General features: G+C 38.3%; 1 protein-coding gene across 1 annotated transcript; it reads left to right on the top strand.

The window, feature by feature from the left end:
- Nucleotides 1–41,167: 41,167 nt before the first annotated feature.
- Nucleotides 41,168–131,559, top strand: nlgn4xa (neuroligin 4 X-linked a). Its single transcript, XM_028011466.1, has 6 exons — nucleotides 41,168–41,496; nucleotides 51,782–52,487; nucleotides 77,708–77,860; nucleotides 116,928–117,113; nucleotides 120,843–121,632; nucleotides 129,205–131,559. Exons 2-6 carry the CDS (start codon nucleotides 52,037–52,039, stop codon nucleotides 130,097–130,099), a joined length of 2,475 nt encoding a protein of 824 aa, XP_027867267.1. The 5' UTR covers nucleotides 41,168–41,496; nucleotides 51,782–52,036; the 3' UTR covers nucleotides 130,100–131,559.
- The last annotated feature ends 12,620 nt before the right edge of the window (nucleotides 131,560–144,179 follow it).

The following is a 144,179-nucleotide window of genomic DNA, read 5'->3' as shown; positions in this document are numbered from 1 at the left end:
AGATAATGATACTCTCGCTGTTGGTACATTTCACACTGAAATCAATGATCTCTGGGACACAGAACCCGTCTTCTTCCACACAGTTCACAGTCTCGATCATTTGTATCCGCTCAGCTAATTGTTTATCACCTGTCACATGGATGCCACTCTTAGCTTCAGAATGTCGCAGCACGTCTTCAGCCTATCCATAATGAAGATGATAAGGTTGTCTTCCTCCGCAGGTAGAAAAATGAGTTGTTCAGCTGCTGTAAAGACAGGTGATATTTTTCCAGCTGGAAGTGGAAAAAACTGGATCGTTGGAGGTTTTACATCAAAAGAACAACACTGCATCATTCTCAAATGAAGCAAAGGGATTTAAATGATAGTAGTTGGTCTGCGTCCGGCTCACCACTAAAACTGACTCCAGAGTTTAGCTTACAGTTGGATTATGTAGAAACTGCTGGGTTGGAAAGATTTACCCCGAGAATGCAGACAGGCATGACAATCAATAGTAATTAGGTTCTTAATGTGTTTCACTTTACACAAACGTTTTACAACGGGCAAGTTTGCTTGTGAACTTCCCAAGGTGAAAGTGTAAAGAGGAAAGATCAGCCTGTGGATACATTTTTAACACCCTGCGCAGAGTGAAAACGGGGCCAAAGCGCTGCATGTAATTGATGAAATCATGACATGTCAGTCAGCATCTGCTCACAGGCATTAAGTCGAGGCTAAATTTGCCTCCATTTGCATTTAGAATTGCCCCCTGGAATTGTTTTGATTCATCGTCTCATTTGCTTTTATTCCTTTTCATTACAGTCATGAGGTAATGGGAGGTTTGCAAATGTGCTGTGACACGCCGGGTGTGATTACTATGCCGCCATGAACTGCCTGACAACTACGCTTCCTCCTCCACCCTGCCCTCCACACACAAGTCAAACGACTGCTGTCACTAAATGGCATTTAGATTCATAAAGATCCAGGTGAGATTTATTTTTTTTAATTTAGCAGTCTGACAGATTGAGTTAATTTTGAAAAAAGTTGTAACTAGTTTTCATACGCAGGGTCCAAACATTTACTTTTATCTGTTGAGAAATATTGGGCTGTTACTAGATTTAAAGAGGGTAAAAGATGCATTTGTCTTATTATCACTATTGGTTAATGTTGTTAATATGAGTGGATGTGTAACACATCTATTCTGGTTTTGCAAATAGTATTGTAGTCATAGTTGGGTTTTCTGGCTGTAATGAGAATCTTCTACTAAATTCACTCAGTGGAAGAAAAACAAATCAAATATACTAATCAGTATATTGGTATATACTGATTTGCTTCACAAATCAAAAAATGGATTTATAGAAAAAGCATGTATCTGATAAACTATGGAAGACGATAAGGGACACTGAAAAAGAAGAAAACAAATTCTGACTTTATTAACAAAATTCTGACTTTTCCTCAGAATTCTGACTTTTTTGATCTCAGAAGATTAAATTTTTCTTTCAGTGACCTTCTTTAATAACAAACTACGGAAGAGGATTAGGGCCACCGAAAAAAGAAAAAAAAGAATTCTGAGATTAAAGCCAGAATTCTGAGATTAAAGTCAGAATTCTGAGATTAAAGTCAGAATTCTGACTTTAAACTCAGAATTTTTTTTTGTGTTTTTTTTTTTGGTGGCCCTAATCCTCTTCCGTAACAAACAGTAGATTTAATGAGCTGAAGAACATTTAGTTCAGTTAAATCTTATTATGTCATTGTGCATTTTTTAGAATTTGTTGTTCAACAGTTTGAGTACCATTTCTGTCAGGTGGCTGCATCCCCCATAGGAAGAAAACAGATACTGCAGAATGACAGTAAGATGGAACCCGTGCATGGACAGAGAGAACATAAAAACTTCACAGAAGACTCAGTTGGGCATTACAGGCCATAACCTTCTTGCTGCAAGGTAACTGTGCTAACAGCAGCACCACTGTGCCGCCCCCAAACTCCATCTGAAGCTGATAATCACTTTTAGTCTCAGATCAATCGATTTCAACAGGCTGTCAAGCTTTTTTTTCATTTCTCTGAGGAAATGTTTCATTTTGCAGCTTGGCATATTTCCCAGCTTTGCAACACTTGACCTTTTTACCAGAGGTTGAAGCAACAACCTGCAGAGACAACTTTCTGTTTGTCCACAAATGGCAACTGCATCTAATAAAAAAGACTACTCTCTGACCGTTACTCCTTTGGGAAAACCCATCAACAAATGCAAAATATAAGCACAGTGTGATATATCACAGATTCTCTACAGATCAAGGCAGCCATTTTCTATCACTTATCCCCTCTCGAAGTTTTGTCTCCAAACTGAGTGTCAGTTCAACAAAGGCTTAGATTGAGCAGAATAGCACTTGAAATATACAAATATTTCAAGTGTTATTATTGCTCATTAAAGTTACAGCATAACTTTAATGAGTTATGCTGTAGCTTGCATTGTGTTTAGTCACAGAAAGTCTAATCTAACAAAACTATATGTTACTGTCTGAAACACCACCCCATTGCAGAATGTAAAGAGTTCTTTATTGACCCAGTTCCTCAAAATCATAAAAAAAAAACATTATTGATGCTTTTTGGTAGCCTGACGTTTGTGTGATAATCTTTTACGTTCAACCTTATATTTGGAAGATATTTTAGACCACTTTGCAGGGAATCTCTTTGTGCTGCACAACCAGCCATGTGGGTCAGAAAACTTCCCTCAAGCTTTGCAAAGACTTTATACCTGGATCAGCTGCATCCTCTAATTAATTCATGTGAGAAATTATCATTTAGTTTCATTTATAGAACATATTCCTACAGCTCGTGGAACATGCACCACCGACTCACTCTGTCATGTGGATGAAGGTCCTGTGGCTCCCAACAGAAGTCCTGCTCATCTCAGTGACACAGTTCAGGTCAATTTCTTCTCATTGTCATCTTCATGACTGCCAAAGTGTTAAATTAGTTTCAGGGTCACATCTAGCGTGGAGTAATTGCGTGTTGCTAATTGGCCCCACAGCCGAATCCTGTCAATTATCCTGAGGGTGGCAGTCTGGAGTGGGGGGGGGGGGGGGGGTGTAAGATGGAGGCTGGTGAAAATAAGAACACACCAGCAGGCCAGCAGGTGGCAGTTCACCCTCCAGGCTGCTCTGGATGCCAGCTACTTTCCCACTTACTTCACTTTACTCCTTGAGGTGTGGAGAGACTTTGATTTGGAACCTGAGAAATCCGCTCTACATACAGTGTTGGTCTCTTGAACTGTTTTTGTGCTTGTTGGTGAGCTCTCAGCGGGGGCTGAATGGGCCACCTCTCTGAACTCCTGACACCTCAGGCTGAAGACTGTCCTGAACATCGCGCCATTCAACTTCCAAGTTCAGCGAATAGTCCATCCATGAAATATATTTCCTGAAAATTCATTGAACATCTTAGAACTGGCATTTTCGTCAGTTCTAACTTTTGTAACTTTTGAATACAATCAGATTATATTGTTGGTCAAATCTAGTAGGTTTTTGGTATTTAACAGCCCATTCCCAGAGATTGATATTCATGTCAGAAGAAAAAGAAGAATGTATTGCTGTAGGTGGAGTGCTCACATTGCTCCAACTTTCCTACATTAGTATAATCTTCATTTTTCTTTTTAACAACTTTTGCCTAGTGTAAAATATTAATTCTTCTTTGGACAGTATAGTTCAGATTTATTCTTTTATATATCTTCAGTGCATAGCCAAAATGATCTTCCAACCTATGAGGCACAGCTTTTATGAGCTATAAGCAATATATCAGTCATGTGGGACCAGCCTTAGTTCATCAGTCTTATTCAATAGATTGGAATATACTCAATTCCATGAAGCTTGTTTCTCAGAATAAAGCTACCAATTGTAAACTGAAAACATTTAAGCATTACATTTCCTTAACCACATATTTTTTTATTTTGTGTCTAATATAATATTCTAATCTAAAGGTCTTGTTTTCATTAGCTGCCTGATGTTAGCGCAGTGATCACAGCATGTCTTTATAATCTGCACCATGATCCACCATTTTCCAAACCAAGACATGAATTTTGCTGCTGATGTTACCAGACCAACAAGTATTAAAAATTCTCATTATTTTGGCATTTAGCAAATAGACATAATTAGGTTATTTAACAGACATAAAGTAGACAGAATTTAGTTTGATTAAATGAGTAAAACATATCTTTTATCTGAGCTGTATGTTTCTATCTGGTATTACTTTCCTTTAGCTGTGATAACAGATATAAGATGCTGAGCTCTAACATATGGGCTGTTAATTTGTAATAAAATATTTATATTCAGATGTACATCCATAAATCACTTTGTAATGTGTACAAATGGTGCTATAAAAAAATCAAAATTTATTTGCTTATGAGTTGCTGTAAACTGTTGTGATGGTGTTTACATGCTGTTGAGATGAAACTGGTCAAATGTTGTTACGTTGCTGATTTTCAAGCTGTCCAGTTGTAGCTTAGCAGACATGCTGCCTGCATCTCTGCTCCTTAGGTGGTTAAACAGACAAATTTAAAGAAAAGTCACTGAATGTTGTCATTTTTCCAGCTGATACTTAATTCTGTGAATGGATCCCATGCTTGTAAATGCCTGAAGTCTAGCTTAGATGTCTATAGAGTGTTTATTCTGCTAATCTGCAGTCAACAGCAGAGCCCAGTATGACTGGGTCCACTGGTCCTCAGTGGACTGCAGTGGCAACGTTCTGACTGAGGCTCAGGATGGGAGTAAACTGGACCATGGACTGAGACTGAGGATGTGCTGTTAGCTGAAGCTCAATGTTTTAGAGAGCTCTTGAAAATTAACCAAAAAAACCCCCAACTTTCTCAATCAAAAATATTTGTATCCATTAAACGTCTTCAAGTTTTTTATGTTACGTCCCTAAATTTTAAAGTGTTTTATTGGTTGATTGATATTCTTCACAAAATAAACATATGACATTATTTGTATTTTGCCTCCAGAGGCAGTGTTTCATAGAGCATGCATTTCCTGTCATGTCAGGAGATTTCATTGGTTGTATGTCTGTTACAAACTAAACTAGAGAATATGTCATCTACTTTTACACAAATTCTCACCAGAAAAGAAAAGTTGACTATAGGGATTACATCCTTACATAAACATACTTTTTTCTGATAGCATTAGATGAGTTAAAGAAAGTATTAACATTGATCTTGTTGCTAAGAACCATGCAGCTTGTCAACACAAACATGGATGTGAAGAACTTTATGCTTTCAGTTTCCCAGCCTGTCAGTTTAAATGGACGTCCATGTCTTGATAGGTCTGCAGTTGGTTCATCCCATGTTCAGATGATGGATTGAGCAGAGCACCTATGAGATGTTCAAAACTTGGAATGACAGATTATACAACATGAGGAAATGAAGATAAGCTAGTTTTCCTTCTACTTTGGAATGAAGGGAACTGTTAGAGTCATGCTACTAACACCATACCTCACCTAAATCAGCAAATATAAACCACATTTTAACTTTAAGATTTGAAATGTAGTATAGATTGCACATAGGAGCAGGACGTGATTTGATCTCTGAAGAGAACATGGTGATATTAAAAATGTTGCATTTTGTGCATCTCTAACAGTTGACTGCCAGAACGTATTACAGACTTCAACACCTCTTAACCTGTTTTTCAGATTATAGGCAGAGATTGCAGACATACTGGCAGATCTAAAGCTCAACAGAGTGCACTGCTTGTTAAGAAAAGATAATGTACTCCTGGGCTTCTGTCACTGAATATTGAACATTCACTGTGTTGAGGATCTGCCACTTATGGAGCAACACTGATGCCTCTAAAGACAGCTGGAAGTAAAACATTTAACTGAGGGGTGTGGCAGCGTCACATGACATGAGAGCTCTACATATGTACAAGATTTTAAATTCATTTCAGTTCACTTCATTTTAGTTCATGTCTATTTCTGTGGCACCAATTCAAACAAATGTCATCTCAAGGCACTTTCCAAAAAACAAACAAAACCCCCCAAAGGTTTCAGTTTTACCTCATCCATTCCCTTTAGACCTGCCCAGGGTGACCCCGCCTCTCGCCTGTTGACTGCTGGAGATAAGAACCAGCAGCCTTCACTGTTTATAGAGCCCAGCGAGGGCTCTATAAACCATCCATCAATCCATTATCATACATCTATCCATGTATGATAATGGATTGATGAACATTCCCATTAATTCTAGTTATCAAAAACTATATTTATTTGAAAAGCTAAGGGTGTCAAACAACTGAAAACATAAACATTCAGCAGTCCCAGTTAAATACATTTGAGTTTTTCTCACATTATGCATGCATCATATGAATTTTAGTCATCACCAGAGTATGACGTGTTTAAATATGGATCCAGGTTCCAAGAATAAAGAGGCCATTTGCTGAACATGTGTACCATTCATCTGTTTCCACCTAAAGAGGGATTTGTTTGGATGGTGCTCCAATCAATTGAGTCATTATTAAAAAACTGAATTTTAAAACAACATGATGAAAGATGCTTAAGTGGGTCATCTGAGTAATCACAGCTCAATAAATTCTCCTAAACACACATTAGGTTTCCATTGACTTAATCTTACAAACATACAGCTCTCTTTGCTGTGACACTGTTATTATAATATAAGCCATATGAGCTGCAAGCAGCCAGTCTGCTATTAAGGAATCAACCATATGATTCATTCATTTGTATCATCTGGTGTTGGGTATGTCAGAGTCCAGTTAAACGATGGATGATTTGGGCCGGAGGCTAATTCAATAACTAATTGATCCTCTTCCTCCAATGTCTTAAATGATGAATCCGTCAAACAGTTCCATCTTGACTCACATTTGAATAGAGATGGAGCAGCACAGAAGTCTGCTTTGGTTTTCCATCATACTGAGAAAAATATTGTATTAAATCAGTAATGTTGGTCTTAGTGTATTTCCCTCCTTTTTGTTTAAGGAAAAAACTATCCAAAACAACCTGACTCTGTGTAATATATATATATATATATATATATATATATATATATATATATATATATACACGGATATACTGTATATCTCAGTGCTGTAGTCAAGACCACCTAACCAGAGATAAAGACAAGATCAGAGTGTATCGAGACCGAGACAAGACCAAGACTTTTAGGGTCCAAGACCAAGTCAATACCAAGACCGAGGGTATTGGTATTGACTTCTTAGTAAAGAGAAGTTCAGAAAACTCTGATCGTTCGTGAATGTCCCATCACTATATTGCAGACTTTTGTACACAAGTGTTATGACACGTAAGCGGCACATATGCAACACGTTAGTCAACACCTCCGAACAATAATTCAGCAATGAGTGACTTTTAAAAAAAAATGCTATCACAAATGCTTATGTGTCTCTCTATAGCTAGCTTTGCTAATATCACGTCAACAGCTTACCATTCTTTGAGCTTCTTTTCTAAGTGACAAAAAAAGTTAGACGTAGTCCCCACCGTCTGTGAAAGTGAAGCGCTGCTGAATTAGCGTCGCCATCGAATTTCTTATGATTTATGCAGCGCGATTCTATTACTGACGATTAGACAGACATTTTCTGCCGCTCAAAGAAAACCACTGCGTATGTCTTGGAGCGCCGTGTGAGAGTGAAAGGTGGGGGGAGCAACAGAAAAACTAATAATAATAATAATAGTAATAATAGACTTACTAATAATTTGTAAGTCATGTAATTGCTTGGACATTTTGCAGCCATTGAAAACAAACATGTTAACAAATAAACTGGACAGTATGCTATAAGTTTAGTGATATTTCCACAGTTTGTGTCTTGAAATATATATATATATATATATATATATATATATATCAGAGGTGGGGACTCGAGTCACATGACTTGGACTCGAGTCAGACTCGAGTAGTTAAAATCAGACTTGAGACTTGACTTGAAAAAATGCTCAAAGACTCGGACTTGACTTTGACTTTCATGCCATTGACTTGGGACTTGACTCGACTTGAAGCTGTTTACTTGAAAAGACTTGATATTTTTTACTCAAAGTCTTAAAATTTAAAACACATTATTTATAAAGTGGCGTCATTAATTAATGTCCCTCATTCCGCATCAATATGCGCAGACCGTCACTATGGTTTTCCTCTCTCCTTATGTATGTATGTGTACGTAGCTGCAGCACAACCAATCAAATTAACAGGATTTGGACGTTTAAAAAAACGCGGCAAAGCTACAGAGCTCAGGGAACGAAATACGAAATAACCGCTCGAATATGCTTCCGCGAGTAATTTCTTTTGGCTACGTAGGTTATGAACTTTCGACTAAAAAACGAACTGCAACTTGTAAAACATGCAAGAAGAGAATATCGGATGGAGATGCCACGACGTCCAACTTTGTCCGGCATTTGAAGCTTCACAAAGATCGGTAGGTGGCGCTTTTCTTTTGCTGTAAGATAGTTGACTTTAGCTAACTTCGTGTTAGCATGTGTACTCCGGGTTAAATTGGTGATTATTTACCATAAATCCGGTCCTTCAAATGCCTCCACAAATAATGTGCACCGTGTTAGCTCAGGAAGCCGGTGGATAGTGAGCGGGGCTCCGGAACAGAAAGCAGATTCTGGACCTGAACACAGGGAACAGAGTCTCTCTGTCCCATCATGATGATGAGCCGGGTCTAGTATCATCTAAGGATGGTTGGTGTATTTGAAGACATCTACGTTGGGAAATTATATTGACAATATATTGTTTTGACAGGTCAGAGAAAAGAGCAAAAAACTGCTGTTATGGTTCTTTGTATTGTGCTGTGGAAATGTCAGCATTTTCGTCTTTTTTTATTGAATATCAAGTTTAACAGAACTGTGCAATAAAGTGGTCCAATTTAAAAATGTTTTTTATACTTTGTGTTCAGCTACACATGTTCTATCATTTGAGATAAATACATATTTTAAAACGAACAAAATATAAAAAAAAATAAAATAAAAACGACTCGAAATGACTTGAAATTAAAGGTTCCTGACTTGAGACTTGACTCGACTTTTGCCTGTCTTTACTTGAGACTTGACTCGGACTTGAGGACAGAGACTTGAGACTTACTTGAGACTTGCAACACAGTGACTTGGTCACACCTCTGTTATATATATATATATATATATATATATATATATATATATATATAGTCAAGTTCGGTGTTTTTCCTGTGTATTTCTTTCGAGTTTCTGTGTCCTTGAGTCTCTTCGTTGTCCTGTCTCGCCTTGATTACTCCCAGGTGTTTCATTCCCTGATTACCTCCTGTCTATTTAGTGTCACCTGTGTGTCTTTGTCGGGTTCTTGTCTTGTTTTGGCGTCTACCCCGTCAGTCCGTCGTCTCGTCCGTTGTTTTACGGTTGCTACGGCGTCGAGCCCTGGCTTCCGCTCGGCCGTGCTGCCCGTTTGTTTTGGACATTATTGGACTGTGTATTCTGGATATTCATCATTAAAAAAAAACATAATTTCTCACTTCAACCTGGGTCTACAGCGTCTGCCTCACCACCTGCACCCGCACCACATGACATACTGTATATATATACTGCTCAAAAAAATAAAGGGAACACTTTAAGTGTGAAACACCTGTTTAAGTGTTCCCTTTATTTTTTTGAGCAGTGTATATATATCTTGCCCACTGTAAATAGCTGATGCATTCTGACCACAAAGTAAATGTAAAATTTCATACTAGCTTATGTTCATGGAAAGAAGTTAGCTCCAGCCTCTCCATGGGGTTCCTGGCTTCAGTTCAATTCACCAACATGGCAGCCAGACCATCTTGCTTGTCAGTCCTTTCCTTTCTCTATCTTCACTCATAGAAATGCAAAAACAACCAAAAAACTGTATTTGTAATGTTAAATAATGTAATACATCATCTTCAAAAATGTTAAGAAAAAATTTTAAACCAACTTGAACTCATTGTAAATGGTTCATCCTCTGAAACAAACCACACCAGACTCACAAAACGCTTCAAAACACAGAAAGCCAGACTCACTGAAGAAGCATCGCCAGAATGTTCAGTACCAGACTCATGAAATGCTTCAAAACACACAGCACCAGACTCACTGTGAGACTTCTTGAAGCCAACGTATGCATCCATAGACTTTGCATGTCATCCAGATGCCCCTGAAGTACAAATAATATTCTCCCTCAGCAAGCTATATAACTCCATCATAAAGTGTGGCAAAAATGACCTCCAGGAGAGGTTGAAAGCCAGAACTACTGCTAACCCGGAAGAACACAAAAATACATCTCTCATTTACCTGAAATCTTGTTGTGAGTTAGTGAAATACTGACACTTCCTCATCTAGCCTAACAAAGTGATGTTTTCACAAGTTCTGTGAATAACTCTGCTTAAAATCTTCAAAAGCAACATCTTTAACAACCCAGATAATCTGTGGATTTTCCAGCATGATGGAGCCACTGTGTGGCTGGGTTAGTGTAATATGAAAGTGGATCCTCATCCATAAGATTAAAATTTCATACCTGTGGGTTGGGAAAAGCACCAGATCTGAAGCCTGACAGAATTTGTGGTCAATTCTCAAAAAGCAGCTACACACTGCCATTTTATCTGTAATGGCAGATGATAAGATTCTGGCCTCTTACTAGATTTAATTCCTAATTTCCTAAATGTTAACATTGATTTAACCAGCATCAATGAGATTTTTAACAAAAGAGAAAAAAGTCAATGTTCTGCAGGAATTTGTTGTTCTTGGATTTTGGTCTCCTCCAGCAGCAACTTTAATATTATCAAATTTATTTTATCAGGTTTTTTTTGGCTCTGGATACCAGCCTGCCTCCAAACCCATTAGTCACTCATTCAGGCCAAACTTCTCCACCCAGAATAAAATGTGACAAAATTACTAGAATAATTGACAGGATGTGCCAGGAAGATATTCTGATTATCTTGAGGAAACTATATTTGCACTTTTGTGAGAATAACAAGTGATGGAAACGTTGGTGGCATGGCCGCACATTGACACAGCAAGGTATGTAAATGATAAATGATGTAACGGCTGCTTTGTCACCTGTGTAAGCTGCACACACTCCTTTTGCTCTAAAGAAAAGCAGGATGGATCCTGTTACTGTGTGAGGTGATGCTGTGTGTTGGTTCAGCACAAAGCTTTGTTTGAAAGCACATTTTCAAAGCTGTATGAAGGCTTATGTTACAAATATGGAGAGCTCAGAGCTACAACTGAACCCAAATATTTACATGCACTGTAGAAAAAGACCAGTAAACCATATTTGATACTTTTTTATTACTTGAGTCAAACACTATACGTATCCTAATAAAAGCATTTCTAAATCGTTTGTCCTGACAGAACTGGGTCTGGTTTGCTGGCCACCTGACTCGCACACCTTTTTGAGATCTGGCAACTACAGTAATCAATGCGACTGAAGATAAACGCATGGAAGAGTTTTTCTAGTTCTTGCTGGGATGTTGGTCCTTTGATCCTGGAAATTTTCTTCAGGTCAGAAGGCTGACTTTGTAACTGTCTTTATGTGTCTCTGAATGTTCCAGTCAGGTTTCAGGTCTGATTTTTAGTTTCCAGCTGTAATAACTGAGGCTGTGTGCTTATGACTCTAGATGTCTCCTCTTTAGGTCCAATGGTGATGATGTCAGCTTTGTTTCTGTTCATCTGGAGAAAGTTATGGTGCGTTCACACATTGATCTGTTGTAGGCATCTGTTCATTGCTTGGATGTGTTCATAGTCACCTTGTGACATCGTAAATTAGAGCTGTGTATCATCTGCATGACATAACTAATCTTGTTTCCTATTATAACCTGAGATAGTGGAAGTATGTAGATATTGAATAGAAGGGGTCCTATCATTGAACCGTGGGGTACTCCGCATGTGACTTCTGTCCACACTGACAAGAAGTTATTCACTCAGATAAGTCCAAGTTCTTTAGGCAAGACCAATAGTGTCAAATGCTGTGCTGAACTCCAACAGAACCAACGCTGGCTCTTCCAGTCTGTATTCATGTGGATGTCATTAAACACTTCGACAAAGGCAGTGTCAGCACTGTGGTGAGCAGGTTGGACATCGGCCTGTTCTTTTTTATTAATTGTTTCAACTGCTGTTTTAAAAACCTGGGGGAATATGAAGGCCATATTAATCTTGATGTATTAAACATCAGACTTTAAAGTATTATATAAAAGTATTATATTCAGAATCATGAGAAATGTATATACATTTCTCATGATTCTGTATTATAACAGACATAAACACCAGATGATGCTGAAACCCCTTGGTACCTGTAAGTTATTTTTCGTTTTTTGCTGACCTGAGTAGTCAGAAAAAACAAATTAGAGCTGAGAGGTGACTGTGTGGGTGGCTGATGCACATCTTATCCCAGTGGTTTTCAAGCTCTGCAGGCCAATCCCTCCCCCTTTTGGTGGAAGAAACATCTCTTACCCATAGTAGAAGAGAGCTTGGAAGGGACATATTGATTTAATATCTGAACTGTAAGTAGTTCAGCAATTGACTGATTTGTGTAACCATCTTGAAAATCCCTGCAATATTAATCAGTTGAATTTACTACTGCCTCTCAGGATTTGTAGGCCGATATTTTCTCCCTTCTTCAGAAGGAAAGTAGATTTTTGAGAATGTTTTTGTAGACCCATAATTTTATTTTTGCACACACTTAATTTTATTATGTTATTGTTATTCAAACTAATTCATTTAGAAGTACTGTGTAGACTAGGTTGGCCCTCTGAGTGAAAGTAATTACACCTAAACTTAAAAATTGAAGAATTATTTTAAATACTGTTGCTTCCAGGGTTATCCTGAGTAAACTACAGAATATTCTGTCTGGGGGACCCTCAAGATGTTGTTTGGTAAATGTGTTTGTGCCCTTTTTGATAAGCAGTGTGTGAGTTTGAGTGATAACTGCTAGTTATAGTTGGAATAATAACTGTTCACAGCTTGTGGTTTATAAATCTACTTGGTGACTAAATTGTCCTGTTTAGACAGAGGCTGTTTTATGCCACCACAGAGAACAATATTTGCATGTTACAAATGTCTTTCGCATTTGCTTTATTGTCGCATCTAAATGTTTCAGATCATCAAACAACTTTTATTATGAGACACAGATAACCTGGGTAAATACAAAAACTTGGTTTTAAACGATAATGTTAATGTCATGGTTTTGGGAATCTGTCTAACCCACATGCAGAAACACCATCAGGAGTTAGAGGCAAACTTTACTTTATTTACAACATCTTAGCTCTGTGAGAGTACGGATGCTCAAAGCGGTAGGGGAAGTGCACTAGGGAGACGATAGGAATCAGATGTCGGGGAGCCATAGGCTAGGGAGTGGCAGCGTGGAGAGCGAAGGAGGTAGACAACGGGGCTAGGATCTGTCAGGAGACGTGCCGAACCAGAGGACGGACCACACGATCGGACAGGAACCCGGCGTTGGAGAATACCGACACTCTGGCGTTGGAAGATTGGTCACCGGCTCTTCTTATGCTCCAGCTGATGAGGGGAAAATACTTGCATGTGTCCAGAGAAGGTTTGGGGAAGCTCGGATCCATCCCGCTCTCTGAGGACATCTAGTGCGGAGCGGAGGAACTAGCAGGTGATAGTAGAGGCACCCAACAGTTAAGGGAAAAAAATGTCTACCCCACACAGACTATGTGAAAACATCATTTATTCTGTTGTTCACATATGAAGGACACATTTTGACTGTTTATTCAAGACTATGTTTGTCCAAAATTTCAAAAACCTGGAACAGAAGGTGTCTGACAACATGAAGTAGGCTAAATTACATCTTAAAAAGTGACACTCAATGTGCTGAGCTAAAAACAAGAAGATTGTAGAAAGAAAATGGTTTACAAGGCCATTTTTGTAAGATAAAGGTTCTGTCTAGTCAAAGTCTTAAACTGGATACCATTGCATTACCCTAAACATGATGGAAAGTCCTCCAAAGTAGATAAATTAACGGAGGCAAAGATTCCTCTACACTAATGTACAGAGCTAAGTACTTTTTGAATTTAGTGAAATTTTACAATTTCTGGAGAATCTGAAGCATTTCATTGAGACAAAATGCCAAACTGTTTAAAGTTACAGTTTCCTCACTGATTATTGATTAGTGGAACCAATTAGATTATTGTGCTTGCCTCTTTACCTGGCCCCCTTTCAACTATGTGGGGTGTATCCTGGACTATTTCCACAAATGAAAAATAAAACACTTACCATTTAAAGAGCATTGGAATCCTAATTTGCATCCAGAAATACACAGAACAATAAGATAAGATTTTTTTAGATTCATGATATGCAAAGAGGCAAAGTCTGTTAAGAGAGAATTTTCACACTAAAATCTGAATACTAAGACAGAAATTAATTGCGGGAGGCAAATGGCTTTTTGATTAAGATTCCCCAGGTGCCTTAATGAAGACAGCTACTGTATGTCTTCTCTTTGTGCAGCCTCATTGGAGGAGAAGCTAGGGTCTGCTAAAATGGAGAGGCTTGGTATGGAGAAGTGATGCTGTTAGTGGGAGGGCCGTAGACCTCCGGGTGTGAGAGATGAGGCAAGGGAGGCATTACAGATGGATAGCCGGCGAGTGAGCAGGGGGGACGGGGGGGATTTATCGATCACACCCACAAAACTCATCAACGTCTTCTAGGAAAGTGTGTGATGCATCCAGCGTTCAATGTACCAGGCCGACATTACGCCATGGAAGGCCAATAACAGATCTGCAGCCGTATTTCATCTAAACTTTAGGCAATATGTACAATAGATCAATTCCTCATGTTAAAGACCCACATTCTGAACATCTATTTAAAGTGTTTTGGATGATGTGCAATGTTAGTTTTGTTAATTGGACATTTGCATGAAAGTTGGGCATTATTATGGATGCTATTATCATGAATTTCAAGGAAAGATATTTACCATAAAATTACCAAAATATTCTCAGACAACAATGTCTATGTGTGAAATAGTATATTATTTGTCATGTTTCTGGGTTTAGTTATTATGGGGAAAATTTTAACTGTTATTCCATCATTCTTAGCAATACTGACCAAAATTCAAAAAAATCATCTAACTCCCGTAATGGCCCACCTTTTCCTCATGTGGCACACAAAATACTGCAGAAAACCAGCTGTTGACTATAAAGGAGACAATGATTAGGCACCAGTTAAAAGCATGCACCTTGTGTTTTAGTAAATCGTTAAGACATAATTCGTTCCTAAATATCTGGTAAATTGGACAACTCTCATTTTCTTTATTTATGTGATGCATTCAGGGCAATGTGACATTTCTTTTACTGCTTTATGATTTATGATACAATTAAAAACCCTTTTGTGCAGCAGTAAATGTAGTGAGTTCCTAATGGTGGATTTATTGATAATGAATCAGGGGTGTTACTATGCAATTCCACTCACAGTTATCCAGGAAGAGCTTGGATTTAGTAAAACTATTGTTTTAAGATTATTGTTTTTTGCCTAAATATCTATTTAAATTGTATCATTATCTTATTTCCCAGAAGTTGCATTAGTCAAATCAATCAGTGTCATAATTCAGGAAGGAACAACTTTGATCCAATTTTCACAAATTCCAAAATCAGATTTCCCATCTGTTTGGTAATATTTGCTCATTAAGTGTGAATGTAACACTCTCCATTCATTGTTTTTTTCATATACATTTTTTTAATTTGCTAAATTGCATTTCCGTATGAGATGTTACTGTTACCTAACCTCTGTGTTGGTCAGAGAGACTCAAAACCTGGTTTAAATGAAAGCCAAACGTGTCCCTTTTAAGATGATACCAAACATTACAGTATATTATAGACCTTTGACAAATACCCAAACCATGTGTCGTGTTCCGGGGTTCTTGGTTTTCCTTGTGGGAGTTGGCTTGCTGCTTTTCACCATCTAGCCACCAGATGGCGCCAGGCTCACCTCTCTCTCTGGAGTGGGGTGTTGTCATCCTGCGCACCTGTGATCTATCTGCTCGTCAGGCAAGGTGTACAAGAGGAGCTGACTGACTGCCAGCACTTCGACGCCTGAGTGTTAGCCAGTAACGGTACCTCTGAGCCCCCTTGAGCTAGTCTCTGTTTTCTCCTCGGTGTTTGATCTCTTAGTGAATCTCCTTGTTGTCTCCTGCCTTCAGGTGTCTTTCCTGAGAAGTCCTGGGTTCCCCTCGTGACGCCGTGGAACCTACCCACTGGTTGCCCGAGTTTCCAGACTCACCTCCTCCGGCTAAATCGCAGATCCCTCCTGGAGGTTCCGACTGACAGTCGTGCCGCTCCTCTGTCTCTGTCCTGCCTGAACCTACCTGTCCGCCCCCCGACAACACTCCCTCGCCTCCTTCCGGATCTCTGTGGCCAAGCGCTGTTCCACCTGGATCGTACGGAATCAACGACCCCGAGCACGGCAGTTATCCCTCCAAACCTACAAACTCCTATTCAACAAGTAAGATTGCTCCAATTTTCTGTCATCACTCCCGTCTCCTACACCCTGTGAACTCACCGTCTCCTCGCTGTGTTCTTTATAGTGTGCCGACCACTCCGTGAGCCTTTCCCTCCCCCCTTGGACAAGACCCGCAATTTTCAGTGCATTTAATTATTGCTGTTGTAATAAATTCACTTACTATATATATCGCTCTCCTGTGTCGTGTTCTGCATTTGGGCTAGAATCATAGACTCAACATGACACCATGAGCCTAAACCAGACATACACCAGTCTCAAAAAACTGAATTTGACTCAGCTACCATTTTGGAAGGGCTATCATGTCAAAATATTAACTATAGACATGTATCTTTCCAAAAAATATTGATAGACTTTGACACCCTGAAATGGACAAAAAATGGTCTGGCCCCTGGACTATTAGTAGAATTGCTTTTTAAACTATGATAAAAACCTATGAAACTATGATCAGGGTTTTTCCAGAGTCCACAGGTTGCCTTACTGTTCAAGTGATGGCACAAATCAAACATTCTTTCTATTTGTGAGGTTACTAATTATTCGTGTATTGGTTTGTCTCGATCAGGGGTCTCAAACTCCAGTCCTCGAGGGCCGCAGTCCTGCAACTTTTAGATGTGCCTCTGCTGCACCACCTGAACAGAATAATTAGGTCATTAAGGCTCTGGAAAACTGATCTACACAAGGAGGTCATTAAGCCGTTTCATTCCAGTGTTTTGTACCCGTGGCTCACCTAAAAACTGCAGGACTGCGGCCCTCGAGGCCTGGAGTTTGAGACCCCTGGTCTAGATATCTTATGGACACTTACCTCAAGCAAATCTTTAAGCTTCCTGAAATTGTTTAATACTCCAAGCAAGTCTGACCAACCTGGGTACCGATCAGTTCATAAGTGATTTATTCAAGACTCAGCTTGTTACTACAACTAAGACAAAGTGTTTGATTCTAGCTAGAACAATTGTTGCTTGTTGCTCTCAAGGGAACCAACAAAGACCAAGAAAGGACAAGAAGTTGACAAAGCAATACTGACATTCCCAATCTTCTGTATCCCAAAGACCTGATCTTAGGCAATCAACAGCAAACAAGTGCATTCTCTTTACCTGTAAGACCCAACTGAGCTCAGATAATCCTCGTCTTTGTTCTTCATAGACGATTCTGTCTGCAGTAGAGCATCTATTAAACCTGCTTTCCAATAAACCAATTAAACATTTCTTTGGAACTCTGCAATTGTTTTTGTTGCACGGACAAAACCTAAATCATTACATTTCCAGGGAATTAAAAGAGTCTGTAATACTTTACCTCTTCAGCCTGGAATCTCCTGGGTGGCATGTTGAGCTAAATATCCAGGTCAGGATACTCCATGAACAAGTTTCTGCTGAACTGACTTAGGAAAACACTCTTCATCCATCTAAACAATATGAAAGTGTGTTTAAATCTTGAAAGGTGATCTACTGATGTCTAGTTTTAGCTGAAAAATGTCTAGGGTTGATTATATGAGATAATCTAGCCAGACTTTTAACATCTTTGTTTAGGCTAAAGTTTTATGAGACCTCTGGCATGAAAGAGTCACAATTAGGAGATTTTTCTAAAATTTAAAGACAATGACTTATATACTATAAATAGGCACCAATGGATTTTTGATGTTTGAAGAGTAGTGAGCCAATGTTTCTCTAAATAATAGTTAGTAAATTGCTGTCCTATGTGTAAAAGCTGTCTGTGATGATGTGGGTGAGGGGGCTGGGAGTGGTGAGATAGAGTGTCTTCCTGGTATTCCAGGTCAAATACTGACCTGGAATCAGGTCAGTATTTCAGGTCAGATCAATCATCCAAAATCCTAATATTTCTATGGAAACCACCATAATAAAAATTCGTTATACTTTTATGGCTCCCAAAAGAAAAAAGAATAAATCTCCAGAAAAGTTGATCAGTACTTTTCCTTTTATTATGCTGATTTGCAACAAGAAAGCAAGAAATGACAAGGTCAAAACTATTAGCCGTCCTGAGTTTAATGGTCAATAGAGTAGCCTCTCTGTCTCACAGCTGGCTCTGTCCTCTTCCTGTAGTTCTTTGCTAGGTTGACATACTGTATGTCACTAGAGGTATACAAGTCCACTCTTCTCTTAGAAATGAAGAAAATGTTTGGCCAGTAAGTTATATGAAAGGTGGTTCTACAAAATATTAGTTTTAGTGTCATTTGGTAAAGTTTAGAAAACCATGTATCACTTGGTTCCACTTCACAACTATGCTCTGGTTTGTGTTGTCCTGTCACATAGAATACACTGAAGCTTGTGGCAGATCCATGACAGAATGGGGCATAGTTCAAGAGGAATGAAAACATTTGAAAACACTATACTATTCCACGCATGATCATGTGTGGTGGTGGATCTCCACTGTTCTTTCCTCCCACTGATTCTCTCAATGTGCCTAGTAATGTCTCTTCTCCCAGCTTGTCGTCTTGCTCTCTCTGGTTCAGTAAGATGCTTTCTGTGTCAGTGAATTTTCTGCACCCATGCCTCTTGTCCACAAACTAACCCCAGGGGCGGGGGTTGTTTTATGCATGTCCTCTTCCAGTCGCAAAGCCCATAAATGGTCGCTCAGTGCGAGGAAGTGGGCCAAGGCTGCTGCTGGGATGTAAAAGGCAACTGAATGCTGCTGATGGGCAGTCTGAAGTCTCACTGACTATGGCTGATTGCTCCTCTTTATACTCTCATGTAGTTCTCTTTGTGATGCCAAGAAAAAACTACTACTACCGGTACTACTACTATATAGTATATCCAACTTGAATTCTGACAACTGGAGTTTGTGTTTCTCTGGTGGACTGGCTTAGAAAAGAAATCCTCCAGGCAGAACTTGAGGGAGAGGATTTTTCATCTGAAGCAGATGAATGACCTTTTGAAACAAGTTCTGTCGATTTCAAAACCAAAAGAATATAACAAGACGTCTCCTTGTTTTGTGAAAATCACTTGTGCACTTAACATGGTCTGATACAGTTCTTTAATATCTTTTATTAAGGACATTTCAGAACTTAAATTAGAAACAAAGTCAGTGTGTTATTCACATGTGTTTTCTTTTGAGAGGAATTTATATTTCTTGCAGTTTACCTGCCCATTTCCCACTGCTTGCCGAAAATGAAGTCATTGGGACAGCAGGACCCAGAAATCCCTCCTCCTGTGGGACGTACCTGAAAACCTTCAAGCGACTTTAACAGACTCCTCTGGACTCAGAGGACCAATGATTTATTTATATCTATCTAGAAAGTGTTGACACCCATCCAGGTTATGTCACTGACAAACTGATTTCTAAAAGGTAATGAAAAATAAAAATATGTAACAGCACATTGAAGTCGGTATTGAGTAGATTCATCTTTAGTCATTGGAGTCATAGTGAGTAGGTCTTGTTTGTGTTTGGACTGGACTCTGTAATTTTCCTCCATTCTTCTTACTCAGCTGTTCAAGCTCTGTTAGGTTGAATGGAGATGGGCTGTGAACAGGCCTTTTCAAGTCCTGGCAGAAATTCTCTCATCTTGAGGTTGGGCTTTGACTTGGCCACTACAGAACATCCATCTTGTTGCTTCAAACCATCTCTGTGTAGCTTCATCTGGAATCCTCAGGTTGTTGTTTTGCTTGAAAATAACTTTTTCTCCAAAGCTGCAGTTTTCTTCCAGATTTAAACAAATTATGCCTGTTGGTGTTTTGTTAGTTTTTAGTTTTGATTTGGCTGTTGTATTTTGTAATCTTGATTTGAGCTGTTAGGTCTTGCTACCGGGATAGCTGTGAAGTGACCTGTTTTAGTTTCAGTTTCTCACAAACTGTTTCTTGCTTTCTAGCCTGGTTTTGCTGCAGGTTTCTGGTCAAATATTTAAGAGCTCTGGGTTACAGTTCTTAACTAACTTTTGGTTTGAGATACTTTTGTTTACTGAAACCCTGGGTTTGACGATGTTAACTAAGAACTGATTAACCAGAGAATGGACCTTCCAGACACAGGTGTGTTCATACAATCACCTGACAGAGACATGACTCTCAGGTAAGCTCTGTTCCACCTATTGTGAGACGACTAGCACCAATTAACTTTGTGGAATTAGATCACTTTTTATGTTGTATATTTATATTTAATTGTCATTATTTCATAGAATCAGTTTTCAGTTTGACATTAAAGAAGATTTTTATACTTTTTTATTTTTTGTCAAAACCAAATTGTTGATTGACATTTATTTGTAGCAAGGTGGATAAAGCTTTTTCTAGGACATAGACAGACAGACCTGTAATTAAAAATAATATTAAATATACTAGAAGTATTAAATTAGTGTTTTTTCTGATAACTTAAAGAAATATTTAATAAAATACACATTGACATTAGGTATCTTTTTCTCTATTGAGAGGGGCTTTCTATTGACTTCCATTCATTTTTATTGCCCAACCCTGACCTTTGACCTTAACCTAACACCATGACAGCAGTGATTTGGGTTTTGAATACCATAAAGAGCAGTGGGTCCTCACAACACAGTATTTGTTAGAAAGTATGGCCCTCGAAGAAGAGGAATACTAACACACACAACACACGCAAACACACACACGTATTCAGAATAAACCATCTTCTTGGAATAAGAAACAATCTCAGAAAGAAATAATCCTGCCTGAGTTCAAATTGGTCCATTTTATTTGGCTGTGAAAGATTTATGAGCCGTTTCAAAGGCTTCAGGTTTGTCTGTTTGATTTTGGCTTGAGTTGCTGCTGCTGAAATGTGAAGCCTGGTTTTCTGAGGTCACATTTTACTAGTTTCAGAATTTCTAGATGCTCTTCTTCCAACAGTGTTCCTTCTAGTCTTTAGCTCCAGGAGACAAACTAGACTTTATATCTGGATAATAGAGTATTCCTGCAAAGAAATGCATCTATGTGACATGACAAAGACAGTCACTCCAGAACATAGCAAAGCATCACCTTTTAAATTGACTGATTACAAGCTTGAAGACACCTGAGATGCTTACTTTAACTTATCCATATGGTGAAATTGTTTTAATTTTTTTCTGGGGGTGCTATTATGTTTCATTTGTGTATTTTTTTAAATGGTTCTGTTAAACCACAATTCTAAAGTAATGTTTGGTTTTCATGGTTTCATTTTCAGTAAATTATCATTGACTATTGTTTGTTTTTTGACTATTAGCAGAGAGGAACCAACTATTTTGTCTACATGCGTAGTTGCCTATTTTAATCCTTTAAAACATTGTTGTAAAAACAAAAAAATACAAGGTGCAAATAAACAACATAGCCAAACATTTGAGATGAACATGAGTTAAGAGTATAAACTATATTTTCATCTTATCTTAAAATGCACACACTATTATTGTTCTATTGCTAAGAAGAGCTCTTTGAAGTGTAACTGTGAATAGAAAACCTTCAGTAGGAAGACTTTAGAAATTCAAGTTTTTGAAAGAATATTCTAATAAATAAAGGATAAAAGAAAAAGAAAAGTATAGGCCCAAAAGAGTTTCTCTTAAAGAATACATGATAGAAAGAAAAACATCTTGACTGGCAGTGAATACCAAAGAATAAAAATCCATGTGCAGTCTGTTTGTCTATGTGTAGATAGTGATGGGTTGATGCAGACAGCTTTGAAGCTTAACCACCATCAAGTTTTACCAGGTGAAATCCCAGAGAGCCTCACATCAAAGAGTTGTTGAAGCCATTTAGTTGAAACAGCAAACAAGTGTTCTGGTTCAAAAGCAGCTGGATTTTTATTTCAGGCAGTTTATGTGTTTTAGATTAATTTCATTAACCATTAGTCATTTTCTGTAGGTTTGTAATATTTACATTAGTGCATTCTTGGTTTATGCAGATAGAATGAATCTCTTACTTGATTATTTTTTGTGCATTCTCAATTAAAGTGTGATTTACCTATTGACATCATGTAAAATGTGTTCTTTATCTTTTATGAAAGATATGTTTTGATTTTCAGCGATACTAAATCAGATGGCATAATTTTAAAATAGCTGAAAGAGGAGCTGAGCACAACCACAGGTTTAGTGCTGAATCTGGGCAATGATGAAATTAATGTAAAATTAAATGGACAGTATTATGTATTTTTCATCCATATAGTGCCATTTTATAGCACAAACTGTTAGGTAAATTGTATATATTATTATCAAATATTTGTTGTTTCATGTGCCTTTATAACGTTCTTGTCTTATATGCCTTTATTTGTTTCATCTTAGGATAAAGAAAGTTTCTGTGTTGTTGAATTACTTTGATTCCTTTCTCAGAAGGCCTCTGAGGAAGAGCAGAGAAGCTGTTTTCAACAGGTTATCGCTCAGCAGAAACCTCTGCATCCTTGACCTGTTAGATGCTATAAAACTGTCGCCATGAAGACGTACAACTTGCTCTGTGTTATCCTGTGTCTAGAACAGAATAATCTAGTGTGTAGATACCGTGTGTTTTGTTAGTGACTAGCATTTGCGTTGCAATTATGTGATTGAAGTGTTTTCCTGTTAAGTGTTTTCCTGAAGTGTTTTGCTGTTAGGGATCCTAACAGCAATAAAAAGGGAGAACGGACACATATGTTTTCAGAACGGAAGAGATGTGTGACTGAAAACATCTCTGGCTGTTCTCCTCACGAGTACAAAAGAATCTAACTCTCTTGTCTTTCTTGTGTTTGTTTAATCTGTCTCAATAGGTGTTTAAACCTGACACAATCTGTGCTAACTTCACACATGAAATATAACTTGAAAGTTATATTTAAGATCTTGAAATTGAGTTTCTGTCTCTTTAAAAAAATTCTGCTCTTTCTGAAACTTTGCCTTCAGGAAGTGAGGTGGACGTTGTAAGATTTCAATTCTGTGGAGGAGCTGCACCTCCACAGAAGGCGGTGTTTGGTCCACGGAGGCGTTTTGCACATGTCCACACATGGCTGAATGGTTGCCATGGGAGATAAAGGATTTCTCAAACATGAATTAAAGAATTAAAACAACCCTCTGGGGAATAAAATTATAACATGATGTAAAGCTCATCCATCCATTTTCTGTATACCGTTGTCCCTAGTGGGGCAGGGAGGGTTGCTGGTGCCTCTCCAGCTAACGTTCCAGGCGAGAGGCGGAGTCACCCTGGACAGGACGGCAGTCTGTCGCAGGACAACACAAAGACAAACAAACAAACATGACAAACAACCATGCACACACACACACACACTCACTCCTAGGGAGAATTTAGAGAGACCAATTAACCTGACAGTCATGTTTTTGGACTGTGGGAGGAAGCCGGAGTACCTGGAGTAGAACCCATGCATCCACAGGGAGAAAATGCAAACTAAGTGCAGAAAGATCCCGGGCCAGGAATCAAACCCAGGACCTGCTTCCTGCAAGGAAACATTGCCACCAAATGCACCACTGTGCAGCCCATGTAAAGCTAAAATTGTCAATTTTACATCACACTGCCCTTTAAAAAAATTATTTCTATTTGCTAATTACCACAGGAGTAAGACAAAAAAAAAAAATAATTCTTCACCTGTTCAATTTCAGAAGTTTCAATCCATAATCTTAGTATTAGGTAGTTTCGGTGTAAACTTTATATCATGAATCTGTGCATGAATGGGAATGACTGATTTCAATGTAAAACTTCTTTGAGGATGCTACAAAGTACTTTACAAGTCTGATGTCATTTCAAAAAACAGTATAGCTTTATGTTCCATTCCACCCACTGGAACAAAAATGATCAGTTATCAGATCACTAAAACCTAACAGCTTTCCACAGAGAGGGAAGAAAAGGACAAATAACAAAAACATCAAGAAAATCCTCCAAATCTCAGGATATTCCAACAAGGAATATGTTAGAGTATCAAGAAAACAGTCAACCTGGGCTGGACTAGTAAAGGAGAAGAGGTGGTGGAAGAACATAGTCATCACATATGTGACTAAAGTGTGAAAAACTATTATTAAGAAATATTGTGAAATCTTCTATTCGCAATATTCCAGTGCAATTTAAATCTGGTAACACTCTTAGAGATTAGTTCCTCAAGTACAGAACACTTGAACACTGGCTCAGCAGTGTGGTATGTTCAGACCTAAACAAAACGTCATCTTCAAAAGGATGACTCACGCAATAAGAGCCAGGTCAGGTCAGAACTTAGCAGTTCATCTACATCTCAAGGGCGAAGAACACATTTGAAGGAAATAATGTGACATTCTGAACAAGGTAGATGGAGGGTTTGAGGAAGGTATGAAATAAGCATCAGTCAGAAAATCTCACACCTTAAGATGTGTGACTGAAACGGCAGACAGGTTGACATTGTTGGAGATTTGCTTGGATTGTCAGTGACATTGACACGAAGCGTTAACTGGCCAGAGATTCATGTGACCTTGATGACCTCATTACTGATGACTCTACTGCTACTGATAACTAGCAGTCCTAGTGTTAATGGACTCTGTTGCCCTATTACTGTTCTGTGATTGTTTCTGAACACAATTTATGAGCCTGATAGTTGCAACCCAACTTTGGATGAAAGTCGTAACATGATAGCAAGAGAATTGCAATCACCAGCAGTTAAAACAGCAAACTAAACTTTATACAGTTGCTATAGTACAGCATTTGGTTGGAAAAGATTAACCAAGCCATGGACTACATCAATGAGATCCTTCTAACCTTCTTCTGTTCTAACCTTCTGTTGAGGACGTTCAGCGGATCAATGATTTTTTGTTTTTGTCAATTGATTGGTAAAATAAGGCTAAAACCCCACTTGTTAATGGTTAATAATAGCTGAAACATTAATCAATATGATGCAAGATAATCCATCTGACAAAACATAATGTTTATTGATTGGTTCATTATTGGTATAATATTATTTTTATCATGAAAAGCCCTCTGAACTACCTTGTTGGTGAAATGTACCGTATTAATAAACTTGATTTGACCTTTTTTACTGAATTCAGACAAACTGGCTAAATTCAATCAACATATTAATCATCAATGTCACTGGAGCCTCCACCCAATGCAGCCATCTCAGAGCATGGCACCACTGGAAGTCTTCAATACTTATTTTAACTAATGTATTTCATTGTTTTTGAAAAAAAATTAATTTGATATTTATTTATTTTTTTGCCAATGACTCTTTCATAATTTTTCTTATTTTAAGAATTTTTAACTGATTTTAATTCTTTTCAATTTAATTATTTGTATAATAATTTTCATTTTAATTACTTTCTAATTACTGGTCAGTGGTTTTTATAGTATTTGCTAAATGGCTATGTGACAACAGACGAACCTCGGACATGTGAAGACAGGGGGCATTTTATAAACCTCATTATGATTTTTATCTGGATAAATCGTGTTCAGGATGCCGCAGCCTCTCCTATCTGTTTTTCCTCACAGCAATTGAACAGTTGGGTCTGCAGAAAAGTATTAAGAAGCCATTCAACAACAAGCTTAAATAGGTCAAGAATGTTGCAATGTCATTTCTAACAATAAAACATCTTGAAAAGTGAATGCTGTTAAACAGTCTAGTATAAGAATGTGCATCTCTATTTTAACTGTTTTTCATTGGAGAATTAATTAATAAGTTGTAATAATTTATTCAGTGAGTGAAAATTTACGCCAACATACATTCTAAGTCTTGTTAGGGTTTTGTTTTAATTTGTGGATTTACATTTTACATTTTTAAATGTTTGAAAGTGTTTGTCATCTGAACTAACATGATCTGTGCCTCCGAAGTTTTAGTTCAATTGGAAAAGCACTAAAAAAAATACACTCATAATGCAGCCATTCATGGCTTGGAGCTGCTCATGACATCACTTAAGAATGGCTGTCATGTCACTCATGACGTGAACAAGGTTTTAGAGCACTTAGAAATTATAATAAAAAATAATGTAGGTATAAAATATATTTTTTCTGAGGTAACAGCCTGCAATGTCATCTATGACATCACGTCCGTCCCTGACTGTCACTGATGTCATCAAAACGAACGTGATGTCATCGATGACATCGCAGGCTGTTCCTTCAGAAGTACTTGAATAAGACGACCACGTGGTAATGTGAAGGCCTGTGAAGGCCATCGCTCCACCACGTGCATGCAAAAGCCTGTGAAGGCCAGGGATCCTTCAAGGACCTGGCCTGTGAAGGCCCTCGCACCGCCAGGTGGACGCGAGGGCCTGTGAAGGCCAGGGATCCTTCAAGGACCTGGCCTGTGAAGGCCAGGGATCCTTCAAGGACCTGGCCTGTGAAGGCCCTCGCACCGCCAGGTGGACGCGAGGGCCTGTGAAGGCCAGGGATCCTTCAAGGACCTGGCCTGTGAAGTCGTATAAAAGTAGTAGAAAAAGTTGAGTACCTTTCTCCCGTTTCTACTCTCTGCTCCTTCCATGCGTTGCTCTAGGGCAGGCATGTCCAAAGTCCGGCCCGGGGGCCAATCACGGCCCGCGGTCAGATTTCATACGGCCCGCAGCTTCGGTTTTATAATGTATTATTTATGGCCCGCCTGCACTGTGAAACAGAATAAATAAATCATAAAACTTGAAACTGTAATTCCTCCTTTCACCAAATGGTGGCAGCACCACTTTAATACTATCAGTCTCTGCCTCCATGCAGCGAACCGCTCTCCACTCATTTCTGCCATGGCCACTGCAAAGAAAACAAGTTTACAGTGAGGGCCGCCGCTTTCAAGAGAGATGGGAATTACAAAACTTCTTTTCTGAAAATCAAGGCAATTGTGCTTGTCTAATTTGTGAGACGGTTGCCTTGTTTAAGGATTTCAACGTAAAAGGACACTACCAGACTAAACATGCTAACACATACAACAAGCTAACAGGAAGTGACCCTGCTGAAAAGTGAAGCAACGCCAAGCTGCACTGGCATCACAACAGCGATTCTTCACGCGGGCCTGTGAGTCAAAAGAAAATACCACCAAAGCAGCTACGAAGTGGCCATGTTAATAGCTAAACATGGCAAACCTTTTACTGAAGATACATTTATCAAAGACTGTGTTATGAAAATGGTGGAGAACATTTTGCCCTGAGAAGAAGCAAGAATTTGAGAAAAATGTTTGCCTGGCAGTAACAGTGTGGCACTGAGAGTTGAGGACATGAAACTGAGTGTTTTGAACGGTAACGTCTGTCACTATCAGCAGTGAAAAGCCAAAAGAACATTTATGCACCTGGATTTATGGCACTTATTTTTATTAAACTCTTGAGTAAGATTTGGTTATGAACCTGTAGATATAGTAAATGACGAGCAAAATTCACTTGTTTTAAGATTTAATAATAACAGACAACTTTGCATTACTTATAACTCCTGTTTAAAATGTTCTTGAGGCAAAGATAATTTTAAACTCATGTAAATTTAAGGTATTTCATACAGTTTGTTCAATGTTATCTGACTCTCCAGATATGAAAGAAAGGCAGAATTTGGGTTTTTAGAGTTGTTCTCATTTGCCTGAGTGGCTTATATTTGTTTTTTTTGTCATTTGAAAAATAAAGATAATTGTGACAATGAAAATTGTGTATTTGCATGAAACTTTTGTAGTTAAAAAATGTCCAGGGCGTGCCGTGGTGGCGTAGGGCGACCTGTATTTGGAGGCCTTGAGTCCTCGACGCGGCCGTCGCAGGTTCGATTCCCGGACCCGATGACATTTGCCGCATGTCTTCCCCCCTCTCCTTCCCTGTTTCCTGTCAGCCTGCTGTCACATAAGGGACACTAGAGCCCACAAAAGACCCCCTGGAGGGGTAAAAAAAAAAAATCAAAAAATGTCCGAACAAACTATTGGCCCCCGGGCATCTTCACTTGATCAAATCTGGCCCTCTTTGCAAAAAGTTTGGACACCCCTGCTCTAGGGTGTCCCTACGCTCTTTCAGGTCTCATACTGATGTTTCCAGTTTTGTTAGAGCAGCCTTTGTCTCAGCAAACACACTCTAATTTTCTTTCCACAACTCCTTTAGTTCACGCAGGACTTCGGCTACCGTTTCATTAGCTTCGTTAGCTTTTCTTCTCTAGCTAGCTGTATTGTTAGCCTGCTGCGGGTCTTTCTTCTCTTTGGACGCTTTTTGTTCAGTTTATTGTTTACCAACGGTGTTTCTTGTTGGAATCGTTTTCTTATTTGCTGTTTTTTTTAAGGGGATGTCCAGAAAATTATGTAATTTGTCAGTTAATCATCAATTTGTCAGTTAAATGTATTTGATTGACATAAAAACAGTCTTATTCAATGAATATCTTAATCATCTGTCCCAGATTTTGAAATAAATTAATCTTAATTTCCAGAATTTTAAAATTTTCTTAAACTTTTTTCTTACTTTGTAGCATATGAAATAAGGACTTTCAGTTCCCAGTTTGTTAGCGCTATGGTAAAATTCCTAATTGTCTGAATTTAGTCACCACTTATATCACATTTCTGTCTAAATTACTTTAATGATTTATGCAAAAATATATTTTCTAAAGTCTGGCAAAATTCTACCTTTCTCACTCCAAGCAAGAATTACAACAAAGAGAGGCTAGAGCCAATCACCAATCTCACAGGATTACTTTTCTGCCAAACAAATAATCCATCTTAATCCACTGTGGCAGCTGTGTGACTGTGGCCTCCCACTCTGCCACATTCTCTCCAAATGACAGCGCTGTAATGCAGCTATAATGAACATGTGACATAGTTTGTTACTCTCTTCTCTGGCTCACACAGCCTGGAGATATGCGTGATTACATAAATTAATGGCCACAGTTTCTGATTTCATGTGACTCAACTAAATTCCTCAAATCCTGGCATCAAGCGCTTGTGAGGAACTATTCTGATTTGGATGTGGGTAGTCATTAGCTGCCCATCCATCTGTCCATCCTGCAGCGTCACAACTGGGGCTTGTACCTACCTCCAGAGGTCATTGGGTGAGAGGTAGCTAGAGTGTGAGGTTGAGAGGTTCCGGCTAGAAATAGTCGGTCTCACCTCGGCGCATGGCTCTGGTTCTGGAACCAGTCTCCTTGAGAGGGGCTGGACAAACTTCCATTCTGGAGTTGCCCAGGGTGAGAGACGTCGGGCAGGATTGGGCATACTTGTTGCTCCCCATCTCGGCGCCTGTACGTTGGGGTTTACCCCGGTGAACGAGAGGGTAGCATCCCTCCGCCTACGGGTGGGGGGACGGGTTCTGACTGTCGTTTGTGCTTACGACAGCTCAGATTACCCACCCTTTTTGGAGTCCTTAGAGGGGGTACTGGAGAGTGCTCCCTTGTTCTGCTGGGGGACTTCAACGCTCACGTGGGCAACGACAGTGAGACCTGGAGGGGCGTGGTTGGGAGGAACGGCCCGCCCGACCTGAACTCGAGCGGTGTTCTGTTGCTGGACTTCTGTGCTCGCCATGGATTGTCCATAACGAACACCATGTTCAAGCATAAGGGTGTCCATATGTGCACTTGGCACCAGGACACCCTAGGCCGCAGTTCGATGATCGACTTTGTCATCGTTTCATCGGATCTGCGGCCGTATGTCTTGGACACTCGGGTGAAAAGAGGTGCGGAGCTGTCCACTGACCACTACCTGGTGGTGAGTTGGCTCCGGTGGTGGGGGCGAAAGCCGGTCAGACCTGGCAGGCCCAAACGTGTTGTGAGGGTCTGCTGGGAACGTCTGGCGGAATCCCCTGTGAGACGGAGCTTTAACTCCCATCTCCAGCAAAACTTCGAACACGTCCCGGGGGAGGTGGGGGACATGGAGTCTGAGTGGACCATGTTCCGTGCCCCCATTGTCGAGGCGGCCGATCGGAGCTGTGGCCGCAAGGTTGTCGGTGCCTGTCGCGGCGGCAACCCTCGAACCCGTTGGTGGACACCTTCGGTGAGGGATGCCGTCAGGCTGAAGAAGGAGTCCTATCGGGCCTTTTTGGCCTGTGGGACTCCGGAACCAGCTGATGGGTACCGGCGGGCGAAGCGGCATGCGGCTCGGGCGGTTGCTGAGGCAAAAACTCGGGCGTGGGAGGAGTTTGGAGAGGCCATGGAGAAAGACTTCCGTACGGCTTCGAGGCGATTCTGGTCCACCATCCGGCGTCTCAGGGGGGGGAAGCGGTGCAGCACCAACACTGTTTATAGTGGGGATGGTGTGCTGCTGACCTCTACTCGGGACGTTGTGGGCCGGTGGGCAGAGTACTTCGAAGACCTCCTCAATCCCACCAACATGCCTTCCACTGAGGAAGCGGAGCCTGGGGACTCTGGGTTGGGCTCTCCAATCTCTGGGGGCGAGGTCGCCGAGGTGGTTAAAAAGCTCCGCGGTGGCAAGGCCCCGGGGGTGGATGAGATCCGCCCGGAGTTCCTTAAGGCTCTGGATGTTGTAGGGTTGTGTTGGTTGACGCGACTCTGCAATATCGCATGGACATCGGGGGCAGTTCCCCTGGATTGGCAGACTGGGGTGGTGGTCCCCCTGTTCAAAAAGGGGGACCGGAGGGTGTGCTCCAATTATAGAGGGGTCACACTCTTAAGCCTCCCTGGCAAGGTCTATTCAGGGGTCCTGGAGAGGAGGGTCCGTCGGATAGTCGAACCTCGGATTCAGGAAGAGCAGTGTGGTTTTCGTCCTGGTCGTGGAACACTGGACCAGCTCTACACCCTCAGCAGGGTCCTGGAGGGTGCATGGGAGTTCGCCCAACCAGTCTACATGTGTTTTGTGCACTCGGAGAAGGCGTTCGACCGTGTCCCTCGGGGAGCCCTGTGGGGGGTTCTCCGGGAGTATGGGGTACCGGGCCCTTTGATACGGGCTGTCAGGTCCCTGTATGACCGGTGTCAGAGTCTGGTCCGCATTGCCGGCAGTAAGTCGGGCTCGTTTCCGGTGAGAGTTGGACTCCGCCAGGGCTGCCCTTTGTCACCGATTCTGTTCATCACTTTCATGGACAGAATTTCTAGGCGCAGCCAAGGTGTTGAGGGGATCCGATTTGGTGGCCTCAGGATCTCATCTCTGCTTTTCGCAGACGATGTGGTCCTTTTGGCTTCATCAGATCGTGATCTGCAGCTCTCGCTGGATCGGTTCGCAGCCGAGTGTGAAGCGGCCGGGATGGGGATCAGTGCCTCCAAATCCGAGGCCATGGTCTTGAGCCGGAAAAGGGTAGAGTGCCTTCTCCGGGTCAGGGGGGGTGTCCTGCCCCAAGTGGAGGAGTTTAAGTATCTCGGGATCTTGTTCACGAATGGGGGAAGAAGGGAGCGGGAGATCGACAGGCGGATTGACGCAGCGTCTGCTGTCAAGCGGGCGCTGTACCGGTCCGTCGTGGTGAAGAGAGAGCTGAGCCAAAAAGCGAAGCTCTCGATTTACCGGTCGATCTACGTTCCCACCCTCATCTATGGTCATGAGCTTTGGGTCATGACCGAAAGAACGAGATCGCGGATACAAGCGGCCGAAATGGGTTTTCTCCGTAGGGTGGCTGGGCTCTCCCTTAGAGATAGGGTGAGAAGCTCAGTCATCCGGGAGGGACTCAGAGTAGAGCCGCTGCTCCTTCACATCGAGAGGAGCCAGTTGAGGTGGCTTGGGCATCTGGTCAGGATGCCTCCTGGACGCCTCCCTGGTGAGGTGTTCCGGGCACGTCCCACCGGGAGGAGGCCCCGGGGAAGACCCAGGACACGCTGGAGGGACTATGTCTCTCGGCTGGCCTGGGAACGCCTCGGGATTCCCCCGGAGGAGCTGGAAGAAGTGGCTGGGGAGAGGGAAGTCTGGGCCTCCCTTCTGAAGCTGCTACCCCCGCGACCCGACCTCGGATAAGCGGAAGAAGATGGATGGATGGATGGATACAAAAACTCCAATTGTCTGACATGAATTCCAAGTAATTTTGGTGGACAATTGTTGCTAATTGTTACATTTGGGGAAAAGAACTTGTACATAAAGCCACAATGCAAATTGTATGCGGGAATATAGAAGCAACACCTGAAGACATCAGCCAGGAAGTAAAAGCTTGGACAAAAGACACTTTCAAAAGGCCGGAGTGATGAAGGCATCCTACAAACCTCCAGATTCACCAACTCAAGTTCATGACTTTTTAGGATGTTTATTTTACAACCATCATCAATGAAATTTAACAACTGCATCACAAGAAAATATTTCAATGGAGCTTTAGCAACGCTAGAAAAACAGAAATTTCTGGTGTTTGTATTTACCCTAGTGCATAGTTTTGTTGCACAGAATGCTTGTAGCATTTTATGCTACACAAATGGGCCAGTGGTAAAGAAAAATGTTTCCTGGCTATATAAGTTTAGACTTACCCAGGATAAACACAAAGTGTATATTAACAGGTAGCTACTAATATCTGCAACTTCCTGAAGATACAGAAAGCAATGAAGATGTCTCTGTGTGATTCAAACTTTTAAATAACAGAAAAGTTTTGTGGGTGGAACAACATAAATTATGAGATTAAATAGTCCTGCCACAACCAAATTTAAGACCTGTGTTTGATGTACTTAAAGCCAACTTGATATTTCAAACAAATCTAAGATGTTTTAAGGCATTAGGTTTAGATACATACATTTCAGATGTTTTAAGAATGCGCAGACACGCTTGTCAACAGAAATTTGAAGAAAGTGATAAAAAAATCTAGTAAGTAATAATACTAATTCAATAATTCTGCTGAATCTAACAGACCTTTAACAGAAAGGCAGTGTAATTTAATGTAAGTGGAAATTATATTTAAATAGAATTTTCAATATATTGGAAATAATAATACCCATGTTTTTTTTTAAGTGAAATAAATGTTTTCAACTGCTATCGATGATTGACTGCAGTTCTTTCTTATATCCACTTAAGCGTGACAGATGATCTGGTTCATGCTAAACTGTGTGGAGAGCAATAATAACCTTACATATTTATTCATAGCATGGCTGCATGTCATAATCACTGAAGGTTATAGGAACACTCACATATTGTGTTTGTTCTGTTCAGGTGGACAAATCTATATTTGCTCCTATATTTGCAGCCAGTGGGTCTGCTCACATATCTGCAAGTCATGACAGAAAAATGCATTCAGTTCTGTTTGATAGCCTGAAGCAGACAATTTCAGATAACTGGGAGTTTCTGAACATTTCATTTTAGTTTACTTCTTTTTTTCCTTTACTATTTTTTCCACATTGTTGTGAGCTTGCACTCCTTGCTGACTGATAAAAATTGTTCTGTCAGTTTTTTTCTTAATCTTTTTTATATTTTGTGTTTTGGTATCGTAAGGCTTCAGTCAGAGAAGGGTATTTTTAAGCTTTCTTCAGTGGTCTCCATGCTTTGAAAGCACATAGTCAAGCTAGCCATTACCACCCAGGTATGGTCAGGATACTGAACATCAAGGCTGCTTTTGAACACCATGTTTGGATAATTCCTGACTGGAGGTGAAACGGATCAAATCTGAAAAATTCTACAGACTTAAAAACCTTAAAAAATTCAAGCTGACTGTTTATTCTGAAATCTCCAATTGCACACAACAGAACAGCAGTCCGTCTTGCTTTTGGACCTTTAATTTTGAGTGCCTGTTTGTTGTTCATTTATATAATATATGCAAGAGGATGATTTACAAACAGCTTTATAAAATAGCTTGTACATCGGCTACTGAACGGTTATTGAAATAACTTGAAACTGACCAAAGTAAAAAAAAATACTAATAATTGACCAATGAAAATCCTACAACATTTCTTCTTTTTCTTTTTTGAGTCTGCACCTTCTCAAACCCAAGAGCCAGGTTCTGGTTCTGCTTGAGGTTTTTTCTTGTTAAAGGGGAGTTTTTTCACCCTACTGTCACTACAAGCTTGCTCAGAATGAGGGATGGCTGTGAAGTCAACCACACAATGCAAGTGATTGTCTAATGTCACTGTGTACTCATCCAGGAAGAATGAATGCTGCAAGTCAGTGACTTGATGCAATCTTCCGTGTTTCCTTAGACAGAACACTTTAAATTGAACAATAAACTGAGGTGAATGCCCTGTTTGATAACTCGCATTCAAATGAGATGAGATTGAATTGAAATTACTACAGATTACATCTGTTGTGATTTGGTGCAAAATAAGTAATCTGACTTGCATTTAACTTTTTTGAAGCTAAAATTAACTCCCAGTGGGAAAAGAAATGCTGCTTTGTTGTCCTTTGCTGCTTGTGTGTCAGATTTATGGGTGTACCAGAAACACAATCCCCAGGTTCCAGCTCGGGACTTTTATTTGTGAAACAAATTTTAATTGCGTCTATTATTCAATGGAAACACCTCAACTGCAAAACAGTTTTTTTTTTTCTTACTTTAGTGGAATATAGACAAAGTTTGCTCACATATATATTGAGAACTCCGCTAGTGACTTCCTTGTTAAATCATAAATTACCTGAGCTTAACAACAGTTTTGTTTCAGTCACACTGAGGCCTGATGAATGTCCAATCTGCTGCATCCCAATTAGTTTGATAAAAAATATTTAAGTGTGACAAAAGAAAAAAAAAGAAAAACAGAAGAAACTAGTAAAGCATCAAATACAGTATTTTCACAGTAGTGCAGAGAAAAAAAGCAGAATCAAGGACTGATTGACAGGCTTATATAAGAAGACGCAGCTGACAGTGAGAGGAAGGTTGCTGTACTGCTGCTTTCTGACATTCCATAATCAAGACTGAACCTTGTCCAAGTTGAACCAAATTCACTTCTGTTTCTTCTAGTTCCAGCACCAGATATGCGTCTCACCTGAGACTTAATGATATCTTCTCACTGCTTCCCATATCTGTCTTCCTGCTCGCTATGGAAGCTGCCATTTATGATTTGGATCAAAAGCCCAATTGGTTAGAGGATGGCTTAGAAAATTTCCACGGTTTAAGGTCAGGGACACACTGCAGGCAATATCAGTCCAAATTCATGAGACTCATAGCTGACATGGGATATCTGCAAGGTGCACATCTTTGTTTGAAAAGCAAAGATCACTGTCAGGTCAAGGAGAACGAAAACTGGAAATGTTGTTGTCAGACAGACAGTAGAAATACCTCTAAATAAAGATGTGAAGGGAAAAAAGGGGAAGAATGTTTAAAAAATGGTTGCTCATCTGGCCACCTCCAAGCAGCTTGTAATGTATTATTTAATATGAAGAGAACACATTTCTGCTTCATCCGTTCTGTGAGGAGAGAGCTTTACAGAACTCAGAGCGTCGTTTCAAACGGATTTTCAATAAAACTGGAAACTTCAAAGGCGCTCATATACATGAAGAAGATGCTCTTAATATTACAACTAGCTTCTATTAGATTCAGAAGATAATGGTGCAATCCAATCACATCCTACAGAAGAACAAAAATTATATAATTAAGATCCAGAAGATAATGTTTTATCTGACAGACCAACACAAATCAGTGCTATTGTCTGAAACACAAAGGAGACACAATTTCAACATGTTATTAGCATATAGTTATTATGATAATAACTATATCCAATTGTTTTTAAATTAACAGACTGAACCAGTTACATTATAACACCAAAATAAAAACAAGACATCAACTACTCTATTTAAAGGAATTTCATCACTTCTTCCATTGGAATTAGCAGAGATCATTGGTTGGTTGGTTTGACTTCACAGAGAGCAGAGCTGGGCTCAGAGACACAGACACAGGTAGAAAACCTCAGGTTGGATTGTTGATCTTTTTATCAGGGCAGCAAAACATTCAGTCCTTTCACGTACAGAAATGTAAAAAAAAAAAAAAGAGCAAAAGTGTTTTTGTTGTGTTGTGAAGTTCTGGTTGTGGAAAAAACTTTACATCTATTATAAGAGATACACTGCTCAGATGCAGCTGGAGAGGTGGAAGCATCAAAGTCACAATGGGAATCTGAAACTTCAAATGGCAGCACAAGGGAGCGCAGCAGATGAAACAGCATCACCCTCAGCATTTGCTCTTGGGGAAAGTTTGGTTATTGCTCCGTCTGGAAGTGAGGCAGAAGTTCTGCCCAGAGGACAGAGACATTGTCTCACAAGCAAACCTAAATGTTAAAGTCAAAGGGAAATGGCTTCATTAACCCTGCAGGGCAGCTTAGTGGGTCAAAAGAACATTCCTTTATACGCTAGGATAGTAGTGAAGGGTGCAGGAATACTCTAATTTGAACCAGCCAGCCACAGGGGAGAGAACCGATGTTAGGAGGTATCATAAAAATGTTCAGATATAGAAATCCACCGTACGTGATTTGATGCAAGAGGGACTGGTGCACTTTACAAAATACATAGACGTCAGAAATGCTAATCTTTAAGTGTCTAACATTTACAAAGTGGCCAATCCAGAAGTGCCATTCATTTTGCCTTGTGTTGACTGACTGTTCGCTCTAAGACCAGAGATAAGGAAGACTATGGGTGTTAGCTCTGCTGCAGTGCCAACATAAGTTCCACTGTGTTTTAATGCATATCAAGGAATATCTGCTGTTTGAACTAAACAGTTCCAAGTGTTTTTGCAGGGGTTGTCAACTATTGGCAGATCTTCTGGGCGACTGTCCTCCCTAACTACCACAAATACCAGTTGTCCACTAAACAGTGTTGTATGTGGTTTAATATGCTCATCCTTGAGAAGAATTGTTTCAGTTTCCCTCCCATTTCCATCACAATCCAATCTTAGACCTTTTTTATGAGTACTTAATGGATGGTAATAATTACTCCTGGACTTTGTCATAACCTTGGCGATACATTGTGTAGAACATTTTTTTCCTCTGTGTATTTCTTTTGATCCCTTAAAGGGTTTGTGAGTGAGAGGAAACTTTGAGGCCTGGCCTCTTGAAGAGTGTTTGCCTCAGCAACAAAGCTCCGACAGGCATTGATCACTAATTTTGTAGCTGTAAGAGACTGTCAAATATCATGTTGCCTTATTGCATCAACACTGAGACTGCAATCGATCAAAACACCAACAAAGATAAAACCGCACTTGCTCTGAAGCAGTCAGCGAAGAGGGCCACATCCTCGTGCTCATGCATCACCACCAAAGGAGTGAGTGCTCCTGAAGAGTCATGCCTTACCAACCACTTTATAGACTTTATGTATCTGTTTGCCAGCCTGAGGCTACAGGAATCGTCTGTACTTAAACACAGAAGAGGAGACATGTCCTGGCTCTTTCAGAAACCCACTCCCACAGCCCCTGTCTCTCTGCATGTGATTACTGCCATGACTTGTCTAAATCATCTGAGGCCAGCTTGTCCTCTGTGAAGTATTAAACACCACACTTCTTGCCCTCATCTACTGCTGCTGCCATTAAGTCTGTAGGTCTGACAGTCTCTTCATTCTGCAAGAGTGAACACGGCTGCACAGACCTCTCATCCACACACATGCAAACCTCTGCCGGCTCCAGTTTTCATGCGTCGTATTTAATGTAGCTGCATGCTACAGACTGAGAAATGAGATCCAAATGTCGTCAGGACTAACTAATCCTAATGATGATGAAGTGAAGCTGAATGTTGTGTCAGCAAAGTTTTCAAATGTTCAAAAAGTACATTTCAAAATTAGATCTAGGAATGATTAATCCCAAATTAGTAAAGTCAAGATATCACTTCAAAAGAACCCGTGTGACAACACGAAGTAGGCCGAGAGATCTCAGAAAATAAAACAACCTGAAGAAACTGAGAAACGGATAACAAAGTCACTGACATCTACCAATCTAGAAAAATACATAATAATACATAGTAGTAAATAAATGGATTCATAATGTATCATACTATATGTCTAACTTCCAGTTATTGTTTTGCCCCATCAGTTACTATTTTAATTTATTTCAGTTAGCAACGATGTTTTTTATTTCCAGTTTTCATTATTGCAGATAAACTATAATAACCTTGTTTGGAAGCTGCTGCTGCTGCTAAAAGTAGAACAACTAGTTATTTATTAGGCTGAGAGATATGCTGGTGTGTATTGTACTGATTTACTCTGGCTATGTTTGATTTCTAAAGTTCATTTATGATTGTAGACATTTCAGTGTGACAAAGAAGCAAAAACTAAAGAAAACAAGGAGGATAAAATATTTCCTCATCACCTTATCTATTTCTGAATATATCTTTAAATCGCAGCACATGCAGAGAATTATTATTTTTCATTATCCTCAATTTAACATAATTGTACTGTAGTGAAGGGAAAAAGCCATTATTAGGGTGCTATATTCACTCTCTTTTCCAATTATCTGAAATACAAAGTGTGCAGAATTATACTCCTGATCTAAAGTTTCCACTTGTGCTGTATGAGGAAATGACCAGTAGTGGTTTCATCACGCTGCATGCATGCTAATACAAGGACAGAGAGGCCACTCTGTCTTTTTTCAGTGGTCCTCCACTGCAGGTTGCAGGTGACGTTGTAATCCTACTCAACATTTAATTTGGCTCCACTCAGGGAGCACCGATGTCCCTTCATCAGTCTCATGAAAGTCACCCAGTCAATCTTGGCCGATCCGCCGACTGGAGCTGATATAAACTTCAGAAGCAACGAGGACACCCCCGACTGCTGAGGCTTATGATGTGGGGAGAGGGAATAAATGATGACAATATCAAAGGGAGGCCTGCCTCATCTCCCAGCTCTGACTCAACTGTTCAAACCTCCTTTTGGCTTGTTTTATGTAACATGATGAGAAGCTCTGCTCACACTCACACTGGTTAGAAAAGAGCCTGACCTTGATGTTGAAGGTTATCACTTTCCAGGCTTCTGTGTTTTATCTGTGTTTCAATTTAGGTGGTGGAACAAAAAAATCCTAACATTTCCCATTGATAAATATGCCTCTCCTTGCTTGTTAATGATATTTTATAACAAATAAGATAAGAATTTTTACTGTATATCAATCTGAAAAGGATTAACAGGTCATCACAAAATTATGTTAGGAACACCAGTCTGTGGAATGTTAAGAAATATTCTAAAATATTCTAAAATTGTGATTATTGAACATGTTGTATAAAGTACTCGCTGTCTGATAGTGAGAAAAAACAGACTGGAATTTAGTTACGTAATAGTCCAAAAGGACTAATAGTGTAGTAGTATGCTATTATTATTCTATTCAATAGCATATTACTTAAATAGTAATACGCTATTCAAGCAGCATATTACTCTTTTATGACTGGACTGACAACATCAAAAGTGTTGTTTTTCACAAGACTATATTTTGTCATGTGGACGTAGTGCTAGCTAGCCATAGCAGCAAGAAACAAATTCAAATATTTCATTCAAATGAAGATATAAAGACAGTTTCCTGTAGCAAGTAAAATATTTGTGGCTTTACTCCCAGAACTCTACCTTGTATAGCTGGCATTTTGCTTGTTGTCAACACTATGTCCACCTCTGGTCACTTCCTGGTTGGTTATGAGCAAAAAAATTCATTTGTAGAGACAGTTGGAGTTTTATCATTTTAAAGATAATTGGTTCAAACCTTGACTTGAGCTTTACTTACAGTGTGTGTTTGCTCTCCATGCTATGTTTTGTTTTTTTCCAAACTAGTTATTGTATCACATGTTAGGAGCTTTAGGTGGGCAAATACAGAGTTTGGTTGATCACTGATTTGTTGCACATTATAGATGTACAAAAAAGTTGTTCTTTCATTTCTTCTTTTTTTTCTCCTTCATTTATGTCTCTGAAGTGTGGCATGATGAGGACCTGGGGATCTGGGACAGGTTGACAACATTCTGACAACATTTTTCCCTGCAGTCGGTTTAGCCTGCAGGAACAATGTGTGCAAAAAATATATACTTTCATATTGCTTCCTATGCAGCAGTGGTTTTTGATACTGGCAATAAGGCAGTACTCTTTGAGAGGGTGACAGGAGTGCTACAAAAAAAAAGTCCCTTAGTTTCTCTGTTTGTTTTTTTTTTTCTTTTAGCATGTAAACTTCTGGTTTCAAAGTATTTCACAATGACACATAAAAGCATATAAATTCGCAATCAAGGTGAAACAGCGACAGGTGATCGACTCTAGTTCTAAAATATCTAAACTTCACTTGGATTACATTATAAATGAATTCATAAAAACTGGGGATTCATAGATTCTTTATTCCGTTTGTAAACAGAAGGGAACTTTTTGTTGCTTTAGATCTTTGCTTTTTTTTCTTTGTTGTGGAAATAATAAATGAACAAAAGCTTGCTTTTTTGTCTCTTATTAAAATTGGTCTGAGGATTTCACTTAGACAAAACACTGGAAATAAATTATTTTCTGTACAGGACTATAAAAGCTTTTAAATCACAGTTTGAATATTTTAAATGTCTCTTAAAAAAATCAGATTCAGATTATTACATTTACTTTGGTCAATCTACAACATTACAAAAAATGAAATAAAATGCTGTTTTAGGAGTCAAAAATTTACTAAAAGAGAAATAGTTTAATGACATAGTTCCATTAAACTTCTGAGATCAAAAGTCTGATTAAAGTCGGAACTCTAAAATTAAACTCAGAATTATTTTCCCGGTGGCCCTAATCCTCATATTTTATGTACAAACATTGTATAGCAACTAAATCTTTTATTTTACACAATAGTCCAACAGTTTTTGCAAATTTATTTCTAAAACATTCAATATGAAGCTTTCAATTAAGTTTTTTAATTCAGAAACATACCTAAAACTTTGGTTTCATAAACTCTTCCGATTCAAACTTCGTTTACAAGTCATTTTACATGATCGTAGATCCGAAATGTCCGGACTTTTGCGTGATTGTAAGTTGCAGGTGTTTTGATGGAGACCTGCCACAGTTGGTTCGGTGCCACAACATCGAACCAACTGTTAAGGATGATGGGGAGAGTTCAGCAATCTATTGGCTGCAGGCTTAGTAAATTCAGTCTGTGTAGTCCAATAGAAAGCCAGAGAAAGAGACAGAGAGAGAGAGAGAGAGAGAGAGAGAGACCTGGTTTCTCTATCACTAATCTTGAACGCGCAATTCACTCTCGCTATGAGAGCAATTAGATTTAGCAGCGTTCCCAGCGCCTCTGCAATGACTCATTGAAACATCTTCAGTGCTGATAAAGCCGCATCTTCGTTCTCCTCACCTCACACACACGCACGCGCACGCACGGGGAAAACATAACCCAGGACGTGCTGCTGCGCTCCCTCCGGCACACATGGTGCGCGCTGTGTTACTTTGGATTTGCAGAGCAGGAGCTTGGATGTGGACTGAAAAGCAGTTTTTTTGCGCATGTGGGCTGCAGAACCTCGAGAAGTCAGGACTCGTACGTTAGGGATCCGGACTGAGGTGAGTGACACAACAGCAGTTCGTGTGTGAGGAAGCTGCAGGTGCATGAGCTTCACTTTGATTCGAGTTGGTTTGGAGAAAAATGTCTGCGGTGCGGACGGTGTGAGTGATGCAAGAAGGAGCAGCTGGGATGAAAATCACTCATCGCGCAAATGACTCAATGCGCTTTTTTCACGTTTCAGGCGTCATTCATGTGCAACCACACTGCGCTTAAAGCAAAGTCAGAGCCAAAGCAAACAGTGAGGAACAGAGACTACAAGCAGCAGCAACCTGCTTTTAAACACATTCAACACATTATGCGTTTGTCAACAACTCTTTTTTTCTTAGCTATCCAAGTGTGTGTGTGTGTGTGCGTGAGAGCTGCAACGCAGACTGACATCCTCCATCAGTACAGCTCTGTGCGCAGCCCGGCCGCCACAAGATGGTGGTGTGGAGATCTGGATGTGGCTTCTGGAGAAACGGAAAAAATGCATGAATTCACAGATAAGAGGAGATGAAACAGGCTGCGTTTTGTCTGAAAAATCAAAAGATAGAACTCAAACTAGAAGTTTCTATTAGCTTTACTGGAGAGAGGCACCTGTTCAACCAGCTAAACCTTTATTCTGCACAAATGAGACAAACACTTTAAAACACACATTTTACCTGTTCAGTGTTTGATATATGCCAGAATAATTAGAAAGGAAGTACATGTAGCCAGCGGTGCCCAAAGTCGGTCCTGGAGGGCCGACATCCTGCATGTTCTCTCCCTGGTTTAACTCAAATGGATCAAATGATGGTTCGTTAGAAGGCCTAAGAAGAACATTGACACACTGAAAATGTTGTTAGTACCATCAGGGAGAGAACTAAAACATGCAGGATGCCAGCTCTCGAGGACTTTGGACACCCCTGATGTATGCTGAGATTACTGCTGTTTAACAGCTCAGATGATGGTGTCATGGTTTTGTTGGCCACTGCCAGGTTCATTCACAAAATCTGAGTCAAATAACGACACACCTGGGGATTTATTTTAAGGCAATCTGCATCCTTATGTGATATGAATACATTTAACATCATGAGTGTGTTTTAAGTGAACTTCAACCAAATCTGAGGAAGTGGTGAACAAAGTGTCTTTAGCACTAAAATGAGTCTTTTACCAGCATGAGCCTGAAGGCCACTCAGAGAGGAAGACACGATTCCTCCTTAAGCATCATAAAAAAACAGTTTACAGTTTGCAGATGGTGTCAGGGACAAAAACCTTCATTTTGAAAGACATTGCCCTGTTGGTCTTGGATTTAAGCTGTTCAGATGAGCTTTGGATCCTTGGTGGGGCTGCTGAACTTAACCTTAATTCTCCACCCTGAAATGAGTTGATGAGGTTTGAGAACCAGATCAGGATCAGTCTCCCCTTTGGGTGTTTTCCAGGCATGCCAATGCCGTCTCAATCCTGCAGAAGCTTGTCAACTTTACAGTTGTCCAGAAGTCTTTAACACTCTCCATGAGGAAGACAAAAGTCATGTAAAAGAAGTTCGTTGTTTCACTGAGTGGAAGGAGAAAAGGTGAAAGCTACAGCATTTAGGGGATTGAAGGAGTTTCAGAAGGCTGGTGGGCCAGTGACTTTTCACAAGTCCAAAGTCACTGCAACCATCTAACAGGATATTTCAAAGCACTTCATGTTTCTGTCTGCTGACAGACAGAAGCATCTCCTTATGGAGATGCAAAATTCAGTTTACACCTTTTTTTAGTATTTTCTCACTACAGATACCTGCTAGCAATCACGCCTCATCGAAACCCCACAGAGAGTCTGTGGAGTATCTTAAAGAGTCGCATTAAAGACACCAAAACCAACAATTCCAGTTCAGTTATTAACAGTTCATTTCCCTCCTAACTTCTAAAATAAACCTGTCAAGTCCAAGTGATAAAACGTTGATCCTGGGAGAAAGTCCAAGGGTTTTGTCAGTGACTTTGAGGAAGTCTTCCTTCCTGAATAATGCTTTTGTGGTGGCAGTGAAAAGAAACTATCTTTGAACAGAGAAACCTCCAGCAGAACCAAACCGACTGACCAGCTTTAAAAAGAAGCATTCACTATCTGAAAGTGGCCAATCAGGTTCTACATAGGAATATGACAAAGTTTGAAGGTCACAATCAAATTTATCCTTGTCTTTAATTTTTCTTCCCTTTTGACTCATTAAATGAGTTTGAAGGGTTTACGTGCCTATACTTTTAATGTCAGGTGAAAAATAAACTGTAATGGTAAAGTACAACTATCTGGTTGCATATGTGTGCACATAATTTGTTAAAGGACCTTGTTAGTTAATTTGAGCATTCACTTTTCATTGCTTGGAGTTTATCAGCATCACACACCTTGATTTTCTTATATTTGTTCACTCTACGTACCAAAGTTCTCCAAACTCTTTCTGATTGTGAGAATGTGGCTTGTAAAATGTAAAATGTTTTCCTGCCATGAAGTCTTACTATGATGCTGAGAAACAAAATACATTTTTAGCTTTAGCTCTTATGCTGAGGCAAAACTGATATTAAATTATATTGAACTGCTTACAATTTCCCATAAAATCCCACTTCCATCTATTCTGCTTAAAAGAACAAAACATGTTCTTTTAGCTGCGTAGCTGCATTTCAATTGTTTTATATAATGCATAAAATCTCATATTTCATACAGCAAAAACAAACTGAGCAAACCTACATGGCTGTTAAAAGTCTCACCACAGCATTTAGATCAGAGTTACAGTAGGTCTGGACTTGGTATGGCAAGTCTTTTTTTGTTGAGTGTGTTGTGGATATGCTGCTGTGTTTTCAGGTCCCAGTTTGAGCAAGTCTTCACTTCTTGTAAATGATCACATAATAATTCCTAATAATTACATTATTCTTGAGACTTTGCTGTTGAAAAGGAGTGAACCTTTGTTTCGCAGGACTTTACTTTGGTATTTGGTTGTTCATAAACTCACTGAGTTATGTCCAGTTTAAGAATCCTTCCTAAAGTCACAGATATGAAGACTTTTTCTGAAACAGTTGTTTAGCAAATCCTGACTGCTACATATTCCCCTGTGTGTTGTCTTAGTTTTTTGTCATATATAGACAAATTTTGTCATATTTATAATTCATTGACTATGCCTCTTTTTTGTTTAATCTCCTCCAGGTAGCAAAAGCAACTTTGCTAATTTAAATATTTTTTTTAAATTGAAGTTTTTATCTGCAAGGCTTCGTTAGGATTTTTTTTAACAGTATGATTCTCCTATATATATGTCTTTTACTAATTATTTAATGTTTATTCCTAACTAAGTTCATGGCATTCACACTTTGGATCCAACGGCTGGATTGCTAAAAAAAACAAACATAACATCTTCCTTGTAGGTCAGAAACGCCACAGGCTTTTGACAGTGTTGAAAACAGTTATGTCATAATAAAATATATATTTTATTATGACATAACTGTTTTCTCCTTTGTCTCCTAGTGGACAAACATCCATCCATCCATTTTCTTACACCCTTGCCCTAGTGGGGTCAGGAGGGCTGCTGGTGCCTCTCCAGCTACGTTCCGGGCGAGAGGCGGGGTCACCCTGGACAGGTCGCCAGTCTGTCGCAGGGCAACACAGAGACAGACAGGACAAACAACAAGGGGAGGCACGCACACACACACCTAGGGAGACCAATTAACCTGACAGTCATGCTTTTGGACTGTGGGAGGAAGCCGGAGTACCCGGAGAGAACCCACCATGCACAAGGAGAACATGCAGAAAGACCGTGGGCCAGGAATCGAACCCAGGACCTTCTTGCTGCAAGGCAACAGTACTACCAACTACGCCACTGTGCAGCCTATGGACAAACACAATGCAGCAAATGCATTGCAGGCTTGTTGCCTCAGGCATCTCCATGGCCTAATTATGGATGCATGGACAGTTTGTAAAGAGATACAAATATTTGGTTTTGTGGTATTGTGGCATGTTTAGAATGATTTGTGTAGAATACCAAAGAAGCTTTTATCAACAGAGGCATCAACTTTAGTTTCTAAAGTATAAAATCTTTCAATTTTATTAAGGTGTACCTTCATTTAGCATTAATCTATATTAGTATTCATTAATTTCCACAACAAACAAACACCTTAGCTTTGTGGGCTTTGTCCTCAGCCTAAAGTGTTTGACAATAATTGTCATTGTTACATTTGGAGGAAAAAGAGGGAAGCTTGCAAGCCTGTAAGGTACAGTAGTGGCAGCATCATAATGTGTATATTTGCTGCAGGCGGAACTGGTGCACTTCACAGAATAGATGACATAATAAGACATAGGAATGTGCTTCTACACCTGAAAGAAAGAAAAAACAGAGAGCCGGTAGAATGGCTTAGTCAAAGCCCAGATATAAATTCAGCTCAATATCCAACCGAAATACATTTAATTCTGTGAAAAAAGGTTAATAGAACATGGATTTGATTGCAAGAAACCGTTGATAGTAATTTTGTGTTTTCCACAGCCAGTTTTCAAACACAGTGAATCAGGGCGTTCTTTTCTCCCTCGTTCTGTTTGCATTAGGGTTCCCTAATGTGACATCCTGTAGATTTTAATGTCAAAGCAGAAAACAGAGACAAACAGTGCAGAAATATCCTAAAGCTTTCAAATGCATTCTACATACACGGTGGTAAATCATCAGCTGCTGCGGCTCAGTCTGTGACATCCTATAGTTAGGAGGACAGCACATCTCCGACGGAATCATTTTATAATGATTGAAATGCAAATGACAGAGAGCGCCTTCATTGATATTCATAAGACTTATCTTGTATAATTATTAAGAGTGAGTACATTGTTCTTTGTCTGCAAAGGAGAGTCGCAGTGCAAGATCTGCATGCAGGCCGAGCTGTGTGAAGGACGGTTTGTCATAACACACTGAGTTATTACAAATGCAGCTGCCTGTGTCAATTTATTATAGAAACATTTACAAGCACATAACCTGAGGTAACAATAAGAAACTGTTTGGCTTCATTTTGTTGCATTCACTACTTCTACTGGTGGAGATTGTTGTGCAGCCATGTGCAGCAGCAGCAGCAGCATTCCCAGTATTCTGTGGAATCATTTTCATTTATTGTGGGCAACAACCAATGATCAACAGTCTGTGACCTAATAGTAACCTATTGTACCTGCTGAATATCCATTTGTTTTTATCTATATCTACAGGTATAAATATGTGAAGGTAAAGAGGGTCTATGATCTTTCAATACAGATGCTTTCTCATATTGTGCCCCCGAAACTCCCTTTGTTTTTTGTTTTTTTTACAATACAATATTTATGTCCTCAGTCATGTTAAATCAGACTAAACTTTTCCTGTTTAAGTCAGTTAAGACTAGGAGTACTAGGTTTTCGATTTCTCCCCAGACTTACTGAAACAGTGCCAAAAGAACCTGAGTCCAAACTGACGACTCTGATGGCTCAAATTAGCATCCATTCTTCAATTGTAAATGTGGTCGTTGACCGTCAGGCCAGAAGGTAGGAGTGTGAATAGTCCATGTTGGGGTGGGAATCTATGATACCAACAGGAGATCAGATCTCCTGTAGGTAATGCTCTTCAGTCTAGTGTTGAAGCATACATGAAGTATTTTTGGAGAGATGTGACCTTTTGCAGTTGATCCATGATGTTGTGCTGCATTATCCAGTCTAAGTCTAAGTCGAAGTCTAAGTCTAAGGAACAATTGTGCAACTGTGAGATGCGTTGAGGCCATTACCAGGGTACTTATAAGGTAATGGCCTTATTTACAGAACAAAAGCAATCCTTCAGGTCATTTGGCCTATCTCTAGACTTCATAGGTAAGTGTCAAAATGGACTAACTCCAGCACTTCTAGTTTAAGTCACCTACTCAGTCACTATTCACAGTTAAAGGCCATTCAGAGAGGAAGAAGCCACTGCAGCAAAAGCATCACAAGTCAGATTGATGTTACACCTGGAGGAAAAAGCTTGAGCTTGTTTCTGCCGAGGGAATAATTTGCTGCAGGAAGTTCACAAAAAACTATTTGGAATCATGAGGGAAGAACATTATGTGGGAATATTGAAATAGCATCTCAGAAAGTTAAAGCCAGAGACAAGCAGAGGCTAAAGCTAAAGCTGTCTGCTAACTGAATCAGAAGAAACACGATGACTCTGCTAAGGAAGGTATTTGGGCTCTGACATCTGAAAATACACATTGGGTTAGGATCATTTTGACAACTCTTTAGCTTGAACAGTGCTGACAGGATGAGTCAGTCTTTGATCTGGTGCAGTGTGGGTTTCACAGAGTAGTCTTTATAGCAGAGAGTGATTGTAAATGATGAACAGCTTGGGGCTGACTACTGTACATCAAATACTACCCCCTATAAGAAGAGAGGTGGAGAGGGGAGGGAGGTCTAACTGACAGGGCCGCCTGGAACTGAAGGGTGGAACGTTGTAGTAAAGAGAAATTTCTTCACATTTCAGGTAGTTTCAAACCAGTACAACACTCTCTTAACCAGTACAACCAGTACAAATCTCTTAACACTAGCTGTTAAGAGATTTTCTTATCACAAAACCCTTAAATCTGGTTTTCGTCTCTATTGTTCTCAGAGCATGAGGTTTTACCTACTGGAATTTCATTGGTCTTATTTACTTAATTCAATCTAATTGGGCTGAATTAACAATCATGGTCACCTGCTGCTGATTCTGATGCATCTTAGTTGTCCTCTTGTCTTAGCCAGATTTTAGCTACTGGAATAACATTTTCATTCCAGTCAAGTTTTTTGGTTAGAAAACTTTCTGGGGTTTCTACCCAGAAAGTTCTGGGAAGGAAACTTTCATACCAAGAACTTTCTAGTTCAACCCTCCCATTCAGTCATATTTTCAGACTTCCTCCAATTTTCCCATCATAACATAATTCTGGCCTGAAGTCCAATGGACTCTAAGCCTTGTCCTGGAGATCTACTGTCCTGCAGCCTGTTTACACCTGCATCAAATGAATAAGTTATGAGACGTTTGCCAAACTTGATGGGATGCTGAAGAGGTAATTCAATCACTGTTTTCGGCTGTGTTTGGAGCAGGAATTCATCTAAAACCTGCAAGACATTCCTGCTGTAGAGTCTGAGATGAAATTCTTTGATGTTTTGCATTTTATCAGAGCATCTGACCTTTGCCAAGACATCCAGACTTGGTACAATTAGCCTAGAAACTATCCTAAATGTTGGCAATAGTCTTTCTCAGTGTAAAATGGTAAAATTCAATTGTTTTGGAACTTATTACCCTTTCCTTTCTAGATTGATGGACAGTAACAATTACTACTCTGAAGTCTTTAGTGTTGACTTTCCTTATTGACATTGTGTTAACACATCTTTATGCTTGAGGAAAAATACAGACTTTATATTTGGTAATAATGAACTGTATCAGAGGGCTGCACAGTGGCGCAGTTCCCGGCCTGGGTCTTTCTGCATGGAGTTTGCATGTTCTCCCTGTGGATGCGTGGGTTCTCTCCGGGTACTCTGGCTTCCTCCCACAGTCCAAAAACATGGCTGTCAGGTTAAGTGGTCTCTCTAAATTCTCCCTAGGTGTGTGTGCCTGTATGTCTCTGTGTTGCCCTGCGACAGACTGGCGACCTGGAACGTAGCTGGAGATAGGCACCAGCAACCCTCAGGACCCCATTAGGGACAAGGGTGAACAGAAAATGAATGGATGGACGGAACTGTATCAGATTAGCAACACTTTGCTGTTACATTCCTTACCCCTTAAAATTATATTGATGTACATATTTAGTTTTGTTTTTCCTTGTTGTAGTCATAAAATTTTGTTTCTTGTCACTGAGTTATAGAACCAAATATCTTTGTTTTAGATGTTAGTTCAAGCACATTTGGTTTGCCGTTGCTTGGCTCTTATTCCAAGGCTGGAATGAAAGTACAAAAACACTTGAGGTGTGGACATACAGTACATGTTTCATGTTCCTAACAAGCTACAGTGTTCAACATAAAGGAACCCTCTTTTTAACTCAGCATATTTCCTGTTGTACCATACAACAAGACACTTTGAATGTGGGCCAGTGATTGTCAACAAAATTTTCTCATTTGCACAAGCGAAAAGTAATTTTTGTAACAAATTCATTCAAGCTCATGTTGATAAAATCCACCACAGTTCTAGTCTTAGGAGAAAAGCCAAACTTTGATCACTTTTACAACATGACAAAAAACACATCAAAAGCTACTATTACATTTTTGAAGAAAAAAAGAGTGAAGGTGATTGAATGGATAAATGTTTTTCCTGATCTGAACCTAATGGAGCGCTACGGAGAGTTCTCTACCAGCAACCATGTTCTAACAGAGACTGTTCTTCAAAAATAGAAAAAGATAATGTAGAATTTTGGAAATTGTTCTAGTATTTATTGAGATTAAAATTAATGTAATCCAGGGGAATACTGTGTAAAAAGACATATAAAAACCCATAGCAATGAAATTCTCTTTGAAAAAGTTGCCAGTTTGTGTGTCTATGGAAAAATTGATACGTTTGATACGTCAGAGTCAATTCAATTGATATTGAGCAGCTGATGCTCTGCGGTGCTGCTCCATTAGGAATGTGTTTGACCGTGACTTGATGAAGTCTTACTGTTTGTTTGAGTTTTGACAACTCAACAGTCTTGATTTACAGCATCATAATATGATTATATAATCCACACACAAATCAGTCACTGACGACAAAAATGCGATTAATGACAATAACTTTGAGGAACATTGTCCTCTTGAAGAAAAGTTATTAGCTTTTGATAAAACTTAATCTGAGTTCTTCAAGGTCACAACAATAAAAAGTTTACATTTTTATGCTTGTCAATACATTTATTCCTACAAACAAAGTTGATAACCAATAGCTAATTATTTTCTGTATACTTGATCAGTGTCTCAGCCATTCTGTTGCAGTGTTCTGTGTTGGATTATGTCATTGTTAGCGATCTTTGGGCCAAACTTTAGCTATTAGACAGATGGCCTCACATTTGACTGTGGAATGTTTGATATAAATGAGAGTTCATGGTTGATTGAATGATTTTATGACACCCAGGCTCAGACTAGCTAAAACATGAGGCTTTTTCTCCTCTACTGCAATCACAATCAAGGAAATATTCTTGTCCACACAACTGCATACCATTGGTCTTACTGTTTGTTTATGTTTAGGCTTGTAGGGTTCATGTTTCAGACTGACATGAAGTTGAGCTCATGTGTTTGTGTGTGGAAATGAAACCTGAACCAGAAATTAAACTGTTCAAGATCACAGTGAAAGCTGAGGCGACTGTACAGGATGCCTGGCTAGCAACCAAGCAGCAAGAGAACATTAGTAAATAAACTGGGTTCATATTATACACTCCATGGTTTACACTAAGCATACATCCTCTCTTTAATTTATAATTATCTCTTCTTAGATGTTGGCTATATATGTCAATTCAGGTATAATTGCCTTCCAAATTACTGAGTGAGTTTTTACCAGTGTATCTACAGCCATTTTCTTGTCTATGAGCATTTTGTCCCCAAATCATACAGGCTGTATCTGCACTGCTGTCCTGTCTGTGTTCATTTCTCAGTGTAACATCATGGACGGCTGTTCGCTTTAAAAATCTAACTTGCTAAAATGTGTGTCTGCTTTTGCCCTTCTGGCAGAGGACCACTCATCAAATCATGAAGTCTTTTCATTTATATTTGATATTAGATGGGAGTTTGTCCTGGTCAGTATGAGATTTAATAATTAATTTAGTCTGACTTTCAGTGGTACACGGTGTTACTGGAGTGGGATGGTAATTAATCAACACTTTTGGATTGGAGTAGGCAGGCATATCACTTTCTCCACGCTAGCCTCTAAAAATATGCAAAATGCATGCTTAAAAATGCCCTAAGACCTTCAGCAGAGGGATAAGGTCAACAGTAGCAGGAAGCAGAATGAATCGTTTGCATATCATCTCATTTTGCGTCCATGATGATGCAGACAAACCCTGGTGCAACAGTTTGCCTGTTGAGAAATATTTCGAAAACTTCACCCTAAAGAGATTTAGAATGAAATGACATCCATCCATCCATCCATCCATCCATCCATCCATCCATCCATCCATCCATCCATCCATCGTCACCCTGGTAACCGGTCCAGGAGGGGAACTCAATCAATCCATTAATTATCCTACTCTGAACCAATTGTACTACTACTGGTGCAAAACGTTTTATGTCGCCTTTTTGGTGTTAAGCTAATGTACATGTGCAATATGTAACTGAAAATATGTACTAGCTCATTTATCAATAATTTTGAAGAACTAAAATTATTTGTTTTGTTCTTTTTCCTTCTAGAACATTCAATCACATTGGACTGCAGGTGGTGGGAGTGTTCTAGTCATTCCCCAGACAGGAGTAAAACAACAACTACTGATCTCCATGCAAGCTCTCAAGATGGGGAGCTCTGAGAAAGCGACAGTGATTAGCTGGTGCTCCTTCACTCAGCTCGCAGTCTGAAGAGCAGCACAAAGTCAATCGGAGGTGGGCAGGGAGAGTTGTTGAGGATCCAGTAGCACAACCTGCCAGATTCCGGCTCCACACAGTGAGAGCATGTCAGTTCTCATAGGCCCTTCATGGATGTGTTGCTCCAAGGCCAAGACCAGCCTTTTGCTCTGGATGGGGCTGGTGTCCATCTGTGTAGCTGCTACTCAAGCTCAGCAGCATCCTGTAGCCACAACCAATTACGGAAAATTGCGAGGAGTGAAGGTTACGTTACCTAACGAGATTCTGGGACCGGTGGAGCAGTACTTGGGGATCCCCTATGCACTGGCTCCAACAGGGGAGCGGAGGTTCCAGCCACCAGAACCGCCCATGTCTTGGCCAGGAATTAGAAATGCTACTCACTTTGCTCCAGCTTGTCCTCAGTTCTTGGAGGACCGCTTTTTACTCAATGATATGCTCCCTGTGTGGTTCACTGCCAACCTGGATACAGTAGTAAGCTACGTGCAGGAGCAGAGTGAGGACTGCCTCTACCTGAACATCTACGTCCCAACAGAGGATGGTAGGTCATCTCATCCTTTCTTTCCACCTTTGTTCTGCTAATTGTTCTTCAGTTTATGTTCTCAGATCATTGACAGTGTTTATTTTGATGACTTATTTTTGACAAACTTTAAAAAAAAAAACATTTTGCGTTACCACCACATATCATGTTCATGGTGAACTATTTTTACTTTTTGCTATTAAGAAAAACTAATAATTTTCAAGGATGTTTTCAGTGAAGGTTTCTCAAACTATCAGTGTGGTAGTTCATGAAGAAAAACTCAACCTGCCTTCCAGTGGTCTGGGCTCACTTCCTCATGTTTTACCTGTATTTACCTTTGCTTAGCTACAGGTATAGGTATAGCCTGACTGCGGCTCGTTGGGTAGAGTGGTTGTCTTGCAATTAGAAGGTTGTAGATTTGATTCCATCTTCCTCCTGTAACTTGTTGATGTGCCCTTTGGCAAGGCTCTTAACCCATCGTTGCCTACCAGCCGGTGTTTGAGTTTGTAAGTGCAACTAACACTTTAAATGTGACTGGAAAAGCAGCATTTAAGTTTCAGAGGAATGTGTATTCCTTCTGCTGCCAACGAGTCATTTAACTCTCATTGGTTGAGTCAGATTCTGTGGAATATAATTAGAAGATATAACTAACCAAAAAATTATATAAAACAATCTGTGGCAGAAGTCAAATGTACATTTTCACAGCCCAGAAAAATTATACATTATACTTACAGGCTTATAACTAAGAATACATGCCCAGTAGTATTTGATTTGCTGTTCCGCAGCAAGCTACATGCAGCTATCTGTAGTTATCCACAACCTTTTAGCAAGGTCAAAGACAAGGTTAAGGTCGGAGAAATTCAAGAAGCTTAACTTTAGTCTGCATTATTTGTTCCAAAACCAGTCTGGGTGTGTGTCGGGTATCATTTCCCTGTTGGAAAACATTTGATCTGTTTTACTTTTTGTTTGGGATGATAAGTAAATAGTTGGATGTATCTCTTCTGCTTTTTTAGTTCAGCCACGACTAACACTGTCGGCAAATTAGCTCCATGATGGAGCACCATCATGGGTCACAGGTTGTAAGACAGATTATTTTCAAAGCCTTGACCCCGATACCTCCAAATATACTGCACTCATTACAATAGATGAGCAGATTTGACTTCCTTGTGGGCAGCTGTAGCATTCAGTCGAACAAAGGTGTGTAATTTAGAGTAGCAACATCTTCCCAGTTCTTGGTCATGTAAAACCAGCTTTACTCTGGACAGTGACACTGTTACTGGTAAATAATGTTCATTTAAGCATTAGGAAAAAATCAATTTCAAACACTTTTGTGTCAACTGATCTTGGTTTATCTTGTCTTTATTTACCAAAAGATACAAATCTGATTTGGTCAGAGTCAAAGTCTACATGTTGTTATACATGTTTAAACAACTGCAGTCTCATTATCAACAGGTCTCTAGAGAGAAGACCAAAGGTGAGTTAATTTGGCTTCTGATTAGCCATTTAGAAGAATCCAATAGATTGTACCAATAAACAAATCAATGAAAGTGCTGTTCAAACATTTTCTTTATCGGCGTCCTATGTTTGATAGCTTGATGTTAAATTTAATGGCTTGCCAGCACATATGGAGCAGTTTGCAGCTGAGTGTGAAGCAGCCAGTTGGAGGATTAGCATATCCAAGTCTTAGACAATGCTTTTCTGCCTCAAATAGAAAAATCGAATTGTTTTGGGTCATAATTCTTCTCAGTCATGTGCATATTAGTAAATCAAATCAATCAATCAATCAAATTTTATTTGTATAGCACATTTCAGCAGCAAGGCATTTCAAAGTGCTTTACATCAAATCAAACACAGAAACACAATGCAATGTAGAATCAACAATAAAAACACGACATTAAGTCAAGTTCCATCAATAAATTGGTAATTTATTATGTTTCAAATACAATCCTAAACAGGTGGGTTTTTAGTCTAGATTTAAAGGAAGTCAGTGTTTCAGCTGTTTTACAGTTTTCTGGAAGTTTGTTCCAAATTTGTGGCGCATAGATGCTGAAAGCTGCTTCTCCTCATTTGGTTCTGGTTCTGGTTCTGGGGATGCAGAGCAGAACCAGAACCGGAAGACCTGAGAGGTCTGGAAGGTTGATACAACAACAGCAGATCTTTAATGTATTGTGGTGCTAAGCCAGTCAGTGATTTATAAACTAACAGTATTTTAAAGTCTATTCTTTGAGCTACAGGGAGCCAGTGGACTTTAAAACTGGTGTTATGTGCTCTATCTTCCTGGTTTTAGTGAGAACACCAGCAGCAGCATTCTGGATCAGCTGCAGCTGTTTAATTGATTTAAATGGTTAATTGCAGTTTTGTTTTATGGGGCCAACCCAAAATATTTTGTGTGCTTGCTGTGACATCATAGAGATTTAGATTATTGTGTTTCTGGTAGAAAAAAAGGCACTGAACCAGTTTCACCATAACAAGCATTCTAATTTGATGTAAAATTCACAGAATTTCAGTAACACCCCAGTGTTTCTTAGTGTTTCTTCACAGAAAGAAACACTAAGAAATGGGTCCATTAATCATGTTTATGAAAGTGGAATGGCACAGAGAATATGCATTAAGCACAGTTGCTGAAATTAATTTAATGCTTTAATACTGAAGTCTTTGTTGGATATGACAGTTCGAGGCATTTCCTTTGTGCAGAAAGTGTTTGGGATCATTCTGACTCAGAACAATTCACAGCGATGGTATTTTCAGATTTATCACTAAAACCTTCCATTCATCCGACCTTTAATGGCCTCACATCATCATCGTCTCACCATCAAACTTCACTGTTACTGTGAAGACCTTGCAGTATTCTTCTAGTTATTTATTGGATTTTCATAATTTTCTTAACTTAAGCATTCCTTTTTTTCTTAATCAGTAGAGTGTTGTGCAGTTAGTGTACATGGACCCTGTGGCTCTCTGTGGGAGGTTATTAGTTCTTGGAAGCCTCTTCTGATTAGTCTTTTCACTCGTCTGTCAGAAATCCTGTGAAGTACATCTGGTCACGGCTGGTTTTTCATGAAAGGAGGTTCTGGTTAGATTTTATTGGAACATTCTCCAGGGAGCTCTTCTAGAAAAGCAAACAGATTAAATCTAAATTATGTTCAGTTCAAATAATTTCTTTTATTCATGTTGATACTGGGTGGCACCATCCACCCAGTATGGTGTCACCAGCACTAACCAGCACCATCTGGATGTTTACTAGGAATAATGCAGTAAGGTTTTACATTTCCAATGAATCGCAATAAGAGATTGTTTTCTAAATATTAAGAGATTATTGTAATGTTTTTAGTATTAAACACAGATTTGCTTTGACATTTCACTACATTACACAAGATTTAATCTATTGGCTTAGTTCTGTTCATCTGTTTATATATTTGGATTACTTAGGTTGCACAGTTTGTCTATAACTGCTGTAGAAATATATATTTACTGAAATAAACATGTTCTGCTTTATTTCAGTGAGACGAGGTTGAACACTATTGTCTAACTGAGACAAAACTCACAATGATACTTAATGTTTCTTTTCATTGGGAATATTAAGAGTGCTTTAACCCTATGAGTGATGTATGAGGATTTCTATTTTCTACTCCCTTTTGTTAACACTGAAGTAAAGTACACTGGCAGACCCTTTACTAATTCAGATTTCTTATCTGCCTTCATTATGCTCCACTAAATGGGCTCAGTATGAGTATTAGAAAAAGAAAAACACGGCCTGTTGATCCTTGAGCTGCTTGGGTCAGGACGGAGAGGTTGGCAGAGCATTTTTAGGAAATGGACAGAAACTATGGATGGCAAGTGGACACGCAGAAAAGCGTATTAACGTGCGTTTCTGGCCGAGATCGTTGACAGCTCTGTGCTAAATTTATTCTAAGCTCTTCAGTACATGGCAGATTAATAAGTGCAGGAAAAGGATAATCTCACAATCCCACACTGGTGCACAGCAGGGAGCTTTTCTCAAATGACTCTGTATTTCTGAAATAAACACAAAGTAAAAAAAAGGAATTAAAGTTGTTTGCTCAAGTAGAGACTTAATACAACAAATCAGTGCCCCCTGCAAGCAGAGTGACTCCAAAGAGTAAACACAACCTCTTTTTTAATTAAAAGATTTAATACATTGAGCTTTAATAAAAATGTTTAACAACTCTTAAAATGTGGAAAAACTACTAAATACAACCACATTCATAAAAGAAGCTAAAGATAATACATTACAGTCTCATTATTTATTTAGCATTAAACAATCTCTGTCTATATGAGCTCCCTTTGACAAATGTAAAATTATATGCAGGTTGTTTCCTACTAAATAAAGATTTCCTGAGTTTTCAGGTTTTTGTTAGTTTTTGGATTTATTTTTGCAGAACTCTAAGGCTCTAGATGTCACTTCAGTCTGAACTTGACTGAAGGTGAAATGCACCACCTTCATTTCACCTTCTTTTTCTTCTCACTCTGAGCTGCCCTGTGCTGCACAGCTTTCTATGACCCACTTTCAGCCAAGTTGTGGTTGGTGAACAGATGGGCTCTAAATAAACTTAGTGACTGGAAAGTGCCCAGGCCCCGCTTTGATATGTCTTTATACTATGACAGGTATGATATGTGAACTCGTTGCAGACACTTCAGTAAATAATTTTCTCTGGGAAACATTCAAAATGTTAATAGATTGCCTCAACTTTGCAACTATGTCACCTGCAACTATTGAGGCCCCATGACGGACGTTGGAAGTGATTGATGGGAGCATTGAATTGTGATCGCTTTCCCCAGTTGTTTTTTTCCAATCTATCCGTGGCGTCTACTTGTTCAAGTCGAGCAAATTTGTCTGTGGAAGTGTCAGACCTGTTGGGACTCATAGTATTTGTAAAAGTTGGAACTAGCTAGCTTACAAAGCCGTCCCATACCTACTCCCTTCTGACGTTTAGCTGATGTGATCAAATTGCAGACTTTGTCTGAATTAATGCCACATTTAAACCAATATTTCTTAAATTATTTTTCCCCGAACACCAGAGCAAACTTAAAAGCATTCCAAAATCTAGATGTGTACCATTTTTTTTGTATGATAGTCTACATGATGATATTTTCCTCATGGTTAATGATTAGAAACATATTTTAATGCATCTTACTAAGCTTAATACGATTAGTATATAAATGCACCTTGGAAAAACTGTTGACTGGAAATCCGCGTAGACACTGAGGCTGACAGACTGTCTGTCTGTCTGTCTGCTGCTGTCTGTCACTGTCTTCTTTCCTCATTGGAAGGTAAATAATAAAATAACAGGCTTGGTTTGCAGAAAGACTCCAGACTGGGATTTGAACCCTGGATCATTTTGCTGCCAGGCAGCAGTTCTCCCCACTGTTCCAACAGGCAGTTGATGAGGTTAAGTCAATAACTCGTCCTACATGGGTTTAAAAATGAGAAATTTTGTTGCATTTTTATTAATGAAGTAGTCAAATAATGGACACAGGATTCTTCATTAACTCATAATATAGTCAATAATTAAGCGGTGAGCCTTGGTAGTTCACTATTATATATGTATAGTCCATGGTGATGGTAAAATTAAAAAAGTGTCCAGTTGCTATATATCTAAATAAGTAATGCCTCCTTGTGACATGTTGTTTTTCATTTTGTTTTTGCTTTATTGTAGGATTTCTTGTTTGTTTCCAAGTCAGAATAGTCCTGGTTATAGTTAAATAAGAGCTACTTCTACTGCAGACTGCTCCAGAAGACATCCGCTCTGACTCAACCCATTAATCCAGCAGGGTTTAAAAAGGTTTTCATCAGCAGAGACACTGCAGATATTGTGACATATGACACAGTACATTAGTCCAGAAAGCTCAGTGTCTCTGAGCTGTTTTTAATGGAATGGAGAACACAGAGAGTCTGCTTGCTTGGAGGTGAAGTGTACCTATGGAGTCTAACTGTAATGGCTTCCTGTTTTCACAGGGCCCTAATGGACAGCTCTGTCAGCTCTTTAGATTGGTAAATAAAGTTGAAGCTGGATATGAACATGTAGGAAATGTAACATTATTTATTACGATTTCATCAGACTAAACTTTGTTGTTGTTGCTGCCAGAATAATGAGAGAAAAGAGATAGTTCAAGATTACTATACTTCTAAGCCATTTATTAAAACAGACATGTTTGCTCTGCTGTCTTTTCTTGTGTCATAAAAAAATCCAAGGGAATCAGTCAATATATTGGGAGGAGAATGTGAGCCTCCACAAGCCTGGTTTATTCTCAGGTCCAAATTTTAGATATCTGAAAGTTCCACTTTCATTTGTTCAATATGAAAGTAAAAAAGCCTATGAATGTCCAGTCATCATAATGCTCAAAAAGGAGACAGAATCTGTGTTCCCGAGATGGATGGGTTTCAGAAATGTGTGAGTCAAGCAAAGAACAAGTTAAGTAGATGTACTATACAAATAATCATAGTACAAACAGATCCTGTGAAGATTTGGTTTCCCTGGTAAAACAAATTCTGCACCAACATGGGCTGAAAAGCCACGCAGAGAGGAAGAAGACATTTCACCAAAAGCAAAATAAAAACCAGATCACAGTTTGAAAATATAAGACATGAAGTGTTTGGTCATGATGACCGTTATTACAAATGGAGGTTAAAGGAAGAAGCTAGTTAGCCTGAGACTAACTAGCTGACTTTACTAACTGTAAAGCCAGGAGGTGGCAGTATTGTTCTGTGGGGCTGTTTGGCTGCAGGAATAGGACTCTTCACTAAATAGATGACATCATGAGGAAAGAAACAAACGTTATGATTGTAGTACAGAGTTAACTAAAACTATAATCTGCAGTATTATCAGAGAATGAGAAAGAAAAGATTATGTGTCTGTTACACATTGTATGTAAATATCTGGTTCTAACTATCACTGACCACCACTTTATATTTTACTCCATCTTTCAGTCTTCATCTCTGCAGACAGCGATATGAAAGAGTCCTAATAATGTGTGTCTTCAGTGTGAGCTCAGTAGGGAGCGACATGTCTGGCCTGCTTAGAGCTCTTCTCACCGCCTGTCAACTTAATATCTCCTGAGTTGGCCTTTTCAGAAATCCAGTGTAATGTCAAAATATCCATCCGGCTGAGAATCAGGGAGAGGTTTCCTGTTTTTCCACACCTGCGCTGCTGACAGATTAAGTGATGCCTAATTTTGTCATCTGGTTTGAACTTCAAGAGGAAATCCTCCATGGTCTGTACTGAGCATGCTCTGTTGTCATATTTTAGGTTCCTTGCCGTGGTGTCCATGTTTTCTGCTGATTAGCTAGTTGAGTGCTTACAAGTTGTGGAGACAAAGTATGAAAGAAAGGCTAATATGGAGAGTTTGTGAGAACCTGTGGTGTTAATGCAGTAATGTTGATAAACCAGCTGCAGGGTGAATTCATCAGATTGAAAATGTTTCTTTTCTTCAAGACAAAGACAATATCTCAGCCGTCTAATCACCATTTTTAAAATTAAAGAGAGTCCTCACATTGTTTCCATTTTCCTCCTCAGTGCTCTGCTGTTCAAATAAAGATTACAGTCCTGTTTATTTGCATCTTTAATAGAGAAGCTCCATGTTTTTGGCACTGAGACAACAAGCAGAGGAAATCCAAGTGGAAGTCCATTTCTGGCAGCAAGCAGGTTTAAGATGAGGCCTGTTTAATTCCAGTTTGTTGGGAAAATGAAAACAGAACAGAAAAACTCCACAGTACTAACTGTACTTTAGTACTATGGAGTACTAAAGTACAGTACTCCACAGTAATGTAGTACTGTGGAATACTACAGTACTCCACAGTACTGTAACTCCTGACCACCATAACTCCTGATCAGCATCTATGTTTAGTTTATATTATTGAGATTTTATTTTATAGACTGATACAATGTGGTACAGAGACAAAAAATAGTAAAGAGGAATATAAACATGTTTTAGTTTTTTTTTTTTTCAAAAAATCTTTCTCTGTTTTTCAAATGAAAATCTGAAAAGTGTGGACTGCATCTGTGTTTTAGCTCCAACATTCTCAAACTCCTCAATAAACATTCACATTTCAAGTACAGATTTGGATCCTGGAAGAAAAGCTGTTGAGGCTGAAAACACTCAGCTTGCGCTCATTAGCTACTTAGCAGGTATATCTGCAGTGAAGGATGGTTCAGTTGGTAGCAGTAGCTGTCTTTCCATTACAAATGCAATTTTCCAATTACAGTGTTTCCATTAAATAAGAAACAATTAAAATCACACATGAATATGTTTATTCACACAATAAGTCATTCAAAAACCTGCCATGCCATCTTCCTCCTGCCACTTCCTGTTGTCTTTGCCATATTTTCCACCAGCAGTAATATTCTGTTGTTGATCACATGACTTGTGTGAGGCTGAAAAAAAAAAGTTTCCATTGCAGTTTTGCAAACAAAAACTCACCTGATCTTAGTGCAAAATCTTTTTTATTGAAAAATAGGAGTCATTTCAAAGTTTCCGTGTTTCCATTAAGAAAATGTATTTTCAGAATTCAATTATGGTCAATAGAATCGCAGCTATTATTCAGAAAGTCAGAAAGGAAATATTCTTTTCCTCACTCTTTACTTTTTCACACTTACATAAACATCCTCAGTAGATACTCTGCTCACAGTAATGCTCTGTGTTGCATTGACCTGTCACATGAAACTACTTTGATTCTAACGTGACTAACTGTAAAAACAAAGTGGTGTCGTAACGCTCTTTGGAGGTGTTGTGATTGACAGGACTTTGTCTTTTGGGACACCATGGCAACGTTTTGCCTGAGACGCAAAACATCTCAGGCAAAAGCTCTCTACTTTAGTGCTGTCTGTTGTAATGAAGAATCATCCATTGAAATCTTCTTTTCATTCCAGAAGAATGTAAATGAGTGTTTACTTAGCTTGATGAATATCAACTAAGGTATAAACTGACATTGTGATTCTATTCTCATTTTATTTAACATTCTCACAGTTATGAAACAGATTGAACTAAGAAGATAAAAGGATTTATTTAGTCTTATTCTGTTGCTCCAATAAATTGCACATTTCTTTCTGACACAAGCAGTCAAGCATTTCTTTCTTACTCCTGAGAGAACTGGTGGAACTTGATCAGTTTCAAGGCTTCTCAGCCAGTCCTAATCTGATTTGACCTGAAAACACTTTACTGATTTGGCCTCTTCCTCACTGAGTGTCAGTATCAGTCCTTATTGGTAAGTTGGAGGTTGATTTACACATTTTCCGGTAAAAGTCGTTCTCCTCTGGGACACAGAGTCCATCAGAACTGCAATATGACAGTTGCTAGTTTTGCTAACATATGATTGTCTGAATCGATGAAAGTGGAACACTGGGGTAATTGGCTATGTCTTTTTTAGAGTATGGTTATATTTTGGTTTCATCTACATCTTTGATGTATTGGACCAAAGTATATTGATACATATCATACCAACAAATCTAGTTTTTATGTATATTCTCATAATAAGTCATCAACATTTTAAACAGTAAAATTGGCAGATTGTCTACTTATCCTCCTCATTGTGTATTTTTTCTAAACTAAACTCTGTTTACATGACTTTAAAGTCACATAAGTTCAGTGCAGCACAATACATATTTTATCCAGTTGTTGCTTTCACATAATAACCAGCAGCAATAATCTACTGTTCATCCACCATTCTACTGTACACGCTGTTTCAGAGAGGTTAGTGGAAACTTGCGCTGCATCAATGACGTTTTTCTTTTCCTCTGCAGCTGCTAAAGTGTTGTAGCTTTTCAGTGGAGATCTCAGAGCGCCTCAGATTTCCTCCAGCTTGATAAGAATAACCAGACTCGGCAGTTGTTCTGATAATGTTCATGGTGTTCAAAATACATTTACACAAATGGACAATCTCATCTTAACGGAGGTGTGTAGCAGATGTTCTTTCCATTCAGAGCCACATCAGCCATAAAAGATTTAAAGCGTCCCTGAAATGCTCCCCTACTGCAACTTCTGAGCTCTATGAATATGAAAGGACCAAGCTGGGCCGCTGAGATCAATGCAACTGAGTTAAAATGATGCTAGCTTTACTTCCTAGCATGAATACACAATATTCATGCTATACAATAAAAAAATAAATATATATATAATTTTCCAAGTTGCTCTAATCCCAATGCACAGACAAATACAGTACTACTTCCACTGGCAGGTTATTTCACTTATAATAATAATCTTTTCCCATGTTATAAGTTCAATAATCTGCCAGTGGAACTAATACTTTTTCATCATTAAGGAATTATTTACTAAAAACAAACTCCTATATCTTAACGGAAAGTTACTTATAAGTTGTTTTGTTTTATTTTAAGTGTACTAAAGTATTTGAACTAGAAACTAAACCAAAAATAATTGGTAAGATTTCGTGTTTTCTCAGTGTTGCAGGGGAATTTTTAATTTAACAAATTACTGACATGGCCAATTTGCATGGGATTAGCAACTGACAAATTCTGCAATTTTTAAAAATGGCACGTGGTCCCTAGGTAGGACTAATTCTAGGGCTAAACTTAAATGCCGTACATAAAGAGGCTGTTACAAAATATTCAAACTCTGCAAAGGGTGAAACAGCAGCTGGTTATAGTGGGTAGTTCTGTTCACACATAGGAGCCTGTTGTCAGGAATGGTTTCTGTTTTACAGTAAAGTAGTTTAAAAAAAAACTAGCTTTTCTTAGTAATATCAGATCATTTCAGTGTGCTGGGTGACATGGCATAGCTAATGGATGGATGGTTTATAACAAGTATCATAAAAGATACTCGTTATAAACCATCCGGATGAATGCAGCATTCATCTGGAACAACAATCATCCTGATCAGTGCATTACCAAAATAATTTATTATCATTAATGTCTTTATTTTGGCCTTTCAACTAACTATTGTAACTGTTCCTGAAGAGCCCTGTGGCTCAAAATAGCTACATAAGATCTCTGTAATCACTTTTATTAATGCATCAAAGTCTTTGTTCTGTGTATTTTTACAGGCAGAGTAACCACTCGTTTCAGTAAACCATGTCCAGCTCCTTGTTGTAAATGTCTAAGTGCAACATTATATGTCTGAAGCAAGTCTGAGTAATGGACATTTAATGTGATCCATTAAGACAGAACATTGCTAAGGTTGTTTTTAGTGTTGCGTTATCCGGGCGGAAACATGACGACAAGCAAAAGACATTTCAATATTCAGGACAGAAACATGGAGTTTTAAGGCTGACCACGAAGAATCATTATCGAAATACACGATTCATTTGCTTTGAGGTTTTTTTTTTTGTTTGTTTGAATACTTTATACAGAATAAAATTCTGTGTTCTTTTTCCACTTAGCTTAATGGAAAAGGTTCCAATTTCCTCAAGCAGCTCTTTGTACAATTGTACCTCTGCCCCTGGAATTGTTGAAAGCAGCAGAACTGTGATCTTGCAGTCCTCCTGTCATCATTTTAAGGATCTGCGGCGCTCAGAGAGCCTCTGAAAGGCAGCTTTGTGACAGAGAGTCTTACTCAGGGAGAAGCAGGAGGAAATGATTTCAGGCTGGGGTCAAAACGAGGCAGAGAAACAGCGAAGTGGAATGTTGCCGTCTCTCACTCGGTCTTTCACAGGGACGCAGAAGGGGGAAAAAAGAACATGAAGGATGCACCATTTGAAGTGTGTGATCTGGTGACTTGGAGCACTTTGATGCAATCATGCTGCTTTCAACTTAGTCCTGGAAGAACACCGAGTCAGGGGGAACAGAGGAGCAGCTCAGGAAGGCTGTGGATTCTGTTGGTCAAACTTCTTTGTCTAATGGTGACATTTAGGAATCTTCTTTGATTCACTCTGATTAGATATGTTAAATAAATATCTGGTGTATGGTACACAAAAGTACAAGTTTCTGTGATGTAAAAATGCTTATTTTTCATATTAATCCTGTAAACTGAAATTAATCACAATAGTTTTGTCCATTTCCCTTTGGGATTATTGAAGTATTTTTATATTGAATTGGAAGGAGAATGATGGACCTTTCTGTGTTTTTGCAGTGTTTTTGTGAATGTTTTCCTTCTAACTGATTTCTTTATTTGATGACATATTGTACAGATTATGATTAGCATTGAAAACCTGAAGTCATTTTTGTGGTCTCAGAATTATTGATGAGCTGTTTCAACAAGGATGATTTCACTTTTATATATCCTGACATTTTTCACACATAAACAACCTGTTAGAGAGCATATATCGATTTTAAAAAGCATGCAGGAACATTAGCTATTATATATCAACTCATCAGATCAGTACCTCATCTTTCAAAGATTAGTAGGACGACGTAGAAACCAGGTCTCAGGTTTAATCAACTCAACAGTTATGGACAAATAATGGAGGTAAAAATTTGATGTATTTTGTAATGACCTGGAATTTTCTATGTTTCCTTTAGTTCCACTGGCAGATTATTTCTCTTCTAAGTGATCTTTTTTTTAATCAATAGTAAGAAATTACTGACTTAAAACAAACTCCTATATCTTTCATAGAAGTTAAAATTAGTTTTGTCTAATTTTGAGTTTACTAAGATAATTGAAACTAGATCAAAAATACCTAGTAAGTTTCTGTGTTTTTGCAGTGTAGGTGAGTTTACACAATAATGAAGTGATGTTCCACAGGAAATCAGCAAATTAATTAATCTGTGAATAAAAAGTCACCAGTATGTACTGTGCAGCGTAAAATTAATCTTATTTGAGGTTTTGCAGGAAATATTGAAACAAGCATGTTTGGACATGTTCAGCCTTCAGAACAGACAAAAGAGAAGAAAATTAGATAAGTTACTAACCAGTAACTTAAAAAAACAAACATTTTTTTTCAAACTGAAACCAACTACTTCCCTGCAGCTGCTTCTATTGCACCAGCATTACAATATTACTAAAACACCAAACATCTGTGGTCTGGGCTTTGACTGGACGAAAACTTTGATTTTCTAAATTGTCAGCCAATCCTTAATGGGTTTACTGGTATGTTATGAGACATGTTGTCTCACTAAAACAAGGCAAAGTTCTCCTTTTATAACTTTATTTCCATTACAAATATTTGCAAATCTTTGTCAATACGCTGCTAATGTTGAACAAATGGAGTTGCAGAGTTTCCATTTAATAAGAAATGGAATGGAAATAATGACATGAATAAGCATGTTGACGCGACATGTCATTAAAAAATGATCCTCCAACTACTTTCTGTTGTCTTCTTCTTCAATCCGGTTGTTGATCATGTGACTCGTGTGATGCAAAAAAAGTGCTTCCATTGCAGTTTTTCTGAAGTAAACCAATTCCAGTATGGCCAAAAAAACAATCGCAGTGCCAAAACTTTTTATCAACAAATGTAATTGGTGTGTTTCCAAGCAAATATATTCTTGAAATGTCAACGTGTGCAATTATATGATCAATAGAAATGCAGCTACATGTGTATAAACATTCCACCCTAAGAAATAAAAGCCCACAGTTACACAAAGCAAGCAGACGGCAGACGTGTTCATTAAGTATGTTTTTCTTCAATCACATTGATATTCTATCTTCATACTTCCTCCAGGCATAATGGCTGTTAATTTTCTTTTTACCTTTTACACAGTCCATTCTGTGCATAACAATATGCAGGTTTATTTTTATTTTTCAGAGGACTGCATTAATAGCCTGTCATGTGGAACATGCAGTTTCAGAAACTGCAGCAGTCCAATGCAAATTCCACTCGTTCTAGCATGAGACAGCCGTTCCTTTAGTGTAAATGAAGCTTCAGAGGCTATGAAGAGCTCCACCACTTCATGGTGTGTAGGTAGCATGCATAAAACATTTGACTTGATATGACTGGAGTTGTGCATATTTAACTCTGTGGGCTAATGGTCTAATTTATTTAGGTTTGCATGTTTAATTTGCGTGCAGGAGACCTGCAGTGTGACCAGCCTGAGCGTTCATGCTCAGCTGGTTTATGTGACACTGGCCTCTGTTTGTGCAGCTTGATCTCACAGTGAGCAGCTTTAATATGCAAGCAGTCCACAATCCCAACCATAGACTGACACATTGTTGAAACAAGCTCTTTCCTGTTTGCCTTTTATCGAATACAGCAACATGCATCATGAAGGCAGGAGCAAAAAGACACACATGATATATTCTGAAGAGACGGTAATCATTTCTGGTTAAAACGAAGAATCCACAAATCCACTTTTTTGGCTTCCGATACCAAAACAGATATCTGAGGGTTAGGATTGGCCGTAACAAAAAAACAGAACTGAACTGAGTTAAAATGTTTCTTTTTTAAAACACAGACAGAAATGTGCTGAATTACAAATTTATTTGATGACTCTGTGGCACACTGCAGCACACTGCTGCAGCAGCACACTACAGCACAAACGTTCACAAGCTAACACTTGTTAGCTTGTGAACATCTTCACAAGCTAACAAACGTAAAAACACAACTGTCAGTGCAATTAGATGTTTATTTGTTTATAGATGTTATTATGATGTAATAAGGATTATAACAGCCAATGCAAACTGAATAATAAAGAAACTCACCTGACTGTCTTGGAAAAACAAGTTAAAAATTAAACTGCAATAAACCTTTCAAAATGTTCAGAAAGTAGAATTAGGAATTCTGCATGTAACGTAAAATAAATAATAAATGCACAAAGCATAGAATTAGACCGAATAGATCTGCCCTCATGGATTGGACACATTTTCTCAGATACTTGATATAGATTTATTTTTCAATATCAGGACTGATACATATATTGGTAGTTAGAATAATTACCTGTTACATTCACAATGAGACCTGAACTCAGAAGAAAAAGAAAACAAGAAAAAAGCAAAAAGAAAAAAATCTGATATTTTCAGCCTCTCATACAAAAAAAAATAAAAATAATGATGATAAAATTACCACTGATCACTACATATATGACATTTTCAGCAAATTCTTTTTAACTTTCCCAAAGTAAATTACCTGTTTTTGGACCACCAATGTTTCATTATTTTTTTTGATTGGTGCAACTTACAAACTCCCTTCTGTCTCTTAGTAACCAGCCCACAGTTAGAAGTACACATCTTTCCCCACAGCTGGCAGCCCGACTCCAACAGTGATGCAGTGATATAGTTCTCATATGAGCATGAAGTGATACTTATTGATAACATTTGGAAGTGTGGACTGGTCAATACGGATGCTGATGAGAACAAAGCATGCAGCAATGGGATGTGCAAGAGTTGCAAAAAGTTACTTGGAGTATTGACACTGTGATTGAAGTATGAAGAGAATCAGGACCAGATTAATAATTTATATAGCCAGTGAATGCACCAAGACATGCAGGTTCATGCAGGCCACCATTCATCTGCCACAAGAAACACTTTACTCCAGTCTGTTATGGTGAACACAGAACTCGATAAACTCGACTTTTCTGTCTGCCAACATTCCAACTATCACCTATAGTCAATTGATATGAATTATGACCGAAATGATGAGGTAGAAAAATGAGCTTCCAATTTATTGTTGTTGGAATCAGGAAGATGAGTCTTGAGGAAGAGTCCATTAAGTTGGGCAAAGCCAATCACAATGCCTCCATTTTTTTTGACACATCCTATTAGGAGGCAACAAGACAATGGGAAGCAGATTTTTCAGTACTTTCTCTTTTGACATACTTGTCTCCCACCAGTGGGACAATTGGACAGAAGCTGAACTCTTATATGATGGGACATTATGACAGACAGAGGAACGTGTTTAAGGGAGGTGACATCCACTTGGACCTGGAAAAACCTTAGGCTCTCCCAGAATCCTGTTGGAAATGTTCCCTCTACAACCAAATGATGAATAAGGAGAAGATGATGGATGCTTTGGTGGATGGATGGATGGATGGATGGATGGATGGACCTCACAATGACATGTTTTTGTATAGTGAAAGTAAATGACAGCTCTCACACTTAGTCATGTCTAGTGGGAAGCCTTATTACTGACGGCCGTTAATTCTCTTGCTCATTTTGACTTTTCAGGTCTTCGATGTGATCGGGTGCTAAAGTTCACTAATACGCATTTTGTTGCCAGAGCTCATGTACAGAAAATAAGCTAGAGTTCAGCCCACAGTGGGGCTGGATGCCAGATGACTTAGAGGCGGTAAAACCCAAAGGAACTTTTCTGAAGCTTCTATTATCATAGTGGCTAATTAGCACTTCAGAGGAAGAGCTGTTTCCATGGTTAGACGGCTTTAACTCAATAGGTTTTAATAAAAATTATGTTCTTTATAAATTCCATAGTCATCTGGGTTCACTGTATATTGACCTAAATTATTTGTTTCTTTTTTTGTAGTTTGGTATTTTTTGTTTAGTGTTTTCTGGAGTCAGTGTTGTGGGTGAGATGTGCTTCATGCATTTTTAATATTTCCGTGTCTGTGCCAACGATTAGACTAGAGCAAGGGTAGGCAACTCCAGGCCTGGAGGGCCGGCCTCCTGTAGCTTCAAGATGCATCTCCACTTCAACATACCTGAGTCAAATAATGAGGTCATTAGCAGGACTCTGGAGAATCTGACTGCACTGAGGAGGTGATTCAGCTGTTGGATTCTTGCGTGTTGGAACAGGGAAACATCTAAGAGTATCAGGACATCGGCCCTCCAGGACCAGGATTACCCACCCCTGGACTAGAGGGAACTCCTGTTTTTATTTCTTATGTTGAAAGAACATTAGTTCAAAAATCAAATTTGAGATAAAACAATTTTATCTCAATTTAATAAATTTGATACAAAACATTTTGAACCAATGTTCCAAAATTTTTATTTTTGAACTGTAATGAGAGATCTACTGGGACTATTTTTACTGAAATCACTGTATAGCACTTTTAAAAGTACTTTTTGCACTTTATTAACAAGCACTTTATTTAGCACTGCACTTTAAGCATAAATTTGCACATCAATAACAATTTGCACACAAGAAGTTTTAATTGTATTTATTGAGTATTTTTAGAGATTAGCATGTAGCCTTTTGTTCTGGGCTCTACACAGCTGCTCCTCATTGACGAGTCAGGTGGTTGTTGCCTGTGGAGGGATGATGATTGTTACTCAGAGCAATGAGCTACTGGTGGGTAAAACTGAGAACATGTGTTGTGCTGAATCTGTTGGGTGTGGAGTGCTAATGTAGAGTGACTCACCTGCCTTCTCTGTGTCCTCTCCAGGGTGTTTGGACAAATACTGCCTGGGGGTCCAGACACCATTTATAGTTTCTGGGAGAGGCCATTGAAAAGTGTGGGGGGAATTGTTTATGGGTTTTGTGGTGTTTCATATGGTGTAATGATAAAACATAAAATATTTATAAAAAGTAAATGGAAATGTTTGTATTTAGTAAAAGGTATTTTATAGAAATAGGAGGAGATTGATGAATTGATTCCCCTGTGAATTTAAGGTGGTTTGGTCCGTCACAGCTGGGACTATTTAAGGCTGCAGTTTCACCTGTGAAGTTGTTGTTGATTTTGTGTGAAGAATAAACCACTGCTGTTTTCCACCTGACTCTGCCTCAAGGTTTTCATCCTCACTGTAAAATCCAACCGCAAAAGGCTGCCTTGTTACATGAACATTGGTTCAAAAATAGAAATTGAGATAAAACCAAAACAGTTATCTTCTTTCCTGAAATGTGTCTTTGCTTCTTTCCTTGTCATTTCTTCTTTCTTTCCTTCTATCCTTTTTTTCTTGCCTTCTTTGTCTTTAATCTCCCTTGTTTCCTATCATCTTGCTTTCCTTTAAAACTCTTATTCTTTATTCCTTTTTTGTTTCCTTCATCCCTCCATGTATTTATTTAATTCCTTCCACAATTTATTCATTGGTTGACTTCTTTCATTCCTTGCTTTATTCCTTTTGTCAGTTGTTTTGTACATATGTAAGTTTGTTCACACAGACGTTTGTTCATCGATTTGATCGTTTCTTCCTTGTTTGTTTACTGGAAAACTTTAGCCTGATTTAATATCAGACAGTTGGAAAAGCAGAGTTCTGTCCCTTTTCTACAGTAAATATAAATATCTGGTTTCAAAATGTAAATTAGATGTTTCTAAAACACCACAGTACATTTAAACCAAATTGATCCCAGCCTTTCCTTTTTAATCAGTTATCACCACCTGATTTGAATTTAAAAACATTTTTGTCCAATGATAAATTACATTTTTAAATTTTAGATTCCCTCTTTTTTTTTTACATCCTCCCCCCTGCAGCTTGAGGACCAACCCATGCTGTTTTGACAGAAGCAATTTGTTCATCAGTCACTCCGACAAATGTCTGCCATGTCTTTTTCTGTCTATTAACACCTCTTTTGCCTGATTGATAATAACCAAACAGTGCAGCATTTTTCCGCGCTGCGTTGGGTAATCAGTGGGGACTGACAGATGACTGGAGGAGGGAAAAAACCACGGAGATGTCTTAGTTAAAGGCCATCATTTGTTTTCCAGGGGGAAAGATGCAAGTGCCAGAAAATGCAGTGACATTTTGAGTCCCATCATTATGAGCATTCAATCAGTTTTTATGGATGTTGCTTTAAAAGAGAATCTTCACATGTTGCTGAGTCTAAGCATGAGCTGTAAAGATAAAATCTTTACTGCGTTTGAGAAGTGAAATCATGTTAGAGATGTTCAGAGGAGGCTTATACTGAGAGCTGATGAGCAGTTAGTGTCTTTTTACATATGGCTCTATTAGCATGACCACTATGTCAGCCTGTGTGCCATTGTACAGCACAACCAATTAACTACGCTACCTTTAGTTGTTAAAAAAAATGCTGTATATATCAAATATGACTTAAAAAAAATTTGAGTTCATAACTGAAATTGGACCTCTGTCTCTTTAAGCCTCCTGCTCTTTCTGAAACTCCTCTTTAACCATTTAACAATGTATTTTTTTCTAGTGGCGTTTCACTGAGACATTGCTCCTGTAATGAGCTCAGCAGGTGAGCAGTTCCACCAGGTGTTTGCTCATTTTAATGTTCAGCAGGTCGTTGCCTCGTACAAGAGTTCCAGTTTTGAGTTTTGTAATCTCAATTTGGTCTTTGTGGACTACCTGGCATGTTTGGGGATTTCTGAGAAATGACTGGTCTCAGTGGAATGAACCACCACATCCTCCCTAATATATCCAATACTGCACTGCATTTGGGTTTTGATGTGCAGCATTAACAGTAGATGATTGTAGCACCATACAGTGAACACCCATCACTTAGAGTCTTTGGTTGGGGAGACTTTTCTGTCATCAATCAGTGAAGTCTCACTCACCTCAGCAACAACCCTAATATCAATGCACCCTAGAAATACACTCCATTCATTGCAACATTTCACATCACCATAGATATTGGTTGGTCTTGCTGCCAGGGATTAATGGAGGCTCTGGGTTGCTACGGTGGCAGAGTCCTGACATGGGTCAGGGGGGCCAGGCGCCTCACATCTCCCCCTGCATCTCTTTGCCATGCTGGATGCTGCTGCTGTGCTTAGCAAGCAGCTGACGACTGCCCTGGGGTGGTGCCTCGTGTCTGTCTGCCTGGGGTTGCTGTGTCCTTCCCGGGTCGAGCCCACCCGTCCTGTGTGTTACAGGCCTTTCACCTTTTACACCACTCTAACAACTGTGCACCTCCAGGTGACAAACTAGCTCACATACAACCACTCAACACAAACACAATAATTAGAGAACACACACATGGACACACAGTATAATCTAAATGGCTGACACTAGAGTCTTGCTTTAATAAAGTCACACAGTTAAGATTCCATTTTGAGTTATTGTTGTTTTAGAAACATGTTATGAAGCAGTGTTCTTGATTTTTCCTGTGAGGGTCTATATGCCCTTAGTCCCTTTCAGTGTTAGACATACATATTTATAATTACCCGTTTCATGTTGGCCTACTTAAATCACACACTCAACCAGCACACTCACCCCAGCAGGCCTTGGCTGTGTTTTCAGGAAAGCACGGCAGATCAATGCATTTTACATCTGCAGTGGCAATGAATTACTTGTGTAGCTCCCCTGTGGTCCCACCTATACCTCTGCAGAGGAACCACACAGCACTGCAGACGAGCCCTACATCTTTGTCCTGGATTTACCAACAATTCAGTTTGGATTTATACCTTCTCAAGGCAAGCACAATTAAAACTGTAATGGTGGAATTACTCACATCCACAGAGTTTTACTTAGTTCTTTATAGATTTATGAAGATGTTCTCTTTTCTTCATTCTTCTCTTCTTAAGATATGAAGTCTTAGCTCTTGGCCAAATGATGGCTATCTGTACATGTACTGTCAGCTGTCAGTAAAACCATATTGAGCAGGAAGAAGGTCAGTGTCAGCTGTAACAGCAGTGGTAGTGGTGAGGGCAGACAAGCCTGCAGCGAAGCACTTTACATAGATTCCATTAACAGCCAGTTTTATTTGTCCTGCTAACAGCAGAAAATGCTGAAAGCAATAGAAAACTCAGTTGGTTCCCCTTGAACAAGCTCCCAGCCCACCTCAAACACCATCCACTCCCTCTCTCCACCCCTCTCTCCCATATAAAGATGAGTAATGTGTGCAACATACGCAGCCACTGGAGGAATATATTATCCCCCCGGCCCGGGTGGCAATGATAAATGTCCAAGACCAACTCAGTGCACAGTCACCGAGGCAGCTCTGTAGAGCTGAGAGAGTTCAGAGTGAGAGGCACAGAGACAGTGTGGGAGAGACAACGAGAAAAGCATTTAAAGCACAACGTTTTATTTTCCTTTAAATGGACTCCTCAATGACGGGACTGGAGCATGGCAACCTGAGCCCACCCAGGACTCATAATAAAACACCAAACCAGCCTGTAGCAAACATCTGTAAATTCATGTCAGTTTGCATGCTTTCAGCTTCTCTGGTTTTGAACCTCGTCGTACCAGGGATGGAAGAGCTTGATTTATTGAGGTCAGATCCAAACTACTCCTCTGAAAGAGGCTCTAATTTACTCTAATTGCATTCAGACCAATTTTCCTTTGGTAGACAATGCACAATTACCCAAAGTTGGTCCTTCTGATCCAAATAAACGCAGCTCATGTAAGGCTGTATAATTAGCACAAATGTGAAACTGGTTTGAACAATATTCACGTTGAATCACGTCCAGCTTTAGCTCAGGAGTTAAAAAACGAAGGTAGAAAGTGCAGTTTCTGACTAAAGAGATTTAGAATCAACTGAATGCCTAAATCTAAGAAAGTAATAAAAATAAAAACACTGATGTATAAATGGATGTTTTCAAAAGATTTAGGTTTTTATGTAGCACTCAGAAAATAATGTAATAAGGATGCAATTTAGTGATATTCAGGGTGGATTTAAATAGACTTTAAAAGGCTGTTAGTTTATAAATCACTGAACGGCTCAGCACCACAATACAGTAAAGATCTGTTGTTGTATCAACCTACCAGACCTCTCAGGTCTTCTGGTTCTGGTCTTCTCTGCATCCTCAGAACCAGAACCAAACGTGGAGAAGCAGCTTTCAGCTTCTATGCACCACAAATCTGGAATGACATTCCAGAAAACCACAAACCTGCTGAAACACAGAGGACTAAAAACCCACCTGTTTAGAGTTGCTTTTGAAAGATCATAAATGGAACTTTGAATGTAATATTTGACGTGTATTTCTGATTTTGATGACAACACTCAACAAAATGTAATTTTTATTGGTATGTTGATTTTATGACTTTGTATTTTTTGTTTTTATTATGTAAAGCACTTTGAACTGCCTTGTGCTATACAAATAAACTTAAACCATGTCTGTTATTTTCATTCACAAGCGACATGTTGGTGAAATTAAATGTTTGATGTTTTAGTAAATGAGAGCTAACTGTGCCTGGTCTTTATGTCTTCTTCTTTGTTGGACTGAATTAGGCTGAGTAGACTTCCTTATCCTCTCTGTCTCTCTTAGCATGTGACTCTACTGATGCACTCCAACCAAAGAAATAGGCACAAGCAGTCAGTTTGCCTGTTTGTTTGATGGAAAGCTAGATAATAGTTTTGTTTGAGCCCACAGATGCCTGCAGCAACCATCAGATGCCGATCTGTTAGAGGCTATGACAATTTAATGGCACTGCTCTTGTTTTATGTGCATCTGCCTTTTCAAGGTTGTTCCTGCTGCCCACCCTGTTCCGCGGGGGCTTGTTCTAATGTGGAACTGAATGACAAACAGGAAGTTATTGACACCACTGTGCTGGCCAGCCTCTGTAATTAGCAGGCATTGGTTAAAGCGGGGTAAATCGGCCCGGGGCTCTGACCTCAGATCCTCCCAAGGCTTACCATTAGCACCCATCAACCCATCCCCCCTACCATTACACCCCAACCTCTGACTCTGCCATTTTGGTTACAGGTGAGGAGTTGAGGAATAGAGGCAGGGCTTTACTAAGCCAGGGGCAACAACTCAGAGTACAGCAGACATTCATAACCTCTCTGTGGGTTGCTCAGGACTTCTTGGCCTTAGTTTTTATTCTGTAGAAAAGGAGAATTATGTACTCTTCCTGCCTCGTGGCAAATCATCCTTTGATGATTTGTGCCAGACCTACTGAGGTGCTTCATGTGTATTACAGCAAACAAATATTTTTGCACCATCACCAACAGGAAGAAGGATTAATATTTTGTATGCACATAGAAGATCTAATTTAAGACCAATAGACACAGTCCAGGGAAATTATTTTTTTTGTTCTTGTTGAATTTTGTGGTACTTTCTGTATGAGAGAGTGTTGAAAACAATCGGTTCATTTTTGTTTTCATAAATCCAATCTGTGTTTGAAATAATTTATTTCCAGCATACAATTATCAAGTTCGAGTTTAATGTGTTGGTGTAATTCAGTTTGAAAGCAAGAGATGATCAAATGCAGCAAAGACTAATTTCACAAATTGAATCTGAACAAACACAAAGCAGATGTTAGCTTTAGCATCATTAGCGGCTAACCTTTTAACCATTTGTGGTTTTCTATTTGTGCTTACTGATGTTTCATGTACTGTGTATGGCAATTTCTCTTTTCTAGCACAGTGGTGAACCAGATAATTCCATCCACTGTAAAAAAAGACATTAGCTTGACACAGTCTGACTGCTGGAGCTGCAGTGTCCACAGAAAAATAAATTCAAGATGGTGGAAAAAAGAGAGGAAAAGCAATATTTTATAGTATGCAGATGTCCTCAGGGACATAGACTTTATTTTTTGGAGACATGTCCTGTAGTCTGATGAAACAAAAAGTGAAGTGTCAAAATGACAATTTTCACATTTGGAAGACAAAGAGGGAAACTTAAGCATGGCGTCTTCATCAGTTAGCTGAACTGGTGAACCTCAACTAGTGATTCAGTGTCAGACTAAATGGAATTTGTTCTCTTGTTTGTCATCAACCACCAAAATCTATAAGAAAGATTGTTTTAGAAATAAACACCTGTTTCTTTCCAGTGAAATTGCAAATTATAACCAGCAAATATTAAAGCTCGGTTTCCTCATTTTGGATATTTCATACTAACAGCTCCCAACCTCTGCTTTCGATTTACAATTTTCACTGGCAGAGACTTCCATCCTAAATGACATTTGAGAGATTTCTGAGCTGGCAGAGCCGTGGCGAATGAATTTGTTCAGGAGTTGGTTTCAGGTAAAACCAAAACTTGCTGTAGTGCAGTGAGACCAGGCATCAGAAGGACTGCTCTGATGTTCCTTCCCTTTCAACCCTGCAGTTCAAAGAGTGAGGTGAAAAAAAGTTACAACAAATACCAAATATTGAGTGAATTCTTGGTAAAAATGCTAGTGCCTCCTTTGCTCTCAGATTTGGTACAAACACTTTTCACTTGGAAGTATTTTTTCCTTCCATACTCTGATAAAAAATTCTCTCATGTTTTGAAGATACCAGATACATATTTGCTAATCATCCTGCTTAATCACAACCAGAGAGTTTCATAAACAAGGTTTTCATCTGCCATAATTGCCATATTCCCAGTGCATTACACAAATAACAAATGGAGCAGAGAGAACAGACTGATGTAAGGATTACAGGGTTTAAACCATGATGTGCTCATCAGGATTTGTTGGAGGAACTCAAAGTATATTTCTAACACCATCTGTCCTTTAAGGTACTGGATACTTAAGTTCCTGTTAGATTCAACAAAATGTCAAAATCATTAATCATCAGATTTTTCCTATATTTTCAATGGACTGGTTTATTTATCACTGACTACCAACACATCAGATATTAGCAATACCGAACATTAAATATATGATGTTGAAACCAAAGTTTAGTGTTACTGACTAGCTTTTCTTGCTTGAGGTCATTAGAGCTACTAAAATCATTTCTACGGATTACACAATTAGAAGATTATTTAGATCATTTAGATAATGTATTCTTAAAATTCAGAATTTCTGTTTTTTACTACTTGGTAGAATTGCCTTTTAAACTGAAAATGTTTCATTTTTCACTATAGTTTGCTGGAATTTTGGCCAGTTCCTGGTGGGACTGGAGGCCCACGCACCTTTTCAACTGAGACTGAGATCCAGTTGTGATGGATCAACATTTTTGTCCTTAAACCCCTTTGTATTTTATGGTGCTTTGTCACATTGTTCAATTGGAATTGTTGTTTCTCTCTAAACTTTAACTTCCTGCTGATTTCTTGACATATTGCTTCAATATTTCCATAATATAAGATGAGGGAGAAACTCCCTTTCTATTTGATTCATGTTTTGGTTGAATTTTTTGTTACAACTTTATCTATTGTTTCTCCATGCTGCCATCTACTTAGTGAAGTGCACCGGTCCCTCCTGCAGCAACAAAGCCCCAAACCAGAGTGCTTCACTCTCACTTCAACAGGCAGGAGCATCAAATTAAATGTGTGAGACTCAAAATGGATGTCTCCTTCAAATGCTGAGTAATGCTATTTTAATCATGGGGTTCTGATAAGATGCAACATTGTGTGTGATTCTATCCATTTTATTTAAGAACAAATGTTGGGGTGTTTTAATTTATTCCTCATCAGAAAAATTACATGTCTTACAATCTGCATTTGTCTAAATATGTTGTAGATGCTTGTAGTTTGTTATATTAATGTGTAAATAAAGCAATAATAAAACCTTCGCAAAAAACTAACAGCAACCCAAAAATATATAGTTATAATAATAATAGTTTCTTTTTACAAACTTAGAATATACCTCACTTTAAGTAAATTGTGAACACAATCTTGGCCAATTAACTTCTAAATGTAGTAACCTTGTTTTTTTTTTTAGTCTTTTTCTGATCTGTGATTTCTTCTCCTCAGATATTCATGATGAGAATGGATTAAAGCCCGTCATGGTTTACATCCATGGAGGCTCTTATCTGGAGGGAACCGGCAACATGATCGATGGCAGCATCCTGGCGAGCTACGGGAACGTAATCGTCATCACAATCAACTACCGGCTTGGAGTTCTGGGTGAGTCCACCAGTTAGACTTTAACTGCACCAATTCAGACACATTCAACAACGAGTCGACGTTTGATCCTACCTAAACCACAGTGGCATTGTTTGTAAGGAGGAGTTAAATAAGAACCATTCAGGTTTATTTAAACTGGAATACTTAGTGTTTTATGGGCAGTTTCAGAGGCTTTTTGTTTCTCTACAGTCAATGAGATATTTCAGTTCATTTCAGTTTATTTTGATTAAAATATTCAAATATACTCACCTTAAAGCCAAAGTTTAAAACAACAAACACTCTCCATGATCTACCTGAACATCATTCATTTCATTTTACCTTTAAACAATGTTACCTCCTTATAAATTTAAGTTCTCATATCAAAGGTCTTTGCTAAACTAATAGAATATTTTATTAATTATGAACAAAGAATGTGAACTGCTCACATCTGTACCACAGATCCTTATTTTATGTTTGTTTTCAATTTTTTTATATATTTTTTTGTTCTTCTATTCTTAAATTCATTCTGATATTTCGGATTTCTAACAGCCTGTAGATACAGTGAGAAAACAAATATTAGTCAGTGGATTATTATAATTGTTTTGTAATAAACTGAATATTGAAATGCAAGTCTGTCAGTTACTGAACAGTGGATTCATCATAATTTAAGAGCTTTATCATTCCTATTTGCCTGTCTACAGTTTATCTAGGTGCAATGTGTTGCCATCAGTATGTGATTTATGGACAAAAACAATGTGAGGTATTATGCAACCTTTGGTTGTGTTTTTGTTTTGTGTAATACTTAAATACATCTAGATATTTTGAATATATTTCTTCCAGATTTCTGGTGAGCCTATTCAAATCTGTTTCAAATTTGGGTCCAATTTCAAGAGGCCTCAAATGGTTTCAAATTCAAAAATAAAATGCAATGTGGCCACATTTCTTGAAACCATTATATGCACATATAAACATGATGAGAATGTCCAGTCATCGTATTGCTCAAAAAGCTTCTGGTGTGACATGTGACCCCAGAACAACATCAATCCTGTGAAGGTGCTGGTGACAGAAAAGCAGAGTTATTAATAATTTCTCCTCTGTAAATGTTTCCCATGTTGCCTTTCTGCACTTCATGCTGCTGCCTCACATAAACAGGAGCAGCTGACGCTCTGGAGACTCCCACACAATATGTGCATGCAAAATCTGCTTTGCTCTTGCTATTCCACTTATACGTGGGTACTGCTCCAGTCTATCTCTGTGGGAGTCAGTCTACTCTGGCTCCACTTGATATAAATTTTGTGAGTGTAACAGGGAGAAGCCCTGTGTTCATTTCCATAGTAAGGAAACCACTCAGAAGCCCCTCACGCAAAGATAAAAGTTACATTTTTTGTTCAGTTGACAAGACAAATGTATTCTTGCATTCAGTGCCAAAGCAACAGGTCCTCTGCAGCAATGAATGCTTTTCTTCCCTTCAACTATAATACTAGTACACATACATTCTGTTTATCTGCATTGTTTCCTTCTTGAAATTATTTATCTGTGATTCCTTCACTGTATGAATTCACTTCATTGTCTCTTGAAGTCAAGCTGCAACTCATCCAAATGCACATGCCTCTGCAGCGCCGGCGCTCTGCTTACCATTCGTTATAAGGCTGAGCTGTCTGCACCAGTCACTATATTTAGTTGCAGGAGAGCCAGGGGGGAAAGGTGTGCAATGCAAAGAGGGAGGAAAAGATATGAGGAAGAAGAGAAAGAAAGAGAGAGAGGAAATGCAGATGAGTATCTTACATCAAAACAAAAGAGGGGGATGGGAGCAAAGACAGACAAAATGGAGAGGAATCAACTGGACTCGTGACAGTTTTGATGCAACATTTTTCACGTGGCTCTGTCTGAAGTTATTGTTCTAGTGTCAGAAGAGTGGCAAACCTTGTATCTATATTAGATGCTGGTCTTCTGAGCAATACTGTTGAGCTTTGCCAAATCATTTACAGAGCATCTTAATTGTGTTTGCTGAAATGATGGATTTCACACACACAACCTCAGCTGTAATGAGGTTCTTTTTTTGTGCTGGTAAGATCTGGTAATAACCCAAATCAATCAGAACTCCTTTGACCTCAATTCCATTATGAAATCCATTTGGTCTCCTCACTCTGTTCTTCCGTCGGTGTGGCAGAGTGGTTCACTAAGACATCCAGCACAATACTTTGGAGGAAAAGACAAAGTTATGAGGGGTGTTGTCTCAGATTGATCACAGTGTCCTTCTGTACTGGTCAAGCATGTCCCTGCATGTTATAGGTCTGATTTAAGGTTTAATATCTTACCTGAAGTAGATAACTCACTTCTTTATCCTGGTGGATGAAGCTGAAGCCAGTTAGAAAAGTCTGAAACCTAACTGGACTTCTACGGCCTAAAACAAATCAGTTTGAGCTGTCCCTTGTCTCAGTTCATATTTGTGATTTTATGAACAGAATGTCAAAGTTTAGTTATGAAAAGGAGGATGACAGGCTTTGGAGGTGATACCATATGGTTCACCTGCAAAGCCTGGCAGCCAAAGACTAAGTCATTGGAGGTAGAGACGATTTTCTGAAGCCGGAGACGTGACATGAAGAAGGTAGATGGCTTCCTGCAGCCTTGAGTGATGGGTAGATATACTGGCCCCTGACCTGCTGTAGTTTCTCCATTGCTGTCAAGCTGAAGGAATAAAGTGAAGTGGCCCGCTCAAATTCAAACCTTCACCTATGAAGAAGAACCAGAGAACCTATCAACTCGCAGTAGCTGTGTCTCCATTAACCACAGAATTGTTCAATTTGAAATTGAAAAAAAAATTGCTTAATGGGAACAAGTCAAATTTGAAGAAACTCGTTTTTTTAAAAAAACGTTTTTGAGCAAGGATGAGGTGGTTTGTCATCCATATTGCAATAGATGTATTTTGCAAAACTGTGCTGGAAACACGTTTTTCACATCACACAAAATCAACAGCCGGATGTTACTTCTGGTGAAAACGTCGACAAAGAAAACAGGAAGTAGTAGGAGGATGATGGTGTGCTTTTGTTTTCAGAGCTCTCAGTGTTCATAAAAGTCGTGTCATTGACTGAATTATGAATATGTCTCATGTGACTGTTTACATGAATCGCTGCCATGACTTTTAATGACTTATTGTGTAAACAAGTGTATTTATGTGTTATTTTAATTCAATTTCTTATTCAATGGAAACAACACAAAACTGTGTTTTTTCAACAGTAGCAGAATATAGACAAACATTTGCACACATCTGTAATGGAAACACAGCTAGTGTGTCTCTTTTGAGGTTTTTCTGAGCTTGAAGCCTGACTGTGGTTAAACATGCTGTCAAATACAAGTTCTTTCTCCAAGTAAGTAGGAAATAAGGACTTCAAGAGCTGGAAACTTGCAATCTGCTTTTGACAGTAGTAGCTTTAGTCAAGATAAAAGTTGACAGTCAGTGCTCTGGATGTGTCCAAAGTCATTCTGTTAGCAGTCTGATTCCTCAGCTGAACTGGTGGATCCAGCATAAACAAAATGAGCTGGACGGCTCCTAAGAGTAAGAAAGTTCTTATGAACATCAGCAAACACAGCAGTTTCCTGACCCAATAAAAATGTGTGGCTGTTGCTATGATTCAGATGATTCAAATAGACGTCTCCAGCTGCTGCTGGGGTGATCGTAGCCTCACCGAGGCCTGGCACGCTAAATGTGTGAACAGCATGACGCCGAACTAAAGCAGGCATCGCACGTTAAGGGCAAGTGAGTTCTGCAGGACAATCAGCTTGTAACTGTGTCAGCGCTGGCAGGGAGAGGGAGGACTGCAGGAAATCATGGGACACTCTTTGGCCTTCTCCACTTTGACCTCACACATGGAGCCAGATGGCCGTCAGTGGCTGCATCACTTCCACCCTTTTCCTTTAGATCGCATACAGAATCTGTGTGGAGCCAATGATACAACTGTGCTACTGCAGTACAAGCCAAGGGGGGGCTTGCAAATGCATTCATACTTAGAAAACTTCTTCACATGGTGTCATGTTCTAACCACATAGTTCAATACAATTTAGAAGGATTTTAGATGATAGTGCATTCAATTCTTAAGTTGATGCGCTCTTACAATGTATTTCTTCTTGCCATATTTCCATAAAATAAAGAGTAATGTAGTAATTACTTGTTAACGGATTGTGAGCTGGGAACAGGTTTTTCAAAGGGTTTGGTTTGTTTAACAGTGCAGTGTGAAAGAAAACTGCACCAGCTGAAAATGGAGCAAATGTTTTGGTTCCCAATCTAACTGAGTCCACCGGACTCACCCTGACCTGAAACACCCTAACTCTGCTTTATGCGGCTCCACGTCTTCTTGTCTGTTGTCTTCCTGGCCTTCATGATGCTGGTTGATCTCTAATATTTGGTAAACATTTTCTGAGACCAAAAACAGGACATCTGTAATCCAAGTTTTTTACTTCCTTTTTGCTGATCTGTAAGTATACAACCCCACAGTGAAGTAGAGGGTCTTTGGCATTCTCATGTTTACAAAATGTGTTATGAAGAGAGACGTGTCAACATCAGCCGAGGGTGTTTTTAAAGCTAAACCTGCTTCTGAGGTAGTCTGGGGAACCATCGTCCTGTATCAGACAAACACAGGCAGACAGATTCACCAGGTAAAAACAATAGCATCTAAGCTGTTGTGACTGGCAATATTAAGGGAGAGACAGTCGGGTCTTGCATGGTTACCCTCAGGCTATATTGCACTGAAGTAGCAGCTCTGTGTAAAGAGTTTGGATTTGATCATAGAGAGATGGTCTTCAGGAGGTAACCAGTGTTATTTTGGTTCACTTGCTTTTTTACTTTTACAGATTGATTTTTTTATTAGACAACTTTCTAAATCAGATATAAAGTTTGTGTTTATTTGTTTTTTTTGTTTATTTTTCCTAGAACAGTAAGAAGCTTGCAGGCTTCATGCAAAGCTGGACAAATACTGATCTAACTCTCTTTCTAAACTGCACTAGTAGAGCAGTGGTCCCCAACCACCGGGCCGCGGACCGGTACCGGTCCACGGACCAATTGGTACCGGGCCGCGCAAGAAATAATGAACTACTTCCAGATCTTTTATTATGAAAATCCTAAACCGGATTTTACCGGTTACGTCTTGCGCGTCAAAATTGAGCCAACTTGCAGCAGAATGAGTAACAAAACAACATCAGAGTGCAGTGAACCCGCTGATCTCTGCAATTCGGGCACGGGAATCCGCTTTCAGTTCATATTAAAATTATTATTTTACAGTACAGTAGTTATTTGTAAAAATAAATGTTAAAAAATTGTTTATACAGTACTTTTTATTTGTTAAACAAATGTTTGGTCCTGTAAAAGGTTTTGTTCTTTGGTTTCAATGTATTATGGAATATTTCATTGTATAATAATTGTAAAAAAAATAAAGGTTACTACTTTGCAGATTTCGCCTATCGCGGGTTCTTTTTGGAACGTAACCGCCGCGAAAAACGAGGGGGTTAGACGCCCCCTGCCCCGGACTCGATACTTACGACGCGCACGCCCCCCACTCCTGGTCCGCAGCAAAATTGCGAAGGGCTGACCGGTCCGCTCGACTAAAAAGGTTTAGTAGAGCATCTGTGTGTGAAATACTGTATATGGTCTGTTTCTGGGGTTTTGTGTGATCACCCACATAGGCATCCCGGGTGGGTGGGGGCGTCCGGATCTCCCCCAATCTTGGAAAAGTCTAGAATTGACTGTTTATTGTCCCCCCCAATAATGAGATGGGATTTACGCCTTTGATCAACACCATGTGCTGTATGAACAGGAACTGGAATGGACTTGATTAGTTTTTAACATGTTTTGTAGAAACTAAAATCAGAAAAGAGTGGTGTGATTTTATAAACCTGCCCAAATTACCCCAAGATGAATGCAATGCAACAAAATATCTTCACAAGTTCTTAAATGACTTGTGAAGTCACTTAAAGATCATAAATTTGTTAATATCAAATTATGCACTGCTTTATGTTTGCATTTATCATAAAATCACAATACAACCCATTCAAAGTTGTGGTAGTAATGTGAAAAAACATCTGGGAGATTTTTTTAAATGCCCCCAAAAGTGTTAAATATTATGATGTCATTTGTTTTCAAATTGCCATGAAATCTCACATGTTTTCTGCCCATATTTTTGCCCATATAAATCTACTGCCATAGTCAAAGACTTGATGTCAGAATGGTTCCAAGAGTCCACTCGGACTTTCGCCATTCTTCTTCCCCTATAGCCTACTGCTAGACTTGTGTGGAGACTTCATGCCCCATACTCGTACTTAGCGCCACTTATAGGAGTGGGGGAGTAAAAACAGCATTGGGCCATTCTTTTTTCTCTTTCTCAGTTTTGTATGAACATTTCTAGAAATCCACAACCCGTGTGAATGGAGCCTTGTTGTTTTCCACCTACTAAAGAATGACATACTTTGTCCTAATTCAAGACTTTGACAACATCAAACTGAATTGCATAAAACTGACAGATAGGCAGCAAACATGTTCTTTATTGTGAGCCCATTTAGAGACAAAGGAAGCAACATTTTTAAACATGTTTTTTATTTTCATGTCAAGAAAAAAACCCTGAATTTATCAAAACATCTCCATAAAAGACAGAGGAAAGAAGCAGAGTTGAAAAGGAAGAAAAGGTTCTGCTGATTAGCACCGACGCAGCAGGACACATTGACTAAAACACACACAGAGCAACATTTGTCATGCAAATGACTGTTTTGCCAAAGCGACAGATGACTGTGTGCACCCTCCTCCCTTTGCCCTCGTCATGTTTCTGGCCAAGACAAACTGCGTGTTCCGCTGGGTCTTTTTTTTCTCCTTCTCAATCTTTCTGGCGGCACAATGTGAGCTGCAGCTGCAGCCCTCTGCCTTTCGGTGTCACGTCAGAAGACATCGCCTCATGGTCTGACTCACAGCTGTGCTGAATAACTGACCACTGGCCGGAGTCACACAGCATTTCTCTATCTTTATCTTCAAACGCTGCCATACATGACGCTCTGCAGGGAATATCAGATTGGTGACGGCCTCCTTCAGCCCTGGCTGTCCTTGCAGAGAGGGAGGACTTTTTCAGAAGATTCAATAAAATATGGATTTAATAGCAGTACAAAACATTAACATCAATCATGTTAATGTTTTGCGAGAAAACATTAGTGCTGTCAATCGATTAAAAAATGTAATCAGATTAATCACACTCTAGCACTGTGATTAATCACGATTAATCACCATGCTTACCTTTGGTAGCTTGAAATATAAAAATGCACATTTTAACCCTTGTGAGATTCTAACATTCTGTTTACTCCCCTTGTCCTACGGGTCAAAAATGACCCGCCATAACAAAAGCCCTAAAATAAAGCAGATTAATTGCATTTTAAATCCAAAATCTATTTTGCATGATGAAACAATCTGATGTTTATCAATTCAGCTCAATTTAATAAACTCTTTATCATGTATTTTTGTTACACAATTCTAAAAGACGATCAACTGTATTACACACTTTTTTCTTTTTACCACAAACCAAGTGTTGTAACAATTTCTTTTTTACACAGTAAAAGTTTATTATTGTAATTATACAAATGTGAAGTTATTACTTCTGAATTAATTATACTGAAAGGGGAAAAAAAGTCAATAATTAGAAACTTTTTTGTCAACAGTTCATTCCTTTATATTTTTTTAGGAAGTGAATTATAAAAATACCTCTCGTAACACAACAAAACAAAATGTAGCTTGATTTTGTGAACAATTTAACATTAGCTCTTATGTTGTGTCTCATATTTATATAAGATGTTCAACACAAGAACATGTTCTGCTCAACATAAGATGTTGAACTCATAAGATGTTATGTTGAACATCTTCAACATAAGTCAAAGAACATCCTGTCCTTCCCACCCCACATTGAACTTAAGTTGAAGAACATCTCCATGAGATGGAGATGTTCTTCAACTTATAAAGATGCTTTCATGATGAACATCTTCAACATAAGACAAAGAACATCCTGTCCTTCCCACCCCACAATGAACTTAAGATGAAAATCATCCCACGTTAAACACAAAATGTTCAGCATAAGATGTTCAAGAAAATCCTCATAGTGTGAAGATGTTCTTCACCATATGAAGATGCTGCTACGTTGAACATCTTCAGCAAAAGAATTTGTTCAACATAAGATGTTCAACTTCTCATGCTGAAGATCCCATGTTGGGCAGTATGTGCAAACATACAACATAGCACCTGTTAGTGAAACGTCTACTCATGGCATCAGCAAGAAACCAACCAGATTCAGCTTACCTTCATATCCTCTACACCTTATTTATGTCTGAGATTGTTTTCTGTTGTGTTTGGGAACTTGTGTGATGTGGGAGGTTAGCTGCAGATTGAGTGCAGGTGCAGGTCAAATGCAAATTCAATTCGTACATCAACCCAGTTTCTTTGATATGTCTGTGTGTGTGTGGGGGGGGAGGGTAAGGGTTAGGTGTGTGTGTATGTGTTGGAGAGAGTTTATGTGGCCTTTGAACTGTTTTTCTGGTGTTTAAATGGTTTTATAATTCATGGGTCCAAAATGACCCAGAAGACAATCCTTGTACCCTAGTGGTGTACAGCCCACATAAACAAAAACAAAGCATCACTTTTTGTAATGACGGGGTCAATCTAGGAAAAGTCATAAAATTTCAAGTTGGAAAAAGATGGTTTAGGGTATTTTTTCTACAGCTAAACATGGTAATGAGTCACTTTTGACTCGCAAGACAACACAGGGGTTAAAAAATGTGACAGAAAACATCTCAGTTTTTCAGGCTTTCATAATTTAAAGAAGCCATTTTGTTTCAAGCGTAAATTAGAAATGTTAATTATAAGCTAGTTGTATTCACAATTTCAGTAAGCACATGCTATATTGATTATTTCCAAAAGTCCATCGCTTGTTCCTTTTAAGGTGAAATTTGCTGCTGAGTGCAGCAGTCTCATCTTTTCACTTGTGTTTTGCAACTCTGCGTTGCTGACCGCAGTACAAGACTGCGCTGCTGTGAGCCACACAACGCTTTTAGGTCAAAATAGGTGATGTGATTATCCTGCATTTGTAATATTAACTCATTCATTTTTTTAGATTAATTACATGTTAACATTGACAGCCCTAGAAAAAATGTAAACTTTTACAGGCAAATCATAAAGAAAGTAAAATATACTTCAGTCATTATATACATTCGATACGCTTTAAAGCTGAAAAGGCAAAAAGCTAATTACCTTAATATCTAGTTGACATATCATATAATTATGGAACAGTGTTGTTCCAGCCCCCATGAAGACTGTGAAATGTTAATTGTAACTTTGTGCAACAACACATTGTTAACTGCTGCGAAGCACAGCTGATTCTCTCTCGCTGCATTGACTCAGAGCCAGAAAAAATATTTTCAATAATATGCTGTAGTCAAATACTTTCTAAATGCCTGAATAATGGATGTTTTTTATATTTGTGTATGACTTTCTTTAAATTCTGAAATGTCCATCAATTTCTGAAGCATTTGGCACAGTAGCCCTTTAAACTGGACAATTGGGGCCTGCCCATAGCAATGCATAGGGATATAAATCCCTATGCATTGCATGGCAGGCACCTATTGTTCTACACCTCAAAATAACTGCTGCCTCCTACTACCGTTAATGCGGCTCGTACCGCCGCGTGCACACCTACAAATGAGGTATCAAAACGTGCAGAAAATTCACGCCATTGGAGCTATTACTTTTGGTGGGATTTGGGCTTAACGTGGCGACATAATTCGCAAAAAACTACGAAAAAAACCCCATTATAAGTCAATGGGAAAAATCCTAGAAATACCCTATTTTTGAGGATTTTCTGTGTCGTCACGAATTCACGTAGAAATGCCATTCAAATTTCATTTTGTAGATACGTCTGTGATCTCTTCGGAAGTGAAGACGGCTCGTCGATACCAGTTACGGTTTGTCCACAATTTGTCTCTAAGCGACCCAAAGTTTCTCATTTTTCCTAAAATTAGAGTGTGAATCTTCCTGATTGCCCCTCTGCTAGAGTGAGAAATGAAGAGAATTTTTCACCCCAAAATAATTTTGAAATCGCCATCACGCCCACAGATATCGCACGATTGGTATCAAAATCGGTCCTGACATTGATACGCATGTCTGCTCCGGTAAAATGTTTTCGAAATTTATCTAGACCGTACGGTTTTCTGTCACGGTGCTTCAGAGCAAAGTCATGCGACAGGATTTTCTCAGGCTATCTCAGGCTCTCTCCCATGTATTTGACTACAATTTCAGATCTGGGCACAACATTTCTTTCTCTCATCACTGTTAATACTGTGAGTGAGGTAGAGACATGAATCTCGGGACTATTGCAGAAAACACATAGGCCTCTCATACGCTCCAAACGCTTTTCGAATATGTATTATGGTTCCCGAACGGGAAGGATTTGTTTCCAATGCTTTTTTTCAGTAAAACTGGCTGGCTGAAACAGAGAATTGTCTGCTCCAGCCTCTCTCACTAACAGTTCACACTTTACTGAGAGAATTATTTACCATAGCAACGGAACTCAAGAGGCTATTGGCTGCTGATTAGGACTACAAATAAGCATCACTGTAGTTCTAACTATAGTGGAACCCTCAGTTGAAACAGATCAGGGCTGAACTGGCCTTTACAACTACTTGCTGCTATGGGCTGTATTTAACTGATTTAACTCAGTCACCGTTACACATGGGATTAGTTTGGAACATTAAAATGAAGCATACTGAAAATTTCAAAATAAAAGCCTTGAATATTTTTACATCATGTTATTGCTCTTTTTGGCTTTATGTGACTTTTTTATCCAAAGCACTGATACACATGGGATTAGTTTGGCCTTTTGAAATGAAGCATAAAGAAAATTTCAAAATAAAAGCCTTGAATATTTTTACATCAACTACTTGTGTTTTGAGCATTATATAACTGATTTAACCCAATGACTATTACACATGCGATTAGTGTTGACCTTTGAAATTAAGCTTCCATCCATCCATCCATCCATCCATTGTCTGTTCACCCTTGTCCCTAATGGGGTCGGGAGGGTTGCTGGTGCCCATCTCCAGCTACGTTCCAGGCGGGAGGCGGGGTACACCCTGGACAGGTCGCCAGTCTGTCGCAGGGCAACACAGAGACATACAGGACAAACAACCATTCACACACAACACACACCCCTAGGGAGAATTTAGATAGACCAATTAACCTAACAGTCATGTTTTTGGACTGTGGGAGGAAGCCGGAGTACCCGGAGAGAACCCACGCATGCACAGGGAGAACATGCAAACTCCATGCAGAAAGACCCCGGCCGGGAATCGAACCCAGGACCTTCTTGCTGCAAGGCAACAGTGCTACCAACTGCGCCACTGTGCAGCCCTGAAATTAAGCTTAACAGAAAATTTCAAAATAAAAGCCTCAACATGCCCCTGAGGTTAGTGCACCGCCACAGGCGGTGCAATAATATTATTCTGCATTATCTTTTTGTCCCAGGTTAGGGAACTGCCTTGCGCAGCAATGCAGTTCATTAGCATTAGCATTTTAGCTTAAATAAGCTATTAGCTATTTATTTGACTTATTAGCCATGTTTAGTATACTGAATGGAGTAATACCATTATAGAGAACATCCTAGTGATGTCCCACATGCTAGTGACAGCAATGATGCTAACATTAGCATTTTTGCTAATTTTAGCTGATACACTTACTTTATCATACTGAACGGTGCAAGTACATGTTAGTCAACATTCTTGTCATTGTCCTCATATGATTGCAGCTTTCTTTAGCATTGATGCTAATTTCTAGCATCAGAACGCTGGGTCCAAACCGACGGGCACACTTTGGCAGGCCCCGGTTAAATTTCTTCAGGAATTTTCTAGTTTTGTTTTGTTGTTCCTCCTTATCATGCTTCTCTCACTAGCTTGCAGGAATATTTAGAAATATATGTAGCAATAATTAGCTGACAACATGCAATAGGCTAAACAATCTCATAAAGCAAGACATAAAGAAGTCAAAATCTACAGATTGGAAAGAGTAAAAAATCCATTTCTAAGTCACTAGAACTGCCTTAAGCACAATGAGAACTATTATTTACAAATGAAGAAATCATGGAGCAAAGCCAAAATCCCTTTTCACCAAGAAAGAACAGAGTCCAGTGTCATGATTGACCAAAGGACTTGGAAGATTCCATTTTGGGAAAGCATTTTGTTGACTGATGAGGTGAAACTGGATCCTGTTACATAATACTCAGAGTTAAGAAGTCAAACAGTCAGACATGGTGGTGGGAGTGTGATGGTCTCAGCTGCTGCGTTGCAGAAACTCCTGAAGGAGAATTGAGTTTAAGACTGTCAGATCTATAACCTGACATTCTCGCTGGACAAAAATAGGAACACAGGGAGACAGTTAAATTTCTTACAATTGAACGGTGAACTCTGCCCAGGGACATCTTCTTATCTCTGTCTCCGGACCAATTCTAACGTGCTCCTTTGCAATTGCATATTTATTACATTGAGGGGTGGTTTAAGTTACAAATCATTTGCATAGAAGGAGCGGCAAACACATTAACACAGCTGTCAACACAGAGTCTCTTCTTAAACAATGGTGCCATCCTGCATTTCCAGTTCCTAAGATTCTCTGGGTCAGTTCCCGTCCCCCTGTGGATTGTAAACTTCAGTTCTCATGTCCCTCTAGGTCATAAAACTTTGACCCTTAGTCTTTGATGTACTCTCCTGTTAGGTGTCACTCTTATCTCCAGGCCATCTGTCTCCCAATTTGGCTTGCTTCCTGCTGCTAAAGGCACACACACTCCAAGAGCAGACCATAGATTCTTACAGTCCTAAGTATTTATATTTGTAATTAACATAAAAACCTATCAATGACCTTTAGAGCCAGCGTACCGGGGTCATGCAGCAAAAAATAATCTGAAGCAAAACATCAATTCCAGTCTCTGACCTAGTCAAAGCCCAGACTTTAATCTGATATCTGTTTTATTCAGTCATTTCTTTCTCTTTCTGCACTCAGAAAGAACCCTGCTCTGTTGTAATAAAAGTGAAGTCAGTTCTAATTTGCTGTCAGATAAGAAATGTTTGGAGGGTTCACAGCCAAAGGCCACCACAGCATGCCATACCATTACTATAACTCTATTCTTTAAATTGCTTCTGGCTATAACACAAACCCAAAACCCAGTCCAGATACACACCTGTTCGTTAGCTGGGAAAATATTCTTAAAACATATTTTAGCGTTCTTCAAACACACAGTTCACCTTTGCTCAGTAGGACCAGAAATCATTCACTCCTTACAAATACAAAGGAGATAGTTTGTTAGAATTGTGATGGGTTGGCAGTGTGTGCACCTGTGAGTATAGAAGAAGAAAAACTACCAACAGACCAAACGGTTAAGACGGCGAATCAATTAATCAAGACACAATTCATCACTCTGCACATGGAGCTTGTGTTCTTATTTCAGAAACACTTATTTCTGCAAATACCAGCACAACCAACTCATTTCAGTAATGACCCAAACCAATTATCAACAGCAGTAAAAATAAGTGCAGAGTTGCCAGCAAACAGACCAGATAATAATCAGAAGTCATTTATTATTCAGTCGGTTTCATGCAGCTACAATAAATTTTAAACAAGCTCCAAAAAGACTAATCATCAGAACTGTTTGATAAAGCTTTAGTTTCAGTTCCAGGAATGGAGATTTTACAGTCATAATTTTAATACATTAGTATTCTCAGTTTTCTTATACAGTGATCTCTCGTTTTTCGCGGTGTTACGTTCCAAAAAGAATCCGCGATAGGCGAAATCCGCTTAGTAGTAACCTTTACTTTTTTACAATTATTATACAATGAAATATTCCATAATACATTGAAACCAAAGAACAAAACCTTTTTATAGGCCCAAACATTTGTTTAGCAAATAAAAAGTACTGTATAAACAATTTATTTTTTATTTTTTACAAATAACTACTGTACTGTAAAATAATAATTTTAATATGAACTGAAGGCGGATTCCCGTGCCCGAATTGTGGAGATCAGCGCCGCCCCACCACGACCTGAGTTATTGGATTAGAACGGGAGAAAATAAAAAAAGATTATGAAAAAAAAATCAAAGTACAGTAGCACAAATAGTGACTCCCGTGTATTTCACTGCTCTTCTGACTGAGTCAATGCAGCCTGACTCCGTTCTGAAGCGGTTTTTTTTCTTCTAAAGTTCCCGGTGCAGGTGTGTTTTTTCGAGAGAAGAACATAGTTATGGGTTGTTGTTGTCGCTATTTTTAATTCTGGGCAAAAAGATTCTTATAAACCGACATGCCACCATCGATTATGTTAAATATGGCAAGGTGTTTTACGTACGTGTACATATTAAACTGCAACACACAGGTAGAGAAGAAGCAGAGAGATTGTTTAGCCAATCAGAATGCAGAACACAATGCACGATGCAAATCCGTGAAGCAGCGAGACCGCGAAAGCTGAACCGCGAAATAGTGAGGGTTCACTGTATTGCATATATCTGAAATATTTGAAAAACAAACAATACCGCCACACAGTGCAGCATGACACCTATTTTCTCTCATTTCCGAATCAGCCTATCAAGGAGCTGCATGCATTTTCCTCCCCACTGATTGGCTAAAGGAGGCTTTAGATGTTACCTTCTGTGGTAGTGCAAAAGCAGTTTTTACTCCATGTATTTATGTATGTTAACGTATAATATGTGTGTGAACTGTTAAAATATTATTATTATACAGTTCTATGTATTTTTAGGGATCTCAAGTATTTGCACATGTGTGTGAATACTTGATATTCATGGGTTGTTTCCAGTTCACACAAATACCTACAGTCCATTGTATTTTAATTGCCTCAGTTCAAATGACAAAAAATAAATTCTGAGAATAAACTAAAACTCGTCACCTGAAATATGTTCAATATTAAACATGAAGGCAAGAGAATACGTGAGAAAGGGAGAATGTTCCGACATCTATGTTGGTGTAAAGACGCTCCCTGCTTCATTCTTCATGAGTTGACGCTGTCCTGCCGATTATTTGGATAATCCTGCGAAAAAGAGGCTTATAGTAATTATTCTAAAAGCCTGGACCAATTTTAAAGTTTGCTGGAGCTATAAATCTTCTTTCCATATATTTCTGTAACTCAGTGATATTGCAATTGTTTCAAAAATAAAAAGTTGTCCAAGATGAGATTGGGATTTTGGTGATGCTGATGGATACATGACGTCTCGTTTGCTATTGTGACATAAAGTCAGCACTCTGGAAGACAAAGAAGTCAAAAAAATCTGTCATCAGCGTACGACCGCTCCAGAAAATATTCACAGCTGATCACTTTTATTGCTTTGGAATACGTTTTTCCCTTACAGTCCTGCAATTGCAAAATGACAAAAAGTTTATATTTCTGCAAACTTTTGAGGAAGCAGAATCACTTACAGGTCCATCTGATTTCCTCTGAACGCCTTTCAAATGTTTCTACAGCTTGATTTGAGTCAGTACAAGGTCTCACAGCTGACAGTTCATATCTGAGCAGAAACTATGCAATGAAATATTAAAGATTGTTTTAAAATGAAAAAGCAGCAGCATCAAACATGCTGAAAGGCATTTTATGGTTTTTATTATTTCAACTAAGCAAACAAAGAAGGTGGTGAGGTGTGACATATTTACTTGTTATATATAAATGTGCTTTAAAATGGTATTTAAGTGCCTGGAATTGTAAAGAAGAAATTGAAAGAAAACAAAAACCATATTTAGAAAGATTATGACCCTGACTATTGGTTTTAATGCTTCTTGTTGCTACCTTTATTTTGTCCTTGTGAGTTATCATTTGTAGAATTATGTTGACATAACATAACAAATTGTCATAAAAGTGAAATGTGCAAAGATTTGACTTCCTGCTGTCCTTCTGTTGGGCTGTAAACAGACTGCAGTGCTGGCAGTGCCTTACCTTAGGCTGTAGGGAAGTGTAATATATGTATCAAGCGTGCATATTAAGAATCAAACCTGGCTTTTAAAGGTCAGCTATGTCACAGCCTCCTGCTCACCGCTATTGTGATTCAATACGGAACCCAGCCTGTATTGATATTCATGTGAAGTCATGCATTTTCTCCCAACTCTGTTGTCTTACTGAAACAGCTAGAAAGCTGTTTCAGTAAGCTAGTGGAGTAAGCTTTGCAACAAAGTCATTGTTAGCTGAGGAACTGATAGTCTGCTCCACACAGGCTGCTAGCTGCACAATGCAACAGATGTACTGCAGGGATTTGAGAGACTAGGAGCGAGCCCAGATTTCCTGAGAGGAGATGGATGCCTCTGTTGGTCCAAACTGGCACCATTCACAGAGCAGAACTCTAAACGCTTGTTGCAATGTCTAAAGTTAAAACTGTTCCTGTTTAAGTTGCTGTGTTTGATTTAAATACATGTATTTTTTTTGGTTTGGTTAAGGAACCTGATGCTGTGTGGGGTCCAGCCTCTTTGGCCGGCTCCCCATCGCTGCAGGACCAGCAGCCTCTCCGCTCTCCTCTGCCCCTTCCAGCCTCATACATGAATGTGTTAGATGAGTGTGATTTGCTTTTCCCAGAGTGAACGCCACTGCAAATAGAATATCATTAAATAGCTGGCCGGTGCAAACGAATTTTTTTCTATCTTGTTTGGAGAGATGAAAGCTCATTTGGTTTGAAAGATCATAAAAAGTCATAGAAGCATAAAAAAAGCATCCTTGAAAGATAGTGATAGCTATTGAACTCACATTATTCTCTAATCTGACAGTCATGTGTCAGCCAGGTGATTATTTTATTCTGGTGGCCTCATTGATTGAGCAGTTAGAGTCATCCTGCAGAATCAATTTACCTTTAATGTCTCCCTGAGGTGCATGAGTCAGTTTCTGTAACCAGCAGTTGGTAGTCCAGTTCAGAGCTTTAGAAAACTCCACTCATTCTCATCCAGCTCCAAAATAACCTGGACATAAAAAGCTGCAGTAGCTGCTGCATAAGTGTGGACACTCAAACTAAACCAAACTCACTGCACTCAGGCCTTCGCTCTAAATTAGAACATGAGATGCTTTTGTCAGATGAAAAGAACCTTGTGAAAATAAAAACCTTTAAGCAGGTACTGAAAATACTCTTCATAACCTCACATTTCTTATTTTGAAAACGTTTTTTTTTTATTTTCATTTTAAATGTCATATTTTCAGTAGTTGTAAGTGGAAAATCATAATTAACAGAAATAAAGGCGTTCAAACTTGCTATATAATGTGTTTAACTGAGCAATACAGTTCCTAAAATAAACAAGCATTTCAATAAAGTTCTAACTTAATGGATGTATCTTTATTATTTTTTATCTATATTACAAAAACTCAGCCACTGTAATTGTAAAATAGGGATATTGTAGCTACATTTCCACTGACCATATAATAAATTCTCACACATTTGGAAAATAAATTTGCTAAATGGAAACATGACGATTCCAAAAAACTCTAGTATTTGATGAAACGTTTAGGATTTTTTGGTTTATTTCACAGAATTGTGAGAGAAACACTTTTTTTTGCATCAAACGAGTCACATGATCAACATGATGCTGCCACTGGTTGACAAAATGTGAACAAGTTCAACAGTACTAAATGGTATTGTTTTCTGTTTGTTGGACGTAAAATGAAATTCCCTTTGAATGAACAATCTTATAAGACTTTATATGTGGTTAATGAAGAACAGGAGAAGCAGTTTTCTGCTCCATTATTCTGTTTGAAACAACATTCATCCAGACAGCTCAAGACGTCACAGAGCCTTGTGACTCAAAGGTGTGACTCTACAGCAGCCACTGAGCTATGTTTAATCACATTGCTCTTTGTCAAGGCTGAAGTGGAAGTTATGTGCACAAAAGCCTGATACACCTTTATTCAGTTCCTGCAGACAGTACATCAAAGACAGTACATCTTTATTCCTGCAAAATGGCAAAAGCTGCTGTCAGACAATATTACTTTTCTTATCTGCAAGCTGTTCTGTTCTGCATTAGGATAGAAGAGCTATGGAAATGAGAGCTGCATGAATAAAGATGTATTTTCCTCTGCTAGGCAGCTGCGGGGGGATTATTATCAGCAACTGAACCTAGGCAACCGGCAGAAGAAATACTTTAAAACATTGTTATTTACAAAGCGCAGCTTTGTTGGCCTATTTTCTGGTTTTATAACGCTTTTCCTACTTGGAGCTGTTGCTGGCATGTTATGAAATGAAGATAACTGTTTTTAGTAATGGAAAACTGAGAATAAACACACTGTGTGGAAAAGACATCTTTTTTCTGACTTTGACCAGAGAAAACTCAGTCCTAGCAGTTTGAATAGATGACTTCAGATGAAATTTGCTAATTGAATAAAAAATATGTCTGAATAAGAAAGCTTCTTGGACATATCATATTACAGTTTATTTGAGCAAAGAAAGAAAGGAAGAAAGAATCATAAAAAGGGAGAGAACATTAAAATGTAAATGTTAGTCAAATTCAACAAGTCGGCATGAATTGAATGAAAATATCATTTCTGTGTTCTGTAGTTTTCAAATTGGTGCTTAAAAATTCAGACAGCTGATTGAGATTTGATTTAGTCAGATTGTGGAAACACTTGACTGGTCCTGGAAACAAAGAATCTTGAGAGATCCGTCTCCAGTTTTCTCTCCATCAAATGGCCTGCTGAGATCCAACTGCAGACTATTTTCTTTTTTTTTTTGTGCACAGTTAAACGTTGTGTTGCATTCCAACGTGGGCTGGCGACTTAAGCTGCTGTAGCAGACAGGGAAGGCTTTTATTTTGCAGCCAAGTTGTGGGAGAAAAACAATCACTGCTATCTAACCGAGCTTTCAGTTCTATCAGTTCGCTAGACCTGTTGGGACACTGGCCATTTCTGCAGGTCAAAGGTCAGTCAGGAATGAAAAAGATCACTTCAAGTTAATGGGCAAAGGTTTCATTGTTGTTTTTTTTCACGGTAAATTAAACCGAGGCTTTTGATGCTAAAATGTAATTCAGATATTTTTTTGTTCGTTTGTCAGGACTTTCAGCTGTGGCAGAATCACTATTGAACCTTTCATCCTGGTTTTTAATCAGTAATATTAAGATTTTTCTTTAATAATGAATCTTAATCCTGAAACATGTTAAGCTGTAAACAAAATATTTTTGTTCCAGTAAATTTGAAATCCTTTTAAAATTGCAAAGTTTATTACTTTTCTTCTGAAGATATTATTTTCTTGTTTGAAATCAAGACTTTAATTGATTTTCTGGTGTTTGCCCATCCACCAATTTACATGTATGGAACAGTAGGAACAAAATGAAACAAAAAAACAAAATTTTCAAACAATTGTTGACAACACTCAGGATGAGACATGGATGTGATGGAAAATATCACCTTGAGTCGACTAAAAAAAGAGAGAAAGAGGAAGACTATAATAGTTAAACTAATTACAGAAGGGGCAAAATGCAGAAAATGATTTCTTAATTACATAAAGAGGAAAATTGATGATTGCATTCACAAAAAAGTTTAATATATTTCTGAATGAACTTTAAAGGAGAATATTTCTGCTTTTGAATGATACAGATGGAACAATTTCCATGAAAACTAAAGGGACATTTAAATAAACAGGGAAATAATAAAGGGCATGGTTTTCCTTTCCAATCAACTCCACCATAACCAGTGACCGCTCTGAAGCTGACACCAACTTTCAGCTTAAAGGAGAAATTTCTGATTTTATCTCTGTGCCAGCAGCGTACTCTCTGATCCTCTGCATGAGCTGATGTCTGCAGATTTCAAGTTTATACACATTAGCAGTGTAGGTTACAGTTATTTAATGGAATCTTTGCCAAAAGCCATAGACACCAGCCTCCAAGAGTTTCTGAGAGACTCCAACCAGAACCGAACATGTTCAGCGACCCGAATGAACATCCCCAGACACCTCATGAGTCAAGAAAAAAAAAAAGAAAAACGATCCCCATCCATGTGGAAACCCACAAACATCCAGGCTTTTACCGAAAGTCACGCACAGTTAAGAGGTTCTTTTTTTTTCTTCCTGTGAGATTGCAGGAAATTTCAGGCTGCTTTGATTCAGGCCTGCAGAAATCCAACTTTATGTAACAATGGAGCGTTCCACCAGCAGACCACCAGCATGCACACAGCCACCAACAAAGAAGAGCTGTGCTGATTTGCATGATATCTGTGGGGCAGAATACTCCCCAGATGCCGAGCTGATTAAAGAGTAATGTCGCTAACAACTTGAGGGCACAGAAAGAGAAGAGTGAGATGGCCGACCACCAAGTGGGCCAACGCTGCTTTGATGTTCTGGAGACACAAGTGTGGAGGCGGTGCCTGCTGCTTCTCTCCTAATTACCTCGTGTGAATCTTAACGAATGTGCATCAGTATGAGCTTCCTCTCACATGCAAGTCTTACATCTCCGTCACATGTTCTTCTCTACATTAGGCAAAAGTGCCTTCACTTCTATGGAGAAGCACCTGTGACACTTATCTCCACTTCCAGGTAAAACCTGATACTTCTTCACATTCTATGAAAAGAGAAGGAGAGAAACTTTTTCTTGTTTTCAATCAGGTAGGATTACCAACATTATAGCAATTTGCTAAATGCAATAAATAGAGTAGAGTGGTAGAATGTCCTCAAACTCTTCAAATTCAGGCATTTAAGATTACTGTAGAATTTGCTAAAGTTCAGGCTATTATTTTACGACATTTTAAACTTCATAGCTAAATTCAGACATACTTGAAGAAACTTCTCAAACATTTTGTCTCCTTGTGTGACATCAGATGGAATTTGATCATCAAATTGGACAAAATGGGAAACATGCCAATTAAAAAAACAACAACTTTCAATATAAATGTTTTGCACTAGCACGAGTTGGTTTTCAGGCTACATCAAAATTAGTGTATTTTGCAAAACTGCAATGGAAATACTTTTTTGCATCATGTGTGATGGTTTGGGTTTGTGTAGTCATTAGTTTATTGTGATGTTTAGCAAACAGAAAATAATTGGTAATTCTAATGACCTAAAAAAATAGACTTTAGAAAGTTAAGAAAAACACGCATATTTTCATCTTTTCTTACAGTGGATGCTAATATTTGATTTCCATTGCGTGAGAATCTCAGAACCAGAATCTCATTGATATTTTCTGTTTCTTTGGCACACTCACTCGTTGTGACTTGGCAACTTTTGCTGAGGTGACGGAACGCAGCTTGAAGACAAAGTGTCATCAGCTCATCAATGCCCCAAGAGTCAGTCTGATGTTAGTGTTGATTGTTTACTGCTTGGAATTTGGTTCCCATAAAGTCTTTGGATCTGGAACACTTCATGCCTGATATTAACTATGTGGCCCCAGATCTCTTCAGGAGACAGTAAAACAGCTCTGAGGCTCCATTTACATGGATCCATGAAGAACACTGTTGAACAACCTGTTTCCTGGTCTTCTATTTTAGATTTTATTTATTTATTTTTGCAGAGGTCTGATTTGCCCTTTCCCTTAATCTTTTTTTTTTTTTTTCAAAGCGAGAGTAAAAATGCAACAACTGCCTTTCATGCTAAAGCTGTTTTGTCTGTTAATGAACTCTGGAAAGTTGACATTTACAGTTTTATCTCAATAAATTAGAATATCAAAAAAATATTTCTTTTAGTAATAAAACCCCCAAATTTGACATCATACACTCAAAATGGTCTATTGAAGAATTAATGCCTGGCAATTTTGATAATTATGGCTTAACAAAAACCCAAACTAGATTTTCTCATGAAATTGGAATACTATGGTTCCACCAGGTGTTTGCTAATTGCTGCTGGCTAGTCTGAAGGAGCTGAGAGGCTCTGCTGGCCTGGAATTCCCCCCACAGGAGATGGAAGATAATAGATGGATGAATGGATATTTAATAGAAATCCATTGTTATTTTGAAATTAAAGGATTGTTTTGTAATTTTTTCTTCTAAAATGTGTAAATTGGTTGTCAATGATTGATGTATAAGAGCAATGAATTGGTGAAACATCAAGGCGGGGTGAATCTTGTATCTCCTTCCACTAAGATGCTGATAACATTCAGCTTTCTTTACAGTCTTTGACCTTAATGTGCTTCAGTCTGCAGGACAGTTTGAAAATATAAAATACTGATTTTCTCCAGTTGAAAAAGGAGGTTTAGGTTTTTATTTGTTGTTTTCATATTCTTGTCTGACTGACTTTGTTTGACACTGAATTCTAAATTTCTACGGTAAAATTTAACTTCTTAATCAATAAAATTATAAAATTAGTTTTGTTAACCCTTTAAAAAATACTTTTACTACAGAAATGCAATGTCATGACCTTCCATTAATTACACATTAATTACAGTGAGAATTAAGTTATCATTGAAAACTTCTGTTTGTATTCACTCTAGTAATACTCCTATGATAACACAACTTGTTTGATGATTTGAAACATTAAAGTGTGAGAGAAAAGTTAAAAGAGAAGAAATCTGTAAGATGAAAAAAAAATGTTTCCCTGTAAATTCAAACTTGTGCCTTTAATCTTGTTTTTAACAATGATTGCAGTTGCATCCTATTTGCTTATTTCAACATGGAAAGAGATCCAGAATAACCTTTGCATTCCATCCCAGGATGAGGGGATATGAAGTTCTGAATGGGGCTCTCAATATGAATGTAACAGGAAATATCTGTGTCTGAAATCTGTTTTGGACACGTTATGTTAGCAGGAGCTGTAGCATTGTCAGCCGGCTGGTTCACGTGCGTCTGGCAGCTCTGTGGGGGTTAGTCCGGTTAGACCCTGGTGGATTTAATAGCCAGGATTCTGGAGGACAGATGGTGTGTGGTGAGGTGATGGTTGTAGTTTGCAGTGTGTGTTGGTGGGGGTGTGTGTAAGAGCAGCTGATGAACAAGGGGATTTAATGCCTTGTGACCCAGATTGAGCCCAAGCAGTGATGTGTGTTTCGGGTTGTAGTGTTTGTGTGTTATTCCACATGTTGCACCGCAGATTTCCATGTACTCTGTGTTTACTTTCACTCCTCAAATGCACCATTACTTGGTGGTGTTGAGAGATATGTATGAAAAAACACATATCGCCATCTCCCAGCTGTCCTCTGCCGGGACAATCTGTCAGTCTCCTTTCCAGTCCCTCATCTTTGTCCTGCCCGTCCTCCCCACACGCCTTACCACACTCTATGGATTTGCCACAGACAGGCTTGATACCTGTGACAGCTCTGTCACACATTATACACCCCTGAAATGTGTACGGCGTCCTGGGCTAGAGGCTCCGGGGAGGGGCTGAGCACCGCTGCGGTCAGAACGGGAGAGTTTGTTACGCCTCACTGCCATATCCGCAACCTCAGACTCCTGCTGATTTTCTTTTCTCCTTTCCCGTTTCCCTCAAATGACAAGTGTCAAAAATAAATCTCACATTTCCACAAATGAAGATATGCTTGAAGTCAATAATATTTACATTCACTATAAATGGAGCAGTTTGAGAATCACTTACCTATTGTTTCCCATACTGTTTAACATTTTAGTGTCATGTTAATGATAAACAGCAGGTGTCATATCAAAGCACTTTAATGCAGAAATATTACATTTCTATACAGAAATATACAGGTAATTCAATCCAGTGGATTCAGCCAATTAATAAACACAACACACATTTCAACTCAATCCTGGTTCTACAAGGTTGAGTTTAATATTGCAACTGGTAAAAGGTTTTCTACCTAAGGAAACTAAGGAGACAGGATGTTGTTTCTACAGAGCATATACAGCAAATATGCAATTTGACATTTTATAAATAGATTTGATAAATGGAAAAACAACAATTTAAAAAAAAGGTGTTTTCAAGAAAAAGTTTTGTTACTAGGATTAGATGGATTTTTTTGGTTGTATTGAAGTTGGTTTATTTCTCAAACTGCAATGGAAACACATTTTTTATATCAGACGAGTCACATGACCAACAACCGGATGTTGCTACTGGTGCAAACCATGAAGAAGAAGACAGGATGAATGATGATGCCGTGGCATCATGCAAACAAAGTTACTGTTTGCAAAGAACATTCAGATATTCTTTTTATGTTGTTTTTTGTTTTAGAAGATGCCAGTCTGACTTCCTGGATGAATGCTTTTCATGTAAATATGTAGCAAAATTAATTATTTACTTTGCCTGTAGTTTCTGCACTTTTTAACAAAGCCTTGATTTCATTGATGACTATTTACAAACTATAATGATAGGTCTGATGTTCATATTGTTACATCAGACCACAGCATCTACACTGTTAGCTGTTTATTTCATCCATAATCTTTCAAACTCAGCCAATAGGCTGACATAGGCTTACAATTCTGCACAAATACTTGGAACAGGCTTGACATGAAGCTTTAACAAGCTTCAAATGTATTGTGTTTTCTTCAGTGTCAGCCTCAATATTTCTGTGGCTATTAAGAACAGAGGCATCAATCTTCCATAGTAAAAACAGAAACAAAATCATCAGATAATGGAAAGAAAGAGGACAAGATCTACACCTCTTTGTTTCCTTTACCTTGACCACTTTTTCTCTCCTTTCTTTGTGCTCTGAAGATGGAAACAAGATTTTATAGTTGCAAGTTTTATAGTTCTGTCCTTGGATTTCTTCACTCTGTGTTTCTTTACAGATACATGTTGTTGTACTTTCCTTAATAAATGCATCTTTCCACTTCTCAATTGATGAACCTGGAGAAAGACAAATCTCCTTCTCTTTTCTGCGTTCGTCTCTTCTCTCTGTTTTTCCTTTTTCCTATGGTACATTTTGTTCTTGAACTTTAATAAAAAAAACAGAGTTCAAAACAGGTGCAGTAAAAAACAGATATTTTCATTGACTGTATAAAAAGACAATGTTTTTGTCCCACATAATTTCTATTTGATAAATGTTAGAATAGGAAGAGAGACAGTTTTATTTTTTAAAAACCTTTAAAATCACATGCTAACATTATTATTCCTTTAAACATTTTAGGAAACCCAGATCATGATGGCTATGCAAACTTTGCATATTCTTCTTCCATTCAAACATTTATTGGCAAGTGATACTGTGGGAATTTCCACCTATACTGTTTTGTTCAATTTGACATTTTGAATGTAAATTTGCTTAATGGAAACACATCAAATTCTTAATAAATCATATTTTTTGATGACAAAATTTGGAGGGTGATGGCCAGGCATGTTTTTTTAATAACTTATTGCATGAACAACCCTATTCAAGTGTTGATTTCATCTCAGTTTGTTATGTATTGCAAACACCATTAGCGGAATGAAACACAGCAATTGTTTCCATGTGCATTTAAGGCCAAAACACTAAAACTCTTTTACATATTCACATAAAATGTGAAATCTTATTTCCATGTTTGTACTAAAAAGTGGAAGTCCAATTAATTTAACCCAACATCTTTCATATTCATTTTAGAAGCATATCTCTCCATATGCTCTGTCAGCTCTACGATGACTTTTAACTGAATCTGGTATGCTAAGAGGAAACCGCCATCCCCACTTAGCTCAGCCATCCAACAGCAGGGGAATGAGATGGTGAGGTGCCAGGCGAAGGCACAGAGAGGAAGAACTTAGCCTGAACACTTGTTTTTGTTTTTCATCTTTGCTAGCATTTGAGCATGAGCGCAGAGATCCTCCATCAGTTCTGTCAGTCTCACACAGCTTATGCATGTGTTTTTCCTTCACTTGGCTGCTTCAGGAAGACGAGGCTTTGATGATGTGGGTGTCAGAGCTGGAGCGTCCCTGCCAAGAGCCCGCCGTCACAGATGGAAGTTCAGGAGAGGAGGAGGAAATAAGAAAGTAGCCCTGACTTAGAGTGAGAAAACTGTGCTGAGATTAATGAAGGGACAAACGCTCAGGCACTGCCATGTGTCACATTCTGTTGCTGGAATGTGATGAAAAACCAGAGTGTGTATTTTCTTATGCAACCCCTGCTGTTCCAGCACAGCCTGCTGAGGTGCTTTTACCAAACAGCGTGAAACACTGGAGAGTAGTGAGCACAAAGCCTCACTATTCAACAGGATGTGGTCACAACTACTTCCTGTACAGGTTAAAACACTTTGTCTGGATCCACAATCACTTATTTATTTTTTCTTGAATAGAAGCTGACTTGTGTGCAGCAAAGTTGGTTTTTCAGTAAAAGTCTCTGGATAAACTTGATTCTAATTATAATAAGAATTTGGTTATAAAAAAGACCAGCACATTGTGTTGTACTTAGCATATTGAATTGTAAGGAAATCATGTCATTAGTAATTTTACCATGCTTACAAAAAAGTCTCCCCATCTGCATTATGTCCCTGTGCTGGATGGGACAAATTGGCATCATTTTTGAACTGCTGTTGTGGGTCGCAAAAACTCAGTAAAAGAGCCACCAATGGCCCACAGGCCACACTTTGGACACCCCTGATCTAAACCACTCCATTGCAGTCTGGCTGTATGTTTATCGTTTTTTGCCCACTCTAATTGATGCTGTCCTTGCCCTCCGTGTTATTTTCAATGTGGTCATCTCTGCTGATGCTAAAAAGTTAGAAATAATAATTAATAGGCAGGCCTATTGGCTGATTGGCTGATTCTGTTGTTGCTCTACTGTCTGCTACGCTCATCAACTCTTCTCACTGCTGATTCTGTGACCCTCTGAACTCCCATCTGAGTCATTTTGTGTTACGTTATTACGTTGCTATTTACAGTGCAACCTTTCAGAAGATGGCCCTGGGGCCCCTGACCCTTAAGAGTCCAGAATGGTTACATGTCAGCTGCTTTGCAGTCATTGGTTTAATTGCAGCATTACTTTGTAAAATGCGTCACTGCCCTCAAAATCTTCCTGTAGAGTCAGTGGAGACCGAAGGCGCTGAGACAATGCTAATAGTTTTACATGTAAAGATGAGTAAAATGACCATTTTAACTTTCATCTTTCACAATTGTTTGATGTCCTGAAAGAAAGAAAAAAAATCTATTTTGTATTGACTTTATACACTAAATAAGTTTAATAGGAATTTCAAATTTAGCGTCCGCATATTCCTTAGGTTAGAGAATATAAGCTGCACTGTTCAAAAATACATAATGGCAAAGATTGCCTTCAGTATTTGCAAAACTATGGTTGATGAGATGCTTGAAGTTGAAGGGTTTGTATGCAGCTGCCATGAGAATCACCTTCGACTGCAGATAGTTTTGACATCTAGGATTGTGACGTATTTATGATTGATTTGGTCCAGATGTCGAAGCTCAACGTTAGAATGAAGTTAAATGTACATTTCAATCTATTATAAGCATAGAAAACAAACAGATTTACCAATATCCTTTATGTCACTCATGATTACTGAGATAGAAATGATCATTATTGCTAAATAAAAAGTAAAAACATCTTCAATTAAACATGTTTTAATTGAAGATGTTTTACCAGTGACTATTCTACATCTTAATTCAACAATACATCTTTATAGTACAATGTACTTGTTGAGTGGATGTCTATATGTGCTCACCAACATGAATATTGATATTTAAAATATTCTGATCACATTTTTTCACACAGAAATGTAAAATAAAACTTTGTTTGCATGTCCCACTTTTACACTGTGAAAAAAGTAAATAAAATCAGTAGTTCAGTTCTGTGAAATTATGACATAAAAATTCTGTAAAGCTTAAGACAGTGATATTGTGTTTATTTCCCATTATGATACAGTGTAATGTCAAACCAAAATTATTATATATGTTTTTAAATTGTAAATAATACTGCACTCTGTTGTGAAAACATATTTTTTGTATTTTGTACAGAGAAAAGTTGCATCCTTCACAACATAACTTTTATATTTTTACTTTTCAACAGATTAATAGTAGTACCGGTAATATTGAACATCTCTTACTTTCAAATCCAAACCAAATTAGCAGCTACCTAACTAAAATAGGCTTTTTGCTACCTTGATCCATACACTGTGAAGAAAAAAAGAAAAAAAGACTTTCAGAAGGGCACTTTTTTATTCAGCAGAAAAAGGGCAGGTGCAATAGTGTATCACCACCTAGTGTCTATCTGTGAACATCAATGCATTCATTTAGGTACCTGTCTGTCTATCCATCCATCATTTTATCTGTGTAAAAGTCAGGGTGAATTTTGGTGTTTATATTTTGAAAATAGACAGAAAAATAAAAAAAGAATGGAAAAATTGCTCAAATCTGGAATCGTACAAAAGTTTTCCTTGAAAAAATGTATTGAGGCGTTTGCTTTTTCACTTGCATTATTTTCATATTGTGCAGTACCTTGCATGTTGCAACAGCTTCTTTTTCCTAGTTAAAACCTGCAGCGTATTAAATGTATCCTAAATGACCTGACATGGTTATGAGACCAGTCTGCCTCTAATGCTCCCTGGTTTTGGTTGTGCTCAGGACTCTGCATGTTTCCATGAAGCATTTTGCAGAACAAAAACATGTCTAAGTTGTTTCCTTTATGGTATTAATGACATGTATTTGTTGACTTTTGTTCTGTCTTATCTGATTTCCCTCTGATGATTTCCCTCAAAGAGCATCAGCGATACAACATTACTCACATAGGCTCACATTCCCTGTAATCGTATTATGTTACAGAAACTGAGCCAAGTTCCAGAATGCTTCTTAATCTTACTGAAGACTCAACCTCCTGGGTACGTAAGGGATTAAATACATTAGAAACAAGTGAGCATGGTGCCACAATGCCTCAAGAATTTACACTTATTTAATTGCAGCTTTGGCATAAAAAAAGAGATATCTTATTTTCCTTTTTGCTGTCAGGTCTCAAATTCAAAGAAGCAAACTTAAATTTTGCTGAAGAGGGAATAGATTAATGAAGAGGACAATTATTCTTTTCATGCACTGATCACATTTTACTGGCCAATTGCAGATTACGGCCAATTCCAGTTTTGGCCATTATTGATTGCTTTGTCTGCGACAGACTGGCGACCTGTCCAGGGTGTATCCCGCCTTCTCGCCTGGAACGCTAGCTGGAGAAAGGCACCAGCATCCCACCCAACCCGTCTAAGGGACAAGGATGTACAGAAAATGGATGGATGGATGATTGTTTTGCATGAAATTTTGCTAAATATAGTAAGAATGTAGCCAATTTGGCAACAATGGGCAATTTATACAGACATACAGACATGACCTGGTGGGCGGGTCTGTTAGTGAAACCTTTTTTAACATTTAATCTTGAATCCACATGAAAATGTGATTTTAGGAGGAATGTTTTTTGTTGCAGTTTTCAAAAAGAGAGAAATCTTGAAACGCCAAGGGAAATCTTAAAAGAACAGTTTGTTAAAAAAAAACACCTTTTGCAAGGCATCCTGAATAATTATTTAAGTTGTTAGTAGAATGAAATGTCACAGTAGCTGCTGAAGGTAGACTGCTTTATTAAATATGTCACATCAAAGCAAACATCAATGTTTCACATGTTGTTTAACATTTTTAAGAGGCACAATTTGTCTGTTTGTGGTTTCCATGGATTCAAATGACTTCCACAAGTCAAGATCATGATATCTGTGGTGCACAAAATAAAAAACTGCTCATTTTGACTTTTAATGAGAAGTGAGGTAAATCACATTCCGTTATTCTTTACAAGAACACCAAAGGCATTTTTCTTGCCAGATAATCTAACTCTATGCTTGATTGGCAGCTTTAGTAAAAAAAAAAATGTTGCAGGCATCATAAAACTGTTCAAAGTTTGACTCACCCAGCTGTCGACTGAGATCAGCCTCATGATTTGACCCAGTGATGCAGTGGCTGATGTGCTCAGACAGCGATGGTGTGTTTGTTTCACTGCTGAGCTGCTGCTCCATCATCAGCATTCAGCTAGCCCCATGTGGGCTTTCACACACCCTTCTAATTACGCAGCCCTGTTGGAGACTTTGATGGAGCTCTTCTCACCTAATTTCACTGCTGCCACTTTGACCTGCCCAGTAGCTCTGAACATGTACACAGCTGAGCACGACATGCTTCTAGCATCAGTCCATTTGATGACCCAAGGTTTGTTTGCACACTGCAGGTCACAATATGTAAACAAAGAGTGTGCTGTAGGAAAGGATTTGACCTTGTTTTTTTTTTTTGTTGTCATATTCACGTTTAAGATATTTAATCTTATTTCAATAACCTTTGTACATTTAGCTGATTAGTTATAAGCCATCTAGTAGTTAGCTGTAACCCTAGTAACAGGTTGCTAACCTGTTAAATGGGAGTTTCCAGGATGAACAATAATTGTGTTTCCTTTGATCATATAATTGCGCAAATTTGTTTTTACTTAATGGAAACACCATAATTGCGAAATTTTGTTTTTTTTGACAGTAGCAGATAGCGACAAGTTTTTGCCCAGTTTTTTTATGGAATTTGAATAGAATTTCAATTTAATTTCAAACAGTTTCTGATAAGGAGTATATGTGTTAGATGAGCATTTTGTTAATGGGAGAAGGGGACAAATAACTGTTTACAATGAGGCAAACACTAATCATATGTTTGACCACATGCTAAAATCCCATCGCCACCTAGTGGCACAGCATGACAACTACAGCTGACTCAAGCTGTCATGGTGGCGCCGTCTAAACGTGGAACTTCTTCCCAATCGACATCTGAAAATACCGGCAGTTTCCAGGCAGCAGTCTTGTGTAAACACTTTGTGTTTACAGTCTTCAGCATTAGCTTAAATACTCATTTCTGATCCTGTCCATTTTGGTCCCCACTGATCACTATCTAAACATCTCAGATGATCTTTTAGTTGGCACCACCTTCTCCCAATCATACATAATACCTAGTTCTATTATCTATTATCACACATCATTGTTGACACTCATCCCCTTCTACTCCACCTTATCTCTGCTTTTTCCTTCCACTGTCTTTGGCATTCGCTGTTTTTGTTGAAGGAACTTAATCCAATCCATTTTCAAAACCTCTTATTTCTGCGGTTTCCTTGTTTTCCCCTGATTCACACATGAATTCTTTCACCATGCCATTACTTTCTCTGCAAGACATTAGACAACTTTTTCTGAATCTTTTCTATCTCCTCCCTTTTCACACAATAAATCACAAAGTCATCTAGAAGCGTGGGTGGTAGCGGGTTCTCACCCAACCTAATTGACCAGCCTGTCTGTATGTCTTCCCATAGTTAAACCTTTACAGAATCTTAACAGATATTTTGCCATTTCCAGTGTGAGTCTTTTAATCAAAACAACAACTTGCAGTGACTCACAGATTTCTGCCCTGTGAACATTGTGTGCTCCGAGCTCAGACTCTTGGCATTCAGCTGGGGTCACAGTTTGTTCAGAGCTGCAGTGCCATTTCACTCCTTCATACGTGTCACTAATGCCACTCTGCTGTCTGCTGCTACTTTTTAAACATTAAACTGAGCCCAAAAAAACATGCTATGACATTTTGATAAGACTCCCATGGTCTTTTCAGAATTTGATGAGATTCGTTTTCAATTTAAGCTCAGATGCTCTGTGAGGATTAAGTCGGTTCAGCTTCTCTAAACGAACACCTGTGAAGCGGCTTTGTTCATGTTTACACCGACAAGAACATTTCTGTTCTTATCTTTACAAATCAACACCCTGGTTTTCATTGGGGTTTGGTTTGTATATTCATATGACTCACTGCTATTAAACCTCATTAAGAATGGGTTGGTAGGGTGTTTTTTCTAGATGCATTTATTTTTGGAGGTGAACATACTTTTTTAAAGGCACTCTCTACAAAACCAATGTTGTGGTATCAGTGTAAGACACTGAGTTGGTCAAACATTGGAAGTAGTGCTCATGCTAAAGCTGTGGCGTTAGCATCATGCTATCCTGGTGTTGTCTTCTAGGACCTAAATGCTAGCTGACATAGGGTGTTGGGGAGACCAGAACACCTTAGAACGGGGGGGAGGGGGGGGGGGGGGGGTGCGCTGCCCGGACTGACGTGGCTCAGGGATTACGTGAAACGCAGCGCCGTGCGCAGTGCCCTACAATGCACTGTAAGCTATGTAATGTGTTTTGAGGCAGTTGACCAAAATCCCGGACGATTTTTAAATTCCCCCCGGACATCTTTTTAGGTCTGAAAAGTAGGACATGTCCAGGAAAAAGAGGACGTCTGGTCACCCTAAGCTGACAGATTCTGGAAAAATAACTTTTCTTTTTATCTAAATATGGCACATTCAATAAATTTCAGAACTTGAGAGGCAAATTTATAAAATTTATCTGAATCAGGTATAATTTTGAACCACTATAACGTTTTGCTTTCAATATGATCTTTGGAATGTCTGCGAAATAGCATCAGCTAGCTAATCGAGCTAATTTCCACAATGTAGTCTAGATTTGTGTATTGATTACATCATTCAATTTTTCATTTCTTAATAGGAAAAGCACTGAATCTGACTGTATTTGTTGTAAACCCAATAAAATTAATTAAAAACAACTAAATTATTTGTTATTTTAAATATATCCTTCAATTTGATAGAATAAAACAATTATGTTTCACTATGAAATCCAAGTTCATGATTAGTTAGTATAGTTAGTTCAGCTGCTACATTTACCTATTGGTTCAATAACATGTAGGTTTATGCAAGATTAAACCAGACTGCAAAAATGAATTTAGACCTAATGTCAAATTTTAACACATTTGAGCTATTTGCTATTCATTAGTTATAGGTATATGAAAATTTTCTCACTGGTCAGTTACAACTGAATTGTAGACATAATGTGCTCTGCAGGTTTGAGCTGGATCTGTCTGGTTTGTGGTTCTACAAACTATTGATACTGGGCTGATTATGAAGGACCAGCATACTGAATTTTTTACTGACTGCAAATTGTTTTCCAATTTGCAGTCAGTAAACTGTTCCTGGGAATCTTGACTTTCTTGTTCACACAATGGGATTGGCAGTAAAGCAGCTGTAATAGAGACACAAAGATCCAAATCTTTACCCCTGCTGTATGAGTTTTTACTGCCAGAACCTTGATGGGACATGTTGCTTTCATCAAAGACATTTCTGTTAGTTAAAAGTCAGCTTTCCCCACCTCACAACAACAAATTCAGACCATTCATTTACAGTTATCAGGTGTGTTTCCATCACAGCTGGAGTCGATGAACAGCAGCAACTACAGAACAATCATTTCATATGGAACTGAAAGCAGACGAATAAAGTTCTGATTGCACTCAAGAGCATAAGGAGTCTAAATTTAGGGTTTAAATAATTTGAAACTTGATTTTTGCTCTTTGGAGATGGGCCATATCACACAGCTGCAGCAGAATACAGAGCAGGTCCATTCTGTCTCCTGAATATTTTTCCCTCTAAATCCATCTTTTGGACGGGAAGCAGCCTAAACAAACGAGCAGAAAAAAAGAGCCCAAATAAACTGAACTGAATATTAAAAGGAAAAATATAATCTTGTTTCTCTCAGTCTGAAAATAAAACCTTTCATGTTTTATGTTTGTGATGAGGATTAATGTGTTAAATATCAGAATGGTGAAAATTTTGTTACATTTTTCAAATTCAAAAGTTTTCACATATTTCCTCAGTATTGGACAGAATTATTGTCTTAACTTTCTGATGTGGATGAAACATTAGGCTTGTTTTTATCAAGCTGTTGAAAACAGTTTGCTGGAATTTTGACCTGTTCCTCCTGACAGAACCACTGTGACCGGGTCAAGGTTCTACTTCTCCTTGTTCACACACATCTTTTAATTGACAAACAAAATTAATTAATTTTCAGAGCTAAAAAAACAACAAAAAACATTAAGACACTTTGTAAATAATTTAGTGATATGCTGAAGGACATTATTCATTTGGAAGACAAATTTGTCCCTAAGCTGATATCTTGAGATGTTGCTTTAATAAATCCACATAATGTTATTTCCTCATGATGTCATCTATTTTATGAACTATAGCAAAACATGTCCACAACATGATGCTGGCACCACCTTAACGTCCCAGTTGGGTTAATGCTCTCAACGTTTTCAGCTTCACATTTTTTCCTTCATATGTAACGATGCTCATTATGTCCCAGCACTTCAACTTCCGTCTCATTTTTCCTTTTAGTTGCTTCTTTTTTCTGAGCGCTCTTGACTCTGACAGTGTGTTTAAGATATAGCTGTGAAATGCTTCCAGTGTTTCTCTTCTAGCTCAGTTGTTATAGTCGTGACATCATAATCTCTGTATTCCCAATTTGTTTCAATTCATAGTAATTTTAGTGGATGCAAACTTCAGACATTTAGGAAAGAGAAGTAATTTTCCTAACTGACCTGAAGCAGAAAAAGTTTAACCTGATTTAATGTCAGACAGAGAGAAGCAGATTTTGTCTGGTTTTAACTGTGAAATTACCCCCCCACCTCCCTACTTGGTTCAACAATTGTATAATTTTTTACAGAATTGTCTGTAATTTCCGATGAATGTGAAACGTTTGACAACCCAGGCATGTTTTTCCTCTGCTCCATTTAGAGCCTGAAATCAATCAGTAAGGCCTTCCATTGGCTGCCCAGCCCGGCACTTTTTAAACCTCAGAGCTCTGTGCACTTTATCAGACTGACCTACATTAAGCTGTGGCCTGTGAAAGCAACATTTCTACAGATAGAGCAGGGAGGGTTTTAATGCTTTAGGCCAGAGCAGAGTGGTGCTGCTCAGTTTGGTTGTCATTGACAGACTGCTGATGAAAAGAAAACACACCCTCCTTCACTTCTAGACTTTTACTATCAACACATTTAAACATAAATTGGACTCTAATATTGTATTATGTAATTAGCTATGAGTGCAAACAATTACTAGTAGCAGCTTATTGTCTCTGCGGGAAATGTTGCTGAATAAAATACAGGTCAAGTTAATTCAAGTTTATTTTTATAGCACATCCATGCAAAAAAAAAAACCATGCCACAGTCTGTGTGACGTTTTGGATTTCATTAATGCATTTAGCATGAAATTTAATGACTTCCCCCGAAGTCTTTTTAAACTATACAGCCAAATCTTTGTTTTATTTGAATTGTAATTTTTTTTTTTTTCTTGGAAACAGGCAATTACCTCTACAGTTTGATTTTTATTTATTTCAGTGTGTATTATTTTTGAAACATACACTTTGAATATGTATTTTTATTGGAGAGGGAAGAGAGAACATTTGTTGGATGTTTAAATCCAACACATTCTAAGTTTGCAATGCAAAGTTAGGAATGAGTAAAGTCATTCAATAAAAAAAAAATAAAGGAAATCTTTATAATATAATAATCAGTTTCCAAACAGCAGTAAAGCTCAACATGACGGGGCTCCAGTGGCTTTTGGTAAAACCTGACATCATATAACAGAGTGATGCTAATGAGAAGCAAAACGCAAAGGATCCTTAATTGAATCAATGATGTCAAGTGGGTGGAATTTCTAAAGTCTATGATGAAAAGCTCTATAATTTTGCTTTCTGATAAGCAATACCTTCTTTTTTTTTTTTTTTTTGCAAAAATCGGTCCATCTTGAGACACATTTTATTACACTACATTAACCAAGAACTCACTAAGTGTCCCTGTCAGGTGAAACTAAAAATGAAAATTGCCTGTCAGTGGTTTGGTTAAAAGGCTGTACAGTGATTTCTTTATGTGATTCACCCTGAGTGGTATTTTTAAATGTGTGCCATTAGTGTTTTCTTCCATGTGAGTATTGACAGCTCTGCTCTGGTTTAATTTCTGTGGTAGCGCTCTGATAAAAGCAGCAGGACTGAAATGTCAACTGCAGCCACAGGCAGTTTACCTCCATGGAATGTTTCTTTCATTTTCTTCACATTTTAAATCCTTTAATTTGGTAAATCTCAGCTGCACATGTCGCAATAAGCCAGTAGTTTATAGGATGATGAACTGACCAGCTAAACAACTGAAGATCTGGAAGTTGATTTTAGATGTTTGGATATTTGAATGAACTCAGATTTACTGAGTTTCCTATTCAACTATTTCACCAGAAGTGAATTCCTTGGAGCTTCTAACTACTGGAGGGTAAATGATGCTTTATGTTTGTCATTTGTTAAAGATACTTAAAGAGTATTTTTCTCATAAAAAACATAGAAAAAAGTCACTATGTACAACATTTGGAAAAGTATGTACTTTTTTACACTTGGTCACATTCCAATACCAAACTTCAGGGTATTTATGTGGCAGATCAAGCTGAGAAATTTACTAAAAATCACATAGTTGTAGAAAAAGGAACGAATGGTTTTAAACATGGATTTCAAAGGTTTTTACAAATTTTGTAGAAATGTTGAAGGAACATCTAAGAACTTTTTCTCAAAAATCGAGTTTCCATTATGCAAATTTATTTTCAAAATGTGAAAATGTGAAATTATTCAGTGAACAGAAAGACAGATTATGTAACCATTTGGTTTAATCTACACTCATCACATGAAATTCAGTCATTATCTGCTGTCGCAAATTAGCCTCAAACTTCTTCCTATCAAGAAACATTTTTGCAACAACTTTGATGTAATCTAGTAAATTATCTCTTATTTATATAATCTACATATTAAATACCAAAATGTGAACATTTTATATGTGCAAAATTCAAATGAACCATCTCTACTAAATTTAGCATCTGCAGGATGACAAAAACACAATTTCTTAAATTATTTTTCAACTAATTGTCTGTGAATTTAACAAGTAAAAGTTTAAAATGCATTCTATAACTTCTAAAACCACTCATTAAGACATTTAGGTGAATGCATACATTTAACACCAAAAAAGAACAGTTCAGAATCACCATGCTGTTCATGTGCGAACATGTCTGTAGAGTGTATGTTGTTTATTTGATTCCTGTTACTTATTTGAAACGGTTTTCCTTGTAAAGTCTCAGGCAGCAGACAAATATGCGAGTCTATTTTGGGAACAGGGTGCTTTGAAATGAATCTTTGACTAATCTTCATACCTCCTGAGGAGTGCCTGTTAGCATGCTTCTCTCTTTGGCTGCTTTGAGGTGAGGGATGTGAGGAAAGAGGAAAAGAGAGCAGAGAAATGAGAATCTGGGGGCTGAAAGGGGTCTGAAAGGGAGAGCAGCATCAGGGTCGTCCTGCAGGGTCTAGGCTGCCGTCGGCCTTTAATCCCGCCCCCGCCCTCACCCTCCTCTTCCCATCATTCCCTCCATCTCACCATGACAAACTGGATCTGTGGTGTATCAAAGAGCCACAGGCTACATATCCTCCTTCTCCCCTGCACTCTTACCAAGTGGTTTTCATTCCATTTGTCATTTACACTTCCTCAGTCTTGGTTAGCTCACAGCTACCAGTGACTGCTGCCAGGCTTGGCAGGATGCTGCAGCCAGGAACCCCAGTGGCACAATTTAGAAAGCCACTTAATGGGTTTAGTGGTATTTGCTAATTTGTCAACAAGTTTTTGGAAGTCAGAGGCTGCTGTCTGGCTGGTCAGTCTGGATGGGATGCCTTCTGGGCAACCTTTTCTGCTGCAATGGGTACAATCAAATTTGCATACTTCACTACTTGGCTGTTGATACTTGGAACAGCAGAGCAGCATGTGTACTACCACCTTTCATTGTATTCCAGTTCATCACAGATACACAAAGGTGTTTTTGAGGTTTACACAGAGTGGAGTATATTTTATATTTCACCCCATGCACTTGAATAACACTTTCTCAAGTCCAGAGGATTCCAAAACGCTTTACACTACATTCAGACATTCACCCATTCAGCACTCTGCTTCCCTGGAGCAGACTGACCAAAGTGAGCCACCGCACCCTCTGACCACCAGCAGCACCCACACTGCAAAAACACAAAATCTCACCAAGTAGTTTATGGTCTACTTTCTAGTGAAAATGTCTTGGCATACTTGAATTACGACAAAACCAATTTACAAGTAACTTTTTAAGAAGATATAGGAGCTTGTTTTAAGTCACTAATTTTTTAATAATGTTGAAGAAATACATGTTCTACTGGCAAACTTCTGCTGGTGCAAAATTATGACACATCTCACATAAATAACTTAAAATGTGACATAAATCATATCCCATTTAGTCGCACATGTCGAAGTAGCACAATTTGGATTTTTTGGGGTTGAAAAGATTAATATGGATCATTCAGACTGCCATGAAAAAGTCAGAAATAAGATGCATTTGAGCAAAAAAAGTGTATTTGAGTCACATTTATCTATTTTGCAAAAGTCCCATTTAACAAAGGACGCAACTGAGACAAACAAAGAGAGGAGCAACATGACGTAGGCTATAGGATCTCATGATGCCCCGATCTGTCTAAAGAAGAGAAACAAATTCACCGACATCCATCAGTCTGGAGAAGATTGGTTACATTGAAAAAAACTGTTCATGTTTTTTTATCCAGACCTACTTTATTTCATAAAAAAGTTTTTGAAAAAATTGTCAATGTTCATTAAATTTATATAAAGGAGTTAATATTTATTTTTAATTAAAGCTTTGCTTTTTTCTTTGATGTTTTTGTGTTGAAGTTAGAATCAAACTCTTTTTTTTAACTTTAAATTGTCTGTTGTGTTTGTGTCTATAATCTGATCCCAGACTCTAAAGCGGGTAGATCTCTGATTAGACAATGTTCTGTCTAGTGATATTATAAATATCTGTGAAACCAAAGCAACCTGCTGTCCTGTTTATAACCCATTTCAAACAAATCATGCTTGTTCAGAATTTTTTTTAAAACTGTACTGCTATGAACTCTAGTATTGTACACCTTTACCGAAACCCTGAGTAGAAAACGCCTTTGTAGATTAAACTGGGTCTGGAAAGTAGAAAGTGGCAAGGTTTTCACTTAAAGGTGTTTAATGATGACTACAGGTAGCTGAAAAGTGAGAAGAGATATTCTGCATGTGAAGAATGTTTCTCAAGATCTTTGGAAATGACCTCGTAAGCCCTCGCAGATCAATGGGCAGACCAAGTGGTTCTCTGTCTCCACTTGATAAGTAGCGTCTGCTAAAAGACACAGTAACAGCAAAAGTTTAAATAAGTTTCCGTATTATTAGATTAGAGGTCATGAACATCTTTTTCTCATGAATGAATGATGCAGGCACCACAAACACTTATGAGTGCTGAAATAAATAAAAGCTATATGTTTTTCTCCATTTTTATTGCTGCAGGTTTTCTTAGCACTGGTGACCAGGCAGCCAAGGGGAACTATGGTCTTCTGGATCAGATTCAGGCTCTCAGGTGGATCAAAGAAAACATCCATGCCTTCAAAGGAGACCCGAAAAGAGTGACCATTTTCGGCTCAGGGGCTGGAGCGTCGTGCGTCAGCCTGCTCTGCCTTTCGCATTACTCAGAAGGTATGAGCTCCTCCACTGAGTCATGAACAGAAGTTGAATTTCCATCTCAAAGCACAGCAACATTTACTTTTAAAACCAGAGCTGACTTTTGAATTTGCATTTACTTCTGCTCTTACAACTTATTTAAAGTTGTTGAGCAGAAACATCCATGAAAAGCAGAAAAGTTTTGCTTGGCGGTGTGGACTTCTATTTGCCACAGCTGCTGCCTCAGGGCATCAAAGCCTGAGACTTTTTCAAATGATTTTATGCTGCAGACTTTAGAAAATTGCAACATTTGGATAACCTTGGAATGAAAACAGCTTCATCACATGAACAAAGACGACAGCCACAAAAAACAACCAAGCATTTGTGGCAGCTACTTATTCAGTAGGAGAATTATATTGTATTAACATGATGATAATATTATCATAATGCCAGAGGCCACCTTTATGCATGCAAAACAGTTTTAAAAAGATTTTAACCTGTTCTTGCATAAACACTAACAACACTTTTCATCAGCTCTTCATCTAAACAAAATAAAACCAAAAGATTATTTCATTTTGAAATTATTTTTTATGTGTCTACTCTCCTAAATGAGTAAATGACACAAACTGTCGATTCACACAATTGATATAACTATGAAAAATATTGTCTTGGGATACAAAAACCTGCTGCATTTAAAAATATGTATTATTATTATTATTATCATTATTATTATTATTAAAAGTGGAAATTATAGGTAAAATTTGGTCCATGATGTTTTGAGATTTGTTGGGAATTAATATTCTGCATTGTGAAAAAGTTATTCTTGCTTTCCAGTAGGTGGCACTGTATGGAGTGACACTACTGCTCAAAGAGGTAAAATTGCAGATATTTACATTGCCTGAGAACTCCTCTAAAAACACTTAAAACTGTTTATTTTAACAATTCAGACGCCAAATATACTTGATATTGTCTTTATAAGCACAGTGGAAAGAGCCTAATATCTACCACTTTCATTGTATCTGCTCTTAAGAGTACAGCCAATAAGTTAAAGGAAAATTAATAGCTCTCCTGGATTGGCCACTTTGCAAATGATTCTCTTTGAAATCTAGAAATACACTATTTTTAAAAAATCTATAAAATGGTGGATTTTTAGTTTATAAGATGGAATTATGTTCTACAAAAACATCTGTAAGTCAATGAATCTGACATATTCTTTCTCTTATTATTGTGGCCTTAAACATATACATTTTTATGTAACTCTAACTGACCTAAACAGGAGATGTTTGGTCTGATTTAATGAGAGGCATTGAGAAATAAAATGTGTATTTGTTTTTTTTTTTTGTGTATGTACATTTTTTGTTTCAATTGCACATGTATCAGTTTGTTAGCAGTATATTGAGATAGAACACTATACCTGAAAACTTTGTAACGTTATGAATGGGAGAATAAGAAGAACACTGTCTTACAATAACCTCTCATTATTTTTGATATAAGCAAATTCAAATGACGTTAAAAACATGCAGTTTAGTTTCATTCAGTGTCAGACATTGTGAGAAAAACCTTTGAATTTTTGGTACAGTAGGTTTAAGTATATTGTTTTAGCTGTATATTCATGTTTTATTCATGAATATTTCTTCTGTTTTGACTTTAAAACCTTGTTTTATTTAAAAAAATATCTCCACCTAAATGTTGACAACACAGGCTTTGGGGAAAAAATCTCCCTTTTGTACAAGTTTGAAAATTGAAATAACAGGTAAAAGTGTATTGGCTTCATTTAAAATGTAATCCTAAAGAGCAAGAGCTGTTAAAGAAGATCAAATAAAACAATATATTTTGTTGTTGCAGTGTGCAGATCTGTTTCATTTTTCTGTGTTGTGTAGTTTCTGTAGCAGGAATGGCTTACTTTACATTTAGATAAAAGTCTAGATGTTTCTGAAGGGGCCGTGGTCGTAAACAAAGGCCCCATTCCTTGCCAAGAATCCTTTATTTTCCGTACAATACATCACCGAGAAATGTAATGTGGCTTGTTGCATTCGCCGTGCTGTAAATCTGCCATGAAAAAAGCAGCATCATCAGCCTTGCGGATCAACATGCCAGGCTCATAAAACCTCACCGTCACTTTGTGTATTGTTTCGACGTGAATATCTGAGTCGAGGTTGAGCCGAAGCTCGCCATCAGCTTGAGAGCGCCGGCAGTAAAAGCTTGCACGGAGCAAAACAGGCCTTCTGGGAAATGTCGGCTATGAGCTCAAAACATACTTTCCACATCGGCCTGGTTGAGTCACTACTTTGCGTTTGCATGAGTATAAATAGAACTGTCTAAAACAAAAATTTGGGGGAAAATGTATTGTGACCTATTTGCTGATTGGAAGTTGGAAAAGCTGTGCTAAGAAAAGTACCGCCTGAGAAACTTGTTGTAATATTCACACAAGTATTTAAAGACTTGAATGACTGGTAATGGTTTAACACAAACAGTCTTTTTGATGTCAGCTAACTCTAACCCTACACTTACAAAGCCACTTCAAAACCCTCATTTTGTTCTTTTTCGTTTTCAAATGTAGGCAATAAATATTGTCCATGTAAAAATAATCCAAGAATAGATGAAAAGGAAAGACATTAGCCACTTTCCCAAAACATTTTGAGGACAGATCAAGATCCTCACATCTCCCTGTGTTTTGTTGAGGGTGGTAGACGTCAACCTGTTTCTCCTAGCTAACGTCTGTTGGGGTAAGTCGGCTTCATGTGTTGAATGAATGTTGTAGAAATGACAAGTGGTTTAATCCAATTCAAAGGTAGCCCTCATTTATCCCAGAAAATCCCAGAAAAACATTTATAACCATCTAGATCCTGTCACAGTTAGAGTCAGAACTAATTACTCCTAAATAAGAAAGAGAAATGAGGGCAGAACCACTGCTGAGCAAAAATAATGCAAAGGTCCATCTTAAATTTATCAAAAAACATCATGATGATCCACAAGACTATTGGGGAAATCATAGTGTGCATCCTGCTCCGTGAAACCGACAGCATTTCAGAGAAAGATAATCATACCTATAGTCAGGGTGGTGACAGTGATGATGTAGGGCTGCTTTGCTGCTTCAGGACTTGAATGACTTGTTATAATTGATGGAGTCATAAATTCTGCTCTCTAGCTGAAAATCCTGCAGAGGAAAGTTCAGTTTGTGATTTTGAACTCCAGGACACTTGAGTTGTTCAGGAGAACAATGATCCAAAGCACACCAGCGTGTTCATGTCCAGATGGGTCACAAAACCAAAGCGATGGTACAGGAACGTCCTGAATCCCAATCTAAGAGTTTAAATTATCAAAAAAGTATATATATATATATATATATATATATATATATATATATATATATATATATATATATATATATATTACATTTTAATTTGGCTGAATTAAAAAAGAAAAACTACAAAACACAGTAGACCAAAGTTCCTCAACCGTGATGTTAAAGAGTCGTTACCAGTTATATATAGATGGAAGTTATTGTGATCTAGGTTGGTCTTCCCAGTTAGGGGTCAATTACTTTCTCACATATGGCCAGGTTGAGAAGAAAGAAACAAAACCAGAATGTAGAAAGGGGCAAACACTTTATCACCACACTGTGTATGCCAGTTAAATCAGAATTTCTAATTATTCCTAATGTTTAATTTTTACACATTCTCATCTTTTTGGATAATGTGTGTAGCCAATAAAAGAGAAGTGGTGTTCTTTGAAGTGTTTCACTAATATCAGTGTGTATCTCAGATCTGTTTCAGAAAGCCATCATCCAGAGTGGGACAGCGCTGTCCAGCTGGGCCGTCAATTACCAGCCTGCAAAGTACACCCGATCCCTCGCTGAGAAGGTGGGCTGCAACATGCTGGACACCATCGACCTGGTGGAATGCCTGCAAAAGAAAAACTACAAGGAGCTGATTGAGCAGTACGTCACACCTGCGAAGTATCACATTGCTTTTGGGCCTGTCATTGACGGCGACGTAATCCCAGACGACCCACAGATTCTCATGGAACAAGGGGAGTTTCTGAACTACGACATCATGCTGGGCGTCAACCAGGGCGAGGGGTTCAAATTTGTTGACGGCATTGTGGACAGTGAGGATGGAGTGTCTGCCAATGACTTTGACTTTGCAGTGTCAGACTTTGTGGATCATCTCTATGGATACCCAGAGGGAAAGGACACTCTGCGGGAAACTATCAAATTCATGTACACCGACTGGGCAGACAAGGAAAATCCAGAAACCCGTCGCAAGACCCTTGTGGCGCTCTTCACCGACCACCAGTGGGTGGCGCCAGCTGTGGCCACAGCTGACCTTCATGCCCAATACGGCTCCCCCACCTACTTTTATGCTTTTTACCACCACTGTCAAAGTGACATGAAGCCCAGCTGGGCTGATTCGGCCCATGGTGACGAGGTACCATATGTGTTTGGGATCCCTATGATCGGCCCCACAGATCTTTTTAACTGCAATTTCTCAAAGAACGATGTGATGCTGAGTGCAGTCGTCATGACCTACTGGACTAATTTTGCTAAAACAGGGTAAGTTTCAAGTTTTTCTTAAACATTTTTTCTTATCCTTGTCTTTTCTCATTGTGATTTACTATAGACGGCTATTAAACAGGCTTATTTTCACTTCAGTTCATGTTAGTTATTTATAAATGACACCTAGAAATGTGGTGCCCTACATAATATTCACCTAGTTTTTCTCACATATACTGTATTTGCTATGTTGAGTTAAGGAATAATTATTGAAAAAGTTGTCTTGAACTTATTTAATATTTATTAGAAAATATGGTTTTGGTAATGACAGCATCAAAATGCCTCCTATATCAAGAAACTACAGCAGATTTTGAATCATTTTTCCACACAAACTGGTTCTGGAGGCCACTTCAGGTTTTCATAAGTATTTTAATTGATTCAGAGCAGCATTTTATTGTAAAGGCTATACTTTATTCCAACACAAAGTGTGTTGTATAAATGTCTTGCTAAAATAGCTACTTGTATTTCATCTGCAGATTCTTATCAAGCATGTTCAAGTACATTTTTCAATTCATCCTTCATTCAGTGACATGGTAAGCAACTAAAAAAGTCGCTTACCATGATGAATAAAAAAATGACTTGTGAAATATTTTTTTACATAGGCTCATGTAAATATAAATGCAAAATACAAACAAATAAATAGATGAAAATGAATAAATAGATACATTATTCAGTTAATATTTTAAAAATGCATGATTAAGTGTGAAAATCAAGAAATACAATAATCTAGTGCCAGTAGCTACTGACCATCTGGCCATTGGTCAAAATGCTCTGTGAGAAACTGCAAAACACCTAACAGCTTCATCCCAGCCTCTACTGGCCTCATTTAAAATGCTAAACACAATGACAGGATAATTAGAAAAAGACTGAACAAGAAAGGCTTTTTAAAAACAGTTTAAAGAGAAAATTGTCTTATTGCTCACATTGCACTCTCATAACCAAAGATATGCGTATAAAGCTCTAGACACCTCTTGATAAATCAAATTACCAGCTAAATGTTTTCTAAAAAAAACATTTACTATTAATGCTCCAAACCTGGATTCGGGGACAGGGTATCAACAAATATTGTTACTATGATTAGCTGTTTAACGATTAGTCTGTGAGTCACAGAGATCAAGTGGGGGTTAATAAAACACATTAAATCCTGCCCTGGTGCTGCTGTAGTGCTGGATTTGCTTGCTATTTATATTTGGATCACGTTTCTTTGGTTCACTCACACCTTGAGATTAGGCATCAGGTTGTTTGCGGCCCAGTCACACTGAAAATTCACTTTAAGGCGAATAAATAAAGTCTTGATCAGCATGATAGTCTGCAGCATTTCACCGCTTGCTGTTTGGCTCCAATTCAATTGATGCTTGATCAGCGGGGGGATTGGTCTCCTCACACACATTTTGGGTAGGCTCTTTTCTCTTGCTGCTTTTTTTATGCACTTCCAAGACGGCGTTTACTGAAAGCAAATTTATCACTTGGAGAGTTGCTGTTTCTCAGCAAGCCTCCCCACCTCGCTGCAAAGTCTCCAGTTGTGATCACCTCAGATTGTTCTGATTTGATAGAAAATGGCAGACGTAATTAGAAATATAGAAAAACTGGACGTGATAAATATTTGATCTTCTGTTGCATATCGTCACTTTCCTAAAATAATACCTCAAGACATTTTTTGTGCCTCAATCATGTTTTGGCAAAAAATGACTTAGGAAGGTAGCGATATGTAAGTGTGTTCACTTTGGAAAAAAAAATACAGTTTCCATTTTTCTTGATTGCTTGATTTTAATAGAAAAAATAACTTACAAAAATTTCAGAAAAAGCCCATCGTATACAAAGTTAAATCAGATGTCTTGTCAGATTAACACTCTGTCTGACAATAAATTAAACTATAATGTTCATGTTTCAGATCAGTCAGTTCTGACAATTTATGTTTGCTGGAAGCCAGAATGGTGAAACAAAATATGTTTCTTTGAAATCAGAAGCAAACATTCAGCAAATTTATTGTTCCTGATGGGTCAGTTAACAAACTTTGGATCACATCAACAGCTGAAACTGTAGATATAAGTTAAGGCAGCATGTAAAACACTTTGGCTTCTTGTACAAAATCAAAAGGAGATCTGTCCAAATATGTGAAACAGAATTGTGGACTTTTATGATATCTGAAGTTTCCTCCTTCCTCTGTTCAAACTATTTTATGAACAGTATAGTAATGGCCACCAATCATCCTGTTTAAGAGGATTGTTGGTCTACAATCTGAACCCAGTAACAACGGTTCTGTTCAGAGGAATTGGTGAAAATTACACCAAACCAAATCTTTTGACCCAAGTTGTAAATTTGAAAGATTTGACCAAATACTAAGAAATTAGAAAAAAAATTCAGAGGTTAAAATTAAAAATGTATCTTACTCTGCTGTTCTTCAGATAAAAGTACATTTTGTAATTCATAAAAAAGTTAGTCTGATTAATACCAAATGAAGCAAAAGCAAATGTTTGATTTTTTACAGTGTAGGTAAAGACCTTTTTTCTACTGTAAATCTTCACTTGATTTTTATCCCATTGAGTGAAGGTGACACTTATGTTCTAACTTGGATTCTGGCACTTTATCTTAGTCTCCATATGGCACCAACACTTCAATCGATCAGAAATGTTTGAGCCCATCATGTTGTGTGTGTGAAACACACCATTTATCCATTTTTTATACCCACTTTGTCTTTGCGGTGACACACATACACTGGCTCTAGTGATGGTTGGGAGACCTACTGACATGCACATTTTGACTGTCTTCTTACCCATGCATGTTTTGAACTGTGTGAAGAAGACACCAGAGAGTACCGACACATACACCGGCAGAACCTAAAGACTCCATGCAGAAGTCTTTAGGAAAGATTTGAACCCAGAAATCTTTAACTGCATTTGATTTTCATTTGAACCTGAAAAGGTAAAACCAAAGAGCTATTTGGAAATGGAAGCTACTTCTTCCATTTCTTCTAAATGGAAGAACGGTAATGGTAATATATAAAATTACCATTAATCACCATCTTTCTGGAGTCCACCGTATGAGGCGATGCTGATGATAAAAAGGTGAGGGACCAGCATATAACTACAGATGAGCTTTTTAAGGATCTGAATCCAAACGGGACTTTCATTAGAAAGACACACTACCCCATAACAGGTCTTGAAGCTGAACACATAGCATGACTTCAGTTTTATTTTGAACAACTACATGACTTAAAGGAGGCTTCGGAGAAAGTGCAGTGATCAGATAAAAAACTCAAAGACATTTGGTAGAAAATAACTTCTTGAACACTACCCTGCAAAGGTTTACATTGACTCCACCAAACTTGGAAACAACTTGTTGGGAAACTATCGTAAACTCTTGGAGTAGAACATTCCTCCTAGGAAAGTAAACAGACCGTGTTCCCATTTCTAGGAGGATCCCAGGAGGCATCCCAGTCAGATGACTTACAAATATATTTCAGTCTCAAGTTACATTTTATTGATTGGAAAAATGTCTCCTTGCAGTGTAACAATGCAAATATTGTTCATACACATCTAAAAGACACCAGAGGGAGGCAACACTGAATTCATTCCAGCTTCTCCAAGTCCATTACAGCATCTGTTGCATAACACTGGTGATGTTTATTTCACTTTTAATTTACTTACCAGAAGAAATGGAGGGAGTGTTTGGTAAAATTAGTCATGGAGGAGAGAAAATAAATCTCAATCATTACAAAAATCTGGACATAAATAGAGATTGGCGGTTCTATAGGCAAGGAAGGTTTAAAGTGTTCTGTTTAATCTATCTCTAAAGCATTCAGTGGGAAGGGTGATGTCTGTTCTAACATATGTTTCTACAGCAATGACAGGCCTTGAGGGAACTCTTACCACATGCCAGCAATCGTTTTTGTGTGGCTCCATATGCAGCTACCAGCTGGAGGGCGAACCTTACTGGATGACTGTTTTGACCCTTCCTAAGGAGGCAGTTTAATCAGGCAGAGGTGCTGCTTTTATCATCTACCAGTGGTACTGTTGACACCAAATAATTGCATACTTAAGTTATAAGAAAATTATATTAATTTTATTTGATGTTAAATCTGACTAAAACTTCCCTTTATTCCACAGTTAACTGAATTATAAGTATGAGAATTATAATATATATATATTTTTTTTAATGTTTGCATATAATCAAATAAACCATGACTTGGGTCAAATATTTTGGTAAAACATGAATATTGTGTTACCATTGTACATACAAACAGGCACACTCTCTAACATATAGGAGGATTTATCCAGCTAGAGCAAAGTGATACTTCTTCATTCATGGTCACCAATCAAATTAGAATTTTTTTTTTTTGACTCTGGTAAAATTTTAAATTGCTGCCATTTAAATCCTGTGAAGAAGCAAATTTAGAAATAGAAAAATAATAAGCCTGTAAATGATTTTTAGAAGTAGGATGTCATGAAATGGTGGTGAGGCAGACACAGATGGAACCAGGTTAGATGAATAATAAGGATTTAATGAACAAAAAATCCAAAACAGTCCAAAAACACAGGCAGCACGACTGAGCGGAAGCCAGGGCTCAACGTCGGTAGCAACTGGTATCACAAAGGACACCACGAAGGACTGAGCACACATTCGACAAGGACCCGACAAAGACACAGACACACAGGTGACACTAAATACACAGGAGGTAATTACGGGGACGAGAAACACCTGGGGACAATCAAAGGGAGGACAGCACAACACGAAGACTCAGGGACACAGAAAACTCTAAATAAATACACAGAAAATCACAGAACATGACATAGGAATATTCAGGGCATTCAGCACAAAGCAAACAAAATCTTATGAAATAGTGAAGAGTCTTATAAAGAGGCTCCAGTGGGCTGCATGATTGTAACCACTGACTGGAAATCTGCTCTAGTGTTTGCAGATATAAATTGACTTTCACACCTTTAGTGTAAAAAAATCAGTAGACCATCTAAAATTTGTAACTACTTAGTTTCAGAAATCTTTGCTCAACTTTGTCTCCCAAAAGGCCTCAATTACTTGTACACACTTTTCTTCAGTTCCTTGTTAGGACCCTCAATAAACTGACACCAACATCCTAATGGGCTGCAGAATTCAGCGGTGATGACTCTGCAGGAGATTTAGAATGGATTCCGGGGCAAAATTCTTCTGACTGAGTGAGGGGCACAGTATTGTTCTGGTCCAGTTTATTATCCTAGAAAAAACTCTGCTTCTGGCTCAGTGTGTCCTGAAAAATGGATCAATGTTTGCCAAAACAGAATCCATCTGAAACATGGGAAGCTTTCAGGGATGCTTGAGCCGAGCAGCTTAGTTCCTGGTTCCAATGAGGAAGTTGTGATTGCCAAAGGTAGTGAGGGAGGCATTAAAGGCAGGAGACAGTTATTTTATTTTTTTTGATAACCTTGTTTTTTTGAATGGCACAAATAAAAACAAATAGGAAAGGAAAAACAGGCAAGTTAATTTTGTTTTGGAAAATTATTTATGCTCCACTAACTTTTTAGCATTTTCAAATATTATAACTCACAAATTTTGATTTTTTTGGTGAATTTTCTACAACATGAAGTAATATATGATTGCAAGGGAGAAAAACAAAAGTTCCAGAACCTAACCATGACCCAATCAATGTGTGTTATTGGCAAGAAAGGATTAGTATGACCCTCTATCCAAATGCAGTCAGGGTGATTTTTTTTTGTTTTTTGGCTTTAATCTACCAACCAGCTCGTCACACAGATTGTCATCACTGCATGATTTCAACCACACCTGCTGTTTGGCCCCTTTCAGAAAACACAGTGAGGGAACATACGTATTTGACACACTGTAGATTTATTTATTCTAATGTTTTCTTACTAATAATGGAGATCTAGAATTTCCATTGTTGGTACACATCAACACTGAGAGACATCACCTAAAATATTACAGAATCACATTGCCCTATCAAAATAAAAATAAAAAATACTGTATGATTTTAAATAATTAATTTGTATTTTATTGCATAAAGTAAGCATTTGACACAATAGGAAAGTGAAACTTTTCTATGGTATATTCACCTATTCACAGGTGAATACACTCACAGGTAGGTAATGGATGTACAGTAGATCTGCATGAATAAGTGATTCCTGACTAAGATGTTCAGATAAAAGAGGCCAATGTCCAATCTGAGCAGAATCGACATCAACAGACAGCAATGTACCTAAAGATATCTGATTCTCTTTCAAAAACAGATTTTGGTACAATAAAAATAAAAGTATTCTGATTCTAATAAAATACGTAAAATATATTTTATTTAAATCCTGTTAAATAAAATATAAGGGTAATAAAATAGAATCAGAATCAGAGTCTGCATTTTGCAAAAAAAAAGTTATAACCTGATTGATCAGAGAGGTGAAAACATGAACTACTCTGCTGCCAGTGGGATCTATGAGTCCTTCCTTTAAGCAGTGGATTTCTGGCATTGACCCTTGTGTGAAAATTTCTCTTCAATCACTCATGATGTTTTTTGTCATGACTTTTATTTTTATTTCATTTTATTTATGTCTTTTTATTTGGACCAAGATTATCTAAAGGACAATGAACAGGCAGCCTGTCCTTTGGGTTTCCTATGTTTTGCCAAATGACTTCTGGCATCGACCTCAAACAGAGCAAAGCTGAGAGAACACAGGAGACTGTGGTATTACTGCTTAGTGATGAAATACATCTATAACCCTTAAATTAACGTACAAATAAATACATTTTGCTTTATGCATCACTAGAGCAGCGAGAGGGCAATCTTAGGATTAGATTTATCATGGATTCAAAAATCCATAATAAAACAACAAAGTATTTCTAACATATAAGAAGAAAACCTCATACTAAGAAGAAAAGAACTAAAACAATCCTATGATTTTTGTAATAAAATGTGCTGAAAATAAACCAGCACTTGGAAATTCATTACTTTTGAAGAGATGTGGTAATAACTCAGCTGTACATGACATACATTAGTCCTCAGTGAAACAACAGATACTTGCTTTGGTTTGGTTTAGATTCTAAACACTGATACTTATGTAAAAAGTATTCACACCCATCCAGGAAAAGATCTAAGACATTGAGAATACCTGTCATTGACTATTGATAGTCGATATCATTGATATGAACGTTTCGATCGTAGCTCTGGCTGTATTTTTAGGGTGGTTGTCCTGTTGGAAGGTGAACCTTCCCCCGAGTCTTAAGAATTCTGCAAACAGCTTTTCTTCCCGGATATTCCTGGATTTAACTCCATCCACCTTCTACCAGCTTCTTTGTCCCTGCTGATGTAAGCATTCCCACAGCATGAGGCTGATGCAACCATGTTTCACACTGCAGTTGGTTTGTTCAGGGTGATGTAAGAAACCTTTAAAAATTCAATCCCTATACAATAATCCATTACCTTGTCAAAACACAACGAATTGTGTTGTGAGTATATGAAAAACTGCAACAGAGCAACTCTCTGTTGCCATGTGATTGATAGGAAAAGACTTTACTGAATGGGTTTTGAATTAAAATTTTTACTAAGAATATTGTTTTTGTTTTTCTCTCTTTCAGAGATCCAAATCAGCCAGTTCCACAAGACACAAAATTCATCCACACAAAGCCTAACCGGTTTGAAGAAGTAGCCTGGACTAAATACAACCCCAAAGACCAGCTCTACCTTCACATTGGCCTAAAGCCAAGAGTACGGGATCACTACCGGGCTACCAAGGTTGCGTTCTGGCTGGAACTTGTTCCACATCTTCACAATATAAATGAGTTTTTCCAGTATGTGTCCACCACCACCAAGATACCGCCGCAGGACACCACCCCGTACCCTTACACCAAACGCTTTCCAGGGAAAAACAACTGGCCGTCCACCACACGCCATCCAGGAGTCCCTTCTGCTAACACCAAGCAAACCACAGACCAACGCAAGAGCGGAGACCTGACTGAGGAATCAACCGTCATGATTGAGACCAAGAGAGACTACTCCACTGAGCTCAGTGTCACCATCGCTGTAGGGGCGTCGCTGCTGTTTCTCAACATCCTCGCCTTCGCGGCACTCTACTACAAGAAAGACAAGCGGCGACACGAGTCCAACCGCCGAGTTCCAACCCCGCAGCGCAACTCTGCCCCAGCGAACACTTCTACTACAGCCAACGATGTGGCACACATGCAGAGTGAGGAGCTGATGTCTTTACAGATGAAGCAGCAGCAGCTTGAGCACGAACATCACCACGAGTGTGAGTCCCTGCAGAGCCACGACACACTGCGGCTCACCTGTCCCCCTGACTACACCCTCACACTACGCCGGTCGCCTGACGACATCCCGCTGATGACGCCCAGCACTATCACAATGATCCCCAACTCACTGGCTGGCATGCAGCCTCTGCACAACTTCAACACGTTTGGCGGGAGCCAGAACAGTACCAATTTGCCCCACGGCCACTCGACAACACGGGTATAGCTGAACTGGGCCGGGACCAATCCAGATTCCAACACAAAGCAAATATGTGAAATTAACTGTGAAAAGCACAGACTCCGAGTCTAAGCAGATGATATTTTGTTATCACGCCTTCTTGAAAAGGGTGCATTGCTCATAAACTTCTCAAGAAATTCAGAATGAATGTTACATTAGTAACTCTTTTTGAAGCAGAGCTTCATAGAAGATTTTACTTAAAAGAAAGCAACCAGGACTGACTGTTAATATCCTTATAAGGGGCAAAAAAGCCTTTATGAAGGTTTTTGAGCCAGAAATACACAAGACAACAAAACAGCAACAAAGAAGCTTCATCTTTTCAGAATCTTTCCTGCGTCGGACACCTGATCTGGGCACACAATTCTACACCCCAGCCTGATATGTATTTATGAAAACTTTGCAAAAAAAAAAAATTAAAAAAAAAAGAAGAAGAAAACTAAAAGGGAATATAATTATGCGTGCAAATACAGTAAAAGATGTTTTTAAAAAGATTTTAAAAAATACAAAGAGCTATTTCTATATTTGATTTGTTTTTGGTTTTATTTTTTTTGCTGGGATGGTTCTTTTTTTGTTTTGGCTTGTGCTTTCAGTTTTGTGTGTGTAAATATATCCCAAAAAAATAATCTTTTTTTTTTTTTCTGGCTACAGCTTGTGTTTCATTAGTTTTGTCAGAATGACCAAAATGCGAACACAATCCCATCAGAGGAGATTTCTTCGGTTCATCATATGCAGTACTGTCTTGTGTGTTGGTTGATGTTCACTTTTTAAGACACTCAAGGTCCGGAAAGGAGATTAACTCAGTATTTTCAGTCTGACTGGATCTCATCCTGTTCTGCTTCTATTGCTTTTCTTTGTGGATTTTTTTTTCCAGCTTATTTTTGTCTTGCAATCTCAGCTCTGCCTGAGCTTACAATGTGACCAGCAATGTATTCTTTAGGAATAAAAAAGGCAGTGAATTTTTGTAATAATATTAGTTGGATATGTTTGTAAAGACATCTATGTTAGATATTTCCAATTGTCATATGCTAGCAATATGTAAAATATTGTGCCAGACTTGTGATATTTTGGTTTACACAAGCAAGTGAATGAGTGTAAATATTAATATTAATTACTATGAAAACAAAATAAGTACCCATTAATGCCCTTTCCATTTTGCATCCTATATCAGGAGAAAAAGAATTACATCCACACAATTTTACGCTGCATTTATAAATTGTATAAAAAGGTATATTCTTGTCATTTGGTCCCCAATCCAGTCAAGCTAACAAGGGTTTTTATTGTAGTTTTAAAATCCTTAGTTTGTTTTATTTCTTTGCAGTTTTGCCTTAAGTGATAATAGACCTATTTCTGGCTGGACCCCTGTATAAATTTTTTCTGCAACATTTTTAATAAAATATCACAGTATTTTCTAAAAAAAATAAAATAAATAAACAAAAGAAAGAAGGGAATGGATTGCTTATTGGCACTGACTGGGTGGTTTTCTTTCTCAAAACAAGTTACACACAACATGAGTGTGGAGAAAAAATCTTTAAGGAGTTCAGTTTGGTTCAAGTCTTTTAAAGGAAATGAAAAATGAGTAGGAAGGAGCTCTGATCACATGAGAGCAAAATGTCTTTACTTATATATATGGTTTGACTTCTTTATCTACTACAGTGAAGAAAGGTCTCACTACTCAGAGGGATAACTGCAAACTGTGCCAATTTGCCTCTCCCACACACATCATGTGGGTCTTGGCAAGATGGATTCCCCTGTGACTGCTGCGTACATGACCTGCAACAGAGTAAAAAAGTGCTTAATTGTAAGAAAGAGACATATCTTTAATTATGGCCTCAACACAAAAAAATGTACAATTGCAACCTAACTCTATTGTCCATTGTCTTCCATTTATTCAAGGTCAGGTTGTGGAGGTAGCAGTTTTACTTAAAATGTAAACCTCCCAGTTTGCTGGTATTTTTAGGTTCAAACTCTCACCTTTGGATAATACATGGATAATGGCTAAAATAATAAGATGCGGGATGCAAGCAGCTGAAAGGAGCTTCCTCTGTTGGGTGGATGGGCTAGATTTGGAGAGTGGGTGAGTGGTTGGGGTCAAACTGTTACTCATCCGCATAAAACGGTGTCAGTTGTTTGGCTTTTCTGGGAACATTCCAAGGAACTTTATCATCCTATTGGCCCCTGGAATTCCTGAGGATCAGCCAGAATTAGCAGAAGGAGTGGAATATCTGCATTTGCCTCACTGATTATTCATATAGGGACTTATGTTTACCCGACCTGGAAAAACCAAATGACTTTTGGTTTTGGTGTGTAACAGGTAAAGTCTGCTTTTAAAACTGCAGACATATTATCGGATTTTAAAAAATCAAATAAAAATCAGTTCCTCTGCTACCACAACCACTAGCCAGGTGGGCTCACCCAAGTGGGAAATCAAAAATGAATTGTTGCTGGGATGGTGGTAAAATCAGAGGAAAATAAAAAGATTTGTGTAATTCTTGTGAAGCTCCTCAGCTGAGTCTTCAAGCTTTTAAGTCAGATGGAGAAGCATCCCACAAAACGTAGTGTTAGCTCCACCAATAGCTAATTTATATGAGCTTGGTTTCTATTTCTAGCAGCATCTGCAAAGTTAAAAAATTGGTATACTTTTAATATCCCCAAAAAGCTGACTGGTATATCTATGCATCTGATGACTCATTTAAGAGTTGTCTTAAAATAAAATAAATAAAAACTGTTTTCCTCAAATTTTGAATTGTAAAATAACAAAACAAACAAAAAAATGTAACATTGCTCCTATTCAATCTTTTCTGAATAAAATGCAAATTAAATTGACATTAAATTCAAGCTAAAAATTGTGAACAGAATAATATCAATAGGTCTATAATTACTGTTGCTGAATGACTATCCATGCTTGTCATGATTGTCATCCGTTTAATGAGTTTTTAATTTGGACTTTATTTGCTGACATGGCGTATGGTTGGTCTTAAGCTAAAGCTACTGGTTAATCCAAAATGTGTCAATCATAAGATACTTCCACCTTGTTATAACAACTTCACTTTTGAACAATGTCCTAATGGTTTATACAAACATTGTTTTATGATCCATTAAACTGAAGCATTGAAAGTTTATGTACTGAGAACCCAACAATCATTTCCTAATGAATGTTGGAGGAAGTGCTCCATTGTTGATCTTCCTGTGTGAAACATGAGGAGGATGGAACATGTGACTCACTTTCACTCATAGTGACTGTTGGATAATAATGTAAAACTGTGTAAAAAGCAAAAATGTGCTTTTAATTGTTTTGTTTCTGTTACACGTTATAAACATCTACAAAAATGTTTAAATTTGAACGATATAAAGAGTTTAATGAGTACCACTGGATAACTGGTCAGTATGACTAGCAAAGCACTATATGAGCTCAGTCCATCTGTTGGGCTCTGTGCTCTTAAGGATCCACTTTAAACAGCTGAACTGTGAAGAGTACCTTTCCCATGGTTCATCTTTTATTCCATGAAACGGTCCTGAAAACCCTTTCTTCAACATTACCCCGACCTTACCTTCATTCTCTCGAATCAATCTATTGATCTCCTTTGCCACGAGGCAAGCAAATTAGCTTTTGACTTAAAACTGAAGTGACAGGGGGAAAATTGAAATCTTTAATGGTAATTTGCAGCTACTGAAGCGCAATGGATGTCTCTATACAGTCTCTTCTGGCATCGCTGGGCTTCTGTATAAACAAGGCGTGTGTGTAAAAAATGTCTTTAGGACACAAGGGAAACTTTCTATCAGCGGACAAACATTGTTTGGTCTATAATAAATTATCCTGCACAAAATCTTATAACAACAGAATGAATATGTATTACGAAACTTGTGTGTAAAGAACAACGGCTTGAAAGTGCAAGCATCCTTTTTAATTGGCATGTTGTTTATGCTTAGGATAACAGGGTAGAGGTGGGGATGGAAAGAGGAATGATGCAGTGAGGAAGATGTTGGTGGGGTGCTGAATGCATTCGCTGAAGACTCAACTGGAAGTTAATTAAGCTGGCAACAATGCTCCATCACTCAGCCCTGCTCCCAGAACTGTCATTCAGGAGGTGCTGCTCTCCAGGCAGCCATTACCCAGGCATATCGATCGCCACGATGACAAGGTAACACGCCAAATTGGAGGGGGCAGAGATAAAGGTTGTGCGTGGACTTTGGTTTAAAATAGAAGTGTTCGCTTGTTTCTTTGCATCTCAAATGCAGCACAAAGGCCCACAGTGACAGCGCTGCAGCAGGAAGCGCCAAACACAAATTAAAATGCAAGCAGAAACCTCAGCAGCAAAGTCAGTTGATTGCATTTCCTTCCCTGGGTAGCTGAACCCTGAACAGATGAATATGAAATCTCCACAGTCAATATATGAGCAGGTAAATGATGAGGAGGTAATAATGACCTGCAGAAAGCACAAATCCCCCTCAACCTATTTTCATCTGGAAAATATTGTCTTCAGTGTAACTTCCTTGATAGTTTTTCTTATCAGCTGCAGGCCTACAGTGACCTAAGGATTTTTGGCCATTTTTTATGACTTGTTGTCCATGTAAATGAGGAGTTAAGAGGTGAAGGCAGCAAAGGATTTATTCTAGCTCAAATTCTAAATCCCCCATCATTGCATCTGCCTCCACACATTTTCTAAAAATGATTGCCTTGCCATGAATGAATCCAAAGTGTATGAATGTGTGTTGGGCTCCCGGAGACAGGTATAGATGTTTAACAATGTAGTTGTGTAACTGATTTGACCAGGACGACGTGTGTTTGCCAAAGAGACACAATGAGAGAGGAGAAACCTCTGTAATCCAACCAGATGAAAAACAACATGCAGGGGAGGATGACCATGATTAAATTTGTTAGTCTTAGACAGAGTCTTTGCATTTTGCAAGTAACCCAATTTTGCCCGTGTCTGCTGGGGCCAGTGAAAACATTGTTCTCTGCTCTGCCTGCCGTACAGCAGTCTCCATAAATCATCCTTGCCGTTTCATCTGGCGACAGAACAGCAGGGCAAAATATCATCTGATTCTGACCTCTGCGTCCTACATGCTATGGTTTCCATCAGAGAGAAACTCTCCCTTTCTCTCTTTCTCTACACAGGCTATTATAGGAAATAGATGTAAGGGTTTGTCACAGTACATATTATAATCACTAATTGTTTCACTGCTGGGCCTAAATGAGAAGTAATGTTCTGCCAGTAAAACCAAACAGGAAATTAAACTTTCATTTCAATCAAAGACACTTTTTAAAAAAAATCTAATGATCAAAATTCATCTTTGCCTTGGTCTTCATGCTGTGTTACCTCTAGAATTACACCACACAAGGCAGCAATATGTTGGAGTAGCTTTGATACTGATTTATTCTTTTTGAAGACTTTTATTCTTCCTTCCCAGCTTTTTGTCTAAACGGACACAGAGAATTGAAGAGAAGTGGAAAAAACAAAAGATTAGATTAGAGGATCTTGTGAACAACAGATGGTTTAATTCAGAACATGTCACTGTCTCTGCAGTAACATCAACCTATTACCTATTATCTTTGTACGTATATTTGTGTTTTACAGTCAATAGCTGCATTTCCATTACAAATGTGTGCAAAACCTGTCAATATGTCACTAATGTTGAAGAAACAATTTTTCAATTGTGCTGTTGTCGTTAAATAAGAAGTGGTACACAAGTGTTCATGTAATTAAAAATATGGTGCAGCTATCATCCTCCTACCACTTCCTGTCGTCTTATTTGTCGTTTTTGCTGGCAAAAACTACAAAAAAATTTGCTGCTGTTGATCATCACTTTTGGAATGGAGAAAAGTTTGTAGTTTTCAAAACGCATTAATTTCCATACAGCCAAAGAAAAGCCCTGGTCCTACTGCATGCTTTTTTAAAATAAAAACACATGAGGTTTTTTTCCAAAATTGGTGTGTTGCCATTAAGCAAATTTATTTTTGCAATTCCATTTTTCACAATTTGAAGTGACCACAAAAGTTATTGTGATATGTGGCTCTATTTTTTAAGGAAGCTGAGATCCTTCAATGTGTGCAGCAAGATGTTGGAGACCTTCTATCACAGTGTTGTTGCCGGTGCCATCTTCTTTGCTGCTGTGTGTTGGGGAAGCAGCATCAGAGCCAGTGACTCTAATAGACTAGACAAAATCATCAGGAAAGCTGGCTCTGTACTGGGACTAAGGCTGGAGTCCCTGGAAACTGTGGTGGAGAGGAGGACACTGAAGAAGGTTCTGTCTATTATGGACAATAAACAGCAGCCTCTCCACCACATAGTGGACAGACAGCGGAGCTCCTTCTCACATAGGCTGCTCCAGCTCCGCTGTCGTAGGGATAGATACAGGAAATCCTTCCTGCCACATGCCATCTCACTGTACAATAAAAGCTAAATCATTGTTCTGCACTAATCAGTCCAATTTCGCACAACTGCACTGTGGCACACTGCTGTACATATATTTACATATAAATACTGTATCTGCATTTTTTGAATCTTTGCAAGGACTGCTCTAAGCTGCTTTTTAAATTGACAGCATTTTATATTTTATTTTTATTTTATCTTGTCTACAATTGCTACTCAGTGGTGGTTGTTGTGTGTCTTGTCTCTATGCTGTAACTGTGAAATAATTTCCCTGCTGGGATGAATAAAGTAATTCTATTCTATTCTATTCTATTGATGATTATGGCTTACAGTGTCTTAGAAAATTACAATATTAGATAAGATAAATAAAACAACTAGATATTTTTTAACACAAAAGTCAGGATATCCATTTCTACATTAATTACTTCACTCTTGACAATATTCCATGTTAAGGGCAATTTGTTGGCTAGTCACAGAAACACGATGGCCACTGAACCAGCCTTTGGTAGCTTTGGCAGTTTGGGTCAGCACTAAGTTCTGCTGGTAAATGAAATCAGTCTCTCTATAAGGGTTGTCAGCGAAGAAAATACTCTAAAGTTTCCTGTAGCTGGTTGTGTTGACGGTGAATTTCCAAACAGATGACAGACTTTAAGCAAAGTGAACTCTGTAGTTCTCCACTCTTCCCTCAGACTCTGCCACATTGATTTCCACATGAAATACAAACCTTATATTCATCTGAAAGGGAGTCTTTAAATGAATACTTCTTTTCCTCCTTAGCGAAGGGTAAGATGTTCTCTGATTCCATAGTAGCTTGACTTGATGCAACTTTTGTAGAATTTGAACTTTTACAAGGTTTAAAGCTTTGGAGATGTAACTTTACATGGTAATATAATTTGTTCTGAAATGATTTGTGTTTTGGAGTGAAAGGAGAAAAAGTTCATCTCTCCATCTTGTGCTTTAAGTAAAGTCAATACTAACATTGCTGCTGCCTGTTTACCATCTGTGGTACTACTCTAATCACTCCTTGGGGCTGAAAAATCCATATGCATTAGCATTTTAGTCATTTCCTGCTGCCATTTCATTTTGACAGACAAGACATTGATTAAGATATTCATGCTGATGCTCTGCAGCAATTAGTACATGACCTGTTCTGTTAAATACTTTGCTTTTCGAATCACAAGGGAGTTTTACTGTTCAGCACAACAATAAAGCAATCCTTATGAAATACCATTCAACAAGACTAGAAGAAATATTTTTACTTCATTTATAACATCAATGAACAATGAATCAGGAACTATGTTGTCTTAGTTTTATTAATAGGAAGTATATTCAGCCCAACAGTTATTAATAGAATAGAATAGAATAGAATAGAATAGAATAGAATTACTTTATTCATCCCAGCAGGGAAATTATTTCGCAGTTACAGCATAGAGACAAGACACACAACAACCACCACTGAGTAGCAATTGTAGACAAAATAAAAATAAAAATAAAAACTAACATGCTGTTAATATAAAAAGCAGCTTAGAGCAGTCCTTGCAAAGATTCAAAAAATGCAGATACAGTATGTATATGTAAATATATGTACAGCAGTGTGCCACAGTGCAGTTGTGCAAAATTGGACTGATTAGTGCAGAACAATGATTTAGCTTTTATTGTACAGTGAGATGGCATGTGGCAGGAAGGATTTCCTGTATCTGTCCCTACGACAGCGGAGCTGGAGCAGGGACAGAATTAAAAAATCAAATTAAAAGGCATGACATATTTCACTCCATGTATAATGAATCTACATGGTATATGAGTTACACCTTCTGAAATGAGGGACAAACATAAAATTGTTTAAGATGTGCCTATGTATGCTTTTTTTTGTTTTTATCTTTCTCAGTTCTCTGTAATTATGTCATTTGAAATCGATGATTTCCTCTGTTGCAGGGATAGTTTTTACACTTTTTTTATGCGTTACAACCTTAGTTTGAGCTGTAGGAGCTTTATTAGGACACATTTCCCTCAGCTGACTGTGACCTTGATGCTCTGTTTACAGGATGAATCTGCTCAGCTCTGTATTCAACAATGCCCACAGGGGCGACATAAAGGAGCAGAAAAACATGAAGATGCCTGAACACAGTGACAACAATACCATGAGATGTAAACTGTAAAAGGACCAGCAGCTAAAATCAATACAAATGGTATTTTCTGAGCAGCAGCTTTCAGAGCGTTAAGATGAGGTAAAGTATTGGAAGTTAAGGGATATTGCCTCAGCCAGGTGATGGCATTCACTAGAGTAAACGTGAAACCTTACATGTATTTTATTTGTTATTAGGTAGAAAATAAGTTAATGTAATTATGGTTGTAATCATCATGTTAACCATTGACTATGACTGACTATATGTGTATGAATGTTTATTTAAGTGCTCACTAAAAGTCAACAGACACTAACAGATTTATATTATCTGGAAATCATTAAGATGAGACTTTATGGGCTCAAACTATCACTTTCTTCTCTGTTATTGAGATCCTGTAACCCACTGACAGGATTGGTGAAAAGTGGCAGCCCTGGTTAGTTCAATCCCTGTTGGAAAACAAGTTCAATTTTGTGCAGAGAAACTGTTTATGCCTTGGCCCAGCACAGACTAGATACATGTTAAAAGGCTCAAAGGTAATGTGTTTTGAAGAAAAAACAATCCTCAGAGGACATGGCTGTAAGCCTTCTCTAGATCCACAAAATCCAGGTGGACAGGATAAGTATATTCCCATGACCACTCAGCAATTCTGCAAATTAAAAGATAAGCTCCACTTTTCCCTAGCCACGATGAAAGCCCTACTGCTCCTCCTGAGTCTGGGGCTTGGCAGTAGGTCAGAGCTTTCATTGCATTGCCCTAGGGAAAGCTTTAGCCAGGGCAACTGAGCAATGTGACCCCTTTAAGGTTGGAACAGACTCCTTTTCTGTTTGATAAAAACTGGGCCGACCACCCGGGTCTCCTCCTCCAGAGGTGCTGTCCCAGTCCTCCTTAACCCAATGAAAATTTGTGTAAACCTCTACCCTGCTATGTCCAGTTCCTTCAACATATAAGACCCGAGCTCTACCCATCAGACCTGGCTTCAGAAGAGTAATCTTGTTATCGGTCTCCATGATCTAATCAAGGTTTGCTTCTTCTTGCCTCTTCATTGAGATCATTTAACCACTCTAAGTCTGACTCTTTCCCCAAATGCAAATTCAAATTCAAAATTCTAATGATGCCTCCCCCTACTCTATGTCAAAGTCAGTGTGAAAGAACTCCACATAGAATAGGGCTGGAACATATGGTAAAGGGTCTGAGGACTTCAAAGTGCTTTACACTACAATGAGTCATTCATCCACTGATCCACATATTTACATGCTGAGAGTGGTAAGCTTCAGTCTGTGTCACCTGACAGGTTAGTCAGACTTTCAATCCAAACACACAACTCAGACTCAGAAAACAGTTTGACACAATTAATTATGAGAAATATTATCTACCAGTGAAGTCGATGCAAAGCTGGATGGGGTCCAAAAATCCACTGTCCAATAAACAGTAGAAGCAATCCAAGACAGGTCAGGGTCAAACCAGGAATCAGATAAGCAAAGGAGGACCAAACAAGGCAGACAACTAGGTTAACATTATGCTGAGATGTTCACATCAGTTGAAACAAAATAGTAGCTTCTACAGGGAAAATTGATCATAAGTAGGAAGAAAAACAATAGGACACAGGTGACAGTAATTCAGGTGCAGCAGCAGACCTGTCACCACCAGGTCCTCAGACCACCACCTGAATGGAAAGCAGGTGAATTGTCTTGCCCAAAGACACAACAGTGAAGTGATTTAAGGAGCAGGGGTTCAAACCGGCACTCCATTAACTACCGGACAATCCCCCACAAACCAAATCAAGAGATTTGTGTGCATTTTTACTGTTGCTGTGCACCATGCTCCCACACTAAATACTGCATGAATGAAATAGGAAGCTGAAGATTATGATTCCAAAAGTTATGGTCTCCAAAAGAATGAACATCTTGGTGTCCATGGTCTCTGATGCAACTTCCTGGTAAGTTCTTTGGGATAGACCTCTTACTTTCTGCACTCTATGTTTTAATATCCCTGTGGTTATTAAAACATAATTTCAGAGTGGACACCTACAGTAAAATAATTAATACAGTAAAAATACTCTAGAGATTGAAAAACATGTAAAACTCATGTAATGAGAAAAAAAAGCCTTTGTCCCTGTTCCTGTGATTTTTATCAATTGTGTTTATAATCAGCTATAAAACAGCTGTCAAGCTGATCTGGTGATCAAGCTGTTGCATCTACTGTAATCATGAAGGTGTAGGTTCCTGATCATCAGTAAAAATATTTCTCAAAGGTGCAAGCAAACAGAGCAGGCCAGAAGTGTCCAATGTGCTAAGCAATGTGTTGTCTGCATGTTAGATCATACCTTAATTAGGAGCTAGTGATGGCAGACCAGCAGTCTGGAATGATAAAAGAAGCAACAGATGTGAAGCCACTACTAACCTATCCAGAAAAAAATCTGCTCTTTTTTATCATTTGCTGTGAAAAGCTAATAGCAACCCAGTCGCAAACTGCTAGTTTGCAGCAAGAGAAAGAAAAAAAAATGCGTATTAACTAATTGTTCACATTATGAACGTTTCCATGTGCTCAGATTCTTCAATATAGCAACATGGCCTAGTTCAAGCACAAACCAAACCAATCCACACCCTTTTTGATGAATAGCTCAGAGAAAGTCCAGAAATTGTCCAATGGAGAATAAATGATTCACGATCTGAAGGCACTGTGGTTGTTGAAGAGCATCGCTTAAAATATGAAGTTGTTGCAAAGAATTTGTGTGACATTTTTCTCTCCCTTTGAAATGGGATTTGTCTCCCCAGCTGTCTTGAAGCAGCACCATTGTGTAAACAACTTGAGTAAAACTAATTGTGGATTTGATCCACTCAGAGTTCAGGAACATCTGGTTTGGGCCTAAAAGATTCAGCCGACACTCACCTAACTCTTTTACTTGAGATGTAATGTGTCTCCAAAAATTTAAGACACATTAATAGCTGGGTGTAAGTTATTTACATTTAATAGCATTTTATTTGAAACAAATATTCTTCAGAGTTTGTAAACATACTGTGAGCAATTATTTGACCCCTTAACTGCAGAACAATCTTTCATGTTCATTGGATAGATACATTGTGGACAACTCGACTAAATATAAACATTTTGAAGTAGTCTTTGGTAGCTTCTGCATGATTTTTTTTAGCCCTTTTTTATTTTTGAGGAATTTGGATTGAAATTTAAAGAGGCAGTAGCCTGTTATGCATTTTCCAGGCCATTTGCAGCCATATCATGACAACATGATCAAGTAACTATGTTATGTTCAGTTGTTATAAAAATACTATATATATATTAAATATGACTTAAAAGAAATTTGACTTAGTAATTTAACACCTTGAAATTTTCTCTTTAAAAACTCAGAGTGGGGGAAGGCAACCACATGAGAGTAAAGGATTTCTCAAACATGCATAAAAAAATCGAGGCAACACTTCAGGTGATTTTCGATGACGAAATAAAACTATAACATTACGTGAAGCTCAAAAATGTCAATTTTCCATAATACAGACCTTTACAGTAAATATTTGAAAATGTAGGAAATTATGTGACTTCGAAATCTTTGACTACCTTCCCAAATTTTACCTTGTTGCTTAGCTAGCTCTTATGTCAATGAACTGCATTATATTTTCCAACATCCTATTGAAGTTCATCAATCAGATCTTAAAATCGGTTGGATGCAAACAGGCACGCTGTTGGACCACTGCAGTGTACGAAGCAGTGGAGTGTGATCAGTGATGCCGTAAATGATATAAGCTGGCAACAGTTGCTCAGCTGAAACGCAACATAATTTTACCTGACACAGGCTGTAATTTTTACAAATGAGGCATCAGCCAATGCAGACTCTGGACCTGAAAACAGCAGGCTGACCCATAAATTACAATCAATCAGTCTGCCAATCAATCAGCGTTCCAGCTTACCCAGCATCGACACCTTCACCATGAGCTGGTAACAGCCGCCTGCCACAGCGGAGTCTTGAGGGAGCCAAGCTTTTAAACGTCAAACTAGAAAATTAGTTCCAGCGGGACGACGGCAGAGTGGGCCTTGTTTTCCCTCGTCAGGAATAATACGAACACAACTGGGATTCTACAAAAAGAGCCGATTGGAGGTAACTTTCCATGTTATCTTCCGCTCAGGTAATCCCTGGATAACATTCATTTTTAATGTTTAGAGGGTTACTTACAGAAGTGTAGCCTGTGTGGCATATACCAATGCAAATTGCTTTGTGTGTTAGTTCAGTGATTCTTGAGAAGAGGGACAAAACAGGTCTTATGGATAAAGCACAAAATTTGAATAAAATATACACAAAATATAATTTTTTCAAATATCTGACTAAACTAAACTGGGCCATGTGAGCACAACAATGTATGTTTTCCTGGTGTATGATTTTTTTTTTTTTTTAAACTTTGTAGTAGGTAGATGGTGTCTTTAAAATACCTTGTCCTGGAGCAGAACTCAGTACATTATAATAGTTTGAAACAAATAAAGGAATACTAAGATTATATACTATGGCAATTAAGTATAAGTATTCAAATAAATAATTATAAAAGTATCAATAAATTGAATTAAAAATCATTTTTATATATTTTCCAACTCAATTGAAATTTGTCCCAAGTTTTTGTCAACATCTCTTCCTTTCTCATGCAATGTCAACTCCGTCAGATGGACTTTATGTTGTTTTTTTTTGTTTAAAGTAATATTTCTTTTGTTACTTGATAAGCATTTGTCTGTAAAACTGAGTAAAAATATCACTAATAGGGTCCTTAAAAATGATTTTATATTTATTTTGTCAGATGGTGATGACAAAGTTCTGGGTCAGGTCCATTAAAACTTTAATTTTCAAAAAATGTAACTGGGAGCCTGCATCTTAGCATCTTTACATTTCCGAAACATTATTTGTCATATTTGTATACATAAGCTGGAGGAATAATTTAAAAAAATTTGAGGAAAATTTAAACCCATTTTGTCCCACTTCTCAAGAATCACTGAGTTGTTGCCATACATCAGTGTTGTGCAGCAGCCTGTTGTTTAACATTGCCTTTAACACCAGCTGCACCAATATAGACATTTTAATCAAACACAAAAAGAAATTAAACAAATCAAATTAATTTTCTATCTCTGTTATTCTCTTTTATTTGGCAGGTAGCACAACTTTTTATAGTAGAGGACATTTTATTAGGAGGCACTATCAAAATGCCAGACAGCAACAGGTGGCTAATATAATCTCCCCAACAGCTAATGTTATTTCAGAAGAGCTTGTGTCTACAGGTGTTAGAGTGTCAAGAGTCCATAACTGTCGCTGTCTTTGCCTGCACCTGCAAGTATCCACAGCTTTTTGTTTTCAAACTCCCACTTTTTTGTTTCCCTGACAACAGTGACGTGCTCCACTCTGCAGACACAGAAAATATCTGTAATTACTTAATTATTTATTTAGTTTTCTTTTATTGAAATGAAACAGTGCAGTGTTTTGAGAGGCATTCCACTCAAAACACTGTTTTTTATTGAATTATCTGATTGTAAGAAAACAACAGCTATGATATGAAAGTTTAAAACAATAGCTTTTCAAAAAGTGATGCT

This window comes from Xiphophorus couchianus, chromosome 24, assembly GCF_001444195.1.
Source record: "Xiphophorus couchianus chromosome 24, X_couchianus-1.0, whole genome shotgun sequence".
NCBI lineage: Eukaryota > Metazoa > Chordata > Actinopteri > Cyprinodontiformes > Poeciliidae > Xiphophorus > Xiphophorus couchianus.
Note: the sequence above shows the minus strand (reverse complement) of the source record. Positions and strands in the feature narration are given on the sequence as shown.

Coding starts and splice junctions, on each gene's coding strand:
- nlgn4xa (XM_028011466.1), top strand. CDS start 52,037: ATGTCAGTTCTCATAGGCCCTTCATGGATGTGTTGCTCCAAGGCCAAG. Junction 52,488..77,707: donor CTACGTCCCAACAGAGGATG/GTAGGTCATCTC, acceptor TCTTCTCCTCAG/ATATTCATGATGAGAATGGA. Junction 77,861..116,927: donor CTACCGGCTTGGAGTTCTGG/GTGAGTCCACCA, acceptor TTATTGCTGCAG/GTTTTCTTAGCACTGGTGAC.